The 144,179-nt window shown below is 46.6% G+C and overlaps 3 protein-coding genes across 3 annotated transcripts; 2 read left to right on the forward strand and 1 right to left on the reverse strand.

Moving 5' to 3' along the window:
- Positions 1-5,564: 5,564 nt before the first annotated feature.
- Positions 5,565-17,620, forward strand: LOC142273414 (uncharacterized; the record flags this gene model as incomplete). The annotated part of the gene is made up of 2 exons (XM_075332527.1): positions 5,565-5,655; positions 16,278-17,620. Coding segments are annotated over 2 exons (1,056 nt in total), but the record flags the coding sequence as incomplete, so codon positions are not given.
- On the reverse strand, positions 17,274-46,514 carry LOC142273417 (uncharacterized). Its single transcript, XM_075332528.1, has 3 exons — positions 46,291-46,514; positions 39,975-41,032; positions 17,274-17,313 (listed from the first exon to the last, which is right to left on the reverse strand). Exons 2-3 carry the CDS (start codon positions 41,024-41,026, stop codon positions 17,274-17,276), a joined length of 1,092 nt encoding a protein of 363 aa, XP_075188643.1. The 5' UTR covers positions 41,027-41,032; positions 46,291-46,514.
- A 27,265-nt stretch (positions 46,515-73,779) lies between these two features.
- On the forward strand, positions 73,780-105,243 carry LOC142273421 (uncharacterized). Its single transcript, XM_075332531.1, is given in 10 exon segments — positions 73,780-73,928; positions 74,058-74,237; positions 74,319-74,442; positions 74,526-74,623; positions 87,141-87,287; positions 87,417-87,596; positions 87,678-87,801; positions 87,885-87,998; positions 101,452-103,969; positions 103,971-105,243. Coding segments are annotated over 10 exon segments (3,672 nt in total). The 5' UTR covers positions 73,780-73,850; the 3' UTR covers positions 104,080-105,243.
- The last annotated feature ends 38,936 nt before the right edge of the window (positions 105,244-144,179 follow it).

Consider the following 144,179-nt stretch of genomic DNA (forward strand, 5'->3'; position numbering starts at 1 on the left):
CATGCGTGCGCCGATTTACCCCAGCCAGAGTTTAAGCCCGGTGTTTTGCCTAGTGAGCATGCTCAGCCTGATTGTGTTATGTCTGAGACTAAGTCCTCAGTTCAGGCTCCTGAGCATGCTCCCACAATTAACCCTAACAGCCTCTTTGCACAGGTACTTGGACTTCGTGCTGTGTCTAAGTTCTGGGATGTGCCTACTGAGCATGCTCAAACTGATAGTCTGCTTTCTGAGCCTGTTGCTCAGGCTACTGGGCATGCTCAGGCACTTAGTGCATCAGAGGCTAGGTCCGGTAAGGACCTCACTGAGCATGTCCGTGAGGTGGCAGGCCCTGATAGGGCAGAGGGTGTCAGGTGTCCTGATGACGTGGCAACTCCGGACTGGCTTGCAGAGGCCCGCCCCTATGATCTGGCACCTCAGTATTGGTCGTCAGACGATGACTGGTGAAGTGTTTGGGGCGTGGCTGCCATGAGGTCATCAATGACGTGGCGGTTCCGGATAGGTCGCATGTGACGTCACTGATGACACGGCACTCTGCTATTGGACCTTGGTGGTTCCACCCTGGGTTTGGGGCGGACCCAGGTTATAAAAGGGGCTGGAGACAACATGGAGGGGCGCAGTCTTCACTTTTGCTCAGTCAGAGCACACCTCCATGTTAGAGCCTCATTGCGGCATAAGCCTATGTTGGGAAGCGGTAGGTAGGGTTAGGCGAACGGTGCCTGTCACGCCAAGATTCGTGGCTCGGCACATCAGGGTCAGGCGCCGTGCTTCCCTCCTGCCGTTCCAGTCTTGCTATAGCAGCCCAGTGGCGTTAACTGGGCTGCGGCTGCTGTGCTTCCTGTCCGATTGTGCCCCCTACGCACACGGACAACGCACCTGCTGCGCCACCTGTCCGATTGTGCCCCCTACGCACACGGACAACGCACCTGCTGCGCCACCTGTCCGGTTGTGCCCCCTACGCGCACGGACAGCGTACCCCAGGACCCCTGTGGAGTTAACAGGGTGTTCCTTATCCTCCTCGGCTTCCCGGTCAACGCTACTGGTGTACCCATCTGGCCTGACGTGTCCTACACACACGTGGCCAGTCGAGAGGTGGCCAGAAACGCTAATCGGAGGACCGCTCGGCCTGACGTGTCCTACACACGTGGCCGACAGGGCGCTTTCGTGGCGGTCTTCTGGTCAACGCTACCTGGTTACCACCCGGCCTGACGTGTTTCCTGCACACGTGGTTGGTGTAGCGCTAGGTGCACCAAAACGCTAATCGGGTTGTCGTTCGGTCTGACGTGTCCCAACACACGTGACCGGTTCCCAGAGTCCCTGGGTTATCTCAGAGCCATCCAGCTCTATAGTCTCCGCCTAACCCTCAGGTGCCAGCAGCTCCTTTGTCATCTGGAGCACGGTGGGCCCCGACTGGCGATTAATATATATACCCCCTGGTCCTAATCTGCCGGTCCCCCCGTAACAGAAGGGGGCGGGGGGGGTCAGTTCAGTATTTATTTATATTTTCATCTTCCTTCCCTTGTAACTCGGGGCTGATATAATGATCACATGGGCTCTGTGTATGGGGGAGGAGGCACCGTCAGCTCTTTCTACCCTGTTTCCTCGAAAATAAGACCTATCCTGAAAATAAGCCCTAGTGGGATTTTTGGGAGCCTTTTTGAGTATACAGTCCCTGGCAGAAGTTCTGTCGCTTATCCATGTTATGTAAATAAAAGCTTACAACCTGACTTTAAATTCAACCATTAGTTTTATGAATTACTCTTTTGAAAGATGAAACCCTCCCAAATTTGGTTTAGGTTATGAAAATAAAGTTGCTGCAAAGCTGAAATATTGATCATTTAATGAACACAGAAAGGTCAGATTTGGCAAGACAAAAGTTTTGTCGCTCACAGAAAGTAATGTGAAATTCAAACAAATAATTAACTTGTTGCATAACATTGGAGAATGAAGTTGTGGTGCTATTAAAGCCATATTTAATATTTTGTGTGACTTCCATGAGCTTGAAGGACTGCATCCATGCGGTTCAACAATGGTTCATACAATTTATTGATGAAGTCATCAGGGATAGCAAAGAATGCATCTTACATGCCTCCCAGAGGTCATCTAGATTCTTTGGTTTTGTCTTCCAAGCTTCCTCTTTCCTCCTACCCCAAACATGCTCAATGATGTTCATGTCTGGTGACTGGGCTGGCCAGTCCTTGAGCACCTTGATCTTCTTTGCCAGGAGGAACTTTGTTGTACAGATGGCTGTATGACATGGAGCACCATCCTGCTGCAGAATTTTACCCCTTTTATGATTGGGAATGTAAGAGGTAGCTAATACTTCTTGATATTTTAGGCTATTGATATTGCCTTCCACCTTGCAAATTTTTCGCACACCTCCATACTGAATGTAACCCCAGACCATGATCTTTCTGGGTGTATTTTGGATCCATACGGGCTCCAGTAGGTCTCCTGCAGTAGTTGTGGTGGCTGTGGTGTAATTCAACTGAAGATTCATCAGAGACATCCACCTTCTGCCACTTTTCCAGCGTCCATCTGTTTAGCAGGCTGTGGGACTTGGCAAATGCCACACGGTTTTTTAATTGCCTTTTATTTAGTGCTGGCTTCTGGGCACTGATTCCACCATGGAGGCCATTTTAACACAGAATCCTACAAACTGTTCTAGTTCACACATGGACTTGAGGTGACCAGGCCTGATGGAGCTCTGGTGCAGTGGAAGAGGGGTTGGATTTGGATTTTCTAACCAACAAACGTTCCTCCTGAGCAGTTGTCTTGCGGGGTCTGCCGGACCTGGGCTTGTCAAAAATATCTCCAGTCTCTTCAAATCTTTTTTTAATTCTTTATACTTGACGCTGAGACACATTAAAGGTGCCAGACACCTCTGCAGTGGATCTGCCCTTCAGTCTCTTGATAATCAAGGCTTCGGTCGCAGGGTGGATTTTTGGCATGTTGTCAGAGGTCAAGTTGCAGTTCAACTGAAGGTTGAAGGGTGCTGGGTTTCTTTTTATATACACCCACTAATTAACCGATCATTTAGTGAGCACAGGTGAGGATGTAAACTAGGATTGGGTGCATTATATGACAAAGCGACAACTTTTGTCTTGCCAAAATCTGACCTTTCTGTGTTCATTAAATGATCAATATTTTGAGCAACTTTATTTTCATAACCTAAACCGAATTTCAGAGGGTTTCAGCTTTCAAAAGGTTAATTTATAAAACCAATGGATGAATTTAAAGTCAGGTTATAAGCTTTTATTTACATAACATGGATAAGCGACACAACTTCTGTCAGGGAGTGTACTTAAAATATAAGCCCTACCCCAAAAATAAACCTTGGTTGTGGTTCCATAATGAATTGGCCAAATATCTAAAAAAGTTAAAGAATACAGCAGGACGTTTATCAAAGAAAGCGGACACCCCCAAAAGAAAGCAAATATCCCCCCCCAAAAAAATAATCGCACTTACCAGGCCCCAAACAATTTCAGTTCGCAAGTACCGATGGTGGATGGGCTCTCACACAGAGATCTGTGTCACTGTCAGGTCCCTCACCATTCCCGCTGTATTGCACCGCAGAGCTGTGTATATAGTGACAGAGAAGGCAGAGGCAGTAATAAACCGTCTGTGCCTTATGTAGCGATGGACGGATTTCCTCTCCATTGCTACATGATTGTGTGTAGCTCTTTTATTTTTCCACCCACATTGCCGTATAAAGCATAGTAATTTGTTTGTTTGTTTTTTTTCTTTAAAATGACTCTACTGGAAATTAAGTAAAAATTCAAAATGCGGTGAAATGGTGAAAAAAAAAAAGTAATTCCATAATTTATTTTTTTTTAATATTTTTTACTACATTCATGATGTGCTGGAAGTGAGCGGTCAGCGTGATTCTCCAGGTCAGTGTGATTACGGCAATATCAGACATTTCTTATCTCAGTGGTGACTAGAGATGAGCGGACCCGTGGACGTTCGGCTTCTGCTGGTCCAGCTGAACATTTGTAAAGATCGGTTCTGGACTTGACCTGAACTTTATTTGAAATCACTGATTGGCAGTTCGGGTCTCCGCCCACATGCAGCCATAAACAGATCACTAACAGGGGAGGGCGAGTTTTTTCAGTTTTATTTCTTGGTGCACATTACATCTGATCACACGAGAGCGGTTTCCATACGTGAAGCCCCCGAACTCCAAACCTGAACTTTACTATCTTGGAGAAGTCTGAGTTTATACCGAAAACCGAACTTCAGGTTCACTCATCTCTAGAAGTGAATAAAAATCAGACTTTTGTAAAAAAAAAAAAAAAAAAAATCGGTTTGTGTCTCCATTTTCCGATATCAGAGTTGAGTGAGGACTTGTTTTTTGCTTGATGAGCCGACGTTTTCATTGATACCATTTTAAGTGAAATACTCTTATGGGTCGGTTTTGCTAATTCATTTCATGTTGAAATTTTTTTTAACTGCCCAAATGATATCTTCCCTCCATTATTATCTCCATTAATGTTACATATCGGCTCATCTCCTTCCCATTCAGGTCCTTATAATATCGGATCCTCTCAGTGGAGATCTTCTATATAAGAAAATTCTCCTGATTGCCCCGTGAAGGATGGATATGGACAGGGACAAGATGGTGGAGAGGATATTACACCTCACCCTAGAGATCCTCTTCCGGCTTACTGGAGAGGTGAGAGATTCTGATGACGTCACATTACATCATTCTTATCTATGGGAATAACAGATGGACAGAACTGGAGAGGTGAGGACTCTGGAAATGTCTGGAGTGAGATTTATTACTGTGTCTCTCCATAACCAGGATTACACAGTAGTGAAGAAGACCTCTAGTGAGCGCTGTCAGGCCCCTGTGTCTGAGGGATGGGGAAGACCCCTGAGCCCAATCACGGGGCCTCCACCTCACCCCCCGATACATGAGGACATCAATGACCAGAAGATCCTAGAACTCACCTACAAGATGATTGAGCTGCTGACTGGAGAGGTGACACTGCTGGGAATGCTGGGACATTATACAGTAACGCTATGAAGGGATCGGGGGTGACGGTATCATTGTATGTGTCAGGTTCCTATAAGGTGTCAGGACGTCACCGTCTATTTCTCCATGGAGGAGTGGGAGTATTTAGAAGAACACAAAGATCTGTACAAGGACGTCATGATGGAGGATCCCCAGCCCCTCACATCACCAGGTAATAGACAGGACTAAATACACACGGCCTATAATTATCTGTATGTAAGGAATGAATTCAGTCCCTGTATGTGTCTCCTCCAGTTCTATCCAGTAAGAGGACAACACCAGAGAGATGTCCCCGTCCTCTTCTCCCACAGGACTGTAAACAAGAAGATCCCGATGTTCCTCAGGATCATCAGGTAGATGGAGAGAAGGTGCCATGAAATCTCCCTATGATGTGTAGACGGCTGTGAAGGTCTTGTGCTCAGTCTTGTTTTATCCTCCAGTATTATATGTGTTATACTTGTGTAATGAGAGCGGTGGAGATGGCAGGATTAGAGCTGATCATAGATGTGACTTCTCCATCTGTCTGTGACTTTTACAATATTTCTTTCAGGGTGAAGATCTGCCCCATATTAATACTACAGAGACATATGTGAGGGGTGATGAGCGGAGTAAAGAGGAGATTCCTACAGATAACCGCCCAGGTGAGTAGTGACCACTAAATGCACAGAAGTCACAGATTCTTCTCAGTCACCGGCTGTGGCTGCTTTATCAGGGTTGTAGTCCGACCATATCAAATGCTCACCATTCTTCTGCTAGACCACCTCATTCTCCTTCACCCAAAACTGTCCCCATTATTTTGAGCATTGGACGCTCTTCTGTTGGAGTGAGATCTGTATCAGCCGGATCTCACAGGTAGGATCCATTCTATCCCCTTAGCTGCCCAGATCTCTAATCTGTAAAGCCAAATGACAGTGTACGTAGAATGTGCAGACAACTTAGAAAATCATGGGAAGAAGAATCTAATCTGTATGGTGGACCCCTAAGAGAAAGCGGAGGGTAATGATGCTGGTGACCTCCTAGATTCTTAGTTTGGTGCCGTGTTCATCAGTTGAATAGAGATTGATTGCTCTCAGTGGGAGAAACAAAATAATAATCTTGTAGGTGATGAAGAGACCTAAGTAGTCTGGAAAGCTTGCTTTGTAACATAATGTTGCTTTTTAATGGCTAATAAAAATGATCATAAATAGGGATGAGCGAACCCGAACTGTAAAGTTTTGGGTCCGTACTGGACACTTTGTGTTTGGTGCTGAAGCCTGAAGACAAACTTAGGGGTACTTTGCACACTATGACGTCGCAAGCCGAGGGTAGCGATGCCGAGCGCGATAGTCCCCGCCCCCGTCGCAGCAGCGATATCTTGTGATTGCTGCCGTAGCGAACATTATTGGTATGGCAGCTGCACATGCACTTACCTGCCCTGTGACGTTGCGATGGCCGGCGACCCGCCTCCTTTCTAAGGGGGCGGGTCGTGCAGCGTCACAGCGATGTCACATGGCAGGCGGCCAATAGAAGCAGGGGGCGGAGATGAGCGGGACGTAAACATCCCGCCCACCTCCTTCATTCCTCATTGCAGCCAGGATGCAGGTAAGGTGATGTTCCTCGCTCCTGCGGCTTCACACACAGCGATGTGTGCTGCCGCAGGAACGAGGAACAACATCGTAACATCGGTCCTTCCGAAATTATGGAAATTACCGACGCTACACCAATCATACGATTTTGACGCTTTTGCGCTCGTTAATCATAGTAAAAATGATTCACATACTCTGATGTTGACAGCGACACCGGATGTGCGTCACTTTCGATTTGACCCCACCGACATCGCACCTGCGATGTCGTAGTGTGCAAAGTACCCCTTAGTGTACGTCCGGTTCCTGTTCAGGTTTGTAACCCAAATAAAGCTTGTTGAAAGGTTGCAGAGCAGCCAATCAGGAAGATTTTAGGCTGTGGCAATTCTGGAGCCATTGCAGCTGTGCCAATTATTGTCATGGCTGTGACTGGCCGGCGCATCCTGTGACTTAGCCTGTATAAAGGCCATTTTGCGTTGACTAGAATAGGGAGAGTACACTGCTGGTGTGAGGGACAGTGATGGGTGCAGTTACTAAAATACAAATACATTGTAGGGATAGGACACTGTGGGAGTGAGGGACAGTGATGGGTGCATGTAACTCAAAATCAAATACAGCGCTGCTTTACATAGTGGTCCAAAACAGCAGCGTACAGGCCGTGTAATCTATTGGCTAGATCATACTGTGCTGCATCACACAGCTTCACGTAGCACTCCAAAACAGCACATACAGGCTTTATTATAGTCATTCTCTGTATACAGGCCGTTTAATAATCTGAATGAGAAGAACATCTAAAAGGGGACGTGGCCGTGGTGTCTTTTGGTTGTTGTGCTGTTGGTCATGGTGCTGCTGGTGGTGGTGCTGCTGGTATTGTAGCTGCTTTAAGGCGAGGACCTGGTAGATGTGTGCCTAATACGCTCCAAACTGAAACACTTTCTTCTGGTGCACGCAGGCTGCAGGCTGGTCTTCAGCATTTCTCGGCCCAAGTACTGCTGCACGACTGGTGAGGCCAGAGCTTGAGGTGGTTTTAGATTATATGGCTACCAGTGCCTCTAGTTCCTTTCATTGTCTTCCACCCGGTCCTCACCTGAAAGCTCAGTCGTCTCCTAAGTTCTATGGTCAACTTCCTTCCACAAAAAAACATTCAAAATCAGTTAAGCATTGTGAGCCACAAGTCATGCAGCAATGAGTTATGCTTTTTGATGACTCTACTGACTGGGGTCCTGTGGCCCATCCACCTTTCTCTGCCTCAGAGGTGGAAGAGACAGAGTTCACTGACGCCCAACCACTTGTTGTGTGGACTATGAGTCCGTGAGAAGGCTGGTGTACACGATCTGCAGATTACCACACCACAGCTCAGAGGATGATGAAACAGGTGCCAAATGCTGTGGATTTCATCAGTGTGCAGACTAAGAAGGAGGGCAGGGCTGAGGAGTAGGGGAAGACTACACAAGGGATGACGACAAGATGCTTGACCCCACGTGGAGCAAAGGCCGTGATAGTCACGTGCGCAGTTCAAATGAAGAAAAAGTGTTCCAAGGGCATGACCATGCTCTGTTGCCGAACGGACGCGTTGAGGGAGAGCTCCGTAGATCCTGACCATAAAATCCTTAATATACCCCATTGTTGGGGGCTACAACTTATCCCCAGAAAACCCTGGTGGGAGGCAGGAGCAAGCTATGAGGATGGTTGCGCGGATTTCCCACCTGGAAGCGGAGGATAGGAGCTGAGCCTGGGACTGAGCAGCGTGTTTTGGGAGCGACAGCCATCTTACCCCTGCCTGAAGATAGTGGAGAGGCAAGAAGACAGAGCTAGCCTGACGGGGTTGCGTTGGTGGCTTGGCCTGCTGAAGAGGCGTGAGCTGCGGACAGTAGCTGCGGGGACTGAGCAGAGGACAGGTGTGCTGGGAGGAAGCGTCACTGGAGTTGCAGCGATGCTGGTGTGGTGAGTGCTCCGCTGGGTCCTACTGCCTTCCGACACATCCTGGCTCACCTGCAGCAGGCACAGTCCAGAGCAAGCAGCGGTGAGAGGGGGAGACAGGGGGCCTCTGCCAATAATCCAGACCTGTGGGAACTGCAACAGGAGGAAGATGAGACCCCTCAAGAGTGTGATAAAGGTCGCACAAGATGCCGCTGCGGGCAGTAGAGTGGCGGGAAAGGCTGTCAGAGCTGCAGCACAAAGAGGCTGCAGGTCGTCTGGCACAATATGCTCTGCAGAGATCCCTGGGGACGGGAGGGGGTCCCCAGAAGAGTACGGGGTCACCACAAGCCCAGCAGCAGAGACCAAAAAGGAGTGCAAAGAAGTTGCAGGACTTGCATAGAGAGAAAAATGATGTGGAGGGGAGTGATGAGGACGCATCCTGGCCATCCCTCTCACTTCTGGAAGAAGGGATCCAGCAGATACCCTTGCAATTGGAGCCTGCGACTAACGGACCCCAGAGACAGTGGATAATACAGCAAAATCCAGTGGAGACAGACCCGCAGGTGTAGGCTCCTGGTCAGAATAGGGAGACCCCACAGTCACAGCATCAGGCGGGACACTTGTCACAAGCAGCTTGTCAGGACACTGTACTGCATCGCTCTACATTGTAGAATATTGAGCCTACTCGGTGGCTTCATGGCAGCCATTGAAGTCTGTAATCATTCCCTCAATAATCTCACCTATCAAATGGGCTGCATTAAGCCAGAATTGTCAAGCGTGAGACATGATATGAGACAGCAGACAAAGCGGACTACGGCCTTGGAGGAAAAAGTGAGTGAAATGGACGTTGTTCTGTGGCCAATGAGCAAAGATGTGGAGGTGCATGGGAGAGTTATAGATGTCATCTGGGCAAAACAAGACGACTTGGAGAGCCACCTGTGCAGAAACAATATCTGTATGGTGGGGGTGTCAGAGAGGGTGGAGGGCACCAAGCCAGCAGAATTTTTTGAAGATTGGATTATAACGACCTTTGGGAAATATGTTCTGACTCAGTTATTTCCCATTGAACATGCCCTTAGGGTCCCTACCAGACCCTTACCCCCGGGGGTCTGGTAGAGTGCTTATGAAAATTCTGCACTACAGAGACATAATCTTGAGAACAGCTAGGGACATCCCGAAGTTGGCTGTGGATGGATGTAGTATCGCTTTTCCCAGACTACTCGGTGGAAATCGAGAAGAAATGGGCACAATTCATGAACATTAAACGCAGATTACGTCAGTTGGAGATACCTTACTCCATGCTCTATCCTGCGATACTATGATTAGCAGCATTGAACACTACACATTTCATTGCATCCCCAAAAGACGCTCTTGGCTGACAGGATAAGAATTAGTCTAGTATCCGGATTATGGGGGCACAACGAAGTCCTTCTATGGGCTGAAGCAGGTTCATGACAAACTGCCTGTATGGATTTCGTGCCCCCGTTTTCCTTTTTTCCTCCGGTTCTCCTTTTCCTCCATCAGAAACGAAAACAACACACAAATTATTGCACCAGTAGACCATGCCCCACAAAGATATAAGTCACAAAATATATATTAATCTTCAATGCCCTGCCCATAACAGAGACCAATCCAATGTTAGCAACCAAATATGCCACAGCAGTACGCAAGTCACCCCACTCCAATAAATTTATCATCCAGATACGAGAAGAAGGACCTGGTCTCCCACGCTATCTTGCAGCAGTGCCGAAGAGGGAAGACCCGGAGTATCCAACCACGCCCCCAAATCTTATAAAACTTCTTTAATGTGTTTCTTTTAAGGTATACTCCCCTCTCCAGCTAAAGTATAGTGTTTACTCTTGTCCTGAGATCCCCAATAGTCACCTACATTTCTAGTCAGGTCCTATACAGTCTCCTCAACTGTCACCTAGCAGGAACCTGAGACCCTGATAAAACCCTGTAGATGCCCTGGCTACTGCATTGGCAGGTGGGAGATGCTAGCCCCACCACTGCACTATTACTACACAAGGAAAGGTAAGACAAACAGGGGAAAGCAGCATGAAAAAAAGATAAAGTCCGACTTCAGAAACACTGCTAGACAGGACCTTCCACCAAGGCAACCAGAGAACAATTGGATTTGTATCTTCAGCAAGGACTGCTGGGAAAACACAACTACTTATAACTGAAAGCGCTTGACTAAAAAGCAGTTGCAACTCAAATGCTCTGCTGGGAGTTGCTGGCAATAAAACTGAGATTACCTCTTTAAGTACCAAAGGAAAAATGAAACTATGTTTAAATATAAAGCCTAAGATAGTAATGAGTGACTCTAGTCCTGAAACTGTCACTAGTCTTCAAAGATAAAGAGAAGACCTTGACCAGTCCACGCTTCATCACAGCCACAGTACCACCAAACCAAAAATGGAAAGAGTCTTATTCCATGATTAAAAGCTGTCGTATTTATAAAGAGCTGCCTGCCTTGAACAATATTTTTTTTAAAAATAAATGCTTTGCCATTCCCGGGATAGCTACTGACCTGTATGAGAGAGCCGTTTCAAGTCTAAATGGCTGGGACTAGCAGTAGTAAGTCTAGCTGGCGTATCTCCAGCTCAATTACAAATTCAACTATGAAATTTTCAAATAGACTGTCCACCACTGGAGCAGAAAATTGGCTCCTGTGTGGGAACTGCTAAAACAGGCAGTCAAAGAATCGATGCCCTGCTGAAAGCGCAGAGTTGACTCCTAAAGAGCATGGGCATCTTTTGTCAACGTCACCCCCTTGAAAATGAACAGGTGCCAGCTGAAAACACATTATAAGTACAAAAATACAGAGTGCAGTTGTATGTGTTCTTGTAGTTATAATGTTTTTTCAGCTGGCACCTGTTTGATGTTCGGATCAGTTCTTTTATATAATTGTAGTAGCATTCGCCCTGCACCAGACTGTGTCCACACTCTTTAATAAAATTATATACAGTACAGACCAAAAGTTTGGACATACCTTCTCATCTCTAGAACAACTGTTAAGAGGAGACTTTGTGCAGCAGGACATCATGGTAAAATAGCTGCTAGGAAACCACTGTTAAGGACAGGCAACAAGCAGAAGAGACTTGATTGGGCTAAAGAACACAAGGAATGGACATTAGACCAGTGGAAATCGGTGCTTTGGTCTGATGAGTCCAAATTTGAGATCTTTGGATCCAACCACCGTGTCTTTGTAGAAAAGGTGAACGGATGGACTCTACATGGCTGGTTTCCACCGCGAAGCATGGAGGAGGAGGTGTGATGGTGTGGGGGTGCTTTGCTGGTGACACTGTTTGGGATTTATTCAAAATTGAAGGCATACTAAACCAGCATGGCTACCACAGCATCTTGCAGCGGCGTGCTATTCCATCTGGTTTGCGTTTAGTTGGACCATCATTTATTTTTCAACAGGACAATGACCCCAAACACACCTCCAGGCTGTGTAAGAGCTATTTGACTAAGAAGGAGAGTGATGGGGTGCTACGCCAGATGACCTGGTCTCCACAGTCACCAGACCTGAACCCAATCGAGATGGTTTGGGGTGAGCTGGACCGCAGAGTGAAAGCAAAAGGGCCAACAAGTGCTAAGCATCTCTGGCAACTCCTTCAAGACTGTTGGAAAACCATTTCCGGTGACTACCTCTTGAAGCTCATCAAGAGAATGCCAAGAGTGTGCAAAGTAGTAATCAAAGCAAAAGGTGGCTACTTTGAAGAACCTAGAATATAAGACATATTTTAAGCTGTTTCACACTTTTTAAGTATTTCATTCCACAGTTTTAATTCATAGTTTTGATGCCTTCAATGTGAATCTACAATTTTCAGAGTCCTGAAAATAAAGAAAACTCTTTGAATGAGAAGGTGTGTCTAAACTTTTGGTCTGTACTGTATATATATATATATATATATATATATATATATATATATATATGAGATTTTATAGTTATGTGTTTTCAGCTGGCTCCTGTTCACACCTGTTTGATGAGCGGGTCAGTTTTTTATATAATCTGATTCCAGTGTTTCTTAGATTTGTACTCTATCTTAGTTGTATGTGAGACTGATTTTGTTTTGCATTTATTTAACCCCTTCAGCCCCGGGGCACTTTCCATTTTTGCGTTTTTGTTTTTTGCTCCCCTTCCGAGAGCCGTAACTTTTTTATTTTTTCGTCAATCTTGCCATATGAGGGCTTGTTTTTTGTGGGACAAGTTGTACTTTTAAATGAAACCATAAGTTCTACCATATGGTGTACTGGAAAACAGCAAAAAAATTCCAAGTACGGAAAAACTGCAAAAAAAGTGTGATGGCACAATAGTTTTTGGGATGTTTTATTCACGGTGTTCACTATATGGTAAAACTGATGTGTGGGTATGATGCCTGAGGTCGGTGCGAGTTTGTAGACACCAAACATGTATAGGTTTACTTGTATCTAAGGGGTTAAAATAAATTCACAAGCTTGTCCAATAAAAGTGGTGTACGTCTTGCGCCATTTTCCGAAACCAGTAGAGTTCTCATTTTTGGGGATCTATGGCTAAGTGATGGCTTATTTTTTGAATCTCGAGTTGACGTTTCTAATGGTACCATTTTTGCGCAGATGCTATGTTTTGATCGCCTGGTATTGCATTTTGCGTAAAACTTGTGGCGACCAAAAAACGTAATTTTGGCGTTTGGATTTTTTTTGCCACTACGCCGTTTACCAATCAGATTAATTGATTTTATATTTTGATTGGGAATTTCTGAACGCGGCGATACCAAATATGTGTATATTTATTTATTTTTTAACCCTTTAATTTTCAATGGTGGAAAGGGGGGTGATTTGAACTTTTAGGTTTTTGTTTTTTGGGGGGTTTTTTTAAACTTTTTTTTTTTTACTTTTTTTTTTATTTTACTAGTTCCCCTACGGGGCTATAGCAATCAGCAATCCGATCACTCTTATCTATCTGCTGATCACAGCTATACAGCTGTAAACAGCAGATACAGTCACTTCCTGTTTCACTCTGCTCCGGGCGGAGGGAAAACGAAAGTGAAACGTCATAGCTGCAGGCGTCATCACATGACCCTGTGCAACGATGGCAACCACCGAAAATCACATTATCACTCACGTGACTTCCGGTGGGGGCGGCGGTAAGTGAAAATCTTCACCGCGCGTATATACATCTCGCTGCCAGACTTTGGCAGCGAGATGTAAGGGGTTAATTTTACGGGTGGAATGCGATTCCACTCGTAACATGCAGGTTGAAAACAGCTGATATGTGTGCCGATCAACGCCGCCTGCCCGCGGCAGGGGGCGGGGCTTACTGGGACACGCTCCATGACTGATATATCCGTCCATGGTCGTGAAGGGGATAAAGAAAAAAGCAAAACTTTCACCAAAAATTTGAATTAGAAGTGATCAAACATTGCATTTGGAAGCTCTTTAAATAAATAGTGATACCTCAACATGCAGTCAATAAATAGCATTTACCGTGTTCTACTTTAGTCTAAATTACTATTTTGACTCTACAGAAGCCATATCTCTTTATAATGAAGAGTCTTTGAGCTCCGACCATTGTGGAACCCTCCATTTTTCCACTGACGGAAAAGCAGTTTAGTATAATTTTGGCCTACAAAACATTATTTGATGGTTTATATATGGGAGGAAAAATGAACAAAGAGGGTTAAACATCTTGGTCTACTGCTTCTTCCGGCTCTGAGGTCTACTGTTAGATTGTAAACCGTTTTTGTTTTAGTAAATAATTACAATTTATATAACTTGTGATTTCTTTAGCTATGTTATACTCGCGGGTGCTAGCATGAGTCGACCAACCGGACCGCAGCACCAGCTCAACCAGGAGGGGATAGGATACTGACAGTCACTGCAGGATACATGTGTGATGCCCCTGCACTAGTCAGGGTGTCACAGGGAACTGCACTCCTGTTCTTATAGTGCAGAACACACCCTCTTTGGTTCCAGGTTCAACCCAGTGGTATTCCTACCAACTGCATTCAAACCTCCAATCCACACTCACACCAGTACAGGACAGACAGGCCAGTGGGTAGGTCTAGTTGGAGAGGGCTGCCCACTTTGAGGGTCAGCAGACTGGTGGGAGTTGATGAGTCAGTCAGCTCCAGGAGAGCGAAGGGAGAGGAAGTGTAGTAGAAACTCTCAAAGGGAGAGGGAACCGGGGGTTGGAGCCCCAGGAGAAGTGAAGTAGTGGCACCATAGTGTGAGGGGCCAAGGAGTCGAAGCTCCTGAGAGGTCAGACTAGACTGGGACTTCTGCACAGCAATACTATTGGGAGCGGATACCTGGACGTGCTCTCCTTCCCAAGCAGCAGTGGTGCACTGGGACTTTTGGTTCACCTGCAACATGTGTGTGTAATGACTTTACAAAACATCATCCAGTACCACGATAACTGGCCTGAGTGAGTACATGGTCATCCCATGCTTCCAGCAAGTCTGCGCTCCCCTGCATTCCATCATCCAGAGTCCCAGGGCATACCCCTACCCGTGGAGGGTAACGACACCTTGCTGCCCCATTCCATCACGCTGGGTACTCCCAACGGCAGCGGCGGTACTGCCCGTTACCGCACACCGCAGGTGGCATCACGAACTATACTAATTCCCCTGTAAATATTCGTCCTCTTTTACATTTGAGCGTGGCCCCCAGGTCCGGAGACCCTTGAGCCACGGATAGTTACCCTTCCAGATCCGAGCGGTTCGAACCGCTGCAGGGGTGCCACACATGCGGCAGGTACTGTAGTTACAGCTGGTATCCATAGATAGATGCAGCATGTCTGCCAGGCAGCGGATACTAGGGTACAGACAAGTGTTTGCACACACAGCATAACACTCAACAAATGGAAGTGGACCTGACGACTAGCAACATATCTCTAAGGATCGGCTGCGTTGCCCAGGCACCTCCCATAGGAGGAGGATGCTTTAAATACCTAGTGTCTCTCGGCCATAGGTTGAGAACCACTTCCTGTGTAGTACACACTGACCTTTCAAGATTACATGCGCACACCCAAGAGCTCTGCGTGCTGTGCACAGGCCCTGTGAGATGACAGCAGGGACAGGGGACATTGAAGCCACCGTTGGGAGGCCGAGAGGGTAAATGTGCTAGATTCCCTGCCATGGAAAGGGTACAAGACAGTGCGTGGATGCCGGTGACGGTGTTACTCGCTACTTTATAAATGACTAGCTATAGTACCCAGCGTTGCCCGAGATAGTATCTGTCTCTGTCCCTCTCTTCCAGTCTCTGTCAGTCTCTCTCTGTATCTCTCTTTCCCTGTCTGTCTCTGTATGTTTTTGTCTGTCTCTCTCTCTGTCTCTTTCCCTGTCTGCCTCTTTGTCTGTCTGTCTGTCTGTCTGTCTCTTAGTCTGTCTCTCTGGCCATTGCTCCACAGAAACCATTATTACCTCACACATAAGCTTCTTATACTAAGAATGTCTTTTGTTCTTATAGCAACCAATCAGAGCTGCTATTAATGACCTTAAGTTCCCAGCTCCATTAACTTTAATGGAGGCAGGTTTTTTTGGAGAGTAACTATAAAGCGCGGGGTTAAATTTTCCCGTAAAAACATAGTCTATGACGTTCCCTGAGTCACATGAGGCGGCTGTGCAAAATGTTGTGATTGTAAATGTGACGGTGCGGATTCCTTTAGCGGACATACACACACACACACACACATACACACACACACATACATACATACATACATACACTCAGATTTATATATTCGATATTAATTTGCATATATTTTTAAAAATTATTTTTTTTCTTGGCAGATGACTGTACCAGAACATTAGAGGCACAACTGACATCTTCAATTTTAAAATCCGATGACCTTGATATCACACAAGATATAACTGAAGTGAATGCCACTATTCCAGATATACCATCATCTCTTCACAGCAAAGATCTATCATCTGATTCTATTAAACAAATTTTACCCTCTGATTCATCACAGACTATTAAGAAAAATAAATATCACAAAAGACGCATTAAAAATCGAAGTGCTCTTACAGGAAAGATGCTATTTTCATCTTCAGAATATCGAAAAATTCCTAAAAAAATTCACAATGGGGAGAAAAGATTTTCTTCAGAGTCTGTTAGTTGCCAGAGAACTCACACAGGGGAGATGCCTTTTTCGTGTTCAGAATGCGGCAAATCTTTTGCAAGTAAGTCAGGTCTTGTTATACATCAGAAAATTCACACAGGGGAGAAGCCATTTTCATGTTCAGAATGTGAGAGATGTTTTGCACATAAATCACATTTTGTTACACATCAGAGAACTCACATAGGGGAGAAGCTATATACCTGTTCAGAATGTGGGAAATGTTGTAAAAACAAATCAGAATTTACTACACATCAGAGAACTCACACAGGGGAGAAACCCTTTTCATGTTCAGAATGTGGGAAGTCTTTTACACGTAAGTCAAGTCTTTTTATACATCAGAGAACTCACACAGGGCGGAAGCCTTTTTTATGTACAGTATGTGGGATATGTTTTGCAGATAAATCACATCTGGTTACACATCAAAGATCTCACACAGGGCAGAAGCCATATTCATGTTCAGAATGTGGGAAATGTTTTAACCAAAAATCACATCTTCTTACACATCAGAGAACTCACACAGGGGAGAAGCCTTTTTCATGTTCAGAATGTGGGAAATGTTTTGCACAGAAATCAAATCTTGGTAAACACCAAAGAATTCACATTGGGGAGAATCCTTTTTCATGCTTGGAATGAGGAAAATATTTTACACACAAATGGGATCTTTTTAAACATAAAACTCACAAAGGTAGAAGCCATTGTCATACCTAGAACGTGGGAAATGTTTTACTTATAATTTATTGACCAAAAATTAAAATTCACACTGGGAGAAACTATAGATTTGACAAACTGAGGAAGAAAGAAAACACAAGGGACAGGCAAAGTAAAAGCAAGTACAAATGTATCTCAATAAATTAGAATATCCTTAAAAAGTTCATTTATTTCAGTAATTCAATTACAAAAAGGGAAACATATTATATAGAGTCATTACACACAGAGGGATCTATTCCTATATGTTAGGCCTGAAACACACATCCGTGAAACACGTGCGTGTTTGGTCCGTTTCTGTATATACCGGAGACACAGCCAAACGTGCACCAATGTTATGCAATGTTTGAGGACACATGTGCGTTTTTCATTAAGGTCCGTGTGTGCGTGCTACATTTGTGTCTCCGTTTTCAGCACGCAACACGCACGCACGGACCCAATGAAAGTCAATGGGTCTGTGCGTACGCCCGAGTGACACGGACGCATCTGTTTGCTCAGTGTACGTTTTGTGCTTTTTTCATGTGATGTCGGTCATTTTCTTTATTTCTTTGTCGGTCTCTCTGTCTTGTCTGTCCCTCTCTCAGTCCGTAGGTCATTTCTCCCCCCTCTCTCATACTTACCGTTCCCCGATCACTGCCGCGGCGCTGCACAGCTGTTATAAAAACTCCGGCGGCTTTTACTATTTTGAAAAAGCAGGCCACTATTAATCAATCTCATATTCCCTGCTTTACCCGCCCACAGGCGCCTGTGATTGTTGCAGTCACACACACGCCCACCACGCTGAGTGACAGCTGTGTCACTGCACCCAATCACAGCAGCCGGTGGGCGTGTCTATACTGTGCAGTAAAATAAGTAATTAAAAACAACGGCGTGCGGTCCCCCCCAATTTTAATACCAGCCAGATAAAGCCATACGGCTGAAGGCTGGTATTCTCAGAATGGGGAGCCCCACGTTATGGGGAGCCCCCCAGCCTAACAATATCAGTCAGCAGCCACCCAGAATTGCCGCATACAATAGATGCAACAGTTCTGGGACTGTACCCGGCTCTTCCCGATTTGCCCTGGTGCGTTGGCAATCGGGGTAATAAGGAGTTAATGGCAGCCCATAGCTGCCACTAAATCCTAGATTAATCATGTCAGGCGTCTCCCCGAGATACCTTCCATGATTAATCTGTAAGTTACAGTAAATAAACACACACACCAGAAAAAATCCTTTATTTGCAGTCAAAAATACTAACAAATATCCTCGTTCTCCACTTTATTAAGCCCGAAAAAACCCTCTATGCCCGTCATAATCCACGGAGGTCCAGCGTCGCATCCAGCTCTGCTACATGGAGGTGACAGGAGCTGCAGGAGACACCGCCGCTCCTGTCAGCTCCACGAAGCTACTGAAGACAGCCGCGCGATCAGCTCAGCTGTCACTGAGGTAACTCGCGGCCACCGCTGGATCCTCCAACTGTGACAGCAACTCACCTGTTACTACATCACTGTCACTCTGGCGACTTGCTGTCACAGTTGGAGGATCCAGCGGTGGCCGCGAGTTACCTCAGAGACAGCTGAGCAGATCGCGCGGCTGTCTTCAGTAGCTTCGTGGAGCTGACAGGAGCGGCGGTGTCTTCTGCAGCTTCTGTCACCTCCATGTAGCAGAGCTGGATGCGACGCTGGACCTCCGTGGATTACGCCGGGCATGAAGGGTTTTTTCGGGCTTAATAAAGTGGAGAACGAGGGTATTTGTTAGTGCTTTTGATTGCAAATAAAGGATTTTTTCTGGTGTGTGTGTTTATTTACTGTAACTTACAGATTACTCATGGAAGGTATCTCGGGGAGACGCCTGACATGATTAATCTAGGATTTAGTGGCAGCTATGGGCTGCCATTAACTCCTTATTACACCGATTGCCAACGCACCAGGGCAAATCGGGAAGAGCCGGGTACAGTCCCAGAACTGTCGCATATAATGTATGCGGCAATTCTGGGCGGCTGCTGACTGATATTGTTAGGCTGGGGGGCTCCCCATAACGTGGGGCTCCCCATCCTGAGAATACCAGCCTTCAGCCGTATGGCTTTATCTGGCTGGTATTAAAATTGGGGGGGAACCGCATGCCGTTTTTTTGAATTATTTATTTTACTGCATAGTATAGACACGCCCACCGGCTGCTGTGATTGGGGGCAGTGACACAGCTGTCACTCAGCGTGGTGGGCGTGTGTGACTGCAACCAATCACAGGCGCCTGTGGGCAGGTAAAGCAGGGAATACGAGATTGATTAATGAGCGGACATCTTTTTCAAAATAGTAAAAGCAGCCGGAGTTTTTATAACAGCTGTGCAGCACCGGTGATCGGGGAACGGTAAGTATGAGAGAGGGCTGCTCATTTCAGTCACTCAGGGGATTAGCGGTCACCGGTGAATCCTGCACGGGTGACCGCTAATCAGTACGCGGCACACAGACAGAGCCGCGGCATGACAATGAAGTCAGGTGAAGTTCACCCGAGTTCATTCTCATCGCGCAACTCTGTCTGCTGTCAGCCGAGATGTATCAACGACATTGTGCATCACACACACGGAACATTTCACACGGGCAACACACACACATCAGTTATTTCACTTACGCACACACGGACATTCCACACGCACATACGGCTAGCATACGGGATACACACGCAGGCCACACATACCATAAAAACGGACCTAAAAAACGGAAAACGGACCCGAAAAACGGCCCGTTTTACACGGACGTGGTTTTAATGGATGTGTGTTGGAGGCCTTATATAGAGTCATTACACACAGTGGGATCTATTCCTATATATTATATAGAGTCATTACACACATAGTGATCTATTCCTATATATTATATAGAGTCATTATACACAGTGGGATCTATTCCTATATATTATATAGCGTCAATATACACAGTGGGATCTATTCCTATATATTATATAGAGTCATTACACACAGAGGGATCTATTCCTATATATTATATAGAGTCATTACTCACAGAGGGATCTATTCCTATATATTATATAGAGTCATTATACACAGTGGGATCTATTCCTATATATTATATAGAGTCAATATACACAGTGGGATCTATTCCTATATATTATATAGAGTCATTACACACAGAGGGATCTATTCCTATATATTATATAGAGTCATTACACACAGAGGGATCTATTCCAATATATTATATAAAGTCATTACACACAGAGGGATCTATTCCTATATATTATATAGAGTCATTACACACAGAGGGATCTATTCCTATATATTATATAGAGTCATTACACACAGAGGGATCTATTCCAATATATTATATAAAGTCATTACACACAGAGGGTTCTATTTCAAGTGTTTATTTCTGTTAATATTGATGATTATGGCTTACAGCCACTAAAAGCCCAAAAGTCATTATCTCAGAAAATTAGTATATTTTATAAGACCAACTGAAAAAATGATCTTAAAGAAAGGGATGGATATCTGGATATTACATTATAAATTCTTTGTTAGTTGCTATCTTGATTTGTTGGTCCCTCTTTTCTTCATTCTGTACCCCATTTCATTAATGAAGAAAAAAACAAAAATTTTGGTTTATAAAAAAAAAAAAAAATTTACACTCCGAAATGTTACTTAGTTATATAGGTTGAAAAAATACCTCGGTCCATCTAGTTCCACCTTCCTCCACCAATTATACATTTTGTCATTAAGTCATTTATAACCAGCAATGTTGTGTGTACTGAGGAAATCATCCAGCCCTGATTATAAAAGCTGTTCTAGTATCTGCCATTACTACCTCTTGTGGTCGGCATTCCACAGTCTGACTGCTCTAACTGTAAAGAACCCTTTCCTATTTAGCTGTCGGAATCGCTTTTCTTCCACTCGCAGTGAATGCCCTCTGGTCCTTAGTATTGTCTTTGGAAAAAATAAGTCATGTGCCAGTCCTTTATATTGACCACACTTGGATTTATACATATAAATGAGATCTCCCCTGAGATGTTTTTTGTAAGCTAAACAAATCCAACTTTTTCAACCTGTCATCATATGGGAGGCCTTCCATCCCTTGTAGTAGTCTAGTTACCCGCTATTAAACTGACTATCTTCTTAATATCCTTTTTAAAATGTGGAGCCCAAAACTGGACCCATATTCTAGATGTGGCCTTACAAGTGATTTATAAAGGGGTAACAATAAGTTGGGATCTAATCTCTTTTTATACACCCTAAAACCCTGCTTTAGCAGCTGCTGCTTGACATTGAGTGCTGCTGCTTTGCTTACATATAATCAGAATACCCAAGTCCTTCTCCTGTTCTGTAGCCCCAAGTTTATTTCCATTTAATGTATTTGTTGGCCTACTGAAAAGTCTGTACAGTAAATGCACTCAATACTTGGTCGGGGCTCTTTTCTCATGAATTACTGCATCAATATGGCATGGAGGCGATGAGCCTGTGGCGCTGCTGAGGTGTTATGGAAGCCCAGGTTGCTTTGATAGCAGCCTTCAGCTCATCTGCATTGTTGGGTCTGGTGTCTCTCATCTTCCTCTTGACAATACCCCATAGGTTCTCTATGGGGTTTAGGTCAGGCGAGTTTGCTGGCCAATCAAGCACAGTGATCTTGTGGCTATTAAACAAGGTATTATTACTTTTGACAGTGTGGACAGATGCCAAGTCCTGCTGGAAAATGAAATTTTTGTCTCCAAAAAGCTTGTTGGCAGAGGGAAGCAACAAATGCTCTAAAATTTCCCTTTAGACGGCTGTGTTGACTTCAATCTTGAAAAAGAACAGTGGAGCTTCACCAGCAGATGACATGGCTGCCCAAACCATCACTGATTGTGGACACTTCACACTAGACCTCAAGCAGCTTGGATTGTGGCCTCTCTACTCTTCCTCCGGACTCTGGGACTTGTCTACTCTATTGGTCATGAGTGGCTTGACACAAGGAATGCGACAGTTGTAGCCCATGTCCTGGATACGTCTGTGTTTGTTGGCTCTTGAAGCACTGACTCCAGTAGCATCCACTCCTTGTGAATCTCCCCCATATTTTTGAATGGCCTTTTCTTAACAATCCTATCAGGGCTGCTTGCTTGCTTGCCGATTGCTTGTGCACCTTTTTCTACCACACTTTTTCCTTCCACTTAACTTGCTGTTCATATGCTTGGATATAGCACTCTGTGAACAGCCAGCTTCTTTAGCAATGATCTTTTGTGGCTTACCCACGTGTGTCAGTGACTGCCTTCTGAACATCTGTCAAGTCAGCAGTCTTCCCCATGATTGTGTAGCCTACTGAACCAGACTAAGGAAACATTTTGAATGCTTAGGAAGCCTTTGCAGGGGTTTTGTGGAAATTATTCTAATTTTCTGAGATAATGATTTTTGGGTTTTCATTGGCTGTAAGCCATAATCATCAACATTAACAGAAATAAACACTTGAAATATGACTCATATTATGTAGGTTTGCTTTTTGTATTGAATTACTGAAATAAATTTAAATTTTTGAGGATATTCTGATTTATTGAGATGCACTTGTAAGTAAACAAGAAAGGGAAAGCACGTTAGAAGTAACGCTACAATTATAATACTGTATATTCAGTTACTAATAGACGTCTGTTTTCTAAAAATCAAATAAAAAAGCAATATTCCATGTGCATAGAACATTTCTCATTGTTATATATTCACTATATAAAGACGAGTATTACAACCCTCCCCCCAAAAATACCCAACATTCTTCCTCTTAACTCCCAATGTCTGATCAATGTCTGTAACTTCTCTATACTACAATAATAAACATGTTCATATTATAAATTACTATTTCCATCTACGATCCATTTCATCTTTGTGGGAACATCTGATGTGATCGAGTTTTATAATCACTTTCTGCTAAGTTTAGTAGTTTTTTTCCTCATCATTGGGAACTGACCCCCTTCTCTATTCCCCAATACACATATTATAGGCTCTAAGGGGACCTTGATTTTAAATACTTTCTAAATTGTCCCAATAACCAGGTCTAGAGGGGTTTCAATATGGAAAAGAAGAAGAAATAATAGCGCTTTATGCAGATGACATATTGTTATTTTTTGCGAAGGCTGAGCGTTCACTACCATGTGCCCAAAATATAATTGAGGAGTTTGGGGACTATTTGGGTCTAAGGAAATTCTGCACTGATGCCTCTGAGTTATGATGCTGCTTGGGCCTCCTCCACTTTCTTTAATAATCCAGTGGTTCAGGAATTTAAATACCTGGCCATAAATGTCTCCACTAACCTAGCTGACTGTATAGCACTAAATCTTGCCTCCCTAATGAGTAGAATCAAGGCTAAAGTAGAGGCATGGTCGAAGCTCCCATTATCAGCTTTGGTTAGGACAAATCTGAATAAATCTGCCTCATGCCTAGTATGTTCTATATATATACTACAGAACTTCCCGATTTGGATCCATAAATTCTGGTTCAGACGAATGCATAACATTTTCAGAGACTTAGTTTGGAAAAAAGGGATCCCTGGGACTAAACTTGAAAAGTTACAGTTGCCTATAGACCAGGGAGGGTTAGCGTTACCGCACACTTGGAGCTACTCCCTAGCAGCCCAGTTACAACATCTTAGGGCCCGAGCAAGTGAGGGGGAGCAGATTAGTGAGCCAGTAATTAATTATCTACTGGGAAAGGGATTTCTCCTAGACAATCATGAAGCTTATCTTTTTAAGACCAAAGCAAGTGGCCTTCATACACTGACCCTAATATACAACGTATGGCGTAATTGTAAAGCGTTACTGGATGTAAAGGAATGTTCCGGATATACTCCTATATGGAATAACCCAAGGCTGGGTGAACTAAAGCAATTGGAGGGGTTTGGAGAATGGAGGAGGGTGGGCTTGAGATGGGTGTATCAGCTTTTTTTCAGATGGACAGTTCCGCTCATTTGAACAGCTGAAGCAGGACTATGGTCTGCCGAATGCTGATTTTTTTCAAGCACTTAAAATTGAGACAAGCAATAGAAATTCAGGGGCATACAATAGACTTGTCTGCTTCACACACTGGGATCTTGGAAAGTGTATTACAATCTACTGCTACAAAGGGAATCTTCTCCTTATTGTATAATTCCTTGCTGAGGGGCATCTTTGGGGACCCCATGGGTAGCACAGAGATAGGGTGGGAGAGAGAATGGGAAAGTATTCTAGAGTCCATTAAAGCACTTTCCATTAATACAACCCAGAGAAGGTCGCAATTATTTCTGGTCCACCGGGTCTACAGAACCCCAAAAGCGTTATTTAAAATGAAACTTAGAGCTGATGATAAATGCCCAATGTGCCCAATATGTTCTGGTCGTGCTCCTATTTAACTGATCTCTGGGAAAAGATAGGCAACTTGATAGAAAGAGTAGTCAATGTCTATATACGCTTGAGCCCGAAATTGGGTATCTTGGGAGTAGTAGTCGAGGAGGTCGGCCCTGCTGCTACACAACGCAATATCAAAAACCCTGTGTCAGACCTGGAAAATGATTACTACACACTGGTTGGCCGCTAGATCACCTGAGATGTCTGAGATAATTGCCAGCCTAAATAATACCATTTTAACCCCTTCAGACCGGCCAATTTTTGCGCTTTCCGTATTTTTTTATTTTTTTTTGCTCCCCTTCTTCCGAGAGCTGGAACTTTTTATTTTTCTGTCAATATTGAAACAATGAGTATTACCATGTACTGGAAAACAGCCAAAAAATTCCAAATGCGGAAAAATTGCAAAAAAAGTGCGATTGCACAATAGTTTTTGAGATATTTTATTCACTGTATTCACTATATGGTAAAACTGATGTGTGGGTGTGATGCCTCATGCTGGGGCGAATTCGTAGACATCAAACATGTAGTGGTTTACTTTTATCTAAGGGGTTAAAAAAATCTGAAGTTTGTCCAAAAAAGTGGCGCATGTTTTGCATCATTTTCCACGACCCATAGCTTTCTAATCTTTTGGGATCTATGGCTCAGTAACGGTTTATTTTTTGTGTCTCGATCTGGCGTTTTTAATGGTACCATCTTTGCGCAGATGCTACATTTTGATCGCCTATTATTGCATTTTGCGCAAAACTTACGGCGACTAAAAAAACGTAATCTTGGCCTTTGCAATTTCTTTGCCACTACGCTGTTTATCGATCAGATTAATTGATTTTATATTTTGATAGAGCGGGCATTTCTGAATGCAGCGATACCAAATGTGTGTATATTTTTCATTTTTTTTAACCTTTTCATTTTTAATAGGGTGAAAGGGGGTGATTTGAACTTCTTTTTTTTTTTTTTTTTTTTTAATTTTTCAAAACTTTTGTTTTTTTTATTTTACTAGTCCTCCTAGGGGACTATAAGGATCAGCAGTCTGGTCACTCATTCTTTTCTCCCTATCAGAGCAGCATCGCTCAGATCTGGAGAAATTCTCATCTCTTGTAACATGCAGTACTCGGCTAACTGGTTACAGGACCTCAGTCATATGAGCTACAGGAGTCATCACATGATGCTGGGCTATGATGACAACCATCGGATCTACGTGATCACGTTACGTGACTTCCGGTGGCGGCCGGTGAGTAAAGTTTTACGACAACCGCGATTTAAATGGCGCGATCACATTTTGACAGCACCAATTAAAGGGGTTAACAGGCAAGGGCAGATCACGGATCTACTCGTGCCTGCCAGGCACACATGTCAGCTGTACAAATCAGCTGAGATGTGCTCTGATCTCCGCTGGCTGCCAGCACTATGACTGCTAGGATGTAATTTTACTGCCCGCAGTCGTTAAGGGGTTAATGGAGAAAATATATATCAAAAGAGGCGCCATTCCAAAGTTCGGTAAACAATGGTGTGAGTGGATTCGAATTCCTTCTGCAGTTTCTGATGAGCTGCCAGTGATTATCTCTTTAATTGTTTGCTTTTATGACCTTGTATTTGATGTGACTTCTATTGCAAATATTAGGGCTACAGCCACATCACATATGTTATACAGAAGAATAGCGCTGTCTCCATAGCTCTTTATACAGTGACTTATAGATCAGACAAGCTCCTCATATTTCGGCAGTTTCTATTTTACTCAGACGCTTTTTATATGAATAAGATCAGTGAGTCTCATTATACCGAGTAGAGAAGTTCCAGGGACAAAGACCCCGTCTCGTACTGACACGCTGGAAGCCCGAAGTCTCCAGCCCCGGGGCCCAGAGTCTCTCATTTTTGGCTCCAGCATTTCCTTTAGAATAAATCCCCTTCTCATACCGTCCTGTAGTGATGACTTTGTTAATCACGTTTTGTTGGAGGGTCGTCTGAATCCATCTAAATGTTATCAATTTATGTGTAAGAAGCAATAATCGTCCTACCACAGTTTTCCCGCGTGTGTCCAGTGTCAGCTCTTCTATATTCCCTTATATAAAACCTTGGTGTCTCTGACCAAACCTGCTGATTATGATCTTACAATCGTAATAACTTTACTCCAAAAAAGTATTTATAGTCCACAGCCTGTGTATAAGATAAGCAGCTTTTGTAAAGCATTTCCTTTGTATTTTAGGTAAAAAATAAATATATAATATAAACACACATGTGGTCAAAATTGTTGGTACCCATTGTTTAATGAAAGAAAAACCCACAATGGTCACAAAAATAACTTGAATCTGACAAAAGTAATAATAAATAAAAAATCTATGAAAATGAACAAATGACAGTCAGACATCACTGCTTTTCGCGTCCACAGAATTTAAAAAAAAAAAACAAAAAAACAAACTTATGAAATCAGCCTGAACAGAAATAGTGGCACCCTTTCCTCCTTAACTTGATATTTGGCTGCACAACCTTTTGAGGCAATTACTGCAATCAAACGATCCCTGTAACTGTCAATAAGACTTATGCGCATCTCAACAGTTATTTTGGTGACTCCTCAAAAGAAAACTGCTCCAGTTGTCTTGTGTTTGAAGGTCGCCTTTTCCAGATGGCATGTTCCAACTCTTTCCAAAGATGCTCAATAGGATTTAGGTCAGGGCTCATAGAGGCCACTTCAGAACAGTCCAATGTTTTCCCCTTAGCCATTTTTGGGTGTTTTTAGCTGTGTGTTTTGGGTCATTATCATGTTGCAAGACCCATGACCTGCGCCTGAGACCAAGCTTTCTGACACTGGGCAGCACATTTCTCTCTAGAATCCCTTGAAAGTCTTGAGATTTCATTGAACCCTGCACAGATTCAAGACACCCAGTGCCAGATGCAGCAAAGTAGCCCCAGAACATTAGTGAGCCTCCTCCATGTTTCACAGTAGGGACAATGTTGTTTTTCTTGATATGCTTCATTTTTCCATCTGTGAACATAGAGCTGATGTGTCTTGCCAAAAAGTTCCATTTTTGTCTCACATTTTTCCAGAAGATTTGTGGCTTGTCAACATGTAGTTTGGCAAATTCCAGTGTGGCTTTTTTATGATTTTTTTTTTTTTTAACAATGGTGTCTTCCTTGGTCATCTATGATGAGGTGCACTTTGGCTCAAGTAATGACGGATGGTGCGATCTGACACTGATGTTCCTTGAGCTTGAAGTTCACCATTATTCTCTTTAAAAGTTTTTATGGGCTCTTTTGTTGCCATTTGTATTATTTGTCTCTTAGATTTGTCATCAATTTTCATCCTGCGGCCACGTCCAGGGAGGTTGTCTACAGTCCCATAGATCTAAAATTTATGAATAATATGTGCAACTGTAGTCACAGGAACATCAAGCTGCTTGGAGATGGTCTTTTAACCTTTACCTTTAACATGCTTGTCTATAATTTTCTTTCTAATCTCTTGAGACAACGTTTTCCTTTTCTTCCTTTGGTCCATGTTGAGTGTGGTACACACCATGTCATCAAACAGTACAGTGAGTATCTGTAGGCCTATATACAGGTCCACTGACTGATTACAAGATTGTAGACACCTGTGATGCTAATTAGTAGACACACCTTGATTTAACATGTCCCTTTCGTCACATTATTTTCAGGGGTACCATCATTTCTGTCCAGGCCTGTTTCATGAGTGTTATTTTTTTTAAATTCTGTGGAAGCAGAAAAGCAGCAATGTCTGACTTTTATTTGTTCATTTTCATAGATTTTTTTTATTATTATTTTTGTCAGATTCAAGTTGTGTGTGACCATTAAAAGTTTTTCTTTAATTAAACGAGCGGAACCAACCAACAATTTTGACCACGTATGTATATGTATATATGTGTGTGTGTTATGTATGTATGTACAGTTAAGTCCAGAAATATTTGGACAGTGACACAATTTTCGCGAGTTGGGCTCTGCATGCCACCACATTGGATTTGAAATGAAACCTCTACAACAGAATTCAAGTGCAGATTGTAACGTTTAATTTGAAGGTTTGAACAAAAATATCTGATAGAAATTGTAGGAATTGTACACATTTCTTTACAAACACTCCACATTTTAGGAGGCCAAAATTAATTGGACAAATAAACCAAACCCAAAAAAAAATATTTTATTTTCAATATTTTGTTGCGAATCCTTTGGAGGCAATCACTGCCTTAAGTCTGGAACCCATGGACATCACCAAACGCTGGGTTTCCTCCTTCTTAATGTTTTGCCAGGCCTTTACAGCCGCAGCCTTCAGGTCTTGCTTGTTTGTGGGTCTTTCCGTCTTAAGTCTGGATTTGAGCAAGTGAAATGCATGCTCAATTGGGTTCAGATCTGGTGATTGACTTGGCCATTGCAGAATGTTCCACTTTTTTGCACTCATGAACTCCTGGGTAGCTTTGGCTGTATGCTTGGGGTCATTGTCCATCTGTACTATGAAGCGCCGTCCGATCAACTTTGCGGCATTTGGCTGAATCTGGGCTGAAAGTATATCCCGGTACACTTCAGACTTCATCCGGCTACTCTTGTCTGCTGTTATGTCATCAATAAACACAAGTGACCCAGTGCCATTGAAAGCCATGCATGCCCATGCCATCACGTTGCCTCCACCATGTTTTACAGAGGATGTGGTGTGCCTTGGATCATGTGCCGTTCCCTTTCTTCTCCAAACTTTTTTCTTCTCATCATTCTGGTACAGGTTGATCTTTGTCTCATCTGTCCATAGAATACTTTTCCAGAACTGAGCTGGCTTCATGAGGTGTTTTTCAGCAAATTTAAATCTGGCCTGTCTATTTTTGGAATTGATGAATGGTTTGCATCTAGATATGAACCCTTTGTATTTACTTTCATGAAGTCTTCTCTTTACTGTTGACTTAGAGACAGATACACCTACTTCACTGAGAGTGTTCTGGACTTCAGTTGATGTTGGGAACGGGTTCTTCTTCACCAAAGAAAGTATGCGGCGATCATCCACCACTGTTGTCATCCGTGGGCGCCCAGGCCTTTTTGAGTTCCCAAGCTCACCAGGCAATTCCTTTTTTCTCAGAATGTACCCGACTGTTGATTTTGCTACTCCAAGCATGTCTGCTATCTCTCTGATGGATTTTTTCTTTTTTTTCAGCCTCAGGATGTTCTGCTTCACCTCAATTGAGAGTTCCTTAGACCGCATGTTGTCTGGTCACAGCAACAGCTTCCAAATACAAAACCACACACCTGTAATCAACCCCAGACCTTTTAACTACTTCATTGATTACAGGTTAACGAGGGAGACGCCTTCAGAGTTAATTGCAGCCCTTAGAGTCCCTTGTCCAATTACTTTTGGACCCTTGAAAAAGAGGAGGCTATGCATTACAGAGCTATGATTCCTAAACCCTTTCTCCGATTTGGATGTGAAAACTCTCATATTGCAGCTGGGAGTGTGCACTTTCAGCCCATATTATATATAGAATTGTATTTCTGAACATGTTTTTGTAAACAGCTAAAATAACAAAACTTGTGTCACTGTCCAAATATTTCTGGACCTAACTGTATGTATATATGTATGCATTAGATATAGATATATATATATAGATATATATATATATATATATATATATATATATATATAAAATATAAAATCTTCATCTTTTACGTTTTAAAATGAACAAAAATGGACAGTTGGCCGATGCAAAAGCTTGGTACCCCGCATGGTTAGTACCTAATAGCACTCCCTTTAGCAAGTGTCACAGCTTGTAAACGCTTTATCATCCATTCTTCTTTGGAGACGTCGGCTAAGAGTGAACCCCAAGAAATGCGCAATCGCCATAGAAGAGGCAACGTATTTGGGGTGCACTATTGGAAGAGGTCTAATTAAGCCTCAGTGAAACAAAACTGAAGCCATACAAAGCTGTCCTAGACCCCTGAATAAAAAGCAGGTATTAGATTAGGGGATTGCAAGGTATTACCAGAGGTTTATTCCTAATTGTGCATCTATTTTAACCCCTCTTACAGACCTCACAAAAGGAAAAAGCTCTGTAATGTTTAAATAGACATCAGAGGCGAAAAGAGCGCTCCAGGCCCTGAAACAAGCCCTATGTTCCCAACCGATATTAATCTTCAGATTTTCAGTAACCCTTTATCTGCAAAGTGATGATTCAGATGATGGGGTAGAAGTAGTTTTGTCACAGATGAATGATGGGGAAGAGCACTTTGTGTTGTACATCAGCTGGAAACTAATGATCATGAGAAAAGGTAAGTGGCCACGGAAAAAGACGCTTTGGCCATTAAGTGGGCTCTGGACTCCAATATACTATCTGCTGGGGAGAGAGAGTTTCACCTGGTCACGAGCCATTGAAATGGATGAAGAGTAATTGGGAAAAGAATTGTAGAGTGACATGGTGGTTTCTAGCCCTCCAACCTTTTAGGTTTTCTGTTCCGGGCAGGGCTGGTAGCCTTCAGGGACATGGTGAAGGGTTATCACATACTCAGTATCTGATAAACTATAGGGCTCGACCCCATAGCCTTTCACAAGAAATGGAGTGTATTGTATGGTGAAGTTTATAAAGGGGTCTATGTTTCTCCTAAAATCTTGCTGTATACTGAGGAAAGCCAGGTAGGACGGGTTACATCCCAGCACTGCAGGTTCTGATGAGCTGCACCGGGCTAGCTGTGCGTATAACCTGGCCAGCTGTGCATATAACCTGGCTAGGTGATCACCTTAGTTACACAGACTGGGGAGGGAGAAAGACATCTCTCTGAGAGGAAAATGCACAGACAGTGTACACTGAACTGTAAGTACAACTGGATGCCATAGACAACAGACATTCCTGTGTGACTGGACTGGGACTAGACCGGCCGTGTCTGAGTAGCCAGGGTTTGTGTTATTTCACTAGCACCTGGACAAGGCTAGGGATTTTATATTTATGCTTTTATTTTCCTGTGCAACCAGTGACAATAATCTGACACAGACAGCTCTATAACCATGTAGCGGCTTCCAGAGACCTGAATTGTGGGCTACAAACAGACCACGCCGTACCCTTCACCCCGGGAAAGGTGATCCCCCACATAACGAGTACATCACACTACATATAACAATAAATGGGACAATATGGGCAATGTCCAGAAAAAACATTTGGAGATTTTGAAAGTTAACTCTGTGACGACATGGACTCTCACGGGTTAAAGTTTCTTAACATTCAGCCAGACGTGTTGTTCTTTTGTGTATTACCTCATGTTTGCTTAGCTATTGTTTCTCCAGACCCTTCCAGTAATCATTGTAATGTAGTTGTGTATTGCTAATGTGATTACCTTAGTAGCCATTGTCTAGTTGGTGACTTGCAGACTCCATGTAGATATCCTCAGTCTTCCTACCCACATCATTTAAATGAACATTATCCATGCAGCTTGAAATTCATCCAATGGGAGAAGCAATCTTGTCCAACCAATCGATGAGGACGCAGTGTATCCAAAGGGAAGGCTGTGGCTATAAAAGGGGATTTCTAAGTGACCAGGTTGTTGTTGATGGATGCTGATGGATCCAGTCTAAGCTCTTAGGAGCTGACTAGGGGATCATAACCAAGATATCTTGTGGACTCAGTGGCTCCGACTAGAGGAACACTTGGATACAAGACTTCAAACCAGAGACTACTTAAGGAGAAAACCCAGGTTAGGACAATTCGGTCACCTGGTACAGACTTTGCAGACCTCAGCCAGCTTCCTAAATCTGGCGTTATTCCAGTCTCGGTGGGTGCCCGCCGAAAGCGGGGTGCTGCTGGATTGGAGTAATTAGCCCTGGAACCTCTGAGGCATGGACATTCTAAATCCCTGGTGAGCCAGCGGAAGGGTGAGACTCTGTTGCCTGTTACATTTGTGTGTTTTGCTGGTTATGTGTTGTGTGCCGTTACTTGGTTGGGGATCCAATAAAGTCTAATTATTGTGGTTCCCTCACCCTGTGTTGCCTGAGTAGTGTTCCGCCCACGGTTAAGGAGGCCGGCGTTCAGTTGGGATGAGCCCTGAGTCACACTGTCTTTCTAAAGGCAGCCGGTTTTAGCGGACGAGAGCACCCACTGAGCCCCGTGTCTCCACAATTGGTGGCAGCAGTGGGATACTACTCAGCCTGGTTTACCCAGGGGAGCTGCAGCGGACTGGTGTTCTTGGACACCGTCTAGGGCTCAACAACCAGGGAGGCACATAAGCATACCCAGCAGGCCATAGGGGAGGCATTCAGGTTTCGGACGCTGCCATGTCCAACCCCACCAGCTCAGCCATGGTACAAGGACCGGAGAGGAGTTACGACAGCAGCAGTAAATGGATGCTACAGGATCTGTGCCAGATGCGAAAGATTGAATACAGGAACACTGACACTCGGTCAGACTTGATCCGGAAATTAGTCTGTTGGGATGCCCAGAATGATGCAGAGGATGATGAGGACACTGCCATTGTGGTATCAGAGGAGGTAAACGCTGTATCCCATCCTAGAGCCAGTGACAGTCTGGAAACAAACCAAACCCAAGCAGACCGAGTCAAGGTATTGTTGACTGTATTGGGGCCTGAAGCTTCAAGGGAAGAGAGGGCTGGTGTTCTGCAATTCGTGTTTGGATTTCCAATTTCCTTACCACCAGCCCCTACCTCCAGAATGGACCACCACCAAGGGAGTCATCTTCGTTACAGGGACGTGCCAGTGTTTAATGATTCCAGCACCGAGATAGATGAACACTTGCAAAACTTTGAGGTGCTAATGCGTATGCACCAGGTGCCCACAGCTGAGTTTTCCAAATACCTGTGAACAAGCTTGCCTGTCCGGGCCCAGGAGGCTGACCGATCACTTGGGCCTCAGGACTGCTTGGAATTATTAAGGACACTTTGTTGGCCCTTTTTACCATAACCCCCGAGAGACATCGCACTAAGTTTCGGACTATGTCTCGCCAGGGTGTCTCGTATGTCGAATTTGGCAGTCAACTCCGACGACACTGTAACCTCTGGCTCGATGGTCGGGCTGCCCACTCCGCTGCTGCCCTCCGGGATGTGATGGTGCTCGAACAGCTGCTGGAGAAGATGGACCCGGAAATCCGAGAATGGGTAGTTGACAGGAAGCCCGAAACCCCAGAGCAAGCAGCGCGATTGGCTGATGAATTTACAGCCAACCTACCCAGCTGGAGGCCCAATAGGCCCACCGATCCGAGGAGGTCCCTCAACCATGGATCCAAGCAACCCCCAGATCCCGTGCTGGACTAACTCATTACCCCACAGAAGCCCCAACAAGACAAAGGTTTACCAACAAGGTGGGTGACTTGTCTATCCCACGGCGCTGTTATACGTGTGGGCGCCTTGGACACATGGCCAAAGAGTGTCTACAAAACCGGGGCCCCATGCCTGGAGCCCGTCTGCCAGTCCAACCAGTCAACATATGCCGAGATGAACCAACGAGACCTGAGGAATACTACTCCCGAGAAACACCAATAGCTGAGGAAGTGGTTTACCCAGTCCACACCCTACGGCAGGCCGGATACCGTACACCAGCCAACCTCCATCCCCACATCCAGACGGTCAAGGTCGGTAATATACAGGCTCAGGGACTTCTAGACACTGGATCTTCCATCACCCTGGTCAGCCCAGATATTGTTCCCACAGAACATCATTTACCTGGCTGCCAAGTGACCATAACCCTTGCTGGGGGCCAGCACTCGAACATCCCTCTAGCACGAGTGCAGTTGGACTGGGGAACTGACCAAGGAGAGGTTGAAGTAGGGCTCATGGACGGCCTCCCCACCCCTGTAATTTTGGGAAATGACCTAGGACAAGGACTGTCCAGCCAGTTTGTCACCGCCATCACCTGCAGCCAATCCAAACACCATCCTGGTGCAGGTCTTTCTTCCAGCCCATCAGAGGAGAACCCTCCTCCTCAATCTTCAGCCTCCTCATCAGAGCCAACAAATGTGAGTACATCAGACCCAACTGTGGCCATTGATTGGGGGGAGATAGATCGTAAGGAATTCAGGGAAGCCCAACTGTCAGACCCCACCCTAGAGCTTATCCGTAGTGCGGCCACTCAACCTGGGGGAGGAAATCAGGGGGAGGTGTATAGATGGGAAAAAGGCCTCTTATATCGGGAGAAGCCCGCATCCTGCCCAAAAAAACCCTGGACCCGTGTACATCAGCTTGTGGTACCCCAGCAATACCGACCCCAACTATTGCGTTTAGCTCATTATGTTCCTGCGGCTGGGCACATGGGGACCAAAAAGACTCGGGCCCGCCTGCTGCGTAGTTTTTTCTGGCCAAAGGTCACTCAAGAAGTGCAAAAATGCAGAGCCTCTTGCCCAGTGTGTCAGCGTATGGGGGGAGCCCCATGTCGTGCCCCACTTCAACCCATGCCCTTGATAGAACCGTTCCAGAGAGTTGCCATTGATATAGTAGGCCCCTTAGCCATCCCCAGCCGCAGTGGAAATAGATTCATTCTCCCCCTGGTAGACTTTGCCACCCGTTACCCAGAAGCCGTTGCCTTAAGCTCCATAGATGCAGAGCACGTGGCTCAAGCTCTACTGGACATCTTTAGCCGGGTAGGGTTTCCACAGGAAGTATTGACTGACCAGGGGGCACAGTTTCAAAGTGAACTGATTCAGACCCTGTGGGAGAAACATGGAGTCCGCCCCATGCGCACAACCCCCTACCATCCTGAAACAAATGGATTGTGTGAGCGCTTCAACAAAACGCTCAAACAGCTCATTAGCCGATATGCGGAGTCCGAGGGGGGGGACTGGGAGAAAAACCTGCAGCAGCTCCTTTTTGCTTACCGGGAGGTGCCGCAGGACTCCACTGGGTTCTCCCCCTTCTAATTGATGTACGGCCGAAAAGTACGAGGGACCCTAGAGCTGGTACGAGAGAGTTGGGAGGGCACCTTCCCCACAGAAGAGGTTCCCATACTGGACTATGTTTAAAAGTTTAGGGAAAGGATGAGGCACCTCATGGCGTTAGCCCACGGGAATTTAGAAGTGGCCCAGGAAAGGCAAAAACGATGTTACAACCGCACTGCCCAGCTCTGAGAATTTGCCTGTGGACAGAAGGTCCTAGTACTAGTACCGGTACGTAAAAACAAGCTGCAAGCCATGTGGGTGGGTCCATTCAGCATTACCAAGAAATGTGGCAATACTGACTACACCGTGGCCCTGGATCGAGCAGGTATTCGTGAGCGTACCTACCACATTAACAGGCTAAAAGCTTTTGAGGAACGAGAGGTCACCAATTTAGCAGTTTGTTGTCCAGAGTTAGATGATCCAGAGTTGGACCAGATCCCAGACCTATTAGTGGACTCCAAAAGGGAAATGGGGGTAAAAGATGTATCACTGGGGGAGCAGCTTTGTCCATCACAGAAGTGACAGATATCAGACATACTCGGAACGTATGTATCCCTGTTCACAAGTCAGCCTGGTAGAACCCCCCTGGTCCAGCATCATGTCAACACAGGGGCAGCCACCCCACTAAGACAACCCGCCTACCGGGTGACACCTCCTGTGTTGGCAATGATGAAGGCCGAGGTGGATGACATGTTAAATATGGGAGTCATAGTTCCCTCACATAGCCCATGGGCTGCCAGTGTTGTGTTAGTGCCAAAAAAGGACAAGAGTACTCATTTCTGTGTGGACTATAGACGGCTCAATGAGGTCACGATTACAGATGCTTACCCCATGCCCCGGGTGTATGAACTACTAGATAGGTTAGGGGGGTCTCGGTTTATATCTACCCTCGATTTGAGCAAGGGATACTGGCAGATCCCACTCACAAATGAGGCTCAAGAGAAATCGGCCTTCATAACCCCTTTTGGCCTATTTGAGTTTACCAGCATGCCTTTTGGGATGAAAAATGCCCCGGCCACCTTCCAGAGGATGGTAGACCATTTACTAGAGGGATGTCAGGGATATGCCCAGGCCTATTTGGATGACATCGCTATCTTCAGCAACACTTGGGAAGAGCATGTTCAGCACGTGTCCCAGGTTCTGCAGAGGGTAGCCCAAGCCCAGCTCACCATCCGATCTGACAAATGCCAAATGGGGATGGCCGAAGTGCTATACCTGGGACATCGGGTGGGAAGTGGGTGCATTTGTCCCGAACCTGCAAAAGTAGAAGCCATTATCCAGTGGCCACGCCCGGTCAATCAAAAACAGGTCCGCGCGTTTCTAGGAACCGCAAACTATTATCGAAAGTTTATCCCCAATTACAGTACCATAGCAAAACCGCTCACTGACCTCACAACCAAAAGATATGCTCGTAATCTTATCTAGACCCCAGAATGTGAAACTGCGTTCCTCCAAATGAAAGACCGGCTATCCCAAAGCCCAGTCCGGACTGCTCCTGACTTCCGTCGCAGATTCATCGTCCAAACAGACGCATCGGACACAGGACTAGGAGCTGTACATAGCCAAGTGGGGGACAACGGTGAGGAAGCTGTTGGACCGAGAGAGGGCTTACGCCACCATAGAAAAAGAATGCCTGGCCATAGTCTGGGCCCTGAAAAAATTGCAGCCCTACCTCTATGGCAATGAGTTCACAGTCCTCACTGACCACAATCCATTGAATTGGCTAAATCGCACTGCCGGGGACAACGGACGCTTGCTCAGGTGGAGTCAGGCATTACAATCTCACAATTTTTCCATCTTCCATAAACAGGGCAAGAACCATGGAAATGCGAATGGTCTTTCCCGACAGGTGGAGAAGGATGATCAGAAGCCTATCCTGTCTGCCTAATATTAAGAAGGGGGAGGAATGTGACGACATGGACTCTCATGGGTCAAAGTTTCTTAACATTCAGCCAGACGTATTGTTCTTTTGTGTATTACCTCATGTTTGCTTAGCTATTGTTTCTCCAGACTGTTAAATAATGGGTTTAGGGCGACAACTGCATAGCCAGTATATAAATGATTGGAGCGAAGATAGGTCAAAAACATATTATGGATTTATTCAGATAAGAATTGGAGGGTTACAGTCATTAGAGAAAAATAACTGTCTTGGCTTGAGTTAATAGATGGATAGACAGAAAAAATAACAGTTCATTTATCTTACATCGCTGTAGTGTGTAAGCCGTCTCGGGATGATCTGTAGATGGTCTGGTCGGATGAGTCCGTCTTTCTCCTCCCTCCTTCTCCTCCTTCTCCTCAACAATTTGAAGTGTGGGCTTCTTTTATAACCCAAACCCCTCCTCCTGATTGCCCTTATCTCTTTACATGGTAACACAAAAAGTAACTATCCTAATTTAGTTGAGCATTACATCATGTCACGTGGTACGTTTTACCCGCGAAATAAGTGTACTTGCGCACTAGAGACTTGTAACAAAACCTACTTCAACTTATATATAAACCCTTTGAGGCTCGCTGAACTTTGACCTTAAAGAAACAGTAAGAAGGTTCTCATAGCTATTTCAGCTCTTAGCCCAACATTCCAAACAGAATATAGCAATATGCTGACAACTTTGATGAACAACTAGCAGATGGCCTTGGTTTTACCATCTCAAACTCTTGGTTAGCATTTTCCAACTTACAGACTCTCCTTAAAGGGATTGGCGAAATATACATATATTTATGAATATATGTACTCCAGTCTATGAATCAATCTCCATAAACTCACTATTTTACAGTCCCCCCTTATATGGAAGTTTGATGAACCCCGGGAAACCCTAACTCAATCGTGTCATCATTCGTATCACATACATTCTTGTTGGAAATTCTAGACCAATATTTGACTTGATAAACCAATCTGCAACTTTCTGTCAAAAAGTCATCTTGCGATTTAACATTCCTCTAAGAATGTTATCTTCCTTTTTCATTTCTATTTTTATGTTCCTATATATCTTCTGAATTCTACACATCACAAAAACTTGATATATAATACACATCAAAACTAATAAAAATATGATTATGATGGGATTAAATAAAACATTTCCAACCGCTGACTGAAAAGATGACTGAGACCAGGAATGTACAGATTTACTAAAACTCTTCCACCAAGTTCTACCTGACATTCCATTCCATTCGTGTTCAATATCACTTAATTCACCTTGTTCATGCCTGAATATAATTTCTGCTTCCTTTAACTGTTTCGTTAATAAATCTAACAAACCCTTGTCTTTCTTTATTTCACTTGTCCACATATCCCAAGGAAAATCATTTATCTGTGATAAATTGAATTGTATCGGAAATGCCGTTAAGTTTCTCTTTCCTATAGAAGTGATATTAAAACTTCCTTCCTTCTTTGAAAGAGATCTCACATTTCCTTCTATACAATACAAACCCATAGGTAGGTTTTCCTTATGTACACAAGCAGAATAGAAAACAGAAACCTTCTCTGTCTCAGACATGACCTGAAAACAAATCTTAGTTGGACTTACTGGAGTCACCAGATCATGTAGTGTCTGTACAGTCTCTATTCTCGCATGACAAGAAGAATGATTATGAAAACATGAATGATAAATCACCTTATCCTGTCCAGGTAAACACATCACCTTAGAAACAAAATGCAAACATGAAGAAATGTCTACTTGTTCAGTGTTCACTCCATCAAATGCAAAATCTGTGTACTGCAGTTGATAGAACACTTGTTGTGTGTTGCTCACAGGTATACCCAAAACTGTAACAGGAACAATAGTCCCCTCTCTTCCAATCACCGGGATTAGTGATGTGCCAACACAAATGTTTCGTTCACATCCTAACCACTTATTTACCCACAAATCCGTATGATTCAATGCAAAATCATACTCTACAGGTAAATTTCGCAGTATTCCCAGTGGAGTAATTCCACTCTGTAAAGCTTGTGCAATCAGCTTCAAATTAGAAGAGTACTCTACCTGTATCTCCAGGCACACTTTAGCCACTTGTGTTTCGTGTGTGCTTTCCACGAGAGCTAATGTAGCATCCTGTAGATGTGACACGGAAGAGCCTAGTACAGCAGCTGTATTCATTACCATCTTTTCAAGAAGTTGATTCAGACTCTTCTGAACCTTTACACCTTTTCCTCCAATAAAACCAATATTATCCAAATCTGACTTAAGCGTCTGTATATTCATGGCATTAGTCAGACTTCCCACTGTCCCAATTCCTCCCAGAATTCCTTCTAACACTCCTCTCTTACTCCTAGTCTGAGTAGTTCTTTTCCCAAACCACTGTTCTATCCCCATCTCCATGTTTATGAGATGTGATTGACACTGAGGAAACCTGGTAGAGATCTTCCAATGAGACATATTGAAAGTCCACACCACTGTCATAAATTCTCCATCCCTTAATAAGGACTTGGACTGAAATTGATTAATTTGGAAAGGAGTAGACGGCATGAACCTCATGTCTGTGCATGCACTATCTGCTGCTGACCAAATATTCACACTAACGTCTTTACAATGTCTGTAATGTGTCTTTGTTTCAACGCAACACTGGTAAATTCCAGAGTCCCTGGAAGATGGATTCTCTATGGAAAAAATGAAAGTATCATCCATCCACCTGATATTACCAATCTGACCTCTGTGAATGACATTAGTTGGACTGTTTAAAAAACTTCCCAAAAATGATGAATTTTTGGTCCATGTCAACAAAGACTCAGAAGGCAATTTCAACCTTGTGTTACATTTTAACATTATGGGTAATGTATTTACTTTATTATGTACTGTCTGTGGTGAAACCCTTATTTCCGGAACTATAGTGTTAGTAACGGTAAACACTACAGATACCTGAACTTGCACAGGTTCCCGTGTTATCTGGAAATTCCATGTTTTGACCCAATCTTTATCTCCTTCTGAAATGGAGAGTAAAGAAGGATCCAGAATTTTCCCAAAAACCTGAGTTTTTAACAAAATTTCTGCTTTGGATCTTCCAAACTTTCCCCTTGCAATCATGTCATTTGTAATATCACCGGACCATACAGCAGGTTCATCACCTCTGATCTCTATGTTCCAGTATAGTACATCTGTAGGAGAACATTCCCATGTACCCGTTTTATTATTGTGTACATATTCTCCTTGTAATTGTGTGAATCTAGTTTTAGGTCCTGCAATCGCATGTAATATTATGTCTGTGTCGTGTATGAAATGTAATTCAATGCAACATTTTGTTCCATATCCCATGCAGATATTTCCTGTTATCTCCACAGAATCGTCCGTGATGTTCTCTGTCAGTAAGTTCCGTGTATCTGATCCTCTTGGTCTTCGAGAATGTTGAATCTCTCTAGTCTGTTCATTCACATCATTGGCGATTGTTCCTTGATGTAACATGTAAACAATGACGAAAATAAAGCAAAGCAGCAGGAACGTAGATCCCATCACGTAGAAGCTGGTCTTGAGCTTGGGAAGATGTTCTTTCTCCAGAAGGCTTGATGTCATCTTTCCTTCACAGTCTTTAGGTTCTTTATTCCAGTTCGTATAGGAATCCATTTCTTCCTGGAAAGAAATGCAGTATCATTATTTTGTCACAAATATTTTGCACTGGTCAACGTGAACCCACACTTTTTGTGTTTTCCGGGTCTTTTTTACCACATTTGACACTCGGTGCACAAGAATCATGACTTGTCCCATAGTCTCAAGGACTTCAAAAGGACCTTCCCAATTACACTCCCATGGACCACTCTTGCGAAAGGTTTTGATCATCACTAGAGCACCTTTCTTGAATTTGGACTCATAGGGTGGCTCCATTTTCTGCATTCTTGATGCCGCATATGGCAGAATCGCTTTCAGGTTCTCCTGTAGCGATCTCAACCATTGGGACCTTGAGATAGCATCTTTTTGTGGAGTGGATAAAAATGGCTCATGTGGAAACCACAATGGCATTTTTCTTCCCGTCATCAACTCAAACGGAGTGAATTGAGTTGTAGAAGAGATTGAACCTCTTATACTCATCAGTATGAAAGGAACCTTGTCAACCCAAGTGTTACCTTTGTCCAAAAGCATCTTTGCAATTCTGGACTTGATTGTCCTATTCATTCTTTCCACAATTCCCGCAGATTGTGGATGATAGGGGACATGAAATTGCTGTCGCGCCCCTAGAATAGCACAAGCAGTTTGCATGATTTTACCTGTGAAGTGGCTACCTCGATCGGAGGTAATCATCCTTGGGATCCCCCAAGTACAAAAGACATGTTGTACCAACTCCCTTGCTGTGGACAAAGCATCATCTTTCCTAACAGGTAATATTTCTACCCATTTTGAGAACACATCTACCACAATCAATGCATACCTGAGACCATGTTTACCTGAGGGTAAAGGACCAATATAGTCTATCTGCAGTGTAGACCATGGACCATCTGCAGGTGCGATCCGTAGAAGTGGTGGCTTCTGTCCTTTAGGTCTTGGATTTATTTGGGCACAAATGAGACATGATAGTACAACACTTTGAACTGTTTCGTCCATTTTTTCCCAATAAAATTTCTCCTTGAGAATGACTAACAATTTCTGTTGTCCCAAGTGACCTAAACTCTCATGGTTGTATCGAGTGAATTCTACCTGTAGATGTTTTGGTACAACTGGACGCAATTCTTCATTTGAACTGTGACACAAAACCCCATTTTCACAAATGAAAGGAGGTTTTGGATCATCCAGAAAAATAACAAGAGAAGGATCTTTTCTCTGTTCCTCTGCAAATGAAGGTATGTACGTATCTGCTCTCTGAACCGCTGAATTCTCAGAAGGTTCGGAGTCAAACACTTCCTCTCCTGTCAGGGCAGCTTCTTTGGCTAGAGCATCTGCGGTTGCATTTCCTACAGATAACTCATCATCAGATCTTTGATGTGCAGCGACTTTCACTATAGCAAATCTATTTGGGGCCCTAGATGCCATCTCAAAAATTGATTCTAGAGTTTCGCGGTGCAACAAGGCTTTGTTGGACGAGTCCACGTAGCCTCTCCTTTTTCCAAACAGGCAGGTAATCGGTTAGGGATCTGACAACATAGGAGCTATCACTGTAGATTACCATTGGAGTTTGATCATCAGCTTCATTCAGCTGTAGGACCATTCTTACCGCTTCTATCTCTGCCCTTTGAGCTGAGAAATGACTTGGTAACTTGTGTTTTACCACTTGTCCTCGCTTGGAATAGAAAATTCCATATCCTGTGTGATAATGTCCTTCCAGAAAAAATCTAGAACCGTCTACAAACACAGGTTCATCTGCGTCTTCCGACTGTCGTCTGAAGAGAGATGGACTTGGTTCATGGAACGTTTCTATGCAATCATGGGTTTGTCCTTCATACTGCATCAATTGAGGAAGAACATACTTGGCCTTATAATCTACCTCAATTTGATTTGGAGACAATGAGAGCAATCAATGGGCAAATCTCTGATTTGACACACCTGGGATGTTTTTCTCAAAGAGAAGTTTCAGTGTGGAATGTGGCGTTTGGAGAATAACCTTTTGGAACCCGATGATGTGTTGAGTGATTTTTATCGCAAAATACACTCCCACCAGGTGTCTTGCGCACACCTCAAACCCCCTCTCAACAGGTGAGAGAAGCTTAGAGAAGTACCCCAAGATTCTCCATTCCCCCCCTTGCAGCTGCAGCAAAACCACAGAGACACTTGTCTCTGAAGTGTGTGCTTGAAGCGCAAAAGGTGCGTTCTTTTCCACCATACTTAACGCAGGTGCGTGTTGTAGATCATGTTTCAATTGTGTGAAGGCTTTTTCCTGTTCAACACTCCAGGGACCAAAATAATCATCATTGTCACCTTTTAAAAGATCATACAAAGGTCTGGCTTTGTCAGCAAAATTTTCAATGAAATCCCTTGAGTAATTTACAAGTCCTAAAAAATGTCTTAGTGCCTTGTGTGATGTTGGAATTGGAAGAGATGCAATTGCCTCTATTCTGTCCTGTAGGGGTCGCCGTGTACCTGGACTTAACAGAACTCCTAAAAACCTGACCTCAGTCTGCATCAGCTTGACCTTTTTGGTATTCAGTTTTAAACCTGCATCATGCAGCAGCTCAAACAATTCTGCAAGCAAGATCACGTGCATCTCCTCATCCTCCGTGCTCAACAAGATATCGTCCACATATTGCAATAAACATTCCGGACGAGAAAATTTCGACAAAACGTTCGCTAGCGCCTGATGAAAAATGCTTGGCGACATACTTGCCCCCTGAGGAAGCCTACAGCATACAAATTGCTGATCGAGGTGGTTGAATGCAAATCGATATTGGCAACTTTGCTCAATCGGTATACTGAAAAAACCATTACTGATATCCAATACTGAGAAATACCTTGCCTTAGCATCCAATCTCGACATCATGTCATGTGTATCAGCTACAATCGGTGCTACATTGGGAGTACACTTATTGAACATCCTCAAGTCCAACAACATCCTATAGCTACCATCGCTTTTCAGAACACACCACAATGGATTGTTACAAACCGAATTTGCCTTACGTATGACACCTTGAGCCAACAATTCCTGTATAATCTTCGACATCGGAGCAACTGACTCCGGAGGCAACTTATACTGACGCTGTGGAGGTGGGTCTCGGCCTTCAATTTTGACAACTACATCCTTCATTGTTCCAACCTCATTCCTGTACTGAGCCCATAAAGAAGGAAACCGCTGTACTAACTCAGTCAATACTTCGTCACCACCAGTTTCAGGCCACAAATGATCTGCTGACACTACATCGGTCAAACAAATGGTCCCGACATGACTATACTCATTTGGATCAATAACTACCGCCTTACAACCGTTAGAATCTTTCCATACTGTTTTGTTACCCAAATCAATAATCCAGCCATGCTTTTCCATAAAATCAGTGCCAATTATATTCTCAGTATCCTGACAACACCAAATATCCATTTTCGTTTTCAAAAAACCAGGTATTTCCAAAGAAACATCCTGCGCTAAAGTCACCTTTGTTCCATTTTTACCACTGAAACCAACAATTGTGCATACAGGGGAATCTGGCTTTAAATGTAAATCAACATTTGTGACACTCAATTGCGCACCTGTATCAAGGAGAAATGTTACTTCCTGACCTTCAAGATTTACCTTTAAAAATGGTCGACCACAGCTATCCATTGAAACTCGAGTGACGAATTCCAGTGGATGCAGCCTGGGGACCGGCTTTGCTAGTCAGGAGGATGGAGAAGGGAGAAGAGCAGCAGGTGTCTTGCCCCTTCCATCCAATCCCTGTATGGTCATTTCTCTTATCTGTCTGGTCAGAGGTGCATATGGTGATTGGTTATTTCTGTTGTCAGTATGAGTGGGCGCGTATGGTGATTGGTTATGTCTATTGTCAGTATGAGTGGGCGTGTATGAAGGTGGAGGTGCTGAAGATGGGGGAGGTGCACTGGATGTGTTTGGCATCAGTCCATTTTCCTTACCCAGCCTTTCCTCAACTCCCGCCCTCAGGAATTTCTTGCATTCCCACTTCAGGTGTCCGGGTTGGCCGCAAAAAAAGCAGTGAATTGTGCTTTTCCTGTTACCCCCCCCTGAATTCTTGTTTTTAGAATTCAACACCGGTCTTTTGTTGTTTTTGATCTGTTTTTCCTGGGATACTAATGTGTCAGTGTTCCCTTCTATCATGGCTATTTTTGATTTTACCTGATTTTGCTTCATTCGTCTACGTATTCTATCAATAAATGATGTGGCCTCTTGTAGACTTTCCATTCTAGAAGCTATTTCGAATGAAGCAGGGTCCAAATATTTAAACTTTTTAACAAAGGCCTTGATCATGGAAGGCGGTTCTTGATCAGATCCGATTTCCATTATCAAACGATATCCTTGCTCGAATTTCACTAGGAAGACAAACGGATCCTCCTGTATGTGTGTCTTAAGGTTTTCTAACAATTCGACTGTTGGGGTAGTCTCTCCTGTGGTAAAGAGAATTAACTGTCTCAGCCTATCTTCCTTTGTGTCATGGATCAGGTCATTGTGTTCGTCAGTCCTAGGTGTTGCTTGTAACCTTTTTGCCATGTGGGAGGGAAGCCATACCCTGTAAATCTTGTTTCTCTGTTCATTTGTTAGATTATATTTATCGGAATGTGACTCAAAAATGTCCGCATTATGGAAGGCGTCCATTTTATCATCATATTTCGGTATGTCTTTAATGATTTTCATTAATTGGTCATGGATTTTAATGTTAAGACGGGCGGCCTTATCATGTAACTTCTTTTTCCGAAGTTCCCCCTCATTCAGAGTCTCGTCCTCGGCCGTATCCAGCCCGTCCGGTACGTCTGAACCTAAACCTGATGCAGGTGATTGGGAAGCATCTGTCGTGTTCTGTCTCGTATTAACAGATACATATTTAATATCTTTCCGTAGTTTTGATATTAAATCTGCTCTTGTTTCCAACTGATCCTCCAGATGTTCGATATGTTCTGCTAATATCGAACAATTTGGACAATCTGTTGCTTCTGAATCTGTGACGTGTGTGTCTGTTGTATTGGACGTGCCTGTTGTTATGGGTGTGTCAGTCACCATGCAGATAGTGTGTGCATATGGCTGTGCCCCACCCACCATGGAGTTGTAAGTGTATACCATACCCAATACATTCTGTATCTTTTTCTGTAACCGATTCACAGTAAAAAACTTTTTATCTAACTTAGTATTCTCAAGTTCACATTGCCGGTACAGATTTGACCATAACTGTGCGTCACTATGTGTATGGTCAAAAGAATACTCTACATGACAGTTACTAGAATAATCATGAATAAAATCCATTTCTCACCAATATGTGATGCTTGTACTTGAATGGCTTCAACCGTCTTATGGATGGATGGTCCTGAGATGGCTTCAACCGTCTTATGGATGGATGGTCCTGAGATGGCTTCAACCGACTTTTGGATGGATGGTCCTGGAATGGCTTTGACACATACGACCTCCGTGCAGCTTGTCACGTTAACCCTCTCTTAGGTTCTGATGTGGACACAGTGTATCGTCGTTCGCCTGCAGCTTGGACAGAAATTACTCACAGACCCACAGACCCCCCTTCTCGGACAAAGGGCAGGGAATGACGTGAGAAAAAAAAAAGAGTCCTTCTGCAAGAATAGGCAGCGTGAAAAAAATCACCTCGCACAGAAAACAGCTGTGTTTCACAATCATTCAGGCTGGTGCTCGCCAAATGTTAAATAATGGGTTTACGGCGACAACTGCATAGCCAGTATATAATGATTGGAGCGAAGATAGGTCAAAAACATATTATGAATTTATTCAGATAAGAGTTGGAGGGTTACAGTCATTAGAGAAAAATAACTGTCTTGGCTTGAGTTAATAGATGGAGACAGATAGAAAAAATAACAGTTCATATCTTACATCGCTGTAGTGTGTAAGCCGTCTCGGGATGGTCTGTAGATGATCTGGTCGGATGAGTCCGTCTTTCTCCTCCCTCCTTCTGCCTCACCCTTTGAAGTGTGGGCTTCTTTTATAACCCAAAACCCCTCCTCCTGATAGCCCTTATCTCTTTACATGGTAACACAAAAACTAACTATCCTAATTTAGTTGAACATTACATCATGTCACGTGGTACGTTTTACCCGCGAAATAAGTGTACTTGCGCACTAGAGACTTGTAACAAAACCTACTTCAATCTATTTATAAACCTTTGAAGCTCGCTGAACTTTGACCTTAGAGTAACAGTAAAACGTTCTCATAGCTATTTCAGCTCTTAGCCCAACATTCTAAACAGAATATAGCACTACTTTGACAAGTTTGACAAACAATGTCAGATGGCTTTGATGAACAACTAGCAGATGGCCTTGGTTTTACCATCTCAAACTTTTGGTTAGCATTTTCCAACTTACAGACTCTCCTTAAAGGGATGGGGCGATATACATATATTTATGAATATATGTAATCCAGTCTATGAATCAATCTCCATAAACTCACTATTTTACACACACCAGATATATAATACCCTGCACCTACCTCCACCTGCAGAGCCGCACACTAGATATATAATAACCTGCACCTACCTCCACCTGCAGAGCCGCACACCAGATATATAATACCCTGCACCTACCTCCACCTGCAGAGCCACACACTAGATATATAATACCCTGCACCTACCTCCACCTGCAGAGCCGCACACTAGATATATAATAACCTGCACCTACCTCCACCTGCAGAGCCGCACACCAGATATATAATACCCTGCACCTACCTCCACCTGCAGAGCCGCACACTAGATATATAATACCCTGCACCTACCTCCACCTGCAGAGCCGCACACCATATATATAATACCCTGCACCTACCTCCACCTGCAGAGCCGCACACCAGATATATAATACCCTGCACCTACCTCCACCTGCAGAGCCGCACACTAGATATATAATACCCTGCACCTACCTCCACCTGCAGAGCCGCACACTAGATATATAATACCCTGCACCTACCTCCACCTGCAGAGCCGCACACTAGATATATAATAACCTGCACCTACCTCCACCTGCAGAGCCGCACACTAGATATATAATACCCTGCACCTACCTCCACCTGCAGAGCCGCACACTAGATATATAATACCCTGCACCTACCTCCACCTGCAGAGCCGCACACTAGATATATAATACCCTGCACCTACCTCCACCTGCAGAGCCGCACACTAGATATATAATACCCTGCACCTACCTCCACCTGCAGAGCCGCACACTAGATATATAATACCCTGCACCTACCTCCACCTGCAGAGCCGCACACTAGATATATAATACCCTGCACCTACCTCCACCTGCAGAGCCGCACACTAGATATATAATACCCTGCACCTACCTCCACCTGCAGAGCCGCACACTAGATATATAATACCCTGCACCTACCTCCACCTGCAGAGCCGCACACTAGATATATAATACCCTGCACCTACCTCCACCTGCAGAGCCGCACACTAGATATATAATACCCTGCACCTACCTCCACCTGCAGAGCCGCACACTAGATATATAATACCCTGCACCTACCTCCACCTGCAGAGCCGCACACTAGATATATAATACCCTGCACCTACCTCCACCTGCAGAGCCGCACACTAGATATATAATACCCTGCACCTACCTCCTCCTGCAGAGCCGCACACTAGATATGTGAAGCCCCACAAGTGCAGTGTCGGTGCATTACCTTCAGGGACTCCACTTGGATGGAACAGTCTGGTAGGAAATCTTCTATTTGTCGTGACGCCACTCTCAGAATTGCGGTCAGTGGGGACCGCCACTGCAGGTTAAGGGATGCCTGGGGCTGATGGTGGGTGCAGTCGGGTGTAGTAGCCTCCTGAGAGTGAGGCAAGCCCCAGGGCCCTGTGTAGATGTGTAGAACCACAAGGCGCAGAATAACTCCACACAAGCAGAATGTCTTTCAGGGGTTTTTACTCACTTCAGATGGCAGGGTGAGTAACCCGGGCGTAGCTGGGATGAACCAGGCTGGAACCAGGTATTCTTCAGGCTGACTTATGATGGTGACTACCGACTCGCCTTCCTTAGCCCTTAGTGGTTTGGGGTAACCCCGACTTTTAGTCCCTATGGGGGTCACCCAGGGAAGTTGCTGAAGCCTCTCTCCCCTTCGGTTGCCGTTTGCTTGTCGCCTGGACCAGATCACTCCAGCTGCTTGCCTCCTGTGAGCTATGGGCCCTAACTGTGGCTACGTGGCTGCGGCTTTTAGGTGTTGTGGTGTGGGCTTTGAGGGCCCCACACCGGCAGGTTTAGCAAGGAAAGGTAGATCTATCCCCGCTCCGGGATCTGCCGCCCGTTTGGGCCTGGTACTCCCTAGCAGTCTCCTTACTTCCCACTCCGTGCTCTCTCTTTAGCTGAAGATGGGTTTCGGGTAGCACTCCTAGGTGACCGTTCTCCCCCGTCGGTAGCCACTGCGCGGACGCTGTCAGACTGCAACAGCCCCAGGGGTCTGCTCTCCTCCGAGCTCCCTGGACTCTGCACTGAACCGGCTCACTGCTCCTCCTCTCCTGTTCTTGCCTACGCCACCTAGAAACCAGGCTCTCTTACCACACCCCTTGAGAGGAGATGGAGGCTTTTGGCCCCCTCCACTATTCCAGTGGAGGTGAAGGCTTTTCCCCCTCCTGGGATCCCCAGGGGTCCTCTCAAAGGTACATGTGTGAGACCTGATCACTATGCGCCTGTGTAGTTACACCTCGGTCAGCCTTCTGGATTACCTGTATTGTACTGTCCCCAGCATGGGTGCAGTACTCAGTGGTGCCTGACCAGGTCAGGGGCGCCACAGATATATAATACCCTGCACCTACCTCCACCTGCAGAGCCGCACACTAGATATATGGTCGTGGTTAAATCCCAGTGGCTAGAAGGACCTGGTCCCTCTGCCCACTGGGAAATAGCCTACTCTATAGAGAGAAAGCTAAATCCCAGTGGGCTAAAGGACCAGGTCCCTCCTTCCACTGGGATTTAGCTTTCTCTATCCAGAGCCGGCTATTTCCCAGTGGGCTAAAGGACCAGGTCCCTCCTTCCACTGGGATTTAGCTTTCTCTATCCAGAGCCGGCTATTTCCCAGTGGGCAGAGGGACCAGGTCCTTCTAGCCACTGGGATTTAGCCTGCGCTCTATGAGAAAGCTAATTCCTAGTGGGCTAAAGGACCAGGTCCTAATGAGTGTTTTAATATGCTTTTTAGTGGGAAAAAAGGACCAGGTCCTTCTGCCCACTGGGATTTAGCCTGCTCTCTATGAGAAAGCTAATTCCTAGTGGGCTAAAGGAACAGGTCCTAATGAGTGTTTTAATACGACTTTTAGTGGGAAAAATGACCAGGTCCTTCTGCCCACTGGGATTTAGCCTGCTCTACATAAGAAAGCTAAATCCTAGTGGGCTAAAGGACCAGGTCTTAATGAGTGTTTTAATACAACTCGTAATGGGGAAAAAAGGACCAGGTCCTTCTGCCAACTGGGATTTAGCCTGCTCTGTATGAGAAAGCTAATTTTTAGTGGGCTAAAGGACCAGGTTCTAATGAGTGTTTTAATACGATTTTTAGTGGGAAAAAAGGACCAGGTCCTTCTGCCCACCGGGATTTAGCCTGCTCTCTATGAGAAAGCAAATTCCTAGTGGGCTAAAGGACCAGGTCCTAATGAGTGTTTTAATACGATTTTTAGTGGGAAAAAGGACCAGGTCCTTCTGCCCACTGGGATTTAGCCTGCTCTCTATGAGAAAGCTAATTCCTAGTGGGCTAAAGGACCAGGTCCTAATGAGTGTTTTAATACGATTTTTAGTGGGAAAAAAGGACCAGGTCCTTCTGCCCACTGGGATTTAGCCTGCTCTCTATGAGAAAGCTAATTCCTAGTGGGCTAAAGGACCAGGTCCTAATGAGTGTTTTAATACGATTTTTAGTGGGAAAAAAGGACCAGGTCCTTCTGCCCACTGGGATTTAGCCTGCTCTCTATGAGAAAGCTAATTCCTAGTGGGCTAAAGGACCAGGTCCTAATGAGTGTTTTAATACGATTTTTAGTGGGAAAAAAGGACCAGGTCCTTCTGCCCACTGGGATTTAGCCTGCTCTCTATGAGAAAGCTAATTCCTAGTGGGCTAAAGGACCAGGTCCTAATGAGTGTTTTAATACGATTTTTAGTGGGAAAAAAGGACCAGGTCCTTCTGCCCACTGGGATTTAGCCTGCGCTCTATGAGAAAGCTAATTCCTAGTGGGCTAAAGGACCAGGTCCTAATGAGTGTTTTAATACGATTTTTAGTGGGAAAAAAGGACCAGGTCCTTCTGCCCACTGGGATTTAGCCTGCTCTCTATGAGAAAGCTAATTCCTAGTGGGCTAAAGGAACAGGTCCTAATGAGTGTTTTAATACGACTTTTAGTGGGAAAAATGACCAGGTCCTTCTGCCCACTGGGATTTAGCCTGCTCTACATAAGAAAGCTAAATCCTAGTGGGCTAAAGGACCAGGTCTTAATGAGTGTTTTAATACAACTCGTAATGGGGAAAAAAGGACCAGGTCCTTCTGCCAACTGGGATTTAGCCTGCTCTGTATGAGAAAGCTAATTCCTAGTGGGCTAAAGGACCAGGTTCTAATGAGTGTTTTAATACGATTTTTAGTGGGAAAAAAGGACCAGGTCCTTCTGCCCACTGGGATTTAGCCTGCTCTCTATGAGAAAGCTAATTCCTAGTGGGCTAAAGGACCAGGTCCTAATGAGTGTTTTAATACGATTTTTAGTGGGAAAAAAGGACCAGGTCCTTCTGCCCACTGGGATTTAGCCTGCTCTCTATGAGAAAGCTAATTCCTAGTGGGCTAAAGGACCAGGTCCTAATGAGTGTTTTAATACGATTTTTAGTGGGAAAAAAGGACCAGGTCCTTCTGCCCACTGGGATTTAGCCTGTTCTCTATGAGAAAGCTAATTCCTAGTAGTGGGCTAAAGGAACAGGTCCTAATGAGTGTTTTAATACGACTTTTAGTGGGAAAAATGACCAGGTCCTTCTGCCCACCGGGATTTAGCCTGCTCTACATAAGAAAGCTAAATCCTAGTGGGCTAAAGGACCAGGTCTTAATGAGTGTTTTAATACAACTCGTAATGGGGAAAAAAGGACCAGGTCCTTCTGCCAACTGGGATTTAGCCTGCTCTGTATGAGAAAGCTAATTCCTAGTGGGCTAAAGGACCAGGTTCTAATGAGTGTTTTAATACGATTTTTAGTGGGGAAAAAGGACCGGGTCCTTCTGCCCCCTGGGATTTAGGCTGCTCTGTATGAGAAAGCTAATTCCTAGTGGGCTAAAGGACCAGGTCCTAATGAGTGTTTTAATACGACTTTTAGTGGGAAAAAAGGACCAGGTCCTTCTGCCCACTGGGATTTAGCCTGCTCTACATAAGAAAGCTAATTCCTAGTGGGCTAAAGAACCTGGTCCTAATGAGTGTTTTAATACAACTCGTAATGGAGAAAAAAGGACCAGGTCCTTCTGCCAACTGGGATTTATCCTGCTCTCTATGAGATAGCTAATTCCTAGTGGGCTAAAGGACCAGGTCCCAATAACTGTTTTAATACAAGACTCAGTGATCTAATGGACCAGGTCCTTCTGCCCACTAGGATTTAGCCTGCTCTCTATGAAAATGCTAAACTCTAGTGGGCTAAAGGACCAGGTCCCTAGGGGCGTTTTTAAAATGGACACACTTGGCTAAAAACCATGTTATCATGCCAATTGGGATTTATTTTACTGTATCTGTAGATTATGTGCAGTAGAATCATAGAATGTTATAGTTGGACGGGACCTCCAGGGTCATCAGGTTCAACTCCCTGCTCAAAGCAAGATTCACTATATCATCCCACACAGGTGTCTGTCCAGTCTCCTTTTTACGTCTTCCATTGAAGGGGAACTCACTACCTCTTGTGGTTCCAGTCATTGATCACCCTCACTGTCAAAAGGTTTTTATTCCAAAATCTAATCTGTGACTCTTCCCAATCAGTTTCATTCTATTGCTTCTATTCTTTCCTTGTCCTTGTCCTTGTCAACCCTAGTTCGACAGCCTTTGAGATATTTGCAGACGGCTATTAAGATTCCACTCCGTTTTCTTTTTTTCAAGCTAAACATTCCCAAATCCTGTAACCGTTCCTCATCGGACAGTTTATAGACCGGTCACCATTCTGGCTGCTCTTCTCTGAACTTGCTCCAATTTGTTGCTGTCTTTTTTTAAGACATGGTGCTCAGAATTGCAGATGAGGTCTGACCAAAGAGGAGTAGAGGGTGATAATTACTTCACGTGATCGATGGCTGGACCATATATGACAAGCTTTTCTCCCCCTATTCACCTTTTGTGTCTCCCCTATTTCCTCATAGAATGTAAGCTTACGAGCAGGGCCCTCACTCCTCCTGGTATCTTAATTTTGTTATTTTGTATTCTCATATTGTCTGTACATGTCCCCTCTGAACTGTAAAGCGCTGTGGAATATGTTGGCGCTATAGAAATAAAACTTATTATTATCTGTGCTTCTGTTATTACATTGCAAAATTGTGCTTGTCTTTTTTGCTGCTGCATCACACTGTTGACTCATGTTCAGTCTGTCATCTATCAGTATGCGATTAGTATATTAGTGGTACTAGATTTGAAAGTGTTCACATTATTTGTTTTCACATTGACTAAGTGATAAGGAAGACTACAAAGTAAGCTCTTAGGTTGCATGTACAGCAGCTGACGCAGTGTCAGCCCGCCTGTGGAAATGTGAGTGTGCTCTGCAGGAGAATGCAGCAGCCCGCGCCTACTATCAGGGTTCAGTGTGCTACCTACTTTTGCTTTTTTCTCCCTATGAAGAACATTCTGGCCACAGGAACATAAATTGACATGCTGCAGCTTGGAAAGCTGCGCCACATGTAAGTTTACGGAGCAGAGAAAAGAAGCACCGTGGGCAAGAGATTTCTATAAATCCATCCACTGTGCTTGTACTGTAGAACGCAGCATTCTGTATGCAAACAAACACGCTACTTCCAAAACGTTGCAAACACTGACTGTGCAAATACACTGTGTGCAGAATTATTAGGCAAATGAGTATTTTGATCACATGATGCTTTTTATACATGTTGTCCTACTACAAGCTGTATAGGCTTGAGAGCCAACTATCAATTAAGTAAATCAGGTGATGTGCATCTCTGTAATGAGGAGGGGTCTGGTGTAATGACATTAACACCCTATATAAGGTGTGCTTAATTATTAGGCAACTTCCTTTCCTTTGGCAAAATGGGTCAGAAGAGAGATTTGACGGTCTCTGAAAAGTCCATAATTGTGAGAGGTCTTTCAGAGGGATGCAGCAGTCTTGAAACTGACAAACTTTTGAAGCGTGATCACCGAACAATCAAGCGTTTCATGTCAAATAGCCAACAGGGTCGCAAGCAGCGTGCTGGGCAAAAAAGGCGCAAAATAACTGCCCATGAATTGATGAAAATCAAGCGTAAAGCTGCCAAGATGCCATTTGCCACAAGTTTGGCCATATTTCAGAGCTGCAACGTTACTGGAGTATCAAAAAGCACAAGGTGTGCCATACTCAGGGACATGGCCAAGCTAAGGAAGGCTGAAAAACCACCACCTCTGAACAAGAAACATAAGATAAAACGTCAAGACTGGGCCAAGAAATATCTTAAGACTGGTTTTTCAAAGGTTTTATGGACTGATGAAATGAGTGTGACTCTTGATGGGCCAGATGCTGGATCAGTAAAGGGCAAAGAGCTCTACTCCGACTCAGACGCCAGCAAGGTGGAGGTGGGGAACTGGTATGGGCTGGTATCATCAAAGATGAACTTGTGGACCTTTTCGAATTGAGGATGGAGTGAAGCTCAACTCCCAGACTTACTGCCAGTTTCTGGAAGACAACTTCAAGCAGTGGTACAGGAAGAAGTCGGTATCGTTCAAGAAAAACATGATTTTCATGCAGGACATTGCTCCATCACATGCATCCAACTACTCCACAGCGTTGCTGAACAGTAAAGATCTAAAAGATGAAAAAAATAATGACATGGCCCCCTTGTTCACCTGATCTGAACCCCATAGAGAACCTGTGGTCCCTCATAAAATGTTAGATCTACAGGGAGGGAAAACAGTGCACCTCTCGGAACAGTGTCTGGGAGGCTGTGGTGGCTGCTGCATGCAATGATGATCGTAAACAGATCAAGCAACTGACAGCATCTATGGATGGTCGGCTGCTTAGTGTCATCATAAAGAAAGGTGGCTATATTGGTCACTCATTTTTTGGGGTTTTGTTTTTGCATGTCAGAAATGTTTATTTCTAAATTTTGTGCAGTTATATTGGTTTACCTGGTGAAAATAAACAAGTGAGATGGGGATATATTTGGTTTTTATTAAGTTGCCTAATAATTCTGCACAGTAATAGTTACCTGCACAAAGAGATATCCTCCTCAGATAGCCAAATCTAAAAAAATCCCCACTCCAACTGCCAAAAATATTAAGCTTTGATATTTATGAGTCTTTTGGGTTGATTGAGAACATAGTTGTTGATCAATAATAAAAATAATCCTCTAAAATACAACTTGCCTAATAATTCTGCACGAGGTGTAAATGTACACCCCCAAACCAGATTGAGCACCGTCTTCACTGCGGTGATGTTCTATGCTGTTTGGCTGTGACATCACGTCAACATTGCTGCAGCCAATCACAGATCTCCGTGGCTCATCCGATGTAGCTGGAACGAGTTGCTGAGGTCAGTGATTGGCTGGAAGAGACCAATGTCTTGATGAAGACACTTCTGAACGTTACTAAAGTTTCTTGTTGTGTTACACATGGAGTCGAAGGAAAGAAAAAAAATTAATGAATAGTTAATCAGGATAAGACCTTTAGTTGCAGGGCGCCCTTTGCAGATGTTTTTTTTCTTTCAACTCACTATTACAAACTTTGCTATGTAAGGTTTATTCCCTTTAAAGTGGTTATTTTATGAAATAAATCTATTCACAATGATGTACATGCTGCCATAATCACCATATAGGTGAAATGTGTCTGACCGCAGCTTGTAATGTATTCCATGTAATAGGGCGGTCGTTCAATGCTTCATAACTTCTGTCAGGGCCATCAATCACTAGTGAGTAGTGCTATGCCAGGTAATAAAATGAAGAGGTAAGGCTGTGGTGCAGTCAGAGGTCATTCTCATACCTCCTGTCCATCTGCCACACATTACACACCGGCCAGGTAATAAAATGAAGAGGTAAGGCTGTGGTGCGGTCAGAGGCCGTTCTCATACCTCCTGTCCGTCTGCCACACATTACACACCGGCCAGGTAATAAAATGAAGAGCTAAGGCTGTGGTGCGGTAGAGGCCGTTCTCATACCTCCTGTCCGTCTGCCACACATTACACACCGGCCAGGTAATACAATGAAGAGCTAAGGATGTGGTGCGGTCAGAGGCCGTTCTCATACCTCCTGTCCGTCTGCCACACATTACACACCGGCCAGGTAATACAATGAAGAGCTGAGGATGTGGTGCGGTCAGAGGCCGTTCTCACACCTCCTGTCCATCTGCCACACATTACACACTGGCCAGGTAATATAATGAAGAGCTAAGGATGTGGTGCGGTCAGAGGCCGTTCTCATACCTCCTGTCCATCTGCCACACATTACGCACCGGCCAGGTAATATAATGAAGAGCTAAGGCTGTGGTGCGGTCAGAGGCTGTTCTCATACCTCCTGTCCATCTGCCACACATTACACACCGGCCAGGTAATACAATGAAGAGCTGAGGATGTGGTCCGGTCAGAGGCTGTTCTCTACCTCCTGTCCGTCTGCCACACATTACACACCGGCCAGGTAATATAATGAAGAGCTAAGGCTGTGGTGCGGTCAGAGGCCGTTCTCATACCTCCTGTCCATCTGCCACACATTACACACCGGCCAGGTAATATAATGAAGAGCTGAGGATGTGGTGCGGCCAGAGGCCGTTCTCATACCTCCTGTCCATCTGCCACACATTACACACTGGCCAGGTAATATAATGAAGAGCTAAGGATGTGGTGCGGTCAGAGGCCGTTCTCACACCTCCTGTCCATCTGCCACACATTACACACCGGCCAGGTAATAAAATGAAGAGCTAAGGCTGTGGTGTGGTCAGAGGCCACTCTCTCACCTCCTGTCCATGTGCCACACATTACACACCGGCCAGGTAATAAAATGAAGAGCTAAGGCTGTGGTGCGGTCAGAGGCCATTCTCATACCTCCTGTCCATCTGCCACACATTACACACCGGCCACTGTCACAGGTCTGGGAAGTTAACGAACAGCAATTCCATCTTTAGGCCCTGTGCGCACGCCTCGTATTTTGCTACATTTTTTGGTGGTTTGTTGCCCAAAACTGCATGCATTGTCTTCCCCAGCAAAGTCTATGAGAACTCAGACAGGCTGTGCACACGTCGCTTCTTTGTTCCTTGCAGTTTTTGTGGAATGAAAAAGCAGCAGCATGTCACTTCTTTCTGTGTTTTGGAGGACTGGCAGATCAATCCCCCGCTGGCTCCAGGTCAGCGGGGGATTGATCCCCGGTGTCTGGTCAGATGCTTGTCCCCATAAAAAATCTATGGGGACCAGAATCCGGCACAAAGCGGTAGGAGCAAGCACTTCTTACTCACCGATCACCAGCGCGGCTGTCACACTGCTCCCGCTGCCTCTCATTCTTCTTCCTGGGCCGCTCATTAGGATCATACATATTCACGGCTTCCCCTGCCCACTGGTGGCTGTGATTGGTTGCAGTCAGATGCACCCCCACACTGACTGACAGCTGTCTGACTGCAACCAATCACAGCCGCCGGTGGGTCTATATTGTACAGTAAAATAACAGCGTGCAGTCCCCTCAATTTTGATACCCAGCTAAGGTAAAGCCTCACAACTGGTGGCTGGAATTCTCAGACTGGGGAGGCCTATGGTTATTAGGCTGCCCCCCCAGCCTAAAAATATCAGCCTGCAGCCTCCCGGATCGCTGCATCCATTAGATGTGACAATCCCAGCACTTTACCTGGATCATCTTGATTGCCCTGGTGTGATGGTAATCGGGGTAATAAGGAGTTAATAGCAGCCCATAGCTGCCACTAAGTCCTAAATTAGTGATGGTAGAATCTATGAGACCCCATAGAAGAGAGGAAATCCAGAAACAGCTTAATTAACCCCTTCACGACCTTTGACGGATCTAGCCGTCATGGTGCCCTGGTACTTAAAGACCCATGACGGATACATCCGTCATGGCGGAATCGCGGCACCAGAGCACCGGGCACCGCGATCGGTTTTAAAAAACTGTAGATTCGGGAAGGAGAGGACTTGTACCTGATCTCAGGAAGGGTGGTGTCTCCTTCCCGGACCTACAGAGGCTGTGATTGGCTGACGAACGCCGCTCAGCCAATCACAGCCAGTGTTATGTTTCAGCCATTGAAAATGGCTGAAGCATTGAAATCCAACTATGTCAGTGCAGCTTCAGCACTTGCCATTGGCTGGAGCTCAGTGAGCTTTACTGTACCCGCCCCCAGCTCTGATTGGAGAGATCGGCCTTGTGACCGATTTCTACAAGCAGCACCGTGCATCTGGGACCGGGTGAGCTCGCTGTAGGAGATCGCTCTCCTTAGCTTTTCCCTCCGTGGAATCTGAGGAGAGCGATCCCTGCGGGTGCCCATCTGTGAGTCACAGCCCCCGATCCACCGCTGCCCTGCTCCATGTGCTTCGCCCCTGCTCTCCCGCTGCGCTCCTGCACATGACGCCGCTACTTTTCCGCTTCGCTCCTGCATGTTACGCCGCTACTCAGCAGTAAGAGAGCAGCGGCAGGAGAGCAGCGGAGTCAGATGCATGGGGGCATCTGACGCCGCTGCTCTCCTCACGCTGCGCCCCCCCCCCCCGCATCTGACGCTGCTGCTTTCTTTCTGCTGCCAGCTTGTATCTGCCGCTCCACCGCCCCTGCATCTGCCACTGCACTCTCCCCATCAGCCGCTCCACCGCCCCTGCATCAGCCACTGCACTCTCCCCATCAGCCGCTCCACCGCCCCTGCATCAGCCACTGCACTCTCCCCATCAGCCGCTCCACCGCCCCTGCATCAGCCACTGCACTCTCCCCATCAGCCGCTCCACCGCCCCTGCATCAGCCACTGCACTCTCCCCATCAGCCGCTCCACCGCCCCTGCATCTGCCGCCGCACTCTCCCCATCAGCCACTGCACTCTCCCCATCAGCCGCTCCACCGCCCCTGCATCAGCCACTGCACTCTCCCCATCAGCCGCTGCACTCTCCCCATCAGCTGCTCCACCGCCCCTGCATCTACCGCCGCACTCTCCCCATCTGCCGCCGCTCTCTCCCATCTGCCGCTGTGCCCCTGCATCTGCCACCTCACTCCCCCATCAGCCTCTGCGCCCCTGCATCTGACACCTCACTCCCCCATCAGCCTCTGCGCCCCTGCATCTGACACCTCACTCCCCCATCAGCCTCTGCCCCCTCCCTGATCTGCTGCCTGCTCTCTCCCATCCCCTTAATCCTCTGCCCCCTTCCTCCCTCCCGGATCTGCTGCAATCCTGCTGCCTAGATCCATCCTGTAAGGTAGCTATCCCCAATCTCACCTCCCACTCCTCTTCCACCCTTCCCCTCGCCCCCCCTTCCTCCGCCGCTCCTGCATCCGTTGTGCCCTCACCCATCCTCCACCGCTCCTCCATCCGCCACGCCCTCTCCCATCCATCCGCCGCGCCCTCTCCCATCCTCCGCCGTGCCCCCTCTCCCATCCTCCGCCGCTCCTGCATCCATTGTGCCCTCTTCTATCCTCCATCCATCTTTTTTCCATCCCACCTAGTCCCCCCCTTTTTGCAGCACATCCGTGCGTTCGTCCTAATTTTTTTTATGCAAACTAAGAAAGAAATACAAATAAACTTAGTTTAGGGCCAGTAAAATTATACTGTAGTAATCGTCAACTACAGTATTTTTTAATGAATATTGTAAGGGTCAGCCCAGTGCCACACATGAGAGCGATGCACAAGTCTCACATCGCATCATCCGGCATGGTCATTCTCTTCCAGACAGGAGTGTGCGGCTGTGATGCGTTGCGAGATTTGTGCATAGCTCTCACGTGTGGCACTTGCCTTAGTGTCAGTTGCAGGCGCTCATATATATATATATATATATATATATATATATATATATTTTCTTTTTTTTACTGACGTCTGTATTTTTTATTTTGCCAAACTAATATTTCTTTGTATGGGGGGGGGTTCTAGTTTCCAACATGGGGTCACATGTGGGGGAGCTCAACTGTTTGGGCACATCAGGGGGATCTCCAAACGCAACATGGTGTGGCTAACGATTCCAGCTAATTTTCCATTTAAAAAGTCAAATGACGCTCCTTCCCTCTGGAGCTCTGCCGTGCGCCCAAACAGTGGTTTTCTGCCACATATGAGGTATCATCGTACTCAGAACAAATTACCCAACAAATTTTGCGGTCCATTTTATCCTGATACCCCTGTAAAAATTAAAAAATTGAGCCTAAAATAACATTTTTGTGGAAAAAAAAAGTACTTTTTTGTTTTTATGCCTCAATGTATGAAGCACCTGAGGGTTCAAAGTGCTCATTATCCATGTAGATTTATGCCATGGGGGTCTAGTATCCAAAATGAGGTCACTTGTGGGGGAGCTCAATTGTTTAGGCACCTCAAGGGGTCTCCATACGCAACATAGCGTACGCTAATAATTCCAACCAATTTTGCTGTGAAATGGCGCTCTCTCTTCTGAGCCCCGCCGTGTGCCCAGACAATTACTTTCCACCACATATGAGGTATCTGTGTACTCAGGAGAAATCGCACAATACATTTTATGGTGCATTTTTTCCTGATACCCTTGTGGAAAAAAAAGCTACCTGGTTGAAATAACAATTTCATGGTAAAAAAAAAAAATATATATATTTTCACGGCTGAACATTCTAAACTTTTGTGAAGCCTCCAGGGGTGCAAAGTGTTCATTAAACATCTAGATAAATTCAATGAGGGGTCTAGTTTCCAAAATGGGGTCACTTGTGGGGGAGCTCCATTGTTTAGGCACCTCAGGGGGTCTCCAAACACAACATGGCATCCACTAACGATTCCAGACAATTTTGCGTTTGACAAGTCAAATGTTGCTCCTTGCCTTCCGAGCCCTGCTATACGCCTAAACATTTGATTTCCACCACATATGAGGTATCTGCGTACTCAGGAGAAAATGTACAATACATTTTATGTTGCAATTTTTCCTGATACCCTTGTGAAAAAAAAGCTACCTGGTTGAAGTAACAATTTCATGGTAATTTTTTTTTTTTTTTTTATTTTCACTGCTCAGTTATTAACTTTTGTGAAGCCCCTAGAGGTTCAAAGTGCTCAATAAACATCTAGATAAATTCCATGAGGGGTCTAGTTTCCAAAATGGGGTAACTTGTGGGGGAGCTCCATTGTTTAGGCACCGCAGGGGATCTCCAAACGCAACATCGCGTCTGCTAATTATTCAAGACAATTTTGCTTTCAAAAATTCAAATGATGCTCCTTCCCTTCCGAGCCTTGCCGTGCACCCAAACAGTTGATTTCCCCCACATATGAGATATCGGTGTACTCAGGAGAAATTGCACAATTAATTTTATGGTGCATTTTTCCTGATACCCTTGTGAAAATGCTAAATTTTATGGCTAAAATAACATTTTTGTGTAAAAAAGTAAAATTTTCATTTTTTTCCTTCCACATTGCTTTGGTTGCTGTAAAGCTCCTAAAGGGTTAATAAACTTTTTGGATGTACCTTTGAGCAGTGTGAGGGGTGCAGATTTTAGAATGGGGTCACTTTTGGGTATTTTCTGTCACCTAGGCCTCTCAAAGTCACTCCAAATGTGATGTGGTACCTAAAAAATTTTTTTTGTAAATTTTGTTGGAAAAATGAAAAATTGCTGATGAACTTTGAACCCTTCTAACTTCCTAACGGAAATTTTCTTTTTTCGAAAATTGCACTGGTATAAAGTAGACAAGTGGGAAATTTTATATAGTAACTATTTTGTGTGACATATCTCACAGATTTATGGGCATAAAATTAAAATTTTGAAAATTGCGAAATTTTCGCCAAATTTCCAAAATTTTCACAAATAAACGCAAAAAATATCGGCCTAAATTTACCACTGACATGAAGTACAATATGTCACGAAAAAACAATCTCAGAATCGTCAGGATCCGTTGAAGCGTTCCAGATTATAACCTGTCAAAGTGACACTGGTCAGAATTGTAAAAAATGGCCGGCTCTTAAGGTAAAAACAGGCTGGGGGCTGAAGGGGTTAAAAGAAACTTTATTAAAGACAGTGGGAAAAAAAAGTACACCCTGTCCATCACCGCGTCTCACACAGATGACTGCTCTTAATCATGACAATATCAAAGTGAATGCGGCCACTTATAAACCCACACAACCTCTGAGGGGGGAACAAACAACCGTCACCGAATCATCAAATTCACCAAGACACCAGCAAATGACAACTTACAAGAATAGAGGATTACAAGAGGCATCAATACAAACATTATATAAGTACACCCATATAATACACAGCACAGAGAATATATAAGTACAACCCATATAATACACAGTACAGAGAATATATAAGTACACCCCATATAATACACAGCACAGAGAATATATAAGTACACCCCATATAATACACAGTGCAGAGAATATATAAGTATACCCATATAATACACAGTGCAGAGAATATATAAGTACACCCCATATAATACACAGCACAGAGAATATATAAGTACACCCCATATAATACACAGTACAGAGAATATACAAGTACAACCCCATATAATACACAGCACAGAGAATATATAAGGTACACCCCATATAATACACAGTGCAGCGAATATATAAGTACACCCATATAATACACAGTGCAGAGAATATATAAGTACACCCCATATAATACACAGTACAGAGAATATATAAGTACACCCCATATAATACACAGTACAGAGAATATACAAGTACACCCCATATAATACACAGCACAGAGAATATACAAGTACACCCCATATAATACACAGTGCAGCGAAGTATATAAGTACACCCCATATAATACACAGTGCAGAGAATATATAAGTACACACCATATAATACACAGTACAGAGAATATATAAGTACACTCCCATATAATACACAGTACAGAGAATATACAAGTACACCCCATATAATACACAGCACAGAGAATATATAAGTACACCCCATATAATACACAGTACAGAGAATATATAAGTACACCCATAATAATACACAGTACAGAGAATATACAAGTACACCCCATATAATACACAGCACAGAGAATATACAAGTACACCCCATATAATACACAGTGCAGAGAATATATAAGTACACCCCATATAATACACAGTGCAGAGAATATATAAGCACACCTCCCATATAATACACAGCACAGAGAATATATAAGTACACCCCATATAATACACAGCACAGAGAATATATAAGTACACCCCATATAATACACAGTGCAGAGAATATATAAGTACACCCCATATAATACACAGTGCAGAGAATGTATACACAGAGATATCCTCTTATGTCACTTGTGGGATTCTCTCCAATAGATGAAACCCTTCATATCAGTGGATGAGGAAGAATTCTCTGTGGAGCCGATATTGCCCCGAACTCTATAAAGAAAAATGACCAATAATGTAGTAATAATAATAATAATAATGCCACAAATTCCCATAAACTGTGTATAATGAATGCGCTGATAATCACCTGCTAATAAACCCATCAGTAATCAGTCACAGATCATTGTGGAATTCAGCCCTTTGTGATCTCTGGCTCCAGCTTTAATATCCAATGGGCTTCCCTTACATATATAGTGACCCGCTCCAATCCCCTCCCTCCTGGATCTATCCCCCCGCTCCATGCCTCTAACGGGAAAAGACAACAGGACCCCGGGTGCTGCTCTGCGACTCCCCCACAGACAGAGCATTGCATTCCCCCCCTTCCCCAGGCAGAGCATCGCACCCTCTCTCTCTCTCCCCCTTCCCACAGGCAGAGCATCGCACCCTCTCTCCCCCCCTTCCCACAGGCAGAGCATCGCACGCTCTCTCTCCCCCCTCCCCACAGGCAGAGCATCGCCAGACCTCTCTCTCCCCCCCCTTCCCACAGGCAGAGCATCGCACCCTCTCTCTCTCCCCCTTCCACAGGACAAGCATCGCACCCTCTCTCTCTCCCCCTTCCCACAGAGCATCGCACCCTCTCTTCTCCCCCCCTTCCCACAGAGCATCGCACCCTCACTCTCCCCCCCTTCCCACAGGCAGAGCATCGCACCCTCTCCCCCCCCCCCCTTCCTACAGGCAGAGCATCGCACCCTCTCTCTCCCCCCTTCCCCCAGGCAGAGCATCGCACCCTCTCTCTCTCCCCCCTTTCCTACAGGCAGAGCATCGCGACCCTCTCTCTCCCCCCTTCCCCCAGGCAGAGCATCGCACCCTCTCTCTCCCCCCCCCCTTCCCCAGGCAGAGCATCGCACCCTCTCTCTCCCCCCTTCCCCCAGGCAGAGCATCGCACCCTCTCTCTCCCCCCCCCCCCTTCCCCCAGGCAGAGCATCGCACCCTCTCTCTCCCCCCCCCCTTCCCCCAGGCAGAGCATCGCACCCTCTCTCTCTCCCCCCCCCTTCCCCCAGGCAGAGCATCGCACCCTCTCTCTCTCCCCCCCTTCCCCCAGCAGAGCATCGCACCCTCTCTCTCTCCCGCCCTTCCCCCAGGCAGAGCATCGCACCTCTCTCTCCCCCCCTTCCCCCAGGCAGAGCATCGCACCCTCTCTCTCTCCCGCCCTTCCCACAGGCAGAGCATCGCACCCTCATCTCCCCCCCTTCCCACAGGCAGAGCATCGCACCCTCTCTCTCCCCCCCCTTCCCACAGGCAGAGCATCGCACCCTCTCTCTCCCCCCCTTCCCACAGGCAGAGCATCGCACCCTCTCTCTCCCCCCCTTCCCACAGGCAGAGCATCGCACCCTCTCTCTCTCTCCTCCCCTTCCCACAGGCAGAGCATCGCACCCTCTCTCTCTCTCCCCCACTTCCCACAGGCAGAGCATCGCACCCTCTCTCTCTCTCCTCCCCTTCCCACAGGCAGAGCATCGCACCCTCTCTCTCTCCCCCCCTTCCCACAGGCAGAGCATCGCACCCTCTCTCTCTCTCCTCCCCTTCCCACAGGCAGAGCATCGCACCCTCTCTCCCCACAGTCAGAGCATCGCACTTACTGCTGCACACTATTGCCACCCAGAGACGGTGACCTACAATCCCTTTTTATTTCCCCCTGAGGCTCATACATGATAAGCTCCATCAGATATTACCTCCTGTTATATCACACCCAGGGCTGGAAACAGCAGAAGCAGGGAAGAGGGGAAACATCCTGCTGCTTGTACCGCAACTGCGCACTGACTGCCGGGAACTACAGGCTCCTCCCACACAAGAGGCCGGTCACATGGGTGTGACGTCAGCAGAGGTCCTTCTGGCCACTGGGTGGGATCTAGACTCTACCGGAGGTAGGTGCAGGGTGTCTGTTATTTTGGGGTCATCATTCTCATTAACCTTTTCATGTCTCAGCTATTTTCACCTTTAACCAGTTCAGGACCAGTTTTCCGCTATTCCTGACCGGCTCATTTATATTCAGTTTAACCCGTTAAGGACGGAGCCAGTTTTGTACTTCATGACTCGGCCATTTTCTACAATTCTGAGCAGTGTCACTTTGACAGGTTTCGAGAGGTAACGCCAAAAAGTGGACCCCACAGTTTATTACCCACTTTCTTATGAGCGTGCTGGTACCCCTCTGTTTGGACAAATGGGAGGAGCCGGAACAGAAGGAGCTATATGTGAATTTTGGAAAGGAAATTTGGCTGAAATAGATTGCAGGCCCCATGTAGCATTTGCAGGGCCCCCAAGGTACCTAAACAGCAGAAACCCCCCACAAGTTACTCCATTTTGATAACTAGACCCCCTCAAGGATTTTATCTAGATGTTTGGTGAGCACCTGGAACCCCCGGAGGCTTCACAGAATTTTATAACATTAAGCCATGAAAATTTAAAAAAACAAAACATTTTTACCACAAAATTATTACTTTAACCAGATAGCTTTTATTCACAAGGGTAACAGGAAAATATGCACCATAAAATTTATTGTGCAATGTCTCCTGAGTACGCAGATACCTCATATGTGGTGGAAATCAACTGTTTGGGCGCACGGCAGGGCTTGAAAGGGAAGGAGCACCATTTGACTGTAAAATTAGCTGGAATTATTAGCGAATGCCAAGTCGCATTTAGAGAGCCCCTAAGGTGCCTAAACAGTGGAGCTCCCCCACAAGTGATCCCATTTTAAAAACTAGACCCCTCAAGAATTTTATCCAGAGGTATATTGAGCATTTTGAACCCATACGTACTTCACAGAATTTGATAACATTAGGTCGTCATATTGAAAATGTTAATTTTTTTTTAACAAAAATGTTGCTTTAGCACCGAATTTCTCACTTTTTCAAGAGGAAATACGAAAAAGTAAACCCCACACTTTGATACCCCAATGTGGCCAAAAATTCCTGTTTGGACAAACGGGAGGGCTCGGAACGGAAGGAGCACCATGTGAATTTTGTAAAAGTTCAAATAAATGGCGGGCACCATGTCACATTTGCAGGGCTCCTAAGGTACCTATACAGCAGAAACCCCCCCACAAGTGACCCCATTTTGGACACTAGACCACTCAAAAATGTTATTCAGGGTTACAGTGAGCATTTTGACTCCAGAGGTAGTTCACAAAAATGTTACTGTAATGCCAAATTTCTCACTTTTAGGCTGGGTGCCCACAATCCGGCGATACTGCGTCTAGGACGCAGTGTCAGCCCTTCTGTGCAGATGCCAGTGTTGTCCACACGAGAATGCAGCTGCCCGTGCCCACGATCCAGGTTCAGGCCGCTGCAGACTTTATTCTCCCTGCGAAAAACACTGTCATCTCCACAGCATAAACTGACAGCCTGCACCTCAGGAAGCCGCGCCGCTGGTCAGTTTATGCTGCAGAGAAAAGAAGCACAGTGGGCAGTAGATTTCTAAACATCCCGCTACTGCGCTTGTACTTCACAACATCGCAGTCAAAACATTCTGCGTCCAAAGCACTGCAAATCCTGATAGTGGGCACACAGCCTAATAAGCTAGGATGGATGGATGGATAGATGTCAAACACATATATCATGTCCCACCCCCCTGCATATTCTAAGCTAGCACCCTTTAGTAAGTTTCATGGGGCACTAAATTGTGTTTAACTTTGAATTTGCCCCCGCCCCCCCCAAAAAAAATATAAATTAAATAATAATAATAATAATAATAAAAAAAAAAAACAACAGCTAGAGTAAAGCAGATGGCTGCAGACCACAGCTGGCAGCTTCACCTTGGCTGGTATTCCAAAATGAAGGTCTCCCCATGCTGTTTTTTTAATTCATAAATAATTAAAAAAAAAAGGGGGGTGCCCCCTGTGAAGGGGTCCTTCTCCCATATCACACAATTAACAGAGCGAGAGATGAGTGAACAATCCAAAGCATATTTATTCCATGCAATATAGAATGACCATCAAATAATCCACCACACGGAGGGTAAAACTAGTCCAGAAATGGCATAAATTTCCTGGACTTCAGTCACACTCCTCCAGCAGTCCTTCTCCAGGGAAATCGGGGTTTCTCACAGTGTCTTTGGGGTGCTGTCTGCAGCCTCATCATCTCCCTCAGAGGTTCAATCTTGTTTCTTCTCTCTTGTAAGGGTACCGTCACACTAAACGATGTACCAGCGATTCCGACCACGATATGACCTGCTCAGGATCGCTGGTACGTCGCTACAGGGTCACTAGTGAGCTGTCAAACAGATCTTCCCAACGACGCAGCAACGATATCGGCAGTCGCAGGGACCCTGTTACATAGCACAATTCAAATCTTGATTAGTAACATAGGCGAACAAGGTCGTTGGGTAAGGTGTCAAACACACCGATGCGTGCTGCCCTGCGGGAGCCCGAATACCAAAAAATGAACCAGAACAGTGTTTAACGATCAGCGATTTCACAGCAGGGGCCAGGTCGCTGCTTAGTGTGACACACAGCGAGATCACTGGTACGTCACAAAATCTGTGACTCAGCAGCGATCACGCTAGCGATCTCGCTATGTGACAAGTACCCTTAAGTCGCACCCAGAATCACTAATCTCTCAGGTAAACAGAGAGTTTAAGTGGATTCCAGGCCCCCTCCCCCAGACCTAGGCACAGAAGCACTTCAAGGGGATATAACCTGACTTAACAGGACAAACAATATATCGAATAGACAGACCACCATGCCCAAAACATGAACCCACACAAAATAGTACATAACCACAATATCACATCATGACACCCCCCAAATTGGATTTCCAGCCAAGGAAAAATGGACAGCTGTGGTCTGGTATTCTCAGGGTGGAAAGATCCATGGTTATTTGGCCCTTCCCAGCCTAAAAATAGCAGGCCGCAGCCACCCAGAAGTGGCGCATTCATTAGATGCGCAAATCCTGGCGTTTCGCCCCCAGCTCTTTGTATAGCTCTGGTGCGGTGGCAAATGGGGAAATAAATAGGATTGTTTTGGGTTAGGTTAATGATGTCACGGCGTCTATCAGATACCTGACAGCACTAACCTAGTCAGTAATAAAAAAAAGGCAAAAAAAAATTTGAAAAAACACTCCCCAACACATTCCCTCTTTCACGAATTTATTAAAAAGAAAAAAAAAATCCGGTCTGCCATAATCCATTTTGGAGGTTATACGACGACTTTGGACCTTCCAGAATATGGGTGGCACACTTTGAGAACATATCCCCCATTTTCTGAAGTGCAAACCCTCCATGTGAGGAGTGTGGGTGCAGTGATACTGCACTCACTCTCCCCGGGTCCACAGCATGGTAGTGTGAGCTGCAGTAAACTTAGTGTCACTACTAGCAGGGAGCCGGCTGAGAACCGCTCTGCACTTGTGGCCAGGGTCTTCTGAGAAGGAAGAGGAGGGATCGTGGGGGATCGTCACTGCAGGAGGTAACGGAGACCGGAGGATTGACAGGGTGACCTGGCTGGACCTGGGGAGAACTTTGAGGAGGAGGATGAGTGCAGCGTGTGCGCCGGCCATTTTAGATGATCAGTTGGGGCATAGAACTGGGGGGGGGCACTTTGGCCATATCGGGGGACCGGGATAAGCACCTTATGTCCCTATTTGACATGATTGATCATGCCAGGTGGGAGATAAATATTTTTTTCTGCCCAAATCATGATCTCCACGGTCTGAGCTACACTTGGTAGCTGAAACCACAGAAATTATCTGATGATGGGGGGCGGTATACACTTAATCTCTTTATTGCTTGCTGGCAGCAGCGGGAGGGAATTAACACTATGACCGCTAGGACATATTTTTACTGCCCACGGTCATTAAGGGGTTAAAGTCTACAAGCTCCGACACTAGTTTAGAATATCTAAACTTTTTTATTTACATAATTATTCTAGTTTGGGAGTGAAATATAATGTGGGCACATTTTGTAATGGGATAATTTTCACTATTTTGCTGCCTTCAGTACGAGAAATGGGTGTAAATTGTGCCCGTCAGCGAGTGCACAGATCCGTACACCATGTGTGCGCCCATCTTCTTCCGTAGAAACAAGAATACATCGAATCCTAATTCCATTGTCCTGTTCTTAACCGAAAAACTGGGAAATTATTTGTTTTTGCTCTTTTGTATTTTCCTACTCTTATTACAGAAGCAATTACTCTTTTATTTTTCTGCTCACATTTCCGTGTGAAGGATTGTGGTTTATAAAGATAATGTGCTACTTTTACGGTTGTACTATTTACATAGCACATTTCATGTTGAATATTTTTTAGTACCCAAATGATATCTCACCTCCAGGGCCGTATTTGCCACTAGGCACCCGTGGTCCCGTGCCTAGGGCGGCACGTTGCGGGGGGCGAAAAATAAATAAATATATATAATTTTTTTTTTTTTTCTCTACATCCCCGCCCCCCGTCCCTCCCTCCGTTACACCTCGGCTGTGTTCGGGGGGGGGGGGGGGGGTTGAGAGGGAGGAGAGGCGCACTTCTGTCTATTTAAATACATGGCGGGCGCCAGGCATAGTCAGCTGATTAACCGAAGTTCCATCGCCTGCACTTCCGGGGTCAGAGGCGCGCAGGCGCGACAATCAGCTGACTGCCCCGTGCTGCAGCATCCAATGCTGCAGACGACACACGCCGCGGAGGAGGACACGTCTCAAGCTGGAGCCAGCCAGAAGAGGAGCCAGCCAGAGCAGGGCGGCGGGCACCGGAGCAGGTAAGGCAGAGGCAGAGCCTAGAATGTATGGGCTCCTTACAGGTTAGTTGATGATCGTTGCGATGCCTCTTTTTGTCCACTATAATCATGCAAGGGGAGGCTTGGGGGAGAGAGGCTGAGGCTGGGGGAGGCTGGGAAGAGAGAGAGGCTGGGAAGAGAAAGAGGCTGAGGCTGGGGGGAGGCTGGGAAGAGAGAGAGAGGCTGAGGCTGGGAAGAGAGAGAGGCTGATGCTGGTGGGAGGCTGGGAAGAGAGAGAGAGGATGAGGCTGGGAAGAGAGAGAGGCTGAGGCTGGGGGGAGGCTGGGAAGAGAGAGAGAGGCTGAGGCTGGGAAGAGAGAGAGGCTTAGGCTGGGGGGAGGCTGGGAAGAGAGAGAGGCTGAGGCTGGGGGGAGGCTGGGAAGAGAGGCTGGGGGAGAGAGGCTGAGGCTGGGGGAGAGGGAGGCTGGGGGAAAGAGACGCTGAGGCTGGGAGGAGAGAGAGGCTGAGGCTGGGGGAGAGAGGCTGAGGCTGGGGGGAGGGGCTGGGGGGAGAGAGAGACTAAGGCTGGGGGAGAGGCTGGGGGGAGAGAGGCTGAGGCTGGGGGGGAGGCTGGGGGAGAGAGAGGCTGAGAGGAGAGAGGCTGATGCTGGGGGAGGCTGGGGGGAGAGGGAGGCTGGGGGAGAGAGAAGCTGAGGCTGGGGGGGAGGCTGGGGAGAGAGAGAGGCTGAGGCTGGGGGGGAGAGAGAGAGGCTGAGAGGCTGAGGCTGGGAGGAGAGAGGCAGATGCTGGGGGAGGCTGGGAGGAGAGAGGCTGGGGGAGGCTGATGCTGAGGGAGGCTGATGCTGAGGGAGGCTGATGCTGGGGGAGGCTGGGAGGGGGAGGGGGAGGGTTGGAGGAGGGAAGCTGATGCTGAGGGAGACTTGGAGGAGGGAGGCTGATGGAGGAGGGAGGCTGATGCTGGGGGAGGCTGGGAGGAGGGAGGCTGAGGGACGCTGGGAGGATGGAGGCTGAGGCTAGGGGAAGCTGATGCTGGGGGAGGCTGGGAGGAGAGAGGCTGATGCTGGGGAGGCTGGGAGGGGGAAGGTGAGGCTTGGAGGAGGGAGGCTGATGCTGAGGGAGGCTGGGAGGAGGGAGGCTGATGCTGGGGAAGCTGGGAGGGTGAGGCTTGGAGGAGGGAGGCTGATGCTGAGGGAGGCTGATGCTGAGGGAGGCTGATGCTGGGGGAGGCTGGGAGGAAGGAGGCTGATGCTGGGGGAGCCTGGGAGGAGGGAGGCTGATGCTGGGGAGGCTGGGAGGAGGGAGGCTGATGCTGGGTGAGGCTGATGCTGAGGGAGGCTGGGAAGAGGGAGGCTGATGCTGGGGGAGGCTGGGAGGAGGGAGGCTGATACTGGGGGAAGCTGGGAGCAGGGAGGCTGATGCTGGGGGAGGCTGGGAGGAGAGAGGCTGATGCTGGGGGAGGCTGGGAGGCTGATGCTCTGGGAAGCTGATGCTGGGGGAAGCTGGGAGCAGGGAGGCTGATGCTGGGGGAGGCTGGGAGGAGAGAGGCTGATGCTGGGGGAGGCTGGGAGGGGGAGGAGGGAGGCTGATGCTCTAGGAGGCTGATGCTGGGGGAGGCTTGGAGGAGGGGGGCTGGGAGGAGGGAGGCTGATGCTGGGGGAGGCTGGGAGGAGGGAGGCTGATGCTGGGGGAGGCTGGGAGGAGAGAGGCTGATGCTGGGTGAGGCGGGAGGCTGATGCTGGGGGAGGCTGGGAGGCTGATGCTGGGGGAGGCTGGGAGGCTGATGCTGGGGGAGGCTGGGAGGAGGGTGGTTGATGCTGGGGGAGGCTAGGAGGAGGGTAGCTGATGCTGGGGGAGGCTAGGAGGAGGGTAGCTGATGCTGGGGGAGGCTGGGAAGAGGGTGGCTGATGCTGGGGGAGGCTGGGAAGAGAGAGGCTGATGCTGGGGGAGGCTGGGAAGAGGGAGGCTGATGCTGGGGGAGGCTGGGAATAGGGAGGCTGATGCTGGGGGAGGCTGGGAAGAGGGAGGCTGACGCTGGGGGAGGCTGGGAAGAGGGAGGCTGATGCTGGGGGAGGCTGGGAGGAGGGAGGCTGATACTGGGGGAAGCTGGGAGCAGGGAGGCTGATGCTGGGGGAGGCTGGGAGGAGAGAGGCTGATGCTGGGGGAGGCTGGGAGGGGGAGGAGGGAGGCTGATGCTCTGGGAGGCTGATGCTGGGGGAGGCTTGGTGGAGGGGGGGCTGGGAGGAGGGAGGCTGATGCTGGGGGAGGCTGGGAGGAGGGAGGCTGATGCTGGGGGGAAGCTGGGAGCAGGGAGGCTGATGCTGGGGGAGGCTGGGAGGAGAGAGGCTGATGCTGGAGGAGGCTCATGCTGGGGGAGGCTGGGAGGAGAGAGGCTGATGCTGGAGGAGGCTCATGCTGGGGGAGGATGGGAGGAGAGAGGCTGATGCTGGGGTAAGCTGGAGCAGGGAGGCTGATGCTGAGGGAGGCTGGGGGGAGAGAGGCTGATGCTGGGGGAGAGGCTGCTGCTGGAGGCGGGGGGAGAGAGGCTGCTGCTGTGGGAATGGAAGAGAGGGGCCAATGCTAGAGACAGAGGACAAGGGTTGAGGGATAGAGCAATGACAATATCGATGGGGGGGAGTGTAAGGACTCAGAATAAGAGGGGGGCAGCATTGGGAGCTCATTATGGAGAAGGGGCAGCATGTGTGGGCTCAGTATGGAGTGGAACAATGTCGGGGAGTCAATATCAAGAGTGGGGTAGTGTGTGTGTGTGTGTGTGTGTGTATGTGTGTGTCTCAGCATAAGCGCTAGTGTGGTGGTCTTAGTATGATGAGTGGGGCAGCATGGAGATGTCATTATGGAAAAGAGGAAGGCAGCATTAGGAGCTCATGGAGAGGGGCAGCATGCATGGGACACTGAGGAGTGGGAAGCATGCATGGGACATTGTGAGGAGGGGGCAGCATGCATGGGACATTGTGAGGAGGGGGCAGCATGCATGGGACATTGTAAGGACGGGGAAGCATGCATGGGACATTGTGAGGAGGGGGCAGCATGATGTGAGGACAATGTGCAGATCATATTTCATAATCGAGGAAGGTCTGGTGGATATAATTTATAAGGGAGGGTAGTGTGTAGTTTATTAGGGGCAGTGTGACAGTCACAGTATATAAGTGGGGACGGTGTGGTGGGAATATTTTATACTCATGCTATGTTTTGATGTGCCTGTGGTGATCCCCATTGGGGGGGGGGGGGGTTAGTGCCCTTCGTTTCTCATTGATACTTTTTCAAGTGTTTTACAAAGTAGATCTACCTTAAACAGATGTCGTGTGTGAAAGCTCAGTTTACATTGTCAATAAGGGGCGCGACCACTTAAAGTGCCTAGGGCAGCATGAAGGCCAAATACAGCCCTGCTCACCTCCCTTATCTCCATTAATTTTACATATCGGCTCATCTCCTTCCCATTCAGGTCCTTATAATATCGGATACTCTCAGTGGAGATCTTCTATAGAAGAGAATTCTCCTGATTACCCCGTGAAGGATGGATATGGACAGGGACAAGATGGTGGAGAGGATATTACACCTCACCCTAGAGATCCTCTTCCGGCTTACTGGAGAGGTGAGAGATTCTGATGACGTCACATTACATCATTCTTATCTATGGGAATAACAGATGGACAGAACTGGAGAGGTGAGGACTCTGGAAATGTCTGGAGTGAGATTTATTACTGTGTCTCTCCATAACCAGGATTACACAGTAGTGAAGAAGACCTCTAGTGAGCGCTGTCAGGCCCCTGTGTCTGAGGGATGGGGAAGACCCCTGAGCCCAATCACGGGGCCTCCACCTCACCCCCAGATACATGAGGACATCAATGACCAGAAGATCCTAGAACTCACCTACAAGATGATTGAGCTGCTGACTGGAGAGGTGACACTGCTGGGAATGCTGGGACATTATACAGTAACGCTATGAAGGGATCGGGGGTGACGGTATCATTGTATGTGTCAGGTTCCTATAAGGTGTCAGGACGTCACCGTCTATTTCTCCAGGGAGGAGTGGGAGTATTTAGAAGGACACAAAGATCTGTACAAGGACGTCATGGTGGAGGTTCCCCAGCCCCTCACATCACCAGGTAATAGTCAGGACTAAATACACACGGCCTATAATTATCTGTATGTAAGGAATGAATTCAGTCCCTGTATGTGTCTCCTCCAGGTCTATCCAGTAAGAGGACAACACCAGAGAGATGTCCCCGTCCTCTTCTCCCACAGGACTGTAAACAAGAAGATACAGATGTTCCTCAGGATCATCAGGTAGATGGAGAGAAGGGGCCATGAAATCTCCCTATGATGTGTAGACGGCTGTGATGGTCTTGTGCTCAGTCTTGTTTTATCCTCCAGTATTATATGTTTTATACCTGTGTAATGAGAGCGGTGGAGATGGCAGGATTAGAGCTGATCATAGATGGGACTTCTCCATCTGTCTGTGCCTTTTGGATCACATTTATCCCGTTCTCTACACTGAACACTTAACATGGTGTCAAAACCCTGATGTATCAGAGAGAGAGGTCGCTCCTATCTCATGGGTCAGAAGGTCACAGCACACGCCAGCACTAGTTGGATCTGCTTTGCCTTCCACGTAGCTGTGCAGACTATCCTTGTGCTGGCGCTGCTAGGGTTAAGCAGACCCTTGTGTCTTTCTTGGCTTACCATCCTGAGTAGAGTTTATCGGACGGCCAATAATCCGGTACCGGCGGATCACTGCCAGATTTAAAGAGTCTGATCCGCTCCGGAATCCGGTGCCCATGTAAGTCAATGGGGACCGGAATCCAGAGGTTAAAAACGTTTGTGGAGGGGCTAGGAGCCAGCACCGCATACTCACCGAGGCGCTGTCATTGCGGCACACTCCTTTCGGGTCACGCTGTTACCTTCCGAAGCCGACAATTCAATATTCATTGTTTTCCCTGCCCACCGGCGCGTGTTGGTTGCAGCTAGACGCGCCCCCACCCTGAGTGGCAGCGTGTCAGCTAACTGCAACCAATCACAGGCGCCAGGTCGGCCGGTGGGCGGGGAAAGCAGTGCACTGTCGGTCAGTTCAGTTCACGGTGGTAAACACTCGGCAGCACAGTTATAGCGCTCGGCTGCAGCCCCAGCTGTCGCGCTGTATCTGTGCTGTGACTACAGTGCCCAGAGTCACACGTGCGAGGCTTTGCCGGGTGCTGCCATGGCAGACTCACGTGAGGCCCTCGCATGTGTGATTCCGGTGAAAGTAAAAAAAAAAACAAAAAAAAACGACGTGCGGTTCCTCCTATTTTCTTCCTCAGTCAATTAACGCCGGTTGGGGGCTGTTATATCCTCAGCCCGCAGCCGCTCGGTATTGCCGCATCTATTGGATGTGACCATACCGGTGTGCGCTACTACCTCTTCCCGCAGTTGTGATGCGGTGCCAGTCTGGGTAATAGCAGGGGTTAATAGCGGCGCACGTCTGCTACTAAACCCTAGCTTTGTGTGATGGCACAGGCGTCTATCAGATACCTTCATGACACAAACCTGTAAGTGACAGTAAATAAACACAGACACAGAGAACAATCCTTTATTTGGAATAAAATACAAACATCCCCTGCTTCACCACTTTATTAAGCCCAAACACCCAGCAGCTCCGACGTAATCCACAGAAGTCCCACGCCGTTTCAGCTCTGCTACATCTGAATATCACAGAGAGCGGCACGACTGACCGCTCTCTGTGAGCTCCAGAGAATGAATGAGCTGTGCATTGAGCACTGACGTCAATCAGGTCATTTGCGGTCACAGCTGGAGATTCCCACGGTCCTTGATCTGTGATCGCAGGTAACCTGACCTCAGGTGGAGGTCACTGAGTTGACAGACCTGCATCTCCTAGCAGAAAAATCGCAGTTTTTTTAGCCAAGAGATGCAGATTTTGTGCCGAAATTTTTATACCATATTCCTGCATCCAATCTACACCTCCTGGCAAAAAAACACTGTGTTTTGGCGGAATTGTTTTGCCGCGGTTATTTTTCCGTGATTTTTGCCGCAATTTTTTTGCCAGGAGGTGCACATTTTGTGCTGAAATCGTCTGCACCAGCTTTCAGCACCAAATTTCCAAATTTCCACCTGCTGGCAGAATTTATTTATTTTTTTTATTTTTGGGGGCCAAGGGATGCAAATCGGATGCTGAGATTTTTACACCATATTCCTGCATCCAATCTACACCTCCTGGGAAAAAACCCGGTGTTTTGCCCCAATTTTTTTTGCCGCAGTTTTTGCTGCGGTTATTTTTCCACGATTTTTGCTGTGTTTTTTTGCCAGGAGGTGCACATTTGGTGCTGAAATCGTCTGCACCAGCTTTCAGCACCAAATTTCCACCTGCTGGCAGTATTTTTTTTTTTTTTTTTTTTTTATCCCCAGCCATGATAACACCTACTGGGGGCTGGCATAATCTCAGCCTGCTGCTGTCTGAACATGAGCGTGCATGTACCTAGAAACACATGCACGCTCCTGTCAGACGTTTGCAGCTGTTCTGCGATGTCAGACTCGCGGTAGTTCCTCACAAGTGTGACTGTGGCATAGAAAAAAAACGCTTTCTTTTTTTTTAAAATAAATAATTTAAAAAAAAAACGACGTGCGGTTCCCCCCAGTTTTCATCCCCAGCCATGATAACGCCAGCTGGGGGCTGGTATATCTTCAGCCCGCAGCCGCCCGGTATTGCCGCATCTATTAGATGTGACAATACCGGTGTGCAATACCGGCTCTTCCCGGAGTCGTGATGCGGTGCCAGTCGGGGTAATAGCAGGGGTTAACATGTAATCTCAACCCTATTTTAAAATGTACAATTTTTATTAATATTCATTAAAATGTACCCACAAACAGACACACAAACATATAAATGAGAATGGATCACGTTATCCTTGTAAATAACCAAGAAGTTTTATATACACACTCACTTTAGAAAAGGGAAGGGAAACTAATATAGCCCTATAAGGGTAGTGTATCCCTACCTAACAACGGAGGGTATGACACCATAAGTTACCGGGCGCCCCCGTTCCACGTCGGCTCTCCCTCTCCCTGACCCTGATATAGGGATGGGATGGAAAGCCCTATAGTGGTGCTTGCACAGTACAATATATAGGAGTTCCCAAATGGTAATACTCCTCCCTGTATTGTTTTCCTTAGATCAAGAAGGTATCAATTTACTGATCTATAACCAGGAATTCCTATTCATGATACTAGCACTGTACAAGACGTATAGACTTCTATTCCTAATAAATTATCTTTATGCAAGGTAGTGATCCATAAGAGTTATTTACAACCACATATGTTACAGGGTGGTATACCCCAAAAGTATATTACAGTCACCTAGAGTCATATCACAAGGGGCTCAGATAATCTCCCCATTATACCCCAGGAGCTGAAAGAAAAATGGGATACAGACACCCCTGCAAATTACTGCAAAATAGAAAAGGTTGCTCCAATCATATTCTATATAATATAGTATAACAGGGAGAAAAGATGAATTACTTCCCTGAGAAGCAGGAATGATGACCGCGGAAGAGCTGTCTGTCACAGGCTGGGGGGCGCGTCAGCCTGCAACCAATCACAGCTGAGAGGATGGCCAGTGGGCGGGGAAAACACCGAAAGCTGTGTGATTGGGTGCACAGCACAGGAAGTGAAAGCGGACCCGGAAGCAATGTGCCTCCATGACACCGAGTCTCGGTAAGTATGAAACGCTCATTTATTTATTGTTTTTTTTTTTTCATTTTTATTAATTGCCGATTCCGGATCGTGCGCCCGGAATCCCACGTCCACGCCCGGGTCCGGCCTGCGGATTGAGCTGAAACCGTGCGGATCTGGACGTTTATAGTCCGGGTCCACTCAACACTAATCCTGAGTTGTCTGAGCTGTTCTGATTTCTGCACTCCCCCGTTATAAGTTCTCACCACTTTACCTCAGTAGTTGCCAGTGATAACTTGCTTTTCCATGGTCCTGGCATGGAGGTGAGAGCCATGGGAGGAGAAATTGTTTTGAATTTGATCCTAGAGATTGCTGCCTGGAAGTTTTCTTTGGTGTCTTTGACTCGCCCACCCCAGGGCTATGGGACACCCGGTGCCGGGCCGGACTAGTCCGGTGGTAGTCAGTGGTGGCTGGGCCCGGCTCCGTGGCCCTGGTGGGTGTCAGTTGAATATGTGGCTGATGACTTTAATGTTTGTGTTCGTGACGCCACCTGTGGTATGCGGCTATTAAGCCGCCGCTGCTGTGTGAGGCCACCGGGATGATGTTATAGCAGCAATGGTGGTACTGCTCCCCACAGGTGGAGCAATGCCCGGGGCACAGTTGGTGCTTGTGGAAGTCTATGGTGCTGCGTGACTAACACGGTGCAGGGCCGACCAGCAATGAAAGAAACAGGCACAAACAGTAGTCTCTTTACCTTCTCCTCTTTTACTCGGCAGAAACTTAGTCCAGGGAGACCGTCACAGATGATAAAGATGGTCCGGCCGGCCTGGAAGTGCCTGGGGTGATCTTTGGCCAGTTGAGTATGAGGCCTACTCCTTAATCTTTCTCTGCTGTTTTAGGACACTGCACTTTGGGTTCGCAATTGCCCTCTTGCTGCTGGGACTTGTTGTTCGTCCCCTCTTCTGTGTGGTAGACTGCGCAGGCCCTCTCTGGTGCTTCTCTGCTGGAGTCCACACCAGGCCCTAGGGATGCAGCTGTACCTTCAGATTGCTTCTGGGCCAGGGGGCTTACAGCTCTCCTGCCCTCCGGATTCAGCCACCAGGGATGGATTTTATGCCCTGGCAACTACAGACTCCGATGTCCGAGTCCCTGCTGTGCCTCTCTGCTCCCCTTGCTTCACTGGGCCAAGCTATCCCAGCTCTAGGCTCCAGTTTACAAGGCAGCACTACTCTGCGTCTGCACTCTTTCACTCCTGTCTCCCGACTAACCAACACTTCCTCCTTCCAGCCAGACTTAAGGAATGCTCCCTGAAGTTCCAGGTTCAGAGCTCCCCCTGCTGGCCGGAGGGAGAACTGTGTTGAGTGTTAACTTACTGGCCAATAGATCTCCCAATTACCTCCAGGCTCAGCATTAACCCTTTTGGGAGGGCAATGCTGTTGTGGCGACCAGGTCCTGGGGCGCCACACTCCCCCTTAGTTAAATTCAGTACTCCCGGACTGTAGAGACAAACATGACATGTTAGAACATTTCATCCCATTATGGGAGGCGCAATTACTTTAACGTTACAACCTTAAACATTACTATAAGAGTCCAGTGTGGCTCCCTGCCGGGTGTCCATTACACTGCTCCATGGGGGACCCGCCGCGTTCAAACCCCCAACGTAGGCTCTGGGCGTGCGTCAGAGCATTGATGACCCCACTCTATGCACGCCGGACGGGTTTTTCTTCAGGGGTGTTGAGCACACTGGTGCTAACTATGAACAATTTAGGTGTTGGCCACCCATAGTCCAGTGGCCCAATTGTCCATTTTCGCAATCAAAGAAAAAGAAAACATTTTGTACACAACATGGCATACATTTTGCATAACTATTTACATCCTAATAAGTACTCTTTCCCTTATACAGTTGACTCCCTATACCTTAGAGGGGGTTGTCCCCGAGTGCTGCGCTGGGACCTACGTAGCTCTGGTGTTTGCCCCTGACTACGTGGTGCGTCTTCTATCTCAGCACTACAGGTGGGCCTAACCCCCATAGGTAAGCGTGATGGTTGCCTTTGTGATCTAGGAGTCGCCAAGGGTATGACAGGTTCACCACTGACAGGGGGTTGATCCTCCTGCTCCACTGCTGGTGTGTCATCTCGTGCCGGAGCGGACGATTCTTTAGGTGGATCCGGAACCTTTTCTGTTTCTGGCTCGACCAACTGCGGAAACGTCAAAACTGGTACCACTATGGCATTGTTTATTCGGGTCCAAGTTTTGGGGAACTTTCCAAGGATGGTTTGAATCATCTCCCCTCCTTTCTCTTGACTTTGGGGACTTCCTTGTACTCCTTCCATTTCTCTTTGGATTCTGCACCGTTCAGGGCACGCTTTCAGGCGGTCTCGGGAAATTGCTTGATAGGTCTTGCCTTCATCTTTGCTTATGAGGCATACCTTACTATTGTCAAAGTTGGAGGGGATAATGGTGTAGGGCTCGTTTTCCCACTGATCATCCAATTTATGCGTCTTCCGCTTCTTCTTGAGGACTTGTTCTCCAGGTGCTAAGGGAGTTGCTGGGGCTGTTTGATTGTAATGCTGTTCTTGCCTCGTTCTTGCTTGAGACAGGCTCCTCTCTACGCACTCCTGGACCTTACGGTACCGCTGCTGCCGTTCTGTATCCCAATCCTCTATTTCTTGAACCGCCTCAGGCGACACAGTCCCCATCTCAAAGTCTACAGGCAACTTGCCTGGTCTGGCTCGCATCAGGTAAGCGGGGCTGCAGTTGGTCGAATTCACTGGGATGTGGTTGTACAGGTCTACCAGATCTGGCAACTTTTCTGGCCATTGGTTCCTTTCCTCCAGCGGTAGGGTCTTCAGCATATCAATAACCACATGGTTCATTTTCTCGCACAGTCCATTGGTTTGGGGGTGGTACGGTGTGGTTCGGATTTTCTTACAACCGTACATGTTACAGAACTCTTGGAACACTTCAGCCTCGAATGCAGGACCCTGGTCAGTCAGTACCCTTTCCGGATAGCCGTGAGGTCGACAAAAGGATGCCTGGAACGCTCTAGCTGCTGTCCTGGCTGTCTGGTCCTTCACAGGCACTACTACCAGGAAACGAGAGTAATGGTCCACAATGGTGAGGGCGTACACATAGCCTGACCGGCTTGGTGTTAACTTCACGTGGTCCAGGGCCACCAACTCCAGGGGCTGCTTTGTGACAATTGGCTGTAGGGGAGACCTTTGGCTGGCATCGTCTTTCCGCCTCAGGTTACACGGGCCACAGTCTCGGCACCACTTCTCGATCATCTTTCTCATGTGCACCCAATAGAACCGATCACGGAGTAGGGCTTCCAACTTCTTCCACCCGAAGTGTCCTGCGTTATCATGATATGCTGCTAGGACCATTGGAGCATCTCTCTGCGGAACCACTATCTGCCAGACAAGTTCATTTGTTCGATAGTTGACATATCTCTTGCAGAGCTTGCCTTGGTAGGTGAACAGTCGTCCCCTCTCCTTCCACAGCTGCTGGGCTTCCTCTGGAGCGTCTGGGCCAAGATGGGTCTCAGCTTGCGCTAGCTTCTCTTTGACCAATCGCACGGCCGGGTCACCGTTCTGTGTTTCTTCCCAATTATGGTGGAGTAAGGGGTTGACCGAGACCCCGTGCTGGCTTGAGCGCTTCACTCCTACAGCATGCTCACACTGGGACACACCTTGGTGATGGAAAGCCGGTAACTCTATCTCTTCGAGTTCATCCATGTCTTCTCCAGACTCGGGCAAGTGAGGCATTCTGGACAGCGCATCAGCATTGTTATTCTTCTTGCCAGCCCGATACTTGATGGTAAAGTCAAAGTTAGACAGCCGGGCCATCCATCGCTGTTCCATCGCACCTAACTTGGCTGTTGCCAGGTGTGTCAACGGATTGTTGTCCGTGAAGATGGTGAACTTGGCCGATGCCAGATAGTGCTTGAAGCGTTCAGTCACTGCCCAAACAATAGCGAGGAACTCCAGCTTGAAGGAACTGTAGTTTTCTGGATTCCTTTCTGTGGGCCGAAGCTTCCTACTGGCGTACGCTATCACCCTCTCTCTGCCTCCCTGTACCTGGGACAGAACTGCTCCCAGTCCCACGTTGCTGGCGTCTGTATACAGTACAAACGGTTGGCTGTAGTCAGGGTAGGCCAGAATTTCTTCTCCCGTGAGAGCCCCTTTCAGCCGGACAAAGGATGTTTCCAGTTGGCTGCTCCATTCAAATGGAGGGCTCTGCTTCTTAGCCTGCTTTGGCTGGCCCACCAGGAGATCTTGAAGGGGCGCTGCTATCTTGGTGAAACCATCAATGAACCTTCGGTAGTAGCCCACCAGTCCAAGGAACTGCCGCACCTCCTTCACTGTGGTGGGTCTTGGCCAGTCCTTGATTACAGTGACTTTCTCCGGATCAGGTGCCACACCTTCTGCGCTGACCACATGACCCAGGTACTGTACCTTTGGCTTCAAGAGGTGACATTTGGACGGCTTGATCTTCAGGCCATATTTCGACAAGGATTCAAACACTTCTGCTAAGTGCTTCAGGTGGTCCTCATAAGTCTTGGAGTAGACTATTACGTCATCCAGGTACAACAGCACGGTTTCAAAGTTGTGATGGCCCAAGCAGCACTCCATCAACCTTTGGAATGTCCCTGGGGCGTTGCAGAGCCCGAATGGCATACAGTTGAACTCACAGAGACCCATTGGTGTCGTGAATGCAGTCTTCTCTTTGTCTGCCTCTGCCACGGGAACCTGCCAATACCCACTGGTGAGATCCAAGGTGGAGAAATAGTTAGCTGACTTTAAGGCTGTTAGTGACTCCTCTATTCTGGGCAGTGGATAAGCATCTTTATGTGTAATGCGGTTAATTTGCCTGTAATCTACACACATTCTCATTGTACCATCTTTTTTCTTTACGAGCACTAGTGGAGCTGCCCAGGGGCTACAACTATCTCTGATAACCCCAGCCTCCTTCATTTCCCATAACATTTCCTTGGCACACTGATACTGTGCGGGGGGTACAGGGCGGTATCTCTCTTTAATGGGATGATGATCACCCGTGGGGATTTGATGTTTAACCCCTTTCACCTGCCCAAAATCTAGGGGGTGTTTGCTGAAGACCCGCTCGTACTCCTGTACCACCCGGTAAACCCCATGCTTTTGGTGCGAGGGGGTGGAGTCGGTGCCTACATGTAATTTTTGGCACCAGTCTTCCGGCTGCCCCTTGGAGCCATTGTCTTCCGCCTGGTCGGACGGGATCAAGGGTTCCACTGCTTTAATGGTATTGTTACTGACAGTGTACAGTTTTGCTACAGTGGCGTACCGGGGCAATTTGGCCTCCTCCTCCCCACAATTCAGGACACGGACGGGCACTCTCCCCTTGCGGACGTCCGCTACCCCTCTGGCTATCAGGACTCCAGGCCTACTGTCTGAATACACTGGTTCTACCAAGGCATGGTAATCCTGACCCTTGAGGCCTATTGCTGCCCGACACCATATCAACATTTCACTTCTTGGGGGTATTACAATGGGGAGGGGGTCACTTACCCTCACACTGCCAATTTCTCCTCCGGCCAGCTCTACTTGCTGCCTCCTCATCAGGGCTCTGATCTCCCTCTGTAGGACACGCTGCTGCCCGGAGCTGGCAGTTTCAGACGCCTGTTGCAACAAAATTATCACTTCGGCAATACAATTTTCTATCACATTTGTACCAAGGGTTAGCAGTGGGTCAGATTCTTTGCGATCAATATCTACAATTATCATCCCCTGACATGGCAATTCCACCCGCCCCACTTTAATAGTTACTTCTTTGTACCCAATTTGAGGTAAGGGCTGACCATTACTGGCCACAATCGTTAAATCATCATCTGGGCCATGGTCAATGTCTGAATCAGCCCAATATCTTTTGTACAGTTTGTGGGGGATGGTTGTTACCTGGGACCCCGTATCCAGGAGGGCATTCAAAGGGATCCCATCCAGCACAATGGGAAGGACCGGTCGTCCTCCCACATACTTGCTGCGGCTGGGGTTTGAGCCGGGCTTCCTCACACCTGGGGGTTGGCTCCTGGCCCCAGGCTCAGCCCGTTTAAAGGACAGCGTCGTGCAATGTGGCCCGCCTGGTTGCAGTGGCGGCAGATCGGTTGTCCTGTTGAATCATACCGGTCTGTGTCTCTGCCTCGGGTCGGCGGAATCCTCCTCTGTCGCATCCATGGGACGTCATCTGGGCTGGAGGCCAACTCGATTTTTGCAGGCGAGGGGGTCATTTGTAGAGACTGCACGGTCTTGGCAAGGGCAGCCACAGTCTTGGTCAGCTCCTGGAACTGCTGTCTGAGCTCTGCCATGGGATCCTTATCCAGGGACTGCGCCTCAGCCCCTGCAGTGGCTCGTGTTGCAGGCACCACCCCGGGGTACGTGATAGCAAGAGGCCGGAGGGGTACTGGGTCATTCGGTGTAGATTCTCTCAGTACCCTGATGGCCTGGTCCTTAAACTTTGCAAAGTCCAGAGCAGGGTTCTGCAGGACCATGATACGCAGCTGGGTCCTGTGGGCATCTGACAGGAGCCCCTCTATGAACTGCTCAGTTAGGAGTTTGTCTTCTTCACGTACACTCTCTGGGTCCACCTGTTTAACTGCTTTCAGGGCCTCCTGCAAGTTTAAGGCATAGTCCCTTATGCTGTCTGTGGCCCGTTGCTTGCACCCAAAGAATCTCATCTTTATCTCTGCTGCGGTGCGGGTGTCAAAAGTGCTCTTTAGTTTGGCCAGTATCTGGGCTGCTGTCCCTTTATCTGTATCAGGCCAGGACTTCGCTTCACGCTGGGCTGCGCCGGCTAGCTGTCCCATTAATATGCCCACCTTCTGGCTCTCAGTCAGAGGATACACCCGGAACAAGCTGTGCAGGCTTTCTCTGAAGTCACTCAAGGTATGGGACTCCCCGGAGTACTGCGGCAGCCATTCTGCTCCTGGTATGTACGGCATGGTGATCGGCATTACCGGCGCTATAGTGGGGGCTGGGGCGACGGCGACTGGGACTACTTCGGCCGGTGCTGCGGCGGCCTGGGCGATGGCAGCCACCTGCTCTCCCTCAGAGTCGGACATCTTCCTCCCCCTTAGTGAACCTTACCAGGCTCCGTTCACTTTTCAAATTTTCTTCCGGGTCGCGCGGGGTTAACAGCGCTCTGCTCTGATGGCGCGCTCCCTTCGCGCTCTTTGTCAGGCACGCCCCCCTTCTTCCTGCGCTCGGCGCGGCTAATGGCGGCGGCAATTTACAACCAGTACACAGTCTTTTACACAGTTCTTCAGGCGCACAGTACCCGGTGTGACCGGGCACGAAATCCTGTTCACAGCGCCAAAAGTTGACTCGCCCACCCCAGGGCTATGGGACACCCGGTGCCGGGCCGGACTAGTCCGGTGGTAGTCAGTGGTGGCTGGGCCCGGCTCCGTGGCCCTGGTGGGTGTCAGTTGAATATGTGGCTGATGACTTTAATGTTTGTGTTCGTGACGCCACCTGTGGTATGCGGCTATTAAGCCGCCGCTGCTGTGTGAGGCCACCGGGATGATGTTATAGCAGCAATGGTGGTACTGCTCCCCACAGGTGGAGCAATGCCCGGGGCACAGTTGGTGCTTGTGGAAGTCTATGGTGCTGCGTGACTAACACGGTGCAGGGCCGACCAGCAATGAAAGAAACAGGCACAAACAGTAGTCTCTTTACCTTCTCCTCTTTTACTCGGCAGAAACTTAGTCCAGGGAGACCGTCACAGATGATAAAGATGGTCCGGCCGGCCTGGAAGTGCCTGGGGTGATCTTTGGCCAGTTGAGTATGAGGCCTACTCCTTAATCTTTCTCTGCTGTTTTAGGACACTGCACTTTGGGTTCGCAATTGCCCTCTTGCTGCTGGGACTTGTTGTTCGTCCCCTCTTCTGTGTGGTAGACTGCGCAGGCCCTCTCTGGTGCTTCTCTGCTGGAGTCCACACCAGGCCCTAGGGATGCAGCTGTACCTTCAGATTGCTTCTGGGCCAGGGGGCTTACAGCTCTCCTGCCCTCCGGATTCAGCCACCAGGGATGGATTTTATGCCCTGGCAACTACAGACTCCGATGTCCGAGTCCCTGCTGTGCCTCTCTGCTCCCCTTGCTTCACTGGGCCAAGCTATCCCAGCTCTAGGCTCCAGTTTACAAGGCAGCACTACTCTGCGTCTGCACTCTTTCACTCCTGTCTCCCGACTAACCAACACTTCCTCCTTCCAGCCAGACTTAAGGAATGCTCCCTGAAGTTCCAGGTTCAGAGCTCCCCCTGCTGGCCGGAGGGAGAACTGTGTTGAGTGTTAACTTACTGGCCAATAGATCTCCCAATTACCTCCAGGCTCAGCATTAACCCTTTTGGGAGGGCAATGCTGTTGTGGCGACCAGGTCCTGGGGCGCCACATCTTCCTATTGATCATCTCCCTTTTTATTCATTTCTCTTTCCATCCCCCTTTTTTACCACTTGTTGTTTGGGAATGCAGTTTCTTTTTCCTTTCTCTGTCGTTTTCCTTTTGTGTCATTATTATAAAGCAGGACTAGTGTTCCTCCTGCCCTGTGCACTAGACACGGTTGTGATTAGGGTAAGACAAGGATAGACACGTGATTGCCGCACAAGGGAAAAGAACCTGTCTTGGGACATCGGGGAGCTCAGGGTTGCTCAGAGTAAGTGACAGGGTTTATCCTGCCTGTTCTTCCCTAGAGGCAGTGGTTCCCACCCCATCTTTCTCATGATACACCGCTCAGCCTCTTGGTGGAACACAACAACCAGGGACTGCCCTGTATTGGTACCTGGTGCCTACGGTCAGCAAAGTCCAACCTCAGAGGCTCTGGTGATGACTGGGTAGGCACTTAATCATGCCCCTCCGGGTAAGCCTGGTTCAGGGCGCAGTGAGGCTACACCCTTCTCCTAAACCTATTAGCATGTCAGGCTTACATGTAATTCTTCAAATGACATGATTCAGATGAAACCCCCAAAGGATCCATTCACTGTAATAAGGCAGCAGAGTTAGTCTGGACTCCTCATGGCAGCGCGGCAATTATCCCTATCTAGTGAATGGTTATCTCCAGTAATTGTATTATTACAGCGGATTCTTTATGATGTTCCATCGTCATCTTCTCCCCATTCAGGTCCCTACAATATCGGATCCTCTCAGTGGAGATCTATATAAGAGAATTCTCCTGATTGCCCCATCAAGGATGGATAGAGACAGTAACAAGATGGCGGAGAGGATATTACACCTCACCCTAGAGATCCTCTTCCGGCTTACTGGAGAGGTGAGAGATTCTGATGACGTCACATTACATCATTCTTATCTATGGAAATAACAGATGGACAGAACTGGAGAGGTGAGGACTCTGGAAATGTCTGGAGTGAGATTTATTACTGTGTCTCTTCATAACCAGGATTACACAGTAGTGAAGAAGACCTCTAGTGAGCGCTGTCAGACCCCTGTGTCTGAGGGATGGGGAAGACCCCTGAGCCCAATCACGGGGCCTCCACCTCACTCCCCGATACATGAGGACATCAATGACCAGAAGATCCTAGAACTCACCTACAAGATGATTGAGCTGCTGACTGGAGAGGTGACACTGCTGGGAATGCTGGGACATTATACAGTAACGCTATGACGGGATTGGGGGTGACGGTATCATTGTATGTGTCAGGTTCCTATAAGATGTCAGGACGTCACCGTCTATTTCTCCATGGAGGAGTGGGAGTATTTAGAAGGACACAAAGATCTGTACAAGGACGTCATGATGGAGGTTCCCCAGCCCCTCACATCACCAGGTAATAGACAGGACTAAATACACACGGCCTATAATTATCTGTATGTAAGGAATGAATTCAGTCCCTGTATGTGTCTCCTCCAGTTCTATCCAGTAAGAGGACAACACCAGAGAGATGTCCCCGTCCTCTTCTCCCACAGAACTGTAAACAAGAAGATCCCGATGTTCCTCAGGATGTGTTTCCTCCAGCTCTATCCAGTAAGAGATATCTACTCATGTACTTTCTGCACTAATTTTGTGTTTACATTTTTAGGTTTTCTGCTGTGTTTTTTTTTTAGCTGTATTTTCTTTGCTTCTGCTTCTTCTGCTGTTTGCTTCTAGTGCCTTCTTTATGTCGTTATGAAGGCAACTCAAAGACCTGCAGAGGGTTCATGAATACCCTGTTTCCCAGAAGATACGACCTAGCATGATTTTATGGGATTTTTAGAGAATACTTGAATCATAAGCCCTACTCCAAAAATAAGTGGTAGTTACAGTCAGGGCCAGCGTTGGGAGAGTCGAAATCCACTCTCTTACGGTCCCCATCAGTTGTATTCTGAGGTTGATTTTTTTAAGGACCTTTGATGGCTTCAAAGTCATGTGACATGATGTAACCAAAGGTCTCTTAATTGCAGGAGTCTAAATGAACTTAACAGGACACAGGCTGGCATGCAGGACTGGCATTAGGGGAAAGGGAGAGCAAACTGGACAATTTCACAGGGCTCCAATTCTCCTAGCGGCCCCAGTGTTTATATGCCAATTATAGGACTGCTTAAGGACCTTTTTGATATAACGTCACGTGACCAAAGGCTGGTGTGTGTGTGTGTGTGTGTGTTTACGCCAATTTTAACCAGCTTTGCCAAATGGGCAGAGCTTGGCCAGAACAAGGGTGTGATGCCACCGCTTCTCTAATTCATATCAAACTGCAGGGTTCCCTATGCCAGAAATCTCACTCCAGTCCCTGATGTCATTTGTCAGTGTCCATTGCCGATCTTGATTAATTTGAGCCCTAATGTTTATCTGCACAGACTACAAGACCCTGCTACCTGCTTTGGTTACAAAGCCTAAGGTTAGGCCATCAACGTTATAGTCCCGGACAATCCCGTTAAATATCCGGCATCTGTCTAACTATTTTATGTTCGTCTTTGAAAAAATATTCTTTGAAATTGTCTATGTTGTGGATCAATGTTATAAGGAGATTTTTGCAGGTTTTGCCAACTGTCATGACGGCGTCAGGATCTGTGGAAATTATAGATTCTGGTACTCTGCATGTTAACTGCTGTTATGTCTGTGAGCAGCGCAGGGAGACGCAGGCTTTAAACTACAGGCTTGGACAGGCTAGCAAGAGTTATTCTCTGCTGGGTTGCTTGTTAATGTCTTTGATCACATGCTGTAGAGGAGAAAGTATCTATCACTTCCCTTCTGTATATGCTGGCTGGACTATTTCATTAATGCCAGCTGTTGGTCTGGTGAGGTGTTGAGATCCAGACTTACGGGTGGTTGTTTTGTATTATTGCTGTGAGCTGTTGTGGTTTTAACTCTTGTTGTCTTTTTGTTGCTGCCTTTCTGCTCTTGCTTTTCTCTATAGTCTCTCACTGTTTATTTCTGTGAGTTTGCAATGTGTCCTGTCTCTCTGTGTTAATATTTGTTTCCATCATATTCCTGTCTCTTCCTTCCCCGGGGGATAACAGATTAGATCTGGTCACGAGAATAGTAAGGCACGGGACTCTGGCATCTCCATATTCAGGGGTAATCAAGAGATTAGGAACAGTTTAGGGTCCCCTAGCGTGAGGGACAGTATAGTAGCCTTCTGTCCCTCATTATCCTGCAGTCACATTGTGACAATCAATCAGATTATTTACTGTAGCACATTCCAGAGAACTGGTGCTAGTAATGGGAGATTCAAATTAACGAAGATGTAACTCTTAAATAGGGATGGGAGATCCCAATTTGTAAAGATCGGGGATCATACCGATCACATAGTGATCGTGTGCATGATATCGATCACGAGCTTTCCTGGAAAGCTCGTGTTACAAATCGGTCCAGATCGGGTCCAGGGGCTGTAAAAAGAAAGCACATTATTAAAATAAAAAACTTTATGATCATACTTACTGGTCACATGACTATGACGTTTTCAAAGGTCCTCTTAACTTCCGAGGGTATTCACTGCACTGTTCGTCACTCGGCAGTCATCGGCTGTTTTCAGCTGTGTTCGCGGTGATGTCAGGGTTCACCCGAGTCCATGGCTCATAAACTCGATTGAACTTTGACTGTCACTGTGCGAGTGTCGTATCACGGCGCTCAATCTCCAGACAGCAGCGGGTCGGCTGCATGTGTTTCTATGCAGCTGATGCGCTCCTGTCCTGAGATCAGTCCGTGCGGGATGATGCCCATACAAGACGCCAGTGCAATCATCCCCTCACTGTCAGCCTGCTTCTTGTTCTATTCAGAGCGATGTAGCAGAGCTGACAATGCTCTCTGCTTCTCTCTGTGTTTAGACTGTGTCTGTACAGAGTGATGAAGCTGACAATGCTCTACCTGTGGATTACGTCGGACTAAGGATTTTTTTATTATAAAGATGGAGTCTCTAAATGTTTTTTTTGTTTTATTTCTAATAAATTTTTTCTCTGTCTTGTATTTTTTTTACTGTTTACTAGAAATTCATGGTGGCCATGTCTAATTTGGCGTGACACCATAAATTTCGGGCTTAGTACCATCTGAGAATACAAAGCTGGTATTAACCCAATTGTTACCCAGTGTAACACCGCCATCAGGGCCACTGGATGAGCCAGGTAAAGCACCTGGAAATGGCGCTAAGAAACAATGCGCCATTTGCAGGGGAATCCCAGCCCCCAACTGCCTGGCTCTACCTGACTGGCTATCAAAATACAGCGGGAGCCCACACATTTTTTTTTATTATATTTTTAAATAATTAAAAAATAAAAAATAATGGGCTTCCCTGTATTTTTATTGTCAGGCAGACGGGTGGGTGCGTAAATTATTTATCTTTATACAACTATATATTGTGTACAATGTATATGTATATATATATACAGACCAATAGTTTGGACACACCTCATTCAAAGAGTTTTCTTTGTTTTCATGACTCTAAAAATTGTAGATTCACATTGAAGTCATCAAATCTATGAATTAAAACATATGGAATTAAATACTTTAAAGAGGTTGTCCAGTTACCAAAACTGATTTTTTTTCTGATAAATCTTGCTAATATGTGCCTCTCAACACATCTATTATGTTTTTTCAGCAATATTACCTTTTATCGTGCTCTAGCAGCACATGCTCATTGCTGGCTCCAGCTCTGATGGGGTTAATCTCTCTTCTGACTTCCTAGGTTCAGTTCCTACAACTCCCATAATTCTTTGTGGCTCTAGGGCGGTATCTAAAACACCCACTGTGTCCAACACACCCACTCTCCTCTCCACTCAAAGTCTCCTCCCTGCCTCTTCCCAGTGTGGGTGCACTGAGAGAAATCACACAGAGACAGCAGAAGCTGCCAGCTCTGCACAACCAGGGGAAGAAAGCGGCCATCTTCTGCTTGTTCTCATATAGTTCATAGTCTGTGTGTGCGCGTGTGTGTGCGTGTGTGTGTGTGTGTGTGTACAGAAATTATGATTATTAGCCGGCGCAACATGTGAAAAAAATAATTGGGGAAAAAAAAAGTGAAGGGGTCATGAGATTGCTTTTTTCCCTCTTGCCTAGTCTGTGTGTCGTCCATATCATCCGTGTGGCATGCATTTTGCAGGCTAGTTTCACATCAGCGTTTTTTTTGCCTGTAGGCAAAAAACCGCAAACCGCATATGACCGGATCCTGTGGATTAAATGGGCAGCGCATGCAACCGTTATTTTACTGGATCCTTCTGCAGCGGGACACAGAATTTATCGGCCGGCGCTGGAGTCAGTTGACTCCTGATCTCCCAGCCCGCACACGCTGCAATAGCTGCAGGTGGGCTCATTCACATGACCGTTCCGTTTGTCCTGGTCAGTTCCTGTTCTTTTGCGGACCCACGGACAGGACCATCTTTTCAATGTCTTTTGTGTAGGATCGGATGGCACACGGTAGCACTTTCATGTGCATCCGATCCTACACAAAAAAAACCACATCGGATGCTGTATGTCCGCTCCGTTATTATGGAACATGTCCTATTCTGTTCCGTAATAACGAACCGTGACTCAATACAAGTCAATGGGTCCGCAAAATTCCCGGAAGCAACACGGAAGCACTTCCGTGTGACTTCCGTCGGGTGCCCATGCAGTCTGTGTTCCGCCCCAGCCCCGCGGCTGCCCGCACAGCAGTGTCAGCAGCTGCCCGCACTGCAGTGTCAGCAGCCGCGGGGATGACAAGCGCTACCGTCAGGAGGTTAGTAAGTTCATTACCTGCGGTGATGAAGTCCTGCACTCCTGACGTCAGCGGTCGTCACTGCCTTCTTTGCCCACCGCTTGTCACATCACCTCTCGCTGTCGACCCGAGACTGTGACTAGTGGTGACATTACGGGCCGCTCGTGATACTTGGTTTGTGAAGGCGGCGGTCATTGAACTCAGTGACAGCGCTGCTGTCAGGAGTGCAGCGATCATCTCAGGTAATGTACCTCACTAACCTCCTGACAGCAGCACTCATCATGCCCTGCAGTGACCTGGGCTGACCTATTGATGTTGGTTCAGGTCACTGCACGGCTCTCCCAGCCAATAGAGAACATTCTGTTCTTCATTGACTGGGACATTGACTATGGTACGCTCAGCTGCGGGGGGAGGTCCGGCACTCAAGAGGGGCGGGCCAGCACTGAGGAGGGGTGGGAGGGGATTTCTCTCCCTCTCTCCTCCGTAGTCGGCTATTGCGATTCTCGCTCTTCGCTTACGGTACACCGATGTACCGCAAGCGCAGTGCGATTTTTCTCTCACCCCATACACTAGAATGGGTAAAAGAGAAAGAGTCTTGCATTACAATTGCAGCATGCTGCGATTATTTTCTCGGTCCAATTAGGGCTGAGAAAATAATTGCTCATGTGCGCTGACACACAGGCTAATATTGGTCCGAATGGAATGCAATGTTTTATCGCACTCCACTTGCACTGTTTTTCTCACCGTGTGGCTTAGACCTTACTTGTTCTGTGTCCTCCTGCATCCATCGCAGCGTGTGCAGGCTGGAGTTCAGCTGAGTTCAGATCAGTTGACTCCAGTGCTGGACTGAACTCAGGTGACCTCACAGCCCGTATACGCTGCGATGGATGCAGGGGGACACAGAACAAGTAATCGGCCGACATTGGAGTCATCTGATTACTTGTTCTGCTGGCGCTGTGGTCAGGAGTAGGGATGAATGAGCAGCAAAATGCTCTGGTGCTCGATGGGCGAAGCCCGTGTCGAATTTTTTTTTTTTTTTTAAAAAATTCATTAAAAATAATAATAAAAAAACCAATCACATAACCCTAACCCTAGGGTTAGGGGTAAAAAAATGAAGTGTGGGCTCCCGCTGCATTTTCTACTGCTAAGGATAACCCAAGCAGCTACTGGCTGCTAACCCCCACTGCTTGGTGTTACCTTCACTGGCAATGGAAATCCAGGGAGGCCTTTTTTTTTTTTTTTTTTTTTTTTTTATAAAGGTTTTTGCCTAAAAACTTTTTTAAAAAAATGACGTGGGCTTTTTTTTTTTGTGCGCTAGCCAGGTACAGCAGGCAGCTACGGGCTGCCCCCAACCCCCAGCTGCCTATTTGTACCCGGCTGGGAACCAAAAATATAGGGAAGCCCATTTTTTTTAAATTATTTCATGAAGTAATTTTAAAAAAAAATGGCGTGGCCTTCGCTCATTTTTTTGTGTTCAGCCAGGCACAACTAGGCAGCTGGGGATTGGAATCCGCAGCACAGGTTGGCCCAAGCTTTCTGGGCCCCCCGCTGCGAATTGCAGTCCACAGCCGCCCCCGAAAATGGCGCTTTCATAGAAGCGCCATCTTCTGGCGCTGTATCCAACTCTTCCAGTGGCCCTGGTGGCAGGTGGCACGCTGGGTAATAAGGGGTTAATACCAGCTATGTTTTACCAGCTGGTATAAAGCCCTAGATTCTTAATGTCAGGCCAAGTTTGACCTGGCCATTAAGAATCTCCAATAAAGGGTTAAAAAAAAAAAGACATCACACAGCGAAAAATACTTTATTAGAAATAAATACACAGACACAGTAGGGACTCCATGTTTATTACTCCCTCTCACTCTTCCACGATCTAGAGATTTCTGTACTGACCATGCCAGGAGAGAGAGAGGGAAAAGAGAGAGAGAGGGAAAAAAGAGAGAGAGAGGGAAAAGAGAGAGAGAGAGGGAAAAGAGAGAGAGAGAGGGAAAAAAGAGAGAGAGAGGGAAAATAGAGAGAGAGGGAAAAGAGAGAGAGGGAAAAGAGAGAGGGAGGGAAAAGAGGGGGGAGAGGAGAGAGGGATAAGAGGGGGGCAGTGAAGAGGGGAGGGAGAGAAAAGAGGGGTGGGGGAAGAGAGTGGGGGGGGAGAGAGTGGGGGGAGAGAAGAGAGGGGTGGAGAGAAGAGAGTGGGGAAAGAAAAGAGGGGGGAGAGAGGTGCTCTGTTACCAACTGTCTCCACTCTGTGACTTGTGGTGCAGGTGACAGAGTGCAGACAGTTGGTCTCATGCAGCAGGACAGGTGGCAGAGCGGTGACATGCGCTGCTCTAACACATGCGGTGCTGCATGGGACCAGCCTGTCAGTGTCTTGCTGCATCCTGTAGTGCTGCTTGGAGGAGCACATGATCACACAGCCCGACACCGCCCGCTCTCCTGACATCGCAGCAGAGCGGGCGGGTGGAGAGTGTGATCAGATACTTACGTGACAGGGGGGGATTTCAGCTGAAGAACCCCCCTCCCTGTACTCCACCCTGGCGCCCCGTGCCTCACCATCTGCCCGACGCTCAGCCGTCTTCAGCGCTCCATACTGACGTCCTCCGGATCCTCCCCTCGATGCTGGGCTGTGACGTGCGGTAGTCACCGCCCACAGCCCTGTCACTAAATCTGAGTGGCTCCAGCCTCCTCTGACGTACCTGTCAAGTTTTAGAGCCCGGAACTTGTCGGGACGTAAGAGGATACTGGCGGCCACAGCTCCAGGGGGTCATGTGACAGGCACTGAGCGTGCATGATAGCGCCGCTCAGTGCCAGAATTGGAAATAGAAGCCAATGCAGAAAACGCCGATAATAGTAAGTGTAACTCCTAGAGAAAATAAAAAAAATGGGTGAACCACCCCTTTAAAGTGTGAAACAACTGAAAATATGTCTTATATTCTAGGTTCTTCAAAGTAGCCACCTTTTGCTTTCATTACTACTTTGCACACTCTTGGCATTCTCTTGATGAGCTTCAAGAGGTAGTAACCCAAATGGTCTTCCAACAGTTTTGAAGGAGTTCCCAGAGATGCTTAGCACTTGTTCACCTTTTTGCCTTCACTCTGCGGTCCAGCTCACCCCAAACCATCTCGATTGGTTTCAGGTCTGGTGACTGTGGAGGCCAGGTTATCTGGCGTAGCACCCCATCACTCTCCTTCTTAGTCAAATAGCCCTTACACAGCCTGGACGTGTGTTTGGGGTCATTGTCCTGTTGAAAAATAAATGATGGTTCAACTAATCGCAAACAGGATGGAATAGCATGCTTCTGCAAGATGCTGTGGTAGCCATGCTGGTTCAGTATGCCTTCAATCTTGAATAAATCCCCAACAGTGTTACCAGCAAAGCATCCCCACACCATCACACCTCCTCCTCCTCCATGCTTCACGGTGGGAACCAGCCATGTGGAGTCCATCCGATCACCTTTTCTACAAAGACGTGGTTGGATCCAAAGATCTGAAATTTGGACTCATCAGACCAAACACAGATTTCCACTGGTCTAATGTCCATTCCTTGTGTTCTTTAGCCCAACCAAGTCTCTTCTGCTTGTTGCCTGTCCTTAGCAGTGGTTTCCTAGCAGCTATTTTACCATGAAGGCCTGCTGCACAAAGTCTCCTCTTAACAGTTATTCTAGAGATGAGAAGCTGTGTCCAAACATTTGGTCTACAGCGCACTTTGCACAAGGAGAAGCTGTATGGGAGAGTGATGCGAAAGAAGTCGTTTCTGCAAGCACGCCACAAACAGAGTTGCCTGAGGTATGCAAAAGCACATTTGGACAAGCCAGTAACATTTTGGACGAAGGTCCTGTAGACTGATGAAACAAAGATTGAGTTGTTTGGTCATACAAAAAGGCGTTATGCATGTAGGCAAAAAAACACGGCATTCCAAGAAAAGCACTTGCTACCCACAGTAAAATTTGGTGGAGGTTCCATCATGCTTTGGGGCTGTGTGGCCAATGCCGGCACCAGGAATCTTGTTAAAGTTGAGGGTCGCATGGATTCAACTCAGTATCAGCAGATTCTTGACAATAATGTGCAAGAATCAGTGACGAAGTTGAAGTTACGCAGGGGATGGATATTTCAGCAAGACAATGATCCAAAACACCGCTCCAAATCTACTCAGGCATTCATGCAGAGGAACAATTACAATGTTCTGGAATGGCCATCCCAGTCCCCAGACCTGAATATCATTGAACATCTGTGGGATAATGTGAAGCGGCGGTCCATGCTCAGCGACCATCAAACTTAACTGAACTGGAATTGTTTTGTAAACCGGAATGGTCAAATCTACCTTCATCCAGGATCCAGGAACTCATTAAAAGCTACAGGAAGCCACTAGAGGCTGTTATTTCTGCAAAAGGAGGATCTACAAAATATTAATGTCACTTTTATGTTGTGGTGCCCATACTTTTGCACCGGTCAAATTTCGTTTAAATGCAGATCGCACATTTTCTGTTAGTACAATAAAAACCTCATTTAAATTCAGAAATATTACTCAGTCCATCAGTTATTAGATATATGAAACTGAAATAGCTGTTGCAAAAACCCAAATTGTTTTTAAGAAAAAAGGTTAACATTAATAGCGGTGCCCAAACTTTTTCATATGACTGTAATATATATATATAATTACAGTCATAAGAAAAAGTTTGGGCACCGCTATTAATGTTAACCTTTTTTCTTTATAACAATTTGGGTTTTTGCAACAGCTATTTCAGTTTCATATATCTAATAACTGATGGACTGAGTAATATTTCTGAAGTTAAATGAGGTATATATATACAGTGCCTACAAGTAGTATTCAACCCCCTGCAGATTTAGCAGGTTTACACATTCGGAATTAACTTGGCATTGTGACATTTGGACTGTAGATCAGCCTGGAAGTGTGAAATGCACTGCAGCAAAAAAGAATGTTATTTCTTTTTATTTATTTTTTTTAAATTGAGAAAAGTTTATTCAGAGGGTCATTTATTATTCAACCCCTCAAACCACCAGAATTCTGTTTGGTTCCCCTAAAGTATTAAGAAGTATTTCAGGCACAAAGAACAATGAGCTTCACATGTTTGGATTAATTATCTCTTTTTCCAGCCTTTTTTGACTAATTAAGACCCTCCCCAAACTTGTGAACAGCACTCATACATGGTCAACATGGGAAAGACAAAGAAGCATTCCAAGGCCATCAGAGACAAGATCGTGGAGGGTCACAAGGCTGGCAAGGGGTACAAAACCCTATCAAAGGAGTTGGGCCTACCTGTCTCCACTGTTGGGAGCATCATCCGGAAGTGGAAGGCTTATGGAACTACTGTTAGCCTTCCACGGCCTGGACAGCCTTTGAAAGTTTCCTCCCGTGCCGAGGCCAGGCTTGTCCGAAGAGTCAAGGCTAACCCAAGGACAACAAGGAAGGAGCTCCGGGAAGATCTCATGGCAGTGGGGACATTGGTTTCAGTCAATACCATAAGTAACGTACTCCACCGCAATGGTCTCCGTTCCAGACGAGCCCGTAAGGTACCTTTACTTTCAAAGCGTCATGTCAAGGCTCGTCTACAGTTTGCTCATGATCATTTGGAGGACTCTGAGACAGACTGGTTCAAGGTTCTCTGGTCTGATGAGACCAAGATCGAGATCTTTGGTGCCAACCACACACGTGACGTTTGGATACTGGATGGCACTGCATACGACCCCAAGAATACCATCCCTACAGTCAAGCATGGTGGTGGCAGCATTATGCTGTGGGGCTGTTTCTCAGCCAAGGGGCCTGGCCATCTGGTCCGCATCCATGGGAAGATGGATAGCACGGCCTACCTGGAGATTTTGGCCAAGAACCTCCGCTCCTCCATCAAGGATCTTAAGATGGGTCGTCATTTCATCTTCCAACAAGACAACGACCCAAAGCACACAGCCAAGAAAACCAAGCCCTGGTTCAAGAGGGAAAAAATCAAGGTGTTGCAGTGGCCTAGTCAGTCTCCTGACCTTAACCCAATTGAAAACTTGTGGAAGGAGCTCAAGATTAAAGTCCACATGAGACACCCAAAGAACCTAGATAACTTGGAGAAGATGTGCATGGAGGAGTGGGCCAAGATAACTCCAGAGACCTGTGCCGGCCTGATCAGGTCTTATAAAAGACGATTATTAGCTGTAATTGCAAACAAGGGTTATTCCACAAAATATTAAACCTAGGGGTTGAATAATAATTGACCCACACTTTTATGTTGAAAATTTATTAAAATTTAACTGAGCAACATAACTTGTTGGTTTGTAAGATTTATGCATCTGTTAATAAATCCTGCTCTTGTTTGAAGTTTGCAGGCTCTAACTTATTTGCATCTTATCAAACCTGCTAAATCTGCAGGGGGTTGAATACTACTTGTAGGCACTGTATATATATATATATATATATATATATATATATATATATATATATATATAATATTTATGTGTGTATATATATATATATATTATATATTATATATATATATATATATATACACACACATACAGTACAGACCAAATGTTTGGACACACCTTTTCATTCAAAGAGTTTGCTTTATTTTTAGGACTCTGAAAATTGTAGATTCACATTGAAGGCATCAAAACTATGAATTAAAACATATGGAATGAAATACTTAAAAAAGTGTGAAACTACTGAAAATATGTCTTATATTCTAGGTTCTTCAAAGTAGCCACGTTTTGCTTTGATTACTGCTTTACACACTCTTGGCATTCTCTTGATGAGCTTCAAGAAGTAGTCACCGGAAATGGTCTTCCAACAGTCCTGAAGGAGGTCCCAGAGATGCTTCGCACTTGTTGGCCCTTTTGCCTTCACTCTGCGGTCCAGCTCACCCCAAACCATCTCGATTGGGTTCAGGTCTGGTGACTGTGGAGACCAGGTCATCTGGCGTAGCACCCCATCACTCTTTTTCTTAGTCAAATAGCCCTTACACAGCCTGAAGGTGTGTTTGGGATCATTGTCCTGTTGAAAAATAAATGATGGTCCAACTAAACGTAAACAGGATGGAATAGCATGCCGCTGCAAGATGCTGTGGTAGCCATGCTGGTTCTGTATGTCTTCAATTTTGAATAAATCCCCAACAGTGTCACCAGCAAAGCACCCCCACACCATCACACCTCCTCCTCCATGCTTCACGGTGGGAACCAGCCATGTAGACTCCATCCGTTCACCTTTTCTACAAAGACACGGTGGTTGGATTGAAAGATCTCAAATCTGGACTCATCAGACCAAAGCACAGATTTCTACTGGTCTAATGTCCATTCCTTGTGTTCTTTAGCCCAAACAAGTCTCTTCTGCTTGTTGCCTGTCCTTATCAGTGGTTTCCTAGCAGCTATTTTATCATGAAGGCCTGCTGCACAAAGTCTCCTCTTAACAATTGTTCTAGCGATGAGAAAGTGTGTCCAAACTTTTGGTCTGTACTCTATATATTGTACACAATATACAGTTGTATAAGAGTAAATAAATAATTTTAAAAAATGATGAAGCGCTCCACAGTATTTTTGATTCTCAGCACACATAAAGCAGATGGCTACGGGCTGCCACCCCCATCTGCCTGGCTTTATCTTGGCTGGCAATCAAAATACGGGGAGGCCCTTTTTTCAAAAAAACGTTTTTTGCCAAAAATAAGGGGTTAATACCAGCTTTGTTTTACCAGCTGGTATTAAGCCCGAGATTCTTAATGTCAGGAAAGTTTGACCCGGCCATTAAGAATCTCCAATAAAGGGTTCAAAAAAAGACATCACACAGAGAAAAAATACTTTAATAGAATTAAATACACAGACACACTTAGGGACTCCATCTTTTTTACTCCCTCTCACCCCTCCACGATTCTAGTCTTCTGTCACTGATCTAGCTCTGCTATATCAGAATGCACAGGGGGGGTGGAAAAATGCTGCTGCTGCTCCCCGCGCTGTCTAATCACTCAATTAGTGATCAGACGCTGCGGGTTGGTAAACGGTGACCTCACCGCTGCCACTGTTGCCATCACCGCTGCCACTGTTGCCATAGTAACCTAACGAGCGGGTTACTATAGCAATGGTGATCTCCGATCACCTGATTCCCGGCGCCGCTATTTATCACCGGCTGTGGCAGCCAATCACTGCATGTGGGCTGACTCTGTAAAGAGCGCCAACATGCAGGGAGGGGGGCCAGGCATGTGCCCGAGCATCTCGCCGGTATACGGCGGTCGCCAAATATACCGAGTACTGGAAGCTCGGGCGAGCACCGTCTACCGGCAAGCATGCTGACACTACAGGACCTTTGCATGACGTCACAGCCATGTGACCCAGTCTGTAGCCAATGAGATAATACAACATGCCCACGTGACTGATCACATGGCTATGACGTCACAAAAGGTCCTTTGGTTACCGGGAGGACACAGCGATGATCGTATTCGGAAGCGATGGGAGACAGAGTGCAGGACGCGTCGTGGAACCTGTAGGTATAATGACTGTTTATTGTTGAGTGTATTCTTTATTTTACAGCCCCCCTTTCCCGCCCCATCCCATAACTGTAAAGACCAATATCGGTGATCGGACGCAAGATCGTGTTATCTTGATCCCGATCTCGATCTTTACAAAATAATCGGACGAGTCTCCCCAATCCCGACCATCGGGAGGATCGCCCATGACTACTCTTAAGACTGCTTTACACGCAGCGACATCGCTAGCGATGTCGCTAGCGTTTGCACCCGCCTCCGTCGTTTGTGCGTCACGGGCAAATCGTTGCCCATGGCGCACATTATCGCTAGGATGCGTTAAACTTACCGTCCTAACGACTTCGCTGTGGCCGGCGAACAACCTCTTTTCTAAGGGGGAGGTTCGTGCAGAGTTACAGCAACATCACACAGCGGGCCACCAATAGAAGCTTAGGGGTGGAGAGCAGCCGAATGAACGTCACGCCCACCTTGTTGCCGAAAGACACAGGAATCCTGTTGTTCATTGTTCCCGGGGTGTCACACATAGCGATGTGTTCTGCCTCAGGAACGACGAACAACCTGCTTTCAGAACGAGCAATGATCTTTTGAAAATGAACGACGTGTCAACGATCAATGATTAGGTGAGTATTTCTGATCGTTAATGCGCGTTCGTAGGTGTCACACGCAACAACGTCGCTAACGATGCCGGATGTGCCTCACGAATTCTGTGACCCTGACGACATATCATTAGATATGTCGAAATTGGACAACAGATTCAGAATACATTTTTTCCTAATTTAATTTCTGATATTATGGTTTAAAAAAAATGTACTTTCAAGATAATATCATTAAAACATTGTGTTTATTTTTAGCAGATGACTGTATTGGAAGTTCAGATGGAAATCTATTATCTTCAGAATGTAAAACAGATGATGAAAGTATCACACATGATACATATGAAGAGCATACTGTTGTCCCAGATATACCTCCAGTCCTTCCTCGGAAAGTTTTAACATCTGATCTTTTCAAACAAGACCAAAATTCCGATTTATCACAGATTTGTAAGCAAAATAAAAGTTACAGAAGGGATGTGGAACATGAAACGGCTTCTACAAGGGAGAAACCATTTTCATGCCCAGAATGTAAAAAATGTTTTACTCAGAAGATACTCAATCAGAATCTTATTGAGCATCAAAGAATTCACACAGGGGAGAAGCCATTTTCATGTTCAGAATGTGAGAAATGTTTTATTCAGAAATCAAATTTTGTTATGCATAAAAAAAATCATACAGGGGCGAACCCATTTTTATGCTTGGAATGTGGTAAATGTTTTACTAGGAAATCAAATCTTGTTGACCATGGAAAACGTCACACAGGGGAGAAGCCATTTTCATGTTCAGAGTGTGGGAAATGTTTTCATTTCAAATCAGATCTTGTTAGGCATCAAAGATGTCACACAGGGGAGAAGCCATTTTTATGTTCAGAATGTGGGAAATGTTTTATTCAGAAATCAGCTTTTGTTATGCATCAAAGATCTCATACAGGGGAGAAACCATTTTCATGTTCAGAATGTGGAAAATGTTTTATTCAGAAATCACACCTTGTTAGGCATCAAAGATATCACACAGGGGAGAAGCCATTTTCATGTTCAGAATGTGGGAAATGTTTTATTCAGAAATCACACCTTGTTAAGCATCAAAGATCTCATACAGGGGAGAAACCATTTTCATGTTCAGAATGTGGGAAATGTTTTATTCGGAAATCAGATCTTGTTGTGCATCAAAGATCTCACACAGGGGAGAAGCTGTTTTCATGTTCAGACTGTGGGAAATGTTTTATTCGGAAATCAAAACTTGTTCAGCATCAAAGATCGCACACCGGGGAGAAGCCATTTTCATGTTCAGAATGTGGTAAATGTTTTATTCGGAAATCAGATCTTGTTGTGCATCAAAGATGTCACACTGGGGAGAAGCCATTTTCATGTTCAGAGTGTGGGAAAGGTTTTATTCAGAAATCAGATCTTGTTGTGCATCAAAGATCTCACACCGGGGAGAAGCCATTTTCATGTTCAGAGTGTGGAAAATGTTTTAATTGGAAATCAGAACTTCTTGTGCATCAAAGATGTCACACCGGTGAGAAGCCATTTTCATGTTCAGAGTGTAGGAAATGTTTTATTCGGAAATCACAACTTGTTCAGCATCAAAGATCTCACACTGGGGAGAAGCCATTTTCATGTTCAGAATGTGGGAAATGTTTTATTCGGAAATCAGATCTTGTTGTGCATCAAAGATGTCACACCGGTGAGAAGCCATTTTCATGTTCGGAGTGTGGGAAATGTTTTATTCGGAAATCAAAACTTGTTCAGCATCAAAGATCTCACACTGGGGAGAAGCCATTTTCATGTTCAGAGTGTGGGAAATGTTTTAATTCGAAATCAGAACTTGTTGTGCATCAAAGATGTCACACCGGGGAGAAGCCATTTTCATGTTCAGAGTGTAGGAAATGTTTTATTCGGAAATCACAACTTGTTCAGCATCAAAGATCTCACACTGGGGAGAAGCCATTTTCATGTTCAGAGTGTGGGAAACGTTTTAATTGGAAATCAGAACTTGTTATGCATCAAAGAAGTCACATAGGGGAGAAGCCATTTTCATGTTCAGAATGTGGGAAATGTTTTATTCAGAAATCAGATCTTGTTGTGCATCAAAGATGTCACACCGGTGAGAAGCCATTTTCATGTTCGGAGTGTGGGAAATGTTTTATTCGGAAATCAAAACTTGTTCAGCATCAAAGATGTCACACCGGGGAGAAGCCATTTTCATGTTCAGAGTGTGGGAAATGTTTTAATTGGAAATCAGAACTTCTTGTGCATCAAAGATATCACACCGGGGAGAAGCCATTTTCATGTTCAGAGTGTGGGAAATGTTTTATTCGGAAATCACAACTTGTTCAGCATCAAAGATCTCACACTGGGGAGAAGCCATTTTCATGTTCAGAGTGTGGGAAACGTTTTAATTGGAAATCAGAACTTGTTATGCATCAAAGAAGTCACATAGGGGAGAAGCCATTTTCATGTTCAGAATGTGGGAAATGTTTTATTCGGAAATCAGATCTTGTTGTGCATCAAAGATGTCACACCGGTGAGAAGCCATTTTCATGTTCGGAGTGTGGGAAATGTTTTATTCGGAAATCAAAACTTGTTCAGCATCAAAGATGTCACACCGGGCAGAAGCCATTTTCATGTTCAGAGTGTGGGAAATGTTTTAATTGGAAATCAGAACTTGTTGTGCATCAAAGATGTCACACAGGGGAGAAGCCATTTTCATGCCCAGAATGTGGAAAATGTTTTAATTGGAAATCAGGTCTTGTTCACCATCAAAAAAATCACACAAAATAAACCATTTTTATGTTCTGAATGTGGAAAATGTAATTCTCAGAAATCACATCTTGTTAAACATGTGAAGAAGCCGCACAGGGAAGGAACCTTTTTCATGTTGTGAAAAATTGAAATGTTTAACTGGTAAATGAAGTCTTGCCTACATCAGAAAACCAACAGAGCGTAGCAGCCATTTTTGCTTTCAGAATTTGCCAAATGTTTTTATCATTAATTAGGTCCTGTTGTCAGATGAGTCACACAGAGAAGCCATCATGATGTATCCTAATTTAAAGGGTTTTATCCTAAAATCAGCTACAGTTCCTTAAGTAAGAATTTGTGAGGAAAAGAACCATTTTCTTTCTTTTTAGAAATTATTGTATTTTTTTGACCATAAGACATACCTAGGTTTTGAAGGAGGAATATAGGGAAATAATTAACGCAAAAAATGTGGTCATGAAGCACTTTTATGGGTAGGATCTGCTGCTGACACTGTTACGGAGATAAAATCCCCCAATTCTGTACTAATGTCCCCCCATACTGGGCCCCTTCAAGGTATATGTGTCTCCCATACTCGTATATACCGTATGTCTTTCATCCTGGTATATATGTTGCCTATCTTTATCACATACTAGTATATATGATCCCCATCCTGGTATATATGGCTCTTTTTCTAGTACATATGTCCCCATCCTTGTATATATGACCCTCATCTCAGGCCCATTCGTGTATATATTTCCCCATCACGCTGCACACATAAGAAAATAAATGATTATACTCACCATCCCTCCGCTCGCCCGGTGCATGGTGTTCTCTTCTGATGCTGGCAAGTGACTTTAGCATGTAAACGGCGCAGCGCATGACATTGCTGCCATGTGCCCCCAGTTACACGCAGACATCAGCTCCCAGAATATTCATTGCTCCCCACAGCCGGGATTTTGGGCTTGGGGAGCAGTCAATATTCATTCTCTAATAAACACACGTGATCGCCCAGCTACAGCAGTAAGCCAGCGGCTGGGTAGTCATGTGTACCCAATATTAAAGAGAATGAATATTCACTGCTCCCCACGCAAATAATACCGCCGACCTCTTGGTTAGCGCTGCCTTCATTGCCTAGAGGTGGGCGGGATTATGGTGTGGGGAGCAGTGAATATTCATTTTCTTTTTTATCTGACACACTGATAGCCCTTTTGAGAGCCTTTAGGAATATTTTTGAATAGTTTTGATACTGGATTATATTTAGATAATTCACTAATCTCAGGTTTCCCACTGCTTTATTTACTAAAAAGTGCAGCCCAGATTGGAGATAGGAACTCTGACGTATATGACATTGTATATAATTGCATTTCAAATCTTGTTGTTTTGTAAATAAATGCTTGTAAAATATACTGTATATTGTTCATGCCTGGCTTTCTCTAGTGTCTAGATGTGATGATTTTGCCTGTAAACCTCTTGAGTTGGCGCAGACCTGTAGGCATTTCACACAAAAATAGTGAGGGGAGACTTGAATCACACTGCATCCTAAATATGTGGAAGTTATAAGGCTACGTGCCCACGGGACTCTGTATCCGCGGATTTTTCTGCAGCTAAATCCGCAGCATTCCCCCGGAATCCGCACCTTTCCATTGGTGCGGATTTCATTACGGATTTTGCGTTTTTTGACATTCAATTGAATGGACAAAATCTGCAGGTAAATTCGCAAGAATAATTGACATGCTGCAGATTTTTCCGCAGTGAAATCCGCAGTATTTCCGCTGCGGAAAAATCCGCAGTGTGGACACAGCAATTCCCAAATGCCATAGAAATGGCTGGGGAGTAGCTGTGCTGCAGATTTCTGAAAAATCCGCGGCAAAATCCGCGCATTTTACGCAGCGTGGGCACATAGCCTTAAGACACTCTGGTCCCAAATCATCAAAGCATTTATGTAAAAAAAATTGTCACAAAAGCTCTGAAAAGTCTCAAAAATTCAGAAAGTTGAGTCAACATTTGGTGGCTTTTGGCATTTTCAAAAATTGGCAGAACTTGGGTGGGACGGGGGCGTGACAGCACAGCTACTTTAATTCATGACAAGCTGTGGCGTTCCCTTTGCCAGAAATCTCACTCCAGTCCCTGAAGGAAGTAATATTTCTAGCATGGTACAAGAAGGCACATGCCACTCGTCAAACGCTCCGGATTCATGAAGAGGCATGCACCACTTAATCAATCAAGAGTGGCTCCCGGATAAATTGGGCTCTTAACACGAAGTCCTAAAAATTTTGAGCTCCCCCCTGAAGTCCCGAAAGAGGGTCAATTGACCCTTAGTCCAAACTGAATAGAACTAAGCAGAAACTAAATGGCTAAACTCAATGGAAAACAACAACCTCCTGTGGTGCGACAGTAAGGGTACCGTCACACTTTAGCGCTGCTCTAGTGATCCCACCAGCGATATGACCTGGTCTGGATCGCTGGTACGTCACTACATGGTCGCTGGTGAGCTGTCAATCAGGCAGATCTCACCAGCGACCAGTGACCAGCCCCCAGCCAGCAGCGACGCGTGGAAGCGACGCTGCACTTGGTAACTAAGTAAATATCGGGTAATGAAGTGCTTGGTTACCCAATATTTACCTTTGTACTCCCTGCACTCCTATCTAGAGTACACATCGGGTTAATAAGCAAACCTCTGTGCTTATTTACCCAATCTGTACTCCAGCTACGTGTGCAGGGAGTCGGCACTGGCAGCCTGAGAGCGGCGGACGCTAGTAACCAAGGTAAATATCGGGTAGCCAAGAAAGGGCTTCTCTTGGTTACCCGATATTTACCTTGGTTACAGCTTACCGCAGGCTGCCAGACGCCGGCTCCCTGCACATTCAGATCGTTGCTCTCTCACTGTCACACACAGCGATGTGTGCACAGCGGGAGAGCAACGTCAAAAAAAATGAACCAGCACTGTGTGTAACAAGCAGCGATCTCACAGCAGGGGCCAGATCGCTGCTCAGTGTCACACAGAGCGAGATCGCTAATGAGGTCACTGCTGCGTCACAAAAACCGTGACTCAGCAGCGATCTCGCTATGCGAGAAGTACCCCTAATGGCCTTAATTACAGAACAAAAAATGGTGATTATAGGGTGTTAGCTAAAATCCTTCAGGTCATTCGACCAGTCTCTGGATTCCAAAGGTAGAAATGTTAAATGACCCCTCTCTGGGACTTCTAGTGTTAATGTTATAAAAATGATCTTTTTATAAAGGATAATTGTTGTAATAAAAAAACTAAAGGATTTTATATGTCTGATATCCAAGGGATTATTTTTTTGTGGGGCTACCCACAAATAGAGATAAGTGCACCCATTGAAGTTCGGGTTCAGCTTTCAGTTGGACTTTATATAACGTTCAAATCGGGAACCGGACTTGGGCAGCTCGGGTCTACGCCCACATTCAACCGGCAATAAACAGAGCATTTAGTATCTTGGGAGGGAGGACAGAGTTTTTTCCTTGTGCACAATACATTCTATAGCAATGTTTTTACCTCCCCGTGAAAGCCATTCACACACTGCAAGCGGCTCGCACTGGGCCGAGCACTGAGTGTACCCGAGCACAGCGATGCTAGATCAAGTGGTTAGGATAAATGAAGCACCCGAACTCCGAACTCTAACACTGATTTTTTTTTTTATAAAGTCTGTATTTGGTACAAACACTGAACTTTACTATTTAGGTTCACTCGTCTCTGCCCACAAACCTTTATCACAGTTTAAATTATGGGTGTAGAAGAGACCAGAACTAAAAGGGGTCTATCTCTTTGTGAAAAGCAAGTAACATTTATGATACCTATGCTGGGGATTTGTGAATTTTCTGGGATTCTGTCACTAAGTGTTTACCCCCTAATTAAAAATCAGAATAATATAAAGACAGTGTCATATTAGGTACAGGGAAGTACCAAGTGAATGGCGAAAGGGAAACCCTGTGTATAGCAAATGGGGAGATGGTGACCTCTGACCAAGCCTACCGCTGGGCCCTGGGTTCCCTCACCACCTTAGATAGGTTCCACATCTATGAGCAGAGCTGGATACCTGACCCTAGGCTGACCATGATCTGGACCCTAGGTAGGGATCGGATGGGATGAGCTCTTCGTCAACCCCACAAGGCACTAAAGGACACACAGGGATAACAAACAAGGGGAAACAATATACAACTTATCTCTAGATGACTCAGAAGCTCGGTAAAGAGCAACAACGCTCCTACTGTTATGTACAAGCCGCCTGCTTGCATCCAGAGCTTGTGAAAGAACTGAGTATCACCAGCACAAGTTCAGGGAAAATGAGAGTATTTAAACCCAATTGGAAATAAAGATTATAATCTTGATTTCCAATTGGGTTTAAATACTGGAGCTCCCCTGGGTCTTAAAGAAAAAAGGATGAAAAACCAGCAGAGGAGATACCAGTAAACTGAATACTAACAGTAGAAATAATAGAAAGTCAGGGAGTATTTTGCGCAGCCAAATGCTGTGACCTTCTATTGGTGGACACCGCAGGACTGTCTGTTACTCGTGACAGACTGTGACTCTGATTCCAATGATGTGTCATTTACTGCTTGCTGCAGTTTTGATAAAATTAATGTATTATCGCTAGGAGATTATCACTACAGAGCTAGTAAAACTGCTGCCATGTACCCTCCATCTCCATTAGCTCTGTATAACCCCATTCCCACCCCTGATTGCCAGCTTGTTCTCAATGCTCATTCTACACAGCTGCAAATCAGTGGTGTGGGTGGGGTTATACACAGAAGCATTTTGAGAACTGGTAGATCTTATGCAGATAAAACTATTTATCAAAACTTCAGAAAGCAGCCAAGTAAGTGACACATTGCTGGAATCTGGGTCTTTTGCTTATACAGGTCGATTGGACACATGTTAGAGGTAGCTTTATTCCTCTTAATCTAAAAACCACATCCCGAAGCCATACACTATTAATTTTAGATATTTAATCTGAAAAGTAGGCAGTGTTTATAAACATAAAAGATGTTACAAAGGGAAACAAAACAATACAGCATATACAATTACATGAAAGGGAATAACGAGAGCAAATAAATGAACCTGGATCACACACATACAGTCATATGAAAAAGTTTGGGCACTCCTATTAATGTTAACCTTTTTTCTTTATAACAATTTGGGGTTTTGAAACAGCTATATCAGTTTCATATATCTAATAACTGATGGACTGAGTAATATTTCTGAATTGAAATGTGGTTTATTGTACTAACAGAAAATGTGCAATCTGCATTTAAACTAAATTTGACAGGTGCATAAGTATGGGCACCCTTATCAATTTTTTGTTTTGAACACTCCTAAGTACTTTTTACTGACTTACTGAAGCACTAAATAGGTTTTGTAACCTCATTGAGCTTTGAACTTCATAGGCAGGTGTATCCAATCATGAGAAAAGGTATTTAAGGTGGCCACTTGTAAGTTGTTCTCCTATTTGAATCTCCTATGAAGAGTGGCATCATGGGCTCCTCAAAACAACTCTCAAATGATCTGAAAACAAAGATTATTCAACATAGTTGTTCAGGGGAAGGATACAAAAAGTTGTCTCAGAGATTTAAACTGTCAGTTTCCACTGTGAGGAACATAGTAAGGAAATGGAAGAACACAGGTACAGTTCTTGTTAAGCCCAGAAGTGTCAGGCCAAGAAAAATATCAGAAAGGCAGAGAAGAAGAATGGTGAGAACAGTCAAGGACAATCCACAGACCACCTCCAAAGACCTGCAGCATCATCTTGCTGCAGATGGTGTTACTGTGCATTGGTCAACAATACAGCGCATGTTGCACAAGGAGAAGCTGTATGGGAGAGTGATGCGAATGCAAGCACGCCACAAACAGAGATGCCCAAGGTATGCAAAACCACATTTGGACAAGCCAGTTTCATTTTGGACGAAGGTCCTGTGGACTGATGAAACAAAGATTGAGTTGTTTGGTCATACAAAAAGGCGTTATGCATGGAGGCAAAAAAATACGGCATTCCAAGAAAAGCACTTGCTACCCACAGTAAAATTTGGTCGAGGTTCCATCATGCTTTGTGGCTGTGTGGCCAATGTCGGCACTGGGAATCTTGTTAAAGTTGAGGGTCGCATGGACTCAACTCAGTATCAGCAGATTCTTGACAATAATGTGGAAGAATCAGTGACGAAGTTGAAGTTACGCAGGGGATGGATATTTCAGCAAGACAATGATCCAAAACACCGCTCCAAATCTACTCAGGCATTCATGCAGAGGAACAATTACAATGTTCTGGAATGGCCATCCCAGTCCCCAGACCTGAATATCATTGAAAATCTGTGGGATGATGTGAAGCGTGCTGTCCATGCTCGGCGACCATCAAACTTAACTGAACTGGAATTGTTTTGTAAACAGGAATGGTCAAATATACCTTCATCCAGGATCCAGGAACTCATTAAAAGCTACATGAAGCGACTAGAGGCTGTTATTTTTGCAAAAGGAGGATCTACAAAATATTAATGTCACTTTTATGTTGAGGTGCCCATACTTATGCACCTGTCAAATTTCGTTTAAATGCAGATGGCACATTTTCTGTTAGTACAATAAACCTTATTTCAATTCAATAATATTACTGAGTCTATCATTTATTAGATATATGAAACTGAATTAGCTGTTGCAAAAACCCAAATTGTTATAAAGAAAAAAGGTTAACATTAATAGGTGTGCCCAAACTTTTCATATAACTGTAGATTCAGATTTATAGAAGGAAGGACTCCAATGGAATGTGGAACAATCCTATACAGCAATGTTGTATGAGGATCATTATTGGCATTAGCATTTTATTAACACAAGTTACACCCACATCCTTCCCCTCTGGTGACACATAACACAGCTGGATGGCAGGATGTGTCTAATGCTTGCTTTACACGGGACGACCGATCATGCAATTTCACGATCGATAGTACCCGCCCCCGTCGTTTGTGCGCAAAGGGCAATTGATTGCCCGTGGCGCACAAAGTCGTTAACCCCCCCGTTACACGTACTTACCTCCTGTGCGACGTCACTGAGGGCGGCGAACATCCACTTCCTGGAGTGGGAGGGATGTTCGGCTTCACTGCGACGTCACATGGCCGCCGGCCAATAGAAGCGGAGGGGGCGGAGATGAGCGGGATGTAAACATCCCGCCCACCTCCTTCCTTCCGCATAGCCGACGGGAGCCGCGGGACGCAGGTAAGCTGCTATTCATCGTTCCCGTGGTGTCACACGGAGCGACGTGTGCTGCCACGGGAACGATGAACAACCGGCGCAAAGTAAAATAAACGATTTTATGAAACCTAGCGACCAGTACACGACTCACAATTTGTGAGCGATACTGCGTCGCTAGGAGGTGTCACACAGGCCGACGTCTCAAGCGATACCGGAGGGGCGTCACAAAAACCGTGACCCCGACGATCTATCGCACGATAGATCGTTTGGTGTAAAGCAGGCATAAGTCTTAGAAAATTATGAGATTCCCAACTTTTACAATATTGTTGCCACTGAATGTCCCAGGCAGAAGATATTACTGTCATCTTTCCTATCATGATTTTATCTGTTCATATATAGGAGACATTGCATAGATATTTTCATCTCTCTGGCCAATCTCCATTTGGTGGGACCCTGGTCATCACCCAATGATGCAGAACAATGCTTTGCATTCTCTGTTTTATCACAAATTTGTAATTAATGACTTTTCTATTATATCAATGCAGTTCATAAAACCTTCATTCATATTTTCTATAATGTGAAACAAAGGATTTTAATTTATCTGCTATTTTTCTGTTCAAGTGGTGCTCTTATCTCTACCGATCATAAATCTGTCCTTTTCTGCATTCTTGTGCATTCAAGCTGAGATTGGCCTCACATCTGCTAGAGGATTCTCTTTAATTACTTGTTTCCAAAGGAGGGGGTCAGCTTTATAGCTGACCCCATTTATAGGATACTTTATGGATTTTATCATTTCTATATGACACAGGACTACATGTTAATACATCTTTTTCCAAAATTGAGCTTTTAACCCTTTGAAAGCCAGGGTCATTTTTTTGACACTTTCCTGGACTTGGTGCTTAAACAGTTTAATAAAATCAGAAATATTACTGTTATGATTCTCGTATGACTTTGCTTGTGAAGAGCCATTGTATGTGTTTAGTTTCCTGCTGTCTGCATTCTCCAGGGTTAGGTCCAATGGAAGGACCCTATTCTGTTGTGCCTCGTTCCAGGAGTCACGCTGCCTTATCTTGGAACTGTTTTCTTTGGTACGCCACCAGTGAATAGTTTCTGCTCTGCAGTGTGCACTTCTGGTCCCTGTGAGTCTGTTCTGATGCTGCCCGCTACCTAGTACTCCTTTCCCTGACCTCTGTCCTTTCCGTCTTGTCTTACCTCCCTGTCTCCCTAACCCGCTCTCTGCTTTGTTATCCTGTCTCCACTCCCTCTATACTTACTTGTCTTCTCGGTTTACGACCCAGCTTGCTATCTCACTACTGCTCTGCTCCCCTCTGGCTCCTGACGATACCTCCTGACTTTCTGACCCTCCGCTCTCACTTGACTCCGGCTCCACTTATCCTTCTCTACCTACGTGACTGCCCAGGACTGACTTACGGCTTGCTCGACCATTCTATTGCATCTTTCTGCGGATGCTAGTGACCTCTAGTGGGCTTCAAATATGAAAAAGAAATACAAAAGTTACAAAGTTTAGTGCCGAAGAAAAGCTGCTCCTGTCCTTGTAACAAAACGAGCAAGGAGGAGCACATTCAGATAAGAGCAAATGTCCGAAGGATTATCCACAGAAGAAGAAAAAGTGGCTCCACTCCAAGGTCCTTAAAAATGGATTTATTAATACAAAAAGATGTACATAAAAAAGGCAGTGGTGGAGCTGGGTACAAACTCCTCCTGAGGGTAGGTAGCATGTTGGCATCTAAAACCATCTTGGCTTTGAGCAGTTTGTGGCTTTCTTGATCTCGCTGTGCTTGGGGCCTCGCTTGATTTAGGATAGATGGCAGCTTGGATTTTACCTTTCCACAGAGAGTTTCCTTCTCCTTACCAGACACCGTCACTAAAGGATAGAAGTAGCCCACCGCCTCCAGCATTCATACACCTCTCCCACCAATACTCAGTCTTCACCTCCTGAGTAGGGCTGAGCGGATCTGCGCGGTTTCAACGATATTAGGGTGCCGGAACCAGGCACGGGATTCTGGGTGCACGATCCGGATGCGGCAATTAAGTAAAAATAAAGAAAAGAAGAAATAAGTGAGAGTTTCATACTTACCGAGACTCGGTGTCATGGCGGCACACTGCTTCCAGGTCACGCATTCCTGCACTGTGCATCGCATACACGCAACTTTCCATGTTTTCCCCGCCCACCGGCCATCCTCTCATCTGTGATTGGTTCCAGGCTGACCGCGCCTCCCAGCCTGTGACAGTCATCGCTTATCGCGGCTCAGTAATAGGCTACACTCAGGGCTGGCAGTCTTCTCTATGGCTGCTTGCTCTGAGATGTAACGGAGCTGGGTGTGTCATCGTGGACCTCGTGTGGATTACACCGGAGCTGGAGGCCTGTGTTGGGGGTTAATAAAGTGGTGAAGGAGAGTGCGTGTTTTGTATTTTATTCCAAATAAAGGATTTTTCTCTTTGTGTGTGTTTATTTACTGTTATTTACAGGTTTGTGATGCAGGTATCTCATAGATGCCTGTGCCATCACAAACCTAGGGCTTAGTAGCAGCTGTGCGCTGCTATTAACCTCTCATTACCATGATTGCCACCGTACCAGGGCAATGGGAAGGGCCAGTAATGTACCAGGATTGTAACATCTAATAGATGTGGCAATACCGGGCAGCTGTGGGCTGAGAATACCAGCCCCCAGCCGGCATTATCATAGCTGGGGATGAAAATTAGGTGTGACCACACGTCGGGGTTTTTTTTTTTAATTATTTATTTAATTTAAAAAAAAAAAAAAGCCGCATGCGTTTTCTCTTAAGCTGCAGTAACACTTGCGAGGGACTCTCGCGAGTCTGACAATTGAATGCATTTGTTTCTAGGTACATGCACGCTCATACTCAGAGAACGTCAGGCTGTGCCGAGTGATGTTATGCCTGGCAGACCCCCAGGAGTCTAACAGCGCATCACCGGCACAGCAGCACTCTTCTGACAGGAGCGTGTATGTGTTTCTAGGTACCTGCACACTCATGTTCGGAGAACGGCAGGCTGCGCCGGGTGATGTCATGCCTCTCAGGGTGATGCCTCTCAGGGTGATGCTTGAGGGTTATGCCTCGCGAGAGTCTGCCATGGCATCACCCGGCAAAGCCTCGCACGTGTGACTGTGGGCACTGGATACACAGCACAGATACAGCCGGACAGCTGGGGCTGCAGCAGCGCTCTATAACTGTCCTGCCGATTGTTTTATTTATTTATTTTTTACCACGATACTGACTGGCAGACACTTTTCCCGCCCAACGGCTGTCCTGCCGCCTGTGATTTGTTGCTGCTACTCAGGGTGGGGGCGCGTCTAACTGCAACCAATTACACGCGCCGGTGGGCAGGCAAAGTAGTGAATATTGAGTTGTTGGCTTCGGAAGGTAAAAGCATGACACAGAAGGAGTATGCTGCCATGACAACGCCGCAGTGAGTACACCGCGCGTGCTCCTACCCCCCTATGCCCTCCACAGACGTTTTAATCTCCAAATCTCCAGATTCTGGGCACTGGATTCTGAAGCGGATGGGACTTATTTTTAAATCTGTCAGTGATCTGCCGGTACCGTTTTTTGGGGCGTTCAATCAGCGCTAGTGAAGATCCAAGGTCCTTGGTTAGCCTGATATAAGTGGAGGGCCAAAGGGGGAAAAAATAAAAGTGCAGAACCGTAAAAAGAAAGAAAAAAAAAAGCAATAACACAACTAAGTGCCTTACACCCACTAAACTTCTGCTCTTGAAACTTTGATATACATTTATTACTTGTCTACATACTTCTTGCCAAGGAAACCGTTTTTTGCAGCAACATTCTGATAGTATAAATTACTGGACACTTTCTGCATTGCTTTGGTGCCACCTGGTACTCGGACCCTGAAGCCAGAACAGGAAACAAGAGGACTGGTTAATTCACCGATTGAGGCCAGGACTAGAGGTCCTGTCCCACCCAAAGTCCCTCATAGAAGACAACAACCCACCGATAGGGATAGAAGGTCACCGCCAGGGCCCATAGATCCCATGGGCCAGCGTCTGCGGGCACGGCTCCTTAGGCCACATACAGCCGGCAGCGGACTCCTGAGTTTCACACTAGGAAGTCCACCTTACACAAAAAAGTGCAGAGAAAAGGATAGAGACCACCAGCCGGGTGGGGGACCCGAATGCAACCGGCCGCGGAACCGGCCTCCAGCACCTTGGTTTACCGGAGACTTGTGTGGTTTATTAACAGAGAGAACACAAACATACTCCCTGCGGTCACTATACCCTGCACTGAGACCCCGGGTCCCGGGCGGGGCCACCATCCCTACCCACGGAGGGGTTAACAGCTAGCTGCCGCAACATCTCCCCTGGGTGCCCCACAACTACAGCGGTAGTGTCCCACCTCACCACACACCGTGAGTGGCGTCACAATCTTAATACGGCCTAGCCCATACATCTACGTCCCCCCTTTTTATTCGGCATGTCCGCGAGACCCCCGGGTCCGGAGACCCTCGAGCCACCACCCCTGAAGGCCCGGATCTGAGCAGCGCCGGCTGCTGGCACAAGGGCGGCACACCACGAAAACTTGGCGTCACGAACAGGATACTTACCCATCCTTACCTTGTGGAAGTGTGCCTTGTATTGGACAGTCAGCGGTGATCCGTTGCAAAATTTTCAGAAGTCACCATTTTTGCCGCCATTTTGGGCACGAAAACTACAGCCCAGCGTCTTCTTCCCCGAGAAAAGGGCGTGAAAGCCGAAGCCCCGCCCCCTGGGAACACGGCCGGAAGGTGAACCCCGAGGTCGTAAAACGAAACTAACAGGCTGCAAAAAGGAGTGCTTGCAAAAGACCAAGGGGGAGGACGGAGCAGCTTGTAACTAGTGATGTGAAGTGCAGTGACGCCAGGACTCTGCAGAAACCCGTTCCTGGACACCAACGCGGCAGGATGTGTCAGACGATCCAGGCTCAAGTCCACTTCATGCTGGCGAAGTGGGCGTCGGAGATGAAGGGCCTGGCTGCAGCTGTCCGGGCGCGTGAAGTGGAAATGATCTCGGAGGAGCGGGTAAGCAGTGATCCACGCCCCTATGTTCCCCAGGAACCGGCCGTCCCGGCTGAGGGTTCCGGCCTGCTCCTGTCCACCACGTTGTTTCCCTCGTCGCCCGTGTCCGCAGCCAACGCCCCGACCAACCCGCTGCCCCAGTCCGTGGCAGCGGGGACCGTACCATCTATGGGGGAGGACCCAGCTGCTGGGCCCTCAGGCCTTACCGTCACCATCGCTCCGGCACCGCTGACGACATCCCTTCCGGCCCCGAGCCTGGCTGCACCAGTGATGACGTCGGCTCCGGCAGTCCGCCCACCCGCAGCAGATATGACGTCGGCCCCGGCAGTCCGCCCGGCCGCAACGGAGGCAGCACCCGACCGGAGGTCTACCCCGGCCGCGGTGCCGGCCGCTCCCAAGTACACCTGCGGAGAGGCGGAGCAGGCCACTGATCAGTGGGGCCCACAGCAGTATGAGAGGCCGGTTGTAGCCGGCGCCGAGGGCACCCGAGTGGGCCTGGCTCCTGAGCAGGAGGCGAGACACGGAACCCGTGCCCCAGACTGGGAGCGGCAGTAACAGCAGCTGCGTAGGGAGATCGCTGCCCGAGGAAAGGGTAAAACGGATGTGCATGCTCGCATTTATACGGAGAAAGGTTACCTGCGGCAAGCTACCACCAGGGTCCGGAGCAGTGTAACATGTGAAGGTGGTACTGGAGACCCGTGGTGGAGAATGGAATAGGTAGTGGTTCCCGGATACCTTCCCTGCAAAGTCCCCGTTGGGACCATCTGTTGATCCCGTTACAGTTCCCATGTTTCAGTTAAAAAGACAATGGCCGTGAACTTGCAGGCTAACCCATAAACTTTTGGGTTTTGTAAATAGCCCCAGACCAACCTTCTCACCATGCCGCAGTCTCTGGAGAGGCTGATTGGAGGATGGGCCTGCGGTAGAGTCGGTCGAGGCCCTGTCACCAGCAAAACCGGTGACTAACTTCTGTTTCAGGGGTCCCCTGGATGCGGGGTCCCTGAAAAAGACTGCCGGGTAAGGAACTTTTTACCCGGCCCGTTTGGGCAACACCCGGACCTATCCTGGACTTGGGCAAGGGGTGCCAACCTGTGTTTTAGAGGTAGCATCAGGGCTAGGTTATTTTTGGTGGGTGAGGTGAGAAGGACCCGGTCCGTCTCGTCCCGGTTTTATATGTGCAACGTTTAAGTAACATGCCTCCCGTAAGGGAAGAAAACAAAATATACTTGATTGTAAATATGTTATTATAATTGTAAGCTGTTTTACTCTTTTATCTTTTCCAGTTCAATAAATGGTGGTGGTCGGACAGGCCATGGATGGTCTGTATTAAACCAAGGGGGAATGTGATGCCCTGGCAAAACCAGGTAGTTACAGTTAGGCCCCCGCATAACACCTTCCCTCACTAGGAAACACACTGCCGACCAGAAACCCTAGTCACCCCCCTTAGGGACAGACAGACACACCAGCTAGCTTGACCAAGCGGTTAGGACATGTCCACCCAGGCGTCTAGACAGCCAGGGGCGGGAAAACAAGCAGATAAGCTGAGAGTTCAGTTTGGAGACGAGTGTGGGCTGGAGCTAAGTGTAGCTCCAGCAGGAAAGTTCAAGTTGAACGGTACCAGGGTAGGAGCCCTGGTGCCTCTGGCCAGAGGCAGACATGGGCTCCGTCAGCAGGAGACGGAAAGCCGGCTCGGCAGAACAGAGGTGGACCGGGACAGGGTTGTAGCCCGCCGGTACCGACACGGGGAACCGGCCCGGAAACCATAGCACAAAGGGGGGTACTCGGACCCTGAAGCCAGAACCAGAAACAAGCGGACTGGCTAATTTACCGATTGAGGCCAGGACTAGAGGTCCTGTCCCACCCAAAGTCCCTTATAGAAGACAACAGTCCACCGATAGGGATAGAAGGTCACCACCAGGGCCCATAGATACCATGGGCCAGCGTCTGCGGGCACGGCTTCATAGGCCACATACAGCCGGGAGCGGACTCCTGAGTTTCACACTAGGAAGTCCACCTTACACAAAAAAGTGCAGAGAAAAGGATAGAGACCACCGGGTGGGGGACCCGAATGCAACCGGCCGCGGCACCGGCCACCAGCACCTTGGTTTACAAAAGACTTGTGTGGTTTATTAACAGTGAGTACATAAACACTCCATGCGGTCGCTATACCCTGCTCTGAGACCCCGGGGCCACCATCCCTACCCACGGAGGGGTTAACAACTAGCTGCCGCAACATCTCCCCCGAGTGCCCCACAACTGCAGCAGTGGTGTCCCACCTCACCACACACCATGGGTGGCGTCACGAACTTAATATGGCCTAGCCCGTACATCTACGTCCCCCCTTTTTATTTGGCGTGTCCGCGAGGCCCCCAGTTCCAGAGACCCTTGAGCCACTACCCCTGATTGCCCGGATCCGAGCAGCGCCGACTTCTGGCACGGGGGCGACACACGTTCCAATTGCATAATAAAGATGTCGCATTGCATTAATCATCTAGAGACCTCCAGAAAGCTTCTTTATAGGTGGTATTATACACCAGTAAGATTAAACAAAACCTTCCCGCATTCCTCAGATACATGCTGGAGGTGTGAGAACTCTCCAGGTTCGTTAATTCACGTGTGGTAGGAATGTGGAATAATCCAACAAGTTTAAAAAGAGGTGCAACAATTACTGAGTAAAGCTTTGGGGTATGCCTTTGACTTGGGTCCGGGAACAGCTCTGCTGTCTTTAGGATTAGAAACTATGACCTATGATGATGCAGTTATTACCGCCCATCTCTTGACAGTAGCTAGAGCGAGCATTGCAAATAAATGGAAACAACAGTCTGTACCGTCCATTCAAGAAATTATAACAAAAATGCAGCACAACTGTATTATGGAACATATGATTGCGAGCAAGAAAAATAAAGGTTTCCAGTTTGAAGTGTCCTGGGGAAAATGGTTAGACTTTTCTAGACTATCGTGCCATTAACAGCTGTTAAGATGAGTAATTTCTAAACTAGATTAATGTTTAGTGTGATCCATATTAAAATGGAAGAGTGGCTCCAGAAGAATTGCACCAGGTATAAGAGAATGGGATATCAAGTGTGGAGGAGGCGGAGTTATTCACATATAATGCGTTTTCGAATGTGAATAAACCATGTTCATGGTGTCTGTGGGGTCCGGGTGCACACGTTCATTCATCCAGTTAGGCGCATTTCAATGTATTGGTTATACTTTTTTATACCTGTTAAATCTTACCATATATATTGGTTTCTTTAATCATTATAAATATGTCAAAAGAAGCGTGTAAAAGGAAATGTTACAGGAAATGTTACAGCATGTACTTACTATTGTTTAAAAAATACCAATAAAAAATTTGTTACAAAAAATAAAGCAGATCACAGACATGGTACCAAACTAAAATCATTTCAAATGGCAACTTTCTGGCTTTAAGAAACACTAAAAAAAAATCATGAAAACAGAATGTGCAGCCAGTAACGGTTAATTTTGAAGAACAAACAGGGGGGGAAAAAATTATGGAATCAATCAACAATGAGGAAAAAAATTATGGAATCATGAAAAACAAACAAACAAAAGAACCCTCCATCAATAGTATTTTGTGGCACCACCTCTAGCTTTTATAACAGCTTGCAGTCTCTGAGGCTTGGACTTAATGAGTGACAAACAGCATCTTCATGAATCTGGCTCCAACTTTCTCAGATTGCTGTTGCAGATCAGCTTTGCAGGTTGGAGCCTTGTTATGGACCATTTTCTTCAACTTCCACCAAAGATTTTCAATTGGATTGAGATCCGGACTATTTGCAGGCCATGACATTGATATTATGTGTCTTTCAAGGAATGTTTTCACAGTTTTTGCTCTATGGCAGGATGCATTATCATCTTGATAAATGATTTAATCATCCCCAAACATCCTTTCAATTGATGGGATAAGAAAAGTGTCAAAAATTTCAATGTAAACTTGGGCATTTATTGAAGATGTAATGACAGCCATCTTCTCAGTGCCTTTACCTGACATGCAGCCCCATATCATCAACGACTGTGGAAATTTACATGTTCTCTTCAGGCAGTCATCTTTTTATTGTTTAGCTTTTCTGTATGTAAATCCCATTTCCTTGAGACCCGCAACACACATCCGTGTAATTTGTACGTGTGCGGTACGTATTTGCACGTACCGGAGACACGTACACACGGAGACCCATGTTATTTAATGGTAGATGGCACACGCACGTAAAATCACACGGAACGTGTGTCCGTGTCGTAAGTACGTGTGTGCGCTTTTCAACACGGACAACATGTCCGTTTTTGGCCGGCAACACGCAGGCACGGACCCGCTTTAGTCTATGGGTCCGTGCCTGCATAGACCGCACACGGAGTATGTCCGTGTTCAGCACGTATCGTCCGTGTCCGTATTTCATCACAAAATCTGAAACACTTGTTACCAATCTATCAGGTCAATTGTAGGCCATTAATTCTGGCGCCAAACAGACATTTCCTGTCTCATTTGCACGCCAGACAGCAGCTGGGCACCTGTCCTCTCACTGCAGGGGAACTTTGAGCACAGAGAACATGACGTATCTAAAAGGGATAATTGGGTCTCCCATGTACAAAACCCCTCTTACCCACTCTACTTGAAATGAAGACATAACAACTTTTTATGGGCGAATGGCCACAGCTTTTATTTAAACGGTATACATGTATCACAACTTGTGGCTCGACATGCCACCCTCTTTTAACATAAACCGATACATGTATACCCTCCCAACTAACAAACAACCGATAGGTCCGTCCAAGAAGCCAATAATCATCCTTATCCCCTGGCCGTAACATACCACTGGCCCAGAGGACCACCTCGGCTGTGACCAACCAACCCAAGGTGTGGGGTAATAACGTTCCATCGTTAAAATACCCCTCCCCAGAACCTGCAGGACCTACGCCCACAAGTTCCCAATCCTGTCTGAAGCCACTACCCCTGAGTGACTTCATACTCCCCACCGACTATCGGTGCTCCCAGCCTCTAGGAACGGACCTATCCCCCCGCTGCGACAAACAAAGAAACCACCATATAAACCCTTTGATGTTATTGTTTTTTTTTTTTGTTTTTGTTTTTTTAAAACTTTAATTTTTTTTTTTTTTCTTTTTTTTTTTTTTTTTTTTTTACATTAAGGGCGGGTGGGCGGGCCACACACGAAATGGCACCCACGGCAAAGAGGAGGTACTGCCAACGACTGCCCCTTATAAACCCCCCTTTCTCTCCCCACCCCTTATGACCTCTGGCCCAATCCTCGCCGCTCACCAAACCACCAATCCCTTAATCCCTTACACAGCCCTATTCCCTCCACATTAACCCCTTCCTACCCTATACCCTCCCGATAGTCATGGGGCTCATTCACCCCTATGGGGCTCATTGCCCATCTTGACGTATCTAAAAGGGATAATTGGGTCTCCCATGTACAAAACCCCTCTTACCCACTCTACTTGAAATGAAGACATAACAACTTTTTATGGGCGAATGGCCACAGCTTTTATTTAAACGGTATACATGTATCACAACTTGTGGCTCGACATGCCACCCTCTTTTAACATAAACCGATATATGTATACCCTCCCAACTGACAAACAACCGATAGGTCCGTCCAAGAAGCCAATAATCATCCTTATCCCCTGGCCGTAACATACCACTGGCCCAGAGGACCACCTCGGCTGTGACCAACCAACCCAAGGTGTGGGGTAATAACGTTCCATCGTTAAAATACCCCTCCCCAGAACCTGCAGGACCTACGCCCACAAGTTCCCAATCCTGTCTGAAGCCACTACCCCTGAGTGACTTCATACTCCCCACCGACTATCGGTGCTCCCAGCCTCTAGGAACGGACCTATCCCCCCGCCACAGACCGGCCACGTGACCCCTTACGTGGCCCGGGCCCCCCACACCCCCAGGGCTTGCTCCAGACCATCCCGCAAACCAAGCATCCACAAGTTCAAGCCAATATCTGTGAGATGCACCCCATCTCTCCGCAAATATTGCCCTGACGACTCCTCCAATTCCTTATGTCGTACCACCAAGCCCCCATTCCGCGTCACAAACCGGCCAATCGCCCTATTCAACTTAATACGTGCCCTATTAATCCGGTCAGCCGACCTCCCAAAACGCCAGTTCTCCCTAGCCACAATATCCGACCATACTATAATAATACCCGGGAACGCTCTCCACAGGTGCAGAAGATCCAACTTAATGTCCCTTTTTAATTCCCTCGCTGTCCTCACCCCTAGATCATTTCCACCCACATGCAAAATGAGAACATTAGGATCCTGGTCGATCCTGCTATAGTACGCCACCTCTGGCCGAACTCTCCCCCAGGTCATGCCCCGAATCCCGATCCATTTGACCCGTGCCTCCGTTCTCGCCACTCCAAGTTGCCGACCGTCGGAACGCACATCCGCTCGCAACGCTCCCCAGTGAACAAAGGAATGCCCAAGAATCCACACCAGGCACACACCTAAAAAATATAAAACCAAGAATAAACAGCAACTGAACGAAAAAACCATGTATCACAATAAACAGCTATTGACCCCCGTAATTCCAAACCAGCCGAATCACTCCCCGTCACCCCTCAGCAGGTGAGGCCTCACGTACAAACGGAACCTGGACGACTCCCATCTCCCAATACGCCGGATACAATCATCGCTCAAACCCCACCTGGCCGCCTCTGTCGCTGCCCCAATCCGAAAAGAGTGTGACCCATAGTCACCCGGCACCTCCCCCACTCGTGCCAACACAGTTTTGAAAACCGCAATAAACTGGAATCTGGACAATGCAGATCCATCCATGTGTCTCAAGAAAACCCCAGGATAACCTCCCCTTATCTTCAAAAACTCTGTTACCTGCCCAACCGGGCACAATGGATGTCCCGGAATCCCATACAAAACCACCAGGCGCCTGCGCCCCACCTGATCCGTTTTGGAAAAACGTAATCGACATTCCACTCGATCTACCCCAAGCGTTACGTCTCCCAATAACAACCCTCCTACTACCTGCTTCGCCGGGCTAACCAACTCGCCATTCCGAAAGGCCCCGAAAAAGGCCAACACAAATGCCACTGCAAACAACCTCTGTTCGTAAGGGGATGCACACACGTCCCCCAAGCACCCCACTAAACGCACTAACAATGGAAGCGATATCGGCCGCCTAGAGTCCCGCGACCGTGCCCCTCTTCGAAAACCCTTCATGGCCTGCCGTACTAGAAAATCCTTCCTGGCATCCCGCACCCCTTGCAACTTGAATAAAAAGGCCAAAGCTGACAACCGGTAACTCATTACCGATACGGACCGCCCCGCTGAAAAATCGCCACTAATCACCGCCAAAACCCCCTCCACTCGGCCATGATAACCCGGCTCCATGCCCTCCGACCTGCCTAACTCTTCCCACTCATTCCACACTGCCTGGTATCGGCACCAAGTAGCCTCAGACACCGATCTCCTAATGCCCTCCAAAGCTACACCAATGCTAGATCCCACAACCATTCCGGACATAGTGCTCCATCGTCGTCTGCTCCCGGCACCAGCCTTCTGAACCTGCGAAACTGAAACCGAGACAGCGCATCAGCCACCTCGTTCTGAACCCCCGGCACATGCCTCGCCACAACACAAATGTTCAGTGCCAAGCAACGGAGCACCAGATGCCTCAGATACCCCACCACCGGGGGAGATTTTGCTGACAACGAATTGATCGAATGAACCACCGCCATATTATCACAATGCATGCAAACCTTTTTTCCCGAAAATTCAGAGCCCCACAGCTCGAGCGCCACTATGATCGGGAACAATTCAAGCAAAGCCAAATTCTTTACCAACCCCTTCTCCTTCCATGCTTGTGGCCACTGTGCCACGCACCAATGAGTCTGAAAAATCGCTCCAAAACCCGTCGCCCCTGCCGCATCCGTAAACAGCTCAATCTGACTATTGGACATTGCCTTGCTCATCCACAGTGTCCTACCATTATACCTGTCTAAAAAGGAATCCCAAACCAGCAGATCCCCTTTCATCACCCTCGTCACTCTGACAAAATGATTCGGCGCTGTCACTCCAGCAGTCGCGCTCGCCAATCTCCTATTAAATATGCGCCCCATCGGCATGATGCGACAGGCGAAATTCAATTTTCCCAAGACTGACTGCAACTCCCTCAGCTTCACCTTTTTAGCCTGGTATAATGACCGCACTGACGCTTTCAAATCCACCAATTTCCCTTCCGGCAAGCGGCATTCCATCGCCATCGTGTCAATTTCTATGCCCAAAAAGCATAAAGCCGTCACTGGCCCTTCCGTTTTTTCCTTCGCCAAAGGAATACCCAAACTCTGCGCTATCCGCTGTAACGTAAACAACAACAATGAACAAACCGAAGACCTTGCCGGCCCGACACAAAGGAAATCGTCCAAGTAATGAATGACGGAGTGAACCCCCGCCATGTCCCGGACCACCCATTCCACGAAAGAACTAAATGCCTCGAAATAAGAACAAGAAATAGAACATCCCATGGGCAGGCAACGGTCCACATAATACTCCCCCTCCCACATACATCCCAACAGATGCTGACTGTCTGGATGCACTGGGAGCAAGCGAAAAGCTGCCTCCACATCCGCTTTCGCCATCAGGGCCCCACGCACCAAATCCAAAGCTCTGTCAAAAGAAACATAACAAACCGCTGACAGCTCCGGTGATATCCCATCATTCACCGACCACCCGGCCGGGTAGGATAAATGATGTATGAGCCGAAATTTCCTCGGCTCTTTTTTGGGAACCACCCCCAATGGCGAAATCCGAAGATTGGAAAATGGTGGGTCCTGAAACGGTCCCGCCATCCTCCCTAATTCAACCTCCTTGTCCAGCTTCTCTTTCACAACCTCTGGGTGTTCCCTTGCGGACCTCAAGTTACCTGGGCGAAACACTGGGGCCCCAGATTCAAACGGAATCCGAAAACCCTCAGTAAAACCCTTCCTCAATAACTCGGCCGCCCGCACATCCGGATACCTACTTAAATAGGGAAGCATCGCCTCTACCCTCACCGGCGTCCTCCCTTTTTCCAGCCCCCTCCCCAGGCTTACTTTTTCCTTTCTTAAAGCACCGGGACAACGGATGGGAACCTCCACATCCGGAACACTCGTGCTTGAAACGGCACGAGGCCCCGAATTTACACTGACCCTCATTGAATTGCCAGCAGGCTCCCTTTCTCTGACCCGCCGAGGACCCGTTGCTTGTACCCGAACCCCCGGCAGCCCCCCGAAAGGGCTGTGCCGGGGCTGTCATTAACCTCATCCACAAGGAGATGTCCTTGTGGTCCCATTTAAGTCCGTCCCGCAGAGCCTTGCGCTGCCGAAACTGTTCATCGTACCTCAACCACCCTAACCCGCCATACACTTTATACGCCTCCCCAATTGAATCCATATACCCGAAAAGTGCGGAACAATGTTCCGGCTCCTTTTCCCCAATGACACTGGCTAGGATCGCAAAGGCCTGTAACCAGTTGGTAAATGTCCTGGGAATAAGCCTATACCTCCTCTTTTCCTCATCCTCCTTCTCCTTTTTTGAATCGCTTGGCTTCACCTTATCCAAGTTAAACTTCTCAAGAGGAAGCAGGGAAAAAATTTCCACATACTCCCCTTTCCAGATCTTCTCCCTCACCTCCTTTTTCAAATGCACCCCCAACGGACTCTCGAAGCAAACGTATACATCGCTCCGCGCCCTATCATCTAGCCTCACCACCTCATCCTCTTTCTCCTTCTCTTTTTCCCCATCCTTTACCGCGTCCGACCCGGCCGCAACCCCTGCCCCCTGCCCTGCTTCTGACGACACTGCAGCTCCCTGCGTAGCAATACTCTGCGCCGCCACCCCCGGCGGCACGCCACCCGAGGGACCCACCCAAGCCCCCGCCGGCGAACCAGACCCACTAGTACCTGCTCGCTCAGCCGACAGCCCCTGCAGCACCCCCAATAACTGCCCCCAAAAATCTGCCCCCGGTAACGCCGCCGGCTCCCGAACCCCAGAGCCCTGCGCACTCACAGACACAGAAGACCCTCCCCCCACACTACCCGCAACATTAAGCATACTCGTCGTTCTCTCACCAGGCTGCCTCTGAATCGGATCCGGAACAGCCGTATCATGATTCTCCGGACGCTCCATCCGTCTTGCTGCGTTGTCGCTTCCATCCTCGTCACCAGAGTCCGAATCGCCGCTGAGGACCTCAGGGGGGACCAGCAAGGGGACAGCCTGCAATTGGCGGCCGTCAACCCCCACGGTCACCGCACCCTGCTCCTCCACTCGCCTCCTGCTGGACCTTTTGCGTGTCGCCCGACGCGGCGTCCTGCCGCCGTCCACCCACGACGATCCCGAGGCCGACTGCTGCACTGCGGCTCCACGTGCCGTCCCCACTGGTCTCCCACCCTGCCGACTGCAGGGCGGCCGTCCGCCCTCTGATAGCCGCTGAGTCCTCCCCCCAGCACGATCCTCGCTGGGGGGGACCGTCACCACTGATCGCCCGCTGTCGCCCCGCCGATTGCCGGACCCCTCCTCCCCAGCCCTTTGGCTGGCGATCTGCAGCTCCTGTGCTGCACTGTCTGTGCGCCTCCCCTGCCGTCTGCAGGGAGTCCCCAACGGCATATTCATCAGCTGAGCACTGCCCCCGGCCGGCACATCACCGGGGGCTGCTGTAAATCTGGTCCGGGGCCTTGCCGCCCGCGGACCGGAAGTAGGCCGCACATAAGCTCCGCCCACCTCCGGCCCGCGGGATCTCCGATGAGGATTCCTCCTGGAGGCCGGCGAAGCTCCTGCATGCTGGTGAGGGCTCCCCTGTCCCGGAGGGTCCCGCAAGGGGCTCCTAGATCTCGCTCCCCTCCCGCTGGGGGAGTAAAGCTCCGGCGGCCGCGACCGCCGAGCACGCAGCACAGGTCCAGGTGCTGCAGCTGCAGCCACAGCTGAAGGCACCATCGCTCCGTCCCCACAGGCCGCACGCAGCTGCTCCCGCACCACATCCACCCCCAGGACTTCGGAGGCTCCACGGACCCACTCCAACAGCGCGGCGAGGTCAGCCATTCTGGAACCGGCGATGCTGACCACACACGAAATGGCACCCACGGCAAAGAGGAGGTACTGCCAACGACTGCCCCTTATAAACCCCCCTTTCTCTCCCCACCCCTTATGACCTCTGGCCCAATCCTCGCCGCTCACCAAACCACCAATCCCTTAATCCCTTACACAGCCCTATTCCCTCCACATTAACCCCTTCCTACCCTATACCCTCCCGATAGTCATGGGGCTCATTCACCCCTATGGGGCTCATTGCCCATCTACACAGGTACTGAGCATGGCGCCCAGAATCGATACAGAGAGGCTGATTGGAGAAGTAGAGAGGCATCCAGAGCTGTGGGACACACGTGTTGATGGCTATCATGACAGGCTAATGGTGGAACGAGCATGGATGGCTGTGGCAGAGATTGTCTACCCTAGGAATGGATGGGCTCAATGCACCCCTGGAAAGAAAAATAGATATGGTGAGTACAGATATTTGCATTGCTTCTGTCTTTACTAGAGTTGAGCGCGGTTCGCGGTTCTCCGGTTCGCAGTTCTCCAGTTCGCGGCTCGAGTGATTTTGGGGGCTGTTCTAGATCGAACTAGAACTCGAGCTTTTTGCTAAAGCTCGATAGTTCTAGATACGTTCGAGAACGGTTCTAGCAGCAAAAAGACAAGCTAATTACTAGCTGGCTTTCCGCTGTAATAGTGTGAGTCACTCTGTGACTCACACTATTATGAAATTTCAGTGTATAGTGTGCGGGAACAGCGCATTCAGATCACTGCTGTTTGGATAATGGATAATGGATCGCCATTTTTTTTTCCTTGTCTTCCTTCCCTAAGCGCGCGCGTGTAGTGGGGCGGGCCAGCATGTCAGCCAATCCCAGACACACACACAGCTAAGTGGACTTTTAGCCAGAGAAGCAACGGCATGTGTGATAGGATGTCCATGTCACATGTCCCTGCATTATAAAAACGGACATTTTCCTCCAGCACGCCATTATCTGCCTTCTGCGTCTTGGTGTCAGTCACCGCTGGCGTAGCTCCTGTCTCCGATACTGCTGTGTACGCTCTATACACAGCGCTATACAGAATAGGGATAGAAGTTTCTTTCAGCCCTTGTAAGGGCTAATACCGGCAGGGTCAGAGCCATAGGTGACAGTCAGGGCCGTGAAAACAGATTTTAACAGCTACACAAGATGACAGCGTCTGTGTAGCTAAGGTCAGGGATTTCCTCGCTGCATTTCCCCATTAGGAGGGATAGAAAGGCAGGCTTCCTTTCCTCTACCCAGACCCACAACCCTGCCACTGTACCCTCCTGCCCTTTGCACACTCAAACTCATTGTTACTAAGCCATTATACTAGCAAACACTGAGGAAACTTAGTGGCATCCTAAACGTGGCTGTTGGACTTCTGTATTGTCCCACTAGTGCAAAGATATTTGCAGCACGTCTGCTTGCATTGCACACTCAAACTCATTGTTACTAAGCCATTATACTAGCAAACTATGCTGCCAGTTTAAGGGCCGTAGTTGCATTGTCAGGGATAATTATTGTTGTTTATTCTGCTGTTAATAAAGCTAGACCACCGCTGAAATCTACACTACCTCTCAATTTTTACTACCACATTTTAAGTGCACAATCTTGTTGCAATCAAAATGAGTGGCAAAATGACAGATGCTGGTGGAAAGGGGAAGAGGCGTGTTGGAAAAGGAAAAAAAGGGTTTGTCCGAGGGGAAGGTGGCAAAGCTCCATTAACATCTGCTGAAGATAGACCATCTTCCAGCAAAAGTAAGATGTCTACTACTTACCGTGGACAATCCGATGTGCTCCCTTTTTTACGGACACGAACAACTGGAACAAAGGTAGATGATGGCCAAAAAAGGAAAATGCTTGAATGGATCTCAAGTGGTCCAACAAGTGCCCTCTCCGCCACCTCAACTACCGCATCCAAAAAACACCAGTCCTCTGAGTTGTCAGCCCAATCACACTTGCATTCTCCCAGCTCTGAAGTCTCCATCCACCCTGCACAGTATGGTGGAACTGAGATGGCTGAGTCTGCAGAGCTGTTCAGTCACACTATAGCCTGGGAATCAGAAGTCTGCTCCCAAGCTACAGTGAGTACAGACCAGGAAATGGTCTGCAGTGATGCCCAGAACCTTTGTGACTCAGATTCAGGCCATGAGGACCAAGTTTCTGAGAATAATGTTGACCCTTTTTCACAAACTGTAACACTTGTTGTTATAGACAATGAGGAACATACTGATGACGATGAGACACAGATACCAGATTGGGATGACAGCTTAAACATTCGGTCAGGGCAAGAAGAGGCTCGGTCTGAGGGTGAGGGGAGTGCAAACACAACAATTGATGAGAAAGTTCTAGATCCCACCTACTGTCAACCCCCAGTCAGGCACTCGAGGAGGTCAAAAGAGGCGGTGGAGGAGGATGCAACCGACGACGAAGTTACCTTGCGCCTTCCTGGACAGAGTCGGAGCACTGGTAGCACGTCTACAACTGCATCCTCAGCCCCCACTCTGCCTCTGAGCACTAGTCGGGGTGGATCAGCAGGTCGCATGCCCTCTAAGCCTTGCCTAGCCTGGTCTTTTTTTGAAATAGCAAAAGATCGCCCAAATTATGTGATCTGTAAAATTTATCGTGATTCTGTTAGTAGAGGGCAAAACCTCAGCAGTTTGACAACTTCTTCCATGAATCGTCACATGAATAAATATCATATGTCCCAGTGGGAAGCTCACCATGCTGCAATGCGGCCTAGCGGAGAGAACCATCCACCGCCTGCCCCTTCCAGTGCATCCGCGCGCTCTTCATCTTCTAGGACTGTGGGAACAGCTGTCACACCTGGTTTTCCACGCACAACTTTCACCACTGTAACTGCAACAGGCAGTTTGCTTGGTAGGTCGTCAGTTGGTTTGGAAGGGGAAACAAGTGCGTGTGTACAGCTCTCTCAGACATCGATAGCACCAACGTTGGATGAAGGCAACATCATGTCTACACCTGCACTTTCCTCACAAACCTGCATTTTTCCAGGGACACCCTACTCAACACCATCTACACACAGCAGCCAGATCTCTGTCCCTCAGATGTGGACAAATAAAAGGCCATTTCCTGCGACCCATGACAAAGCTAAGAGGTTGACTCTATCCCTCTGTAAGCTCTTGGCTACCGAAATGCTGCCTTTCCGCCTGGTGGACACACAGGATTTTAGAGACCTTATGTCTGTCGCTGTGCCCCAGTACCAGATGCCCAGTCGCCACTACTTCTCTAAGAAAGGTGTGCCCGCGCTACACCAGCATGTCGCACACAACATCACCGCTTCCTTGAGAAACTCTGTGTGTGAACGGATGCATTTCACCACCGATACTTGGACCAGTAAGAATGGACAGGGACGTTACATGTCGCTGACTGGGCACTGGGTAACTATGGTGATAGATGGTGAAGGGTCTGCTGCACAAGTCTTGCCGTCCCCACGACTTGTGTGTCAATCCTCTGTCTGTCCAAGTTCCTCCACAGCTTCTGCCTCCTCCACCTCATCTGGGTCCTCCACCTCCGCCCCAAGCCTGCCTGGTCAGGCCACCAGCATTCTCACTGCGCAGAAGGAATCACGCACCCCTCATTACTATGCTGGCAGCAGAGCGCAACGGCATCAGGCGGTCTTTAGCTTGACATGTCTTGGAAATAGGAGTCAGACAGCGGATGAGTTGTGGGCAGCTCTGGAGACTGAGTTTAATGGTTGTCTCCACTCAACCTGCAGCCTGGTAAGGCCGTGTACGACAATGCTGCAAACCTGGGTGCGGCCCTTTGCCTGGGCAAGGTGAAACACGTGCCTTGTATGGCTCACGTGTTGAACCTTGTTGTACAGCAATTTTTAACACACTATCCCGGCCTAGATGGCCTTCTGACCAGGGCACGTAAACTGTCTGCTCACTTCCGCTGTTCAACCGCCGCAGCTGAGCGACTTGCATCGCTCCAGAAGTCTTTCGGCCTGCCGGTTCATCGCCTGAAATGCGATGTGGCAACACGCTGGAATTCGACTCTCCACATGTTACAGCGACTGTGGCAGCACCGCCGAGCCCTGGTGCAATATGTCATGACATATAGCCTGGGCCAACGAGATGCAGAGGTGGGGAAGATCACCCTGATGGAGTGGTCTCAGATCAAGGACCTATGCACCCTTCTGCACAGTTTCGACATAGCGACGAATATGTTTAGCGCTGACAATGCCATTATCAGCATGACAATTCCAGTCATTTACATGCTGGAGCACTTGCTAAACACTATTTGGAGTCAGGGGGTGGGACAACAGGAAGGGGAGGAACTACAGGAGGATTCATATGCGCAAGACACAACAACATCACCAAGGTCCAGACGTTCATCATCACCAACGCGGCAGACATGGGACCATGGGGGACAGGGATCAACAAGGGCGCATGGTAACAGGCGAAATGTTGAGGAAGGTGCAGGAGAACATGAAGAAATGGAGGACGAACTGTCCATGGACATGGAAGACTCAGCGGATGAGGGAGACCTTGGTCAAATTTCAGTTGAAAGAGGTTGGGGGGAGATGTCAGAGGAAGAAAGAACGGTTAGCACCTCTATGCCACAAACACAGCGTGGACTTGGTCCGCATGGCTGCGCAAGACACATGAGCGCCTTCTTGCTGCCCTACCTCCAACATGACCCTCGTATTGTCAAAATTAGAAGTGATGATGACTACTGGCTTGCCACACTATTAGATGCCCGGTACAAGTCCAAATTTTGTGACATAATTCCAGCCATAGAAAGGGACGCACATATGCAGGAGTATCAGCAGAAGCTGTTACTCGATCTTAGCTCGGCTTTTCCACCAAACAACCGTGCAGGTGCAGGGAGTGAATCTCCCAGTTGTAACTTGACAAACATGGGACGGTCTCGTCATCTTCAACAGTCTACCCATACCAGTAGCACCGTATCTGGTGCTACTGGTAACAGCAATTTTATTGAATCTTTTCATAATTTTTTTAGACCCTCCTTTGCAAGGCCACCAGAGACAACAAGTCTGACACATAGTCAACGGCTGGAGAGGATGATACAGGAGTATCTCCAAATGAACATCGATGCCATGACTTTGCAAATGGAGCCTTGCTCATTTTGGGCTTCAAATCTTGAAAAATGGCCAGAGCTCTCCACTTATGCCTTGGAGATTTTGTCGTGTCCAGCTGCCAGCATTGTCTCTGAACGTGTCTTCAGTGCTGCTGGGTGTGTGCTGACAGATAAGCGCACGCGTCTGTCCAGTGACAATGTGGACAGACTAACGTTCATCAAAATGAACAAGTCATGGATCCACAAGGAATTTACTACCCCTGTGTCATCCTGGAGAGAGTAAATGCTTGTGGATTTGGAATATGCTTGATGCACATCAAAACATCCTGTTTGCAACTAGGGCACAAGTGCTGCCACTGAAGGGGTGGGTGTCTGTGTGGCCCAATTTTTTGAAAAAAAGGGAGACTCCGCTTGGAGTAACCCTTGCTTGCTGTGTTTTTTAAAAGGAGCCAAGATGAACAGAGCTGGGATCAGGAAAGACTTAGCTACCTACCCCGGTGTCCTCCTGGGGACGGTTAAGTATGGCGTATTTTTGAATGTGCTTGATGCAAATCTACCTGTGAAGTGTACAACTGGGGCACAAGTGCTGCCACTGAAGGGGTGTCTGTGTGGCCCAATTTTTGGAAAAAAAGGAGACTCCGCTTGGAGTAACCCTTGCTTGCTGTGTTTTTTAAAAGGAGCCAAGATGAACAGAGCTGGGATCAGGAAAGACTTAGCTACCTACCCCGGTGTCCTCCTGGGGACGGTTAAGTATGGCGTATTTTTGAATGTGCTTGATGCAAATCTACCTGTGAAGTGTACAACTGGGGCACAAGTGCTGCCACTGAAGGGGTGTCTGTGTGGCCCAATTTTTGGAAAAAAAGGAGACTCCGCTTGGAGTAACCCTTGCTTGCTGTGTTTTTTAAAAGGAGCCAAGATGAACAGAGCTGGGATCAGGAAAGACTTAGCTACCTACCCCGGTGTCCTCCTGGGGACGGTTAAGTATGGCGTATTTTTGAATGTGCTTGATGCAAATCTACCTGTGAAGTGTACAACTGGGGCACAAGTACTGCCACTGAAGGGGTGGGTGTGTGTGTGTGTGGCCCAATTTTTGGAAAAAAGGGAGAACTCCGCTTGGAGTCACCTTGTGGTGTTTTACATGATTTTAGAAGGGCGTGCCATGCCTATATCTGTGTCTCCTCCTCTTTTTCCTTGTCCAGCTCTTTTGTTTTCGCATGAGTATATGTCCTTGTCACTTTCCCATGTGTTTGTGTTGTGTTGTGAGTTGTTTGTCACCTTTTGGACACCTTTGAGGGTGTTTTCTAGGTGTTTTTATGTGTTTGTGATTGCCTACCATTGTTTACTATGCGGTTCGAGTTCGGTTCGTCGAACGTTCGCCGAACTGAACTCGAACGAGACCTCCGTTCGACGAACCGAACCGCGGCTGGTTCGCTCATCTCTAGTCTTTACCTACATGTGCACAGTCTGTAGGCAGAGTATAATCATATTTGTATTGTTTGTTGGGCTTGTATTAATGGGCCTGACTCATTTTGAGATACACTGGAGACTCACAAACAGGAGAGTGTATTTTTCTGCACTTTTGAAGTATTCATTGCAATTTACTAGTAATTTCAGCATGTGTATGTATGGGCTTTAAAGTATTTTATGCATGTACAAATGGCATTTCAGGGTGGGGAAGCCACTATTAAACATGTTTGGCGGTTTGTTTCTGTGCATTTTCTATTGCAAATGTGCTGTGATTTGTCTATATTTATGGATTTGTATTTCTATGTTTGGGTTATTATGCAAGTTCCTTGGTGTCACCATGTCTGGAATGGTAACAGTAATGTGTAGTGTGTAATGGAAAATATATGTGGAACATATGGCACTTCATGGGTTTGTAGATATTTTATTTCATGGCTTTCTGTAGTTTTTTTATTTTTTGAACAATTATAAGGAGATGAATGATGAATAAGTGGTTGCAGATGTTTACTGCTGAACTTGTTTTTTCTCCCATACTTATTGTGTTATTATGTCACTAGATGAGTGTAATGGGTTGTTGTTGTCATACACATGGATGTGTTTTCCTATTTCATACAATTGATGCAATCCAAGACTAATGTCTAATTTTTTAACATCTACAATTGTTTGAATTAGTGACCTGAATTTACATTTTTTAATGTTTTTTAACAGTGGATCTTGTCAAACGGCGATGGCGCTCAGCCCGTGACCAGATCCGCAGAGAGTATAACCCTGTGGCCACCACAGCTTCTGCTGCAAAGAAGAAAAAATATGTCCATTATGAAAAACTGAGCTTCCTTATGCCCATTATGGAAGTACCAAAGTAAGTTTCAAGCATTACATCACATGGTGGTTTTATTTAAAAGGCACACAGTAATGGGTTTTTTTTTCCATCAAAGTACAGAGGATAACCTGGAAGATAGTGAGGAAGCCCAGTCAGCCTTATTAACAGCGACCTCTGCTGCTGAGATGGAGCCAACCTCATATCAACCTCCACCAATCCCCAACACCAGCCAGTCAGACGCAGAAGAAATGTCATCTGATTTGGGTTTGGGCACAAGTCAATCCACTAATGTAATTCCAGGCCAGTCTACTGGGCAACAAAGTGGCCCTTCACCAGTTATTGCAGACAGTAGTCCACAGCAACATGCAGGCACACAGCCAAGAATATCAACTAATACCATGCGCACAGTAGCACAATCTATCCGTGGTCGCAGACATAGGCGTTATGAAGATTTACGTTCCCTGCCTGAGATCATTGATACCAGAATTATACACATGATGAATTCACTGATACCAGAGAGTGATGGAGAGAGATTTTGCCGCTCCCTTTCTCCCTCTCTTGCATTGGTTGCACCTGATAGGCAGGACAGATTGAGGGCGTCCTTAATAACACTAATATCTGCTACCCAACGTGAGCCAGAACCCATTTATTGTTTTGAAGTGATAGGACAATGGAGAGCCAATCCACGTGGCCCACACACAAACACAACTCAACAAACTGTGGAAACCCAAACTGAAGAACATTTCTCTAATTTTCAACTTAATCCTGTAGTTCAACAAACACATATAGAGTGTCCATCTTCTTCTATGGTAACTGATGTACAAATTAGGCCAACAATTGTCCCACACCAAACAAGTACATAAATGACACAAAGGCCATCTCAACAGCCAACATTTGTCCCACAAGTAGCCCAACAAACACCAATGCAAACCTCTTTTAACTATCCTAGTATTGTTAGTGATGTTCATAGACTACCTCAAATGTTTCAACAACCAACAGCCTACCATGTTCCTAATAATCCACAACAACAGTACTTTCAACAACAGACTTACCCAACTAACTTCACATACACACATATTCAGCCTCTTTCAACACATCAATATGTAACACCTACACTTGGTCTCCCATCTGTTCAAACAACTGCCTCATTATTGGTTCCAAGTGCAACAACTGTTACTAGTGGAAACACTGATCAGACACTCACTACAACATCTACTGTTGTGCAGCAAACATATTCTGTAGATGTCAATGCAACGGAGACTACACAGGAAAGCATCACTAGCCTAGAGGATTTAGTTGAATCATAATGTGATATTGTATGTATTATTTTACATTTTGGTATGTTTTCTAGGGTATTGCTGGTTGGAAAACATTTCAAAATGTAACACATTACTTACTCTATATGCATGGGGTCATATTTTTGTTTTCATTTACCAAAAAAAAAATAGCAATTACTCTATCACTTCAAAAACAATACCTGCCTGTTAGAATGTTGCCTTGCTCTGGACATGTTGTTTGGACCATCCATTAGAATTTACTGGGTTTAGGGATAAGATGCACGCACATAAACTACTACACTAACATGCAGACACCTTTATTATTAAAAATCCCGACACTATGCAGTATCTGCATATGGTCTGGTCCCATACTTGTGTTCCAATAGTGTCCAACAAATTATGTTTGCGTGACATTATTGCATAATAAAGTATGGTGTTTTGTATGGGCTAAAGTCCCTGACAAAATTGTATATAAAAAAAAAATACAGGGTGTTTTGCAAAAGAGAACATACGTACATAGGTAAAATAATAATTCTGGACTAAGTTTTTCATAACAAATTTGCCATAATTTTATTTGTCATGTACATTCAGTATTATTTTTTTAAGAATAACAAAAAATCCTGATGACATAACAATATAGTTATATCACAAAAGCTTATGGGGACCACAAACACAACCAACCAACCAAAAAACCACAAATGATACCTATGCATGGTCATTTTCTCTTTTGTATTACATATGTGTTTGTGCTTATGTAACCAAGTGTTGACAAACTTTCTTCATGTCAAAATTATACATGACTATGGCTATTTAAACCAAAAAAATCTTTAAACTGATTCCTCACTTATAGACCAGAAGTGGACACAGTGGTTCTGACACTACCATTTTCTACAAATCGTGCATTTAAAGCAATATCTTCGTCATTGCTTTCATGTAATCTACAGTAATTATGTAACACTACTGTCGATTTAATGACAGCCTTGACGGTGGTTGGTTGGAGTTGTATGGTGGTTTGATAAATGCGCCATCTTGAGGCCAAAATGCCAAAGGAACGTTCTACATAGCAACGTGCTGTGGCCAATTTGCTATTAAATAGGGCTTTTGATCTGTCCAGGCCCCTTCTGGGATATGGACGCATCAAATGCCTTGACAATGCAAACCCCTGATCTGCAACCATTACAAAAGGGACAATTGGGCCATGAGTACCAGGCAATGGTCTTGGTGCAGGCAAACTTAAACTATCAGACATTAATCGTCTTGCTAAACGTTGCTAAACGTGAGTTTCTGAAAATGCGTGCATCTGAGGCACTGCCATAGGCCCCAATATCTGCAAATAAAAAGCAATAGTTTGTATCTACCATGGCCAAAATAACTACAGAAAAAAACTTATGATAATTAAAATATCTTGATGCAGAGTTCGGTGGTTTCTTCACTCTAATGTGTTTTCCGTCAATGGCACCAATACAATTAGGAAAAGCTGTTTTCTCCAAAAATTCATCTGCAATGTGCATCCATTCCTGTGTTGAAGGCAGCTGCATGACATGATGCCTAAGGGTCTCCCAAAGCACAGTACAGGTATGCAGGATAATCTTGCCAATTGTGGACCTTCCCAATAAGAATTCGAAATGTAGACTGCTGATGGATTGCATTAATACAAACATTTCCATAGTTCCTTCAAAAGGATGTCAAAAGACATTATAGACTACTCCAAAAGGACTACATGAACAACAAAGAGAAAATGGAGTTTCCAAGTCCATTAAAAAATTGTAAATTTTATTTTATTTTATCACATAATAAATTAATTACAAAAGATCATATACAAAAATACATTACAGAAAAAAAGTGAGGCAAAAGAAGGGGAGGAAAATACCCCCAGGCAAGGTGATATGGCTACAATAACATGTGGGGGTTTAAATTTTAACCTTTTCCAAGAAGGGTACAATCCAATTACAACTGCATTCCTATCAGCAGTGGATTAGTCACAATGGACATTAGTAAACTGCAGTTATTTGCTTACCCATTTAAATTCACAGTTATCCCCACAGGAGGTTGATGTGCCCACCAGAGTATAATAGAACCCTCCAAACGCGCGTTTTCGCGTCAGTGTACTTTACTGCTTCATCAGGGAAGGCATAAACCCCCCATCTGTGAAGGACCTTTTAAACACTGGTCATGTGACCGCATTGGTCATCGCTCCAGGGCTTGTCTGCACTGATCAACCAATAGTGGCTGCCAAATCTGCACATGCACACTGCACAGCCACCGCCCCATGCACCACCCCCAGCCATCAAAGGGCAGTGAGTCATCCACCCCCGCCCCCCGTGGGTAACCACGGGAACTGGACGCTCAGCAAACCCCATTTAGATGCTGAATGAGATGCACAGGGAGGGGGCCGGGCAGAGCACAGGCGCACAGCAGGACACCAGGCTGATCAGAGCGCCTGCATATCACAGTGATATTTAGTTCATAGGATGCATCCATAAATAGAGAACAAGTCAGAATAAAGGGATGTTTTACACATCATCTAGGGGAAAGGCTAGTGTGCTCAGTATAACACATTAATGTCAAATAATATATAATAACCACATAACACGTTTATTTCCCTATATGTATGTTCAAAGAGATAAATATATACCAACAGCACCCCCAGGTGATGGAAAAGATTATTGCATCCCATAGGTATATTAACTTGATACAATTATATTCAATCCTGGGGAGATGTCAATGTTCTTGAACAGCGATATAAGTGTCCATTGGGTGATTTGAGCTGGGATCTCCGTAATAACTGCCAATCATGTAATGCAGAGTCTAGGGGTATTAAATAATGAAGAATAATAAAATTAATAAAAAAGAAACCAAAAAAATTAAAACCACCAAAGATCCTCCACATAAGGAGGAAAAGAGAAGGAGGAAAAACAAACTAAAATAAAATCAGGAAAAATACCATGATATGTCAATGAAAAAATGCAGAATTTTTAAAGAAACGGAACAAAACTTAGGGATTCATTAAGTCCCTTTGGAGCCATGGTATCAAGAGTGCTTATCCATTTGACCTCGCGTTGGGCCAACAGCTTTTTTATATCCCCACCACGAATACCACAATGTATCAAATCAATGCCCCGAACCATGAAGCATTTGGGGTCACATCCATGGTGTAATTTGTAGTGGCGTGGGATAGTTTTTAATTCAGTAGTGTCGGTCACTGTCTTTGCCGCACCAATGTCCCTCACATGCTCCCTCACTCGAACTCTAAGTTCTCTCGATGTAAGTCCTATATATATTTTTGGACAACTACATGTTGCCCAATAAATAACATTCGAGCTACTACAAGATATATACTCATTAATTTGATAGGTACGTGACCCATCAAAGTTAGAGAAATCCGAGCAGCGGGAGACGTTGGTGCAGGAAAGACAGTGACCGCAAGGAAAACAACCCTTAAGCCGAGCCCCAGAGCCCAGAAAATTGGCAACCCTTGGTGGTACATAATGACTGGTAACCAAAATATCCTTTAAATTGATGCACCGTCTAGCTGTCATCAAAGGTACATCAGATAGATAACCCTTGAGAACAGGATCAGAGCAGAGGACAGGCCAATGTTTATTAAATATTTCTCTCATCGAGTGCCATTTTTCATTGTAGGTACCAATAAATCGAATACCCTGTTCTTTTTCCGATGTTGATGTTGTACCATGTAATAAATGATCACGTGGTGTAGATAGGGCCCTCTTATATGCCTTTTTCTAACATCTTTGGCCATATCCCCTCTCCCTGAACCTGCTCCTCAGGTCATCTGCCTGCTGTTTGAAGTTGGCCTCAGAAGAGCAGATCCGCTTCGCCCTGAGGTACTGGCCAACTGGGATGGCACGGACAGTGGAGTGGGTATGTGCAGAGGTAGCATGTAAAAATGAGTTTACAGAGGTCTTTTTCCGAAATATATCCGTCTGCAACATACGTCCCTGATCAAGATTGATTTTAATGTCTAAAGAGTCCACTCCACTGTCACTTGATTCAAAGGTTAGCTTGATGTTATAGCAATTTTGATTGAGCCGGTCCATGAAACTCCTCAATTGTACAGACGACCCGTGCCAAATAAACAACAGGTCGTCTATGTACCTGACCCACATCTGCACCTGGGCTACAGCCTGTACGCCTCCGTCACTGAACAAACCCCTCTCCCAGTAACCTAGGAAGAGTTTTGCGTACGAAGGCGCACAGGCCGCGCCCATCGCGGTGCCCCGTTTCTGCAAATAAAAGATGTCCTTAAATACGAAAAAGTTGTGGGTCAGGACATACTCAAGTAGCTCAAGGACCAGCTCACAAGTGCGTCCATCCCAGTTGCTCCCCCTCAGGAAAAATCGAACCGCTCTTAGGCCATCTTCATGACGGATGCAAGTATAGAGGGACTCAATGTCCGCTACCACCAAGAGTGTACCTGTATCCATATGGATCCCATCAATCCTGTTCAAAACCTCGGTGGTGTCTTTTACATAAGGCGGTAGTGTTTCCACCAAGGGTTTGAGATAATGATCAATAAAACTGCAGATGGGATTGCAGAGGCCATCAAGTCCTGATACTATAGGTCGGCCTGGGGGGTTGATGGGATCCTTATGAACTTTGGGTAAAAAATATAGGGTCGGTATTTTTGGATATTTTACATGGAGTCCATCAAATACTTTTTTGGTGATCACACCCTGATCCAGGGCATCATTTAGTATGAGATAGAGCCGAGCAGAGAAAGATACCAAGGGGCTACATGATAATTTTTCATAAGTATCTCTCTCCCTCAGTTGACGGTAGGCCTCCCTTTCATACTTATCGACTGGCCATACCACAACATTACCCCCCTTGTCAGCAGCCTTAAAGACAACGTCCTTAATATCTTTTAGTTCTTGTAATGTAATTGGCAGTTATTACGGAGATCCCAGCTCAAATCACCCAATGGACACTTATATCGCTGTTCAAGAACATGGACATCTCCCCAGGATTGAATATAATTGTATCAAGTTAATATACCTATGGGATGCAATAATCTTTTCCATCACCTGGGGGTGCTGTTGGTATATATATATCTCTTTGAACATACATATAGGGAAATAAACGTGTTATGTGGTTATTATATATTATTTGACATTAATGTGTTATACTGAGCACACTAGCCTTTCCCCTAGATGATGTGTAAAACATCCCTTTATTCTGACTTGTTCTCTATTTATGGATGCATCCTATGAACTAAATATCACTGTGATATGCAGGCTCTCTGATCAGCCTGGTGTCCTGCTGTGCGCCTGTGCTCTGCCCGGCCCCCTCCCTGTGCATCTCATTCAGCATCTAAATGGGGTTTGCTGAGCGTCTGTATTTGCCCCCAGCCATCACGCAGTGCGTCTGTCCGCTGCACTGCGTGATGGCTGGGGGCAAATACAGCACAGGGGGCATAGACAGCACTGGGTGGGGCATATATGTTACTGGGTTCACCAGGGGGTATACATATTACTGGGGGTGCATAGACATCACTGGGGGCATCCATGTTACTCGGGTGGCATACACATTACTGGGGTCCGTGGGGGGGGGCATACACATTACTAGGGGAATAAACATTACTGGGGTCAGTGGAGGGGGCATACACATTACTGGGGTCCGTGGGGGGGGCATACACATTACTGGGGCCTGTGGAGCCTAGATACTGACAGTGGTGTCCTGTGGGGCATACATACTGGCCCTAGGGATGCTTAGGGCACAGGCTGGCAGCAGTGGAAGACGCTCAGGGCCCAAGCTGGCAGCACTGGAGGGTGCTGAGGGCATAAGCTTGCAGCACTGCGGGGGGGGCGCTGATGGCACAGTCTGGCAGCACTGCGGCAGGACACTGAGGGCACAGGCTGGCAGTACTGGGGGGAACTGAGGGCACAGGATGGCAGCACTGAGGGCACAGGATGGCAGCACTGGGGGGGCACTGAGGGCTACTCTGGTTGCTTTCTCTGAGTCCCCTCTGTTTCTGCTTTTTTCTATTGCAGGTACAGGGGGACCTGAGAAGACAAGTGCTGTACTCTCCCCTGCTCCCCCCTCCTGCACTCACTCTGCACTGTCCTCCTGCACTCACTCTGCACTGTCCTCCTGCAGGCACACTGCTCCCCCCTCCTGCACAAACTCTGCACTGTCCTCCTGCACTGACTCTGCTCTCCCCTCCTGCACTCACTCTGCTCTCCCCTCCTGCACTCACTCTGCACTATCCTCCTGCACTCACTCTGCACTATCCTCCTGCACTCACTCTGCACTGTCCTCCTGCACTCACTCTGCACTGTCCTCCTGCACTCACTCTGCGCTGTCCTCTTGCACTCACTCTGCGCTGTCCTCCTGCACTCACTCTGCACTGTCCTCCTGTACTCACTCTGCACTGTCCTCCTACACTCACTCTGCACTGTCCTCCTGCACTCACTCTGCACTGTCCTCCTGCACTCACTCTGCTCTCCCCTCCTGCAGTCACTCTGCACTGTCCTCCTGCACTCATTCTGCACTGTCCTCCTGCACTCATTTTGCACTGTCCTCCTGCACTCACTCTGCACTGTCCTCCTGCACTCACTCTGCACTGTCCTCCTGCACTCACTCTGCACTGTCCTTCTGCACTCACTCTGCACTATCCTCCTGCACTCACTCTGCTCTCCCCTCCTGCACTCACTCTGCACTATCCTCCTGCACTCACTCTGCACTATCCTCCTGCACTCACTCTGCACTATCCTCCTGCACTCACTCTGCACTATCCTCCTGCACTCACTCTGCACTATCCTCCTGCACTCGCTCTGCACTGTCCTCCTGCACTCACTCTGCACTGTCCTCCTGCACTCACTCTGCTCTCCCCTCCTGCACTCACTCTGCTCTCTCTCCTGCACTCACTCTGCGCTGTCCTCCTGCACTCACTCTGCTCTCCCCTCCTGCACTCACTCTGCGCTGTCCTCCTGCACTCACTCTGCGCTGTCCTCCTGCACTCACTCTGCGCTGTCCTGCACTCACTCTGCGCTGTCCTCCTGCACTCACTCTGCGCTGTCCTCCTGCACTGACTCTGCACTATCCTCCTGCACTGACTCTGCTCTCTCCCTGCTGCTGCTCTTACCTCAGTTGCAGAACAAACGAAGCAGCCGCTGTGGAGAGCCGGTCACATGTGAGAATCCTGGGCAGAAGAGGCAGGCAAAGGGGGCGTGGCCAGCATAGAGCGAGCAGCAGGAGGGGACAAGGAAGGCATCCCAAGGAGTGTATGTGTCCAGCATTCAGAGAGGGCGTGGACGACAGCAAGCGGCGTGCCCAGCAGCATAGATGCCATGGAAGGCATCCAGAGATTGTGGCCTGCATCCGGAGGGGGCGTGGTCGGCAGAGTGCGGGGGCGTGGCAGCTGCCTCTCACTACACTGCGGGATTACAGAGCTCCCGGGCGTGAGAACGGGACTGGACTATAAAACCGGGGCTGTCCCGCTGTATCCGGGACGGTTGGGAGGTATGAAAGTACACTGACGCGAAAACGCGCGTTTGGAGGGTTCTATTATACTCTGGTGGGCACATCAACCTCCTGTGGGGATAACTGTGAATTTAAATGGATAAGCAAATAACTGCAGTTTACTAATGTCCATTGTGACTAATCCACTGCTGATAGGAATGCAGTTGTAATTGGATTGTACCCTTCTTGGAAAAGGTTAATACTTAACCCCCACATGTTGTTGTAGCCATATCACCTTGCCTGGGGGTATTTTCCTCCCCTTCTTTTGCCTCACTTTTTTTTCTGTAATGTATTTTTGTATATGATCTTTTGTAATTAATTTATTATGTGATAAAATAAAATAAAATTTACAATTTTTTAATGGACTTGGAAACTCCATTTTCTCTTTGTTGTTCATGCTGATGGATTGCCCAGTTGCTAGGTAACTGAAATAGAATAAAAACATGACATTACTTTGACTATTCATGTAATGTATATTTCACACCAATTATTTGTATCATCCAATGACTAGCAAGATACTGTGTATGGTTTTTTTTATAATTTCTTTGGTTGGGAAAACATATGTGATCTTTACTTTCCATATTGGAAAAATATTTAATTTTGTGTTTAATAAACAAGCTTGTTTGAGTTATGCCTCTTGTTTCTTTAATTTTTGTAGAGATAGAATGGTAGATGTGACTTCTCAGATCTTATTTTGAAATTGCAATGTGGTTAAGTGATCAATATAAGTTTTCTACAAAGACCATAATGTTAAATTACATAATTTCTACAAAATGATGCCTTAGCAATACGGAAAATACG

The sequence above is a fragment of the Anomaloglossus baeobatrachus genome, unplaced genomic scaffold (assembly GCF_048569485.1).
Source record: "Anomaloglossus baeobatrachus isolate aAnoBae1 unplaced genomic scaffold, aAnoBae1.hap1 Scaffold_362, whole genome shotgun sequence".
Lineage (NCBI taxonomy): Eukaryota > Metazoa > Chordata > Amphibia > Anura > Aromobatidae > Anomaloglossus > Anomaloglossus baeobatrachus.

Coding starts and splice junctions, on each gene's coding strand:
- LOC142273417 (XM_075332528.1), bottom strand. CDS start 41,026: ATGGATTCCTATACGAACTGGAATAAAGAACCTAAAGACTGTGAAGGA. Junction 17,314..39,974: donor GACGTTAGTGTGAATATTTG/GTCAGCAGCAGA, acceptor CCCACGTTCTAG/GTATGACAATGGCTTCTACC.